Source organism: Haliotis rubra, unplaced genomic scaffold (genome assembly GCF_003918875.1).
Source record: "Haliotis rubra isolate DU_JTF1 unplaced genomic scaffold, ASM391887v1 Scf82, whole genome shotgun sequence".
NCBI classification, from domain to species: domain Eukaryota; kingdom Metazoa; phylum Mollusca; class Gastropoda; order Lepetellida; family Haliotidae; genus Haliotis; species Haliotis rubra.
In genome coordinates, this window is record NW_025767546.1 from 2453572 (window position 1) to 2595218 (window position 141647).

At 41.3% G+C, this 141647-nt stretch overlaps 4 protein-coding genes and 1 long non-coding RNA gene across 8 annotated transcripts; 1 reads left to right on the top strand and 4 right to left on the bottom strand.

The window, feature by feature from the left end:
- Nucleotides 1-7938: 7938 nt before the first annotated feature.
- LOC124262071 (nuclear pore complex protein Nup160-like) lies at nucleotides 7939-70551 on the bottom strand. The gene is given in 38 exon segments (XM_046696493.1): nucleotides 7939-8272; nucleotides 15761-15862; nucleotides 16390-16527; nucleotides 18340-18481; nucleotides 20770-20892; nucleotides 21911-22037; nucleotides 22623-22733; nucleotides 23222-23300; nucleotides 30727-30896; nucleotides 31753-31858; nucleotides 31996-32092; nucleotides 32515-32609; nucleotides 33014-33109; nucleotides 35211-35343; nucleotides 35956-36111; nucleotides 36446-36602; nucleotides 37577-37647; nucleotides 38516-38649; nucleotides 41477-41637; nucleotides 43717-43850; nucleotides 44997-45162; nucleotides 47735-47768; nucleotides 49750-49815; nucleotides 50895-50999; nucleotides 51215-51311; nucleotides 54242-54267; nucleotides 55843-56005; nucleotides 56143-56222; nucleotides 56705-56779; nucleotides 58224-58312; nucleotides 58987-59065; nucleotides 59884-59998; nucleotides 61946-62024; nucleotides 62899-63127; nucleotides 64912-64944; nucleotides 64946-65120; nucleotides 67333-67453; nucleotides 70461-70551. Coding segments are annotated over 38 exon segments (4236 nt in total). The 3' UTR covers nucleotides 7939-8191.
- A 1771-nt stretch (nucleotides 70552-72322) lies between these two features.
- Nucleotides 72323-78392, top strand: LOC124262072 (U1 small nuclear ribonucleoprotein C-like). The gene is made up of 4 exons (XM_046696494.1): nucleotides 72323-72326; nucleotides 74475-74576; nucleotides 75040-75144; nucleotides 77231-78392. Exons 1-4 carry the CDS (start codon nucleotides 72323-72325, stop codon nucleotides 77344-77346), a joined length of 327 nt encoding a protein of 108 aa, XP_046552450.1. The 3' UTR covers nucleotides 77347-78392.
- Nucleotides 78393-80678: 2286 nt separating this feature from the next.
- LOC124262007 lies at nucleotides 80679-82641 on the bottom strand. The gene is made up of 4 exons (XR_006894487.1): nucleotides 82523-82641; nucleotides 82041-82080; nucleotides 81576-81666; nucleotides 80679-81332 (listed from the first exon to the last, which is right to left on the bottom strand). It is a non-coding gene; the product is annotated as an uncharacterized LOC124262007 (long non-coding RNA).
- An 18302-nt stretch (nucleotides 82642-100943) lies between these two features.
- On the bottom strand, nucleotides 100944-129096 carry LOC124262027 (innexin-19-like). Of its 4 annotated transcripts, XM_046696447.1 has the most exons (3): nucleotides 105634-105795; nucleotides 102599-103759; nucleotides 100944-101091 (listed from the first exon to the last, which is right to left on the bottom strand). In XM_046696447.1, the coding sequence occupies exons 2-3, from the start codon at nucleotides 103751-103753 to the stop codon at nucleotides 101080-101082; spliced, it is 1167 nt and encodes a 388-aa protein (XP_046552403.1). In that variant the 5' UTR covers nucleotides 103754-103759; nucleotides 105634-105795; the 3' UTR covers nucleotides 100944-101079. The 4 variants fall into 4 exon arrangements, 3 of the variants coding, with proteins under 3 accessions (XP_046552403.1, XP_046552402.1, XP_046552401.1); XM_046696446.1 differs by lacking the exons at nucleotides 100944-101091; nucleotides 105634-105795 and adding an exon at nucleotides 128956-129096 and having other exon boundaries at nucleotides 102209-103759; XM_046696445.1 differs by lacking the exon at nucleotides 100944-101091 and having other exon boundaries at nucleotides 102209-103759; nucleotides 105634-105794.
- LOC124262073 (innexin unc-7-like) lies at nucleotides 110118-110927 on the bottom strand. Its single transcript, XM_046696495.1, has one exon. It carries the CDS (start codon nucleotides 110925-110927, stop codon nucleotides 110118-110120), a length of 810 nt encoding a protein of 269 aa, XP_046552451.1.
- Nucleotides 129097-141647: the final 12551 nt, after the last annotated feature.

The following is a 141647-nucleotide window of genomic DNA, read 5'->3' on the forward strand; positions in this document are numbered from 1 at the left end:
AGTACTAAGCTTAAGATATGATTAGACTTAAGCTAAATGTATATAGCAAAAAAAACTCCTTAGAGTTTATTAACTAATATACTTTTATGTTATAAACATAGTACTGAGCTTAAGATATGATTAAACTTAAGCTATATATATATAATAGTAAAACTCCGTAGAGTTTGATAGCTAATACATTTTATTATGTTGATTTAGACCTAGTATTGAGCTTAAGATATGAAGTAAACCTTAAGCTAAATATATAATAGCAAAAAACCTTTTAGAGTTTTAATAGCTAATATACTTATATGGTATCAACATAGTATTGAGCTTAAGATATGAAGAAACCTTAAGCTACATATGTATAGCAAAAACTCCGTAGGAGTTTGTTAGCTAATACATGATATAATGTAACCATAAAGCTTAAAATATGATGAAAACTTAAGCCCAATATATAATAGCAAAAAACTCTTTTAGAGTTTTGATAGCTAATATACCTATATGCTATAAACATAGTACTGCGCTTAAGATATGAATAAGCTTAAGTTACATATATAATAGCAAAAACTCCATAGAGTTTGTTAGCTAATACATGTTATAATGTAACCATATTGCTTAAGATATGATGAAACTTAAGCCAAATAGCAAAAGCTCTTTAGAGTTTGTTAGCTAATATAGTTATATGATATAAACATAGTACTGAGCTTAAGATATGAATGAGCTTAAGCTACCTATATAATAGCAAAACTCCGTAGAGTTTGTTAGCTAATGTATTTTACAATATGAGTATAGTACTATGCTTAAAATATACTTGACTTAAGCTACGTATATAATAGCCAAAAACTCTGTAGAGTTTGTTAGCTAATGCATTTATCATGTAACCACTGTGATGATAAAAACGAGCTTAAGCAAATTATATATAGCATGAAGCTATTTAGTACTGTTATAAGATAAGTAAAATCTGTAAGATTGACTTATCTTCTCCGAGGAACTGTCAACTGTTGTGCAAGGACCATGGGATCGAATTGGTGGATACCTGAGATGTCCTCGGTGGTGATATCTCTCAGATAATGGTTGGCAACCACCATATCGGATCTACAGTAATAAACCCTCCATTATTTCAAATAACATTTGTGTAGATGAAATTGTAGAAGTTAGGGCTCTAATATCAAGAGTATTAAAGCTCATGGAGGGTCGGATTAGGTCCATCTGTCTTGTATGCACGTAGTATGACAGTTCTGATCCAAACGGAGATATAGTACGTGAGACTACACTCTGCGTAAGTTGATGATAGAGGAAAAAAAATCTGTTGTATATTTTCTTCCTGTTTGGTTTGGTGGAGATAAATTTACAGTGCTCTTGCTGGCCAGCGTGATAGCATCATCGTATCATGGAGTCCAAGTATGTCATCCAGGCATGTTCATAAACCTCACTTGTGAGGTGTTGTAACACTTATATTCATATCCCCAAGTTGGTACGTGAAACTTCCGTTTATTCTCCAAACAGAAACTTAGTAGGTTTACTAACCATCTAGTTGTGTTAGTAGCTTGATGATGAAATTCAGGTGTAGTCTGAAACGCTGTGGATTTCGATCCACTTGTATCACGTCGTCTAGGTAAATCGTTGCGATGTCCTTGACGATGTATGTCACAACCGGGAGTTTGTGTCCTCGATGAACTTTATGTAAAATCGCCTGACTGCTGCTGCCTTGTCTAAACTTGACCGGGGAGGTCTCTAACCTGAAGAAAGCAGCCTAATCATGAAGGTTCAGGTTAACTGGGCTGTAAGGAGGCTTGCTCGTTCATTGATATAAAGTTGTCACTTGCAACCTATGTCTTGAACTGTGAACTATGCTCGACCTCTGTGTAGGGCGTTGTTCATCGGGTCCAATCAGAATAAGGCATTTTGATTCTGTAGAGTACCCGCGCTGTGATGTCACCGGTGTAGCAGGAAAAGGAACCTTGTATAATATAGTGCCGTCGTTGATATTAGAACAATCATCGGTCTTCATCGTAACTTCCCGAAGTTACCCGAGTGACCACGTGTTTCGAGGATTAATGGTAAACGCGCGAAAGCTTCGGCGCAAAATACCTTGCTCTGTAATATTAATGCTGGGTAGGTTATTTTCCTGGCTGTCGTGAAAGTACTTCAGTTTTGAATATAATTCCGACTTCTTTATATATAAAGGTACAATAACTTGTAAGTTGTCAGCTTGTAGACTGTATACATGAATGTATCGTCATAATTGTAGAATTAAAGCTGAATTTGTTGTACATATTTCTTCTCAGAAATGTTGACGATTATGAGTTATACTCGCTGTAACAAGGCTGCTGTTCAATTTCGATATTGAATTGTCTGCAGATATGCGTAATGGTCACGCATGTAGATAATCGTATCGTCGTCCGGGATTGCATATACTAGCAATTTATACGGAATAGTTGATTTCTGTGAAGATCTATGAAACGTCGTTGACAAATTAATACAGCGACGTTCTGTGTTGTAAATAGCCTGTGCAATTGTCTTCGCGTAGGCTTATAGACGGCATCTGGCATACAGTTGATAGACAACTTATGCGATGTCTTGAACGGACTGAGGAGTAGCTATATATGACGAGTGGCTAGTATATGGAGACCTTGGAGGAGACTTCCTCGGTGAACGCCGGAGACTTCACGAAGCTCTCGAAGTATCCCTTCTAGATCTACTGGTGAAGTAGACTTGGAGCCACTTAGCCTTCGCGACCTTCGCGAAGGTATCGAGTCAAAGTCCGATTAGAATATATATATATATATATATATATATATAAGAGCGCTTGCTTCGCGAATGGCCTCTGTGTTTAACAGGATGTGGGGTCGGCGAAGCGCTACTCCTCCGCGACGTCCCTTGTAGCTGGTGAGGCTCTAGCTCCTTCGCGGAGGCGGCCTGGGACTTGCTGGTTCTGCATAAGTAGGGCCGAGTGGATCATCTTATCATTTTCAGAAGTCGTGTTACGAAATCTGGTGATAAGTGTCTCAATGATCGTTCTAGATCTATTTAGGCCAACGAACATACGTCTCGTCATGGATTCAACTGAACCAATTTACGATTGTAGTTCTTATTGTTGATATCGATGATCAACTTGTAGTTTTCATCGATGTCTTAAGCCTTGAAGAAGGGGTCCATGTTGTGCGTGGAAAACTTCTAGGCGTGAAAGTTCGGCAATTATGGTGTCTGAACTTTTGTGGCTTTATGGGATGCTATGTCTAGATTCTGTGCTACCGCAGCAATCGGGTCGATCGGAGGTAGGGTGATAGCATCTGCGTCGTCTTCCTTCATCAGGTATGTCTGCGTCGTACTGCCACTCTAGGAAGGTGATGTAGACTTGTGTGCAGACTTGTGTGGTAACCTGTGAGGCGATCGATGTGGTGATGTACGAGGAGATCGGAGACTATTGACAGCTTCGCGAAGCTCTTGAGTAGTCCCTTGACTCTGTTAAATGACGATCTATATTCGGGTGTCCTTCCCGAGTGCCTTCGCGAATGCCTTCGCGAACGCCTTCACGAACGCCTTCGCGAACGCCTTCGCGAAGCTTCCTCTGCGTTCGGTGCTGGGGAACGGCGATTTGAGCTTCGCGAAGGCTTCCGTGAGGTCTGGTGGCTGAGTCTGCATCTAAGGATGAAGCCGAGGAATGTGATGATCTATCCCGCCTTCGCGAAGGCCTTCGCGAAGGCTGTACATCTGGGTCCTTCGTCAAGGTGGTCTGCGACTTCCTTCGCGAAGGCTGCATCGTCTTGGCTGCTACGTTGACTGGAGGTGCCTCTAGAGTGTTGTCTAAGTTGGAGCCTTCGCGAAGGCTCGTACTCTGGGCTGGCTGCTTCTCCAGTCTGTAGTGACCCTCCATCACGACCATGATTTGCCGTAGTAGCTCGTCTGGGATGGTCTGCGACGAAGTAGTCGGTGCCATCTCTGCGCTGTTAGTGGTGGGGCCCTCAGGTAAGTCGTCTGACATCAGTGTAGAGACATCAGGCTGCATGACGATCTCTGCTGATGTCATTGTAGCTGTCACCGGTCGCTACTTGTCTCATACGTCGAGGATGATGATCGGCTGATCATCGTAGAGGCCAAGTTCAGCGGCTGGAACAATCTCGGTTGAAAGTCCCTAGTAGACTTCGTTGAATTCCCCTCAGAGGTCGACGCTGCCCTGGGGGTGCGAAGTCTGCGTTGAGTGTTGGTAGCGACGGGACCCTCAGGAAGATCATCGAATGTTGATCTGCGCTGACATCACTGTTGCCGACATCAGTCATTCTTTGATGTACATCAGGAATGATGATCGGCTGATCATCATACAGGCCCAAATCTGCGATGAGAACAATCTCGGCTGAGAAAGTTCTAGTAGACTTCGTTGAATACCCCTCAGTGCGACGAAGGGATGTCTGGGGAAGCAGGACGCTTCTTGGAGGCGGCGGACTACGTCCACGCCTCTCCACCATTCTAGCGTGGAAACCCAGACGGGAGGGGGGTCGACCAACAGCAGTAGACTGGCGAGGGGTTCAGGTGTATCAGTCATGCTAGACTCTGCATACGTGACCTATCTGCTGCGCGTCTCAAACGCAAAGTAATTATTTATTAAAGGTAGAATTGGATAAATTAGTATCGCAACTGCAACGTGAATCACATGAAACATGGCGCAGTACAGCTAGGGCATATTAAATGCGGATCAGCAGCAGAATAAAAAACGTAATGTGCAACAGTACAGAATTTTTATCAACGTAATCCACTGCAACAGCACGGCGTCCCGTGCATAAACAGTAGAAACACGACTAAATATCAATATATAATTGTTGAAAGATACTAGCTAAACCTCTATAGATCTCTATACGAGGTAACTAACTAAATATAATCAAAGGATATAGTGTGTCGGGAGACACAGGCGCTCTCACGTCCAGCTCACTGGGCGAAGAAGGAGAGAGTGAGGCACATGGGTAGAGGTGGCGCCCTCGTTCCCGCGCTTGTGGAAGGGAGGTAACTCGTGGTGTACTAATTAGTGATTTTACATTGAAGGGAACTTCAATTAGGGAGATACAAGTGTTCCACTATGTTCGCAGGAGGAAGGAGACAAGCAAAAGAGCATGAGTCAGGATAAGGAAAAAATAATAGTAATGATATAATATCTTTGCTTTTATGCTTGCTTTTGTTTTTGATCTCACCTTATGGAAGGGTATTGAAACAAAATGGGAACCATGTACATGTTATATATGAAGATGAAGATGACCTGTAAATTGATAATGGAACTTGACATCACCATGAATATCTTATCAATGTGTTCACGTGAATAGCTATGTCCTGTTTTCGTTTCTGACTTTTTCAAGATGAACATAAACATGAAAACAAGGTTGGGGAAGAAATAGCCTACTAGGCCAGAATCTCCCCCTTTTAATATGGGAATGGGAAACAAGTAGCCTTTAAAGTTGATTCAAGGGTGGCCTGGGACAAACTTTCCTTGGGGAAGATTAAGCCTAGGGGGGAAAACTTTGGCCTAGGCTAAAGTTTCCCCGGGGAAGGTTTGGCCAGGGGGGAAAGTTTGGCCTGTTACACCGGCATTCCGGGAGTAAACCATAAAAACACCCTAGATATTTTACTTTGAGCATGTGGAAGCTTTTCACAGTGCTTTCACACCATTATCACGTTGTTGACTGGACATGTAGAAAGAAAACTGCTATTTGATTGGTAGTAATTTATAGATGGGGAAATCAGTGAAGGTTAGTTAATAAACTATGATGGGTATTCTATCTGCCTTATGCATCTTCATTGCATTTATAATTATTCAAGATTCTCTTAATAGCGAAAAAATTTGAGATCGAAAAACTTTGTTTCGATTGGCTTGAATGATACGATACGCAACATGATTTTGATGTATTGGGTAAATACGCATTGTTATTTTGACATAGCGTAATCATAAATATTTAGTGTTTTTTCATATGCTGGCATTTATTTTTCTTCCGTATTTCAACTTTTCTACAGCGAATTATGTGCAAATACGCAGCGTATCTGGAGCTCTGTCACAGTTAGTTGTCTTTACTCATTAATAAGTAAGTCACTTATAAATTGTGTCAACTAGAACTAAGTTACAAGAAAAAAGATTTGACCACTCTTGTCTGATATGTGTCAAACCACATCAGTAAAATCATTTGTCACAGCCCCTTGATTTACCACGTAATGTTAACTGTTCACTTTTGTGTGCCATGATATTAAATAAAATGTGCAATTGAATGTTATCTTTAGTTTCAGCTAAGGAAGTACCGGTAGGTTTCCATTGACTTGCATGAACTGGTATTGCTGTACTGTTGATACATGCACTTATTTGGCCATGTAAGAATGGTATTGGTATTTTGTTTTAACTTTAAATGATCTCACTTGTTCCTCACTGACACGTATTAAATCTGTATGTTGCATGGTAATTGTCATGGTGAATGTCGTCTTGGTTTAACAGAAGATAATGCCTGATTGTTGAAGTTGAATTTGTGATCATAATTTGAAAAACCTGTGATACAGAATTAAACAATTCAAATGAACTTGCCATCTTTGTTAACCTTTTTCCAATATGGTATGTGTTGAGACTGCTGATGCTGATGAACTGAGAATGTTTGAAGAATTGTTTGTCATAAATGTTACCTTACTTGGTTTATTGTGTATCGTTAAACCTAAACAGCATGAAGTGTTGTTCATAATATTATCCCCTAGATTGCCTTGTGCACATTAACATTTACCACATGTTGGGATATTGGTGGAATATTGACTAGCATTTTCAGAAACCCTGTTACACTACTAAATTAAGTGCCCCATGTACGTAAAAGTACTCAGAGTAACGGAAACAGTTTTTTAAACATCTTACGAATTTCATCACGTTTGACAATTTGTCAGTTTTGTTAGGGCTTATACACTTAACTCTTAGTCTTAACTTTGCCATTTCTTTGTAACAAAATCCATGTATCAAGATGTACTTCAACAAGTTCAACAAGTTCTTTTCAGTGGTCGTCCATACTCTGATCAGGTTTGCAGTGATACATTGTATTGGAGCACTTGTGTTGTGATGCACTAATATTATTAACACATTGACTGCCTTTCACGAGTATACTCCTAGTATCAATTCTGGACGAATTTGCCACTACGAGTATTTGTATGTGTCATAGTAAAAATGAATATATATTATACACGTGATCTAGGATTCGGGAAGGATTCTAGGTTGGGAGCTGAAAATCGTTTTGAAGCAGTCTTGTCCTTTGTTAGTGGAATGCCACAAAATCCAGGTTCTCCATGTTCTTAAATGATGCCAGCAGTTAGTAGGTGATAATCATGGCAAATCTGGATCTGAAATCATGACACTTCCAGGGCTCCAGATAATTTTTCAACATCCGGAGTACGTACTCCTTATTTTTGTAATATAGGAGTACTGGAAAAACTTAAGAATACATTTAGAGTACTGAATGGAATTTAATGGGGTATGAGATCTTGTGTTCCGTTTCATATATGCACCACAACATTACTACTCTTGTGTAAACAGGTAAATAAACAATAAAACAAATTTCTTTTCAGATAAATACATCTGTAAGTGATTCTATGACCGAACACCATTGCTGTGGTGCGTATCCGCTACGTTTTCTAAATTATTTCCTACCGTATTGTGCATATGTATCATCCATACATACGCCGATACGGCCCTTATCTGGAGCCCTGCTCTTCCATAACTTAATTACAGGTTTTGCTTTCTGATTCCCTGTGGGGGATTTTGTGTCAGAATTGGTCCCCAGCAACTGATGCATGTCATCGTACCCCTAGATTGATGGTCATAGTGTCAATCATTGGATTGTCTGGTCCAAACTACTTACATGTCACCCGTGTAGGGCTGGAATAGTGCTGTGTAACAACAAAATAGTTTGATCTACCCCAAACTGCTGACAACACAAATCACATAACATAATATTTTGACAAATATGAAATTTATTTTACAGATGATAATTACATTGTAGTTTTATTGAATTTGTCATGATGCTTTGATTCAGCCATGATGTAAAAGATGATGTCATGATCCTGATGATTCTGTGTGTGAAGTCTCGACATTGTCCTTCGTCACATGTAACAGCTGTTCTCATGTCCCCATGATGGGATGATGACACAGGTATTCACTTAACAAATTAGTACATAGTCACAAATTACACTCTGGAGGAAACATTTATCACGTTCTGGAAAGGTCTCGGCTGTCTCTTTCAACACGATCTTGATATCTGGTAACAGTTTGCTTCAAGTCCTCATAAATCTGGAAAAAAGAGTGAACAGTAAATAACACTGACCAAAATTTGCACTGGTCAAAAGGACTAGCACAACAAACTATGTACTGGTCCTTTGGATCTCTCTAGACACATTTATACACATTTGTATGATCAAAAAGGGTTTCAAAATGTTCTACTTTATTACACAGTCAGGTAAGGTACCCACTATACTAAAGCTGTTTACACTGCAGGTTTTGTTTAGAGTCAAAGAGGTGATGATTTCAAAAGTTGAACATGCTAAAGATTTTGTTCATCCACAAAAAAACGACCACCAGACCATCATTTATTTCATGTTTCTGGTTCTGAGGAAACTGTGTTATAATTAGTGGACCAGTGTTTGAGTCAAACACTGTCCTACAGTTCAGATGGAGACATAGGCAGTTGGCCATAAACAAATTGGAATATAATGTGCCTAGAGTTCTTGAACAAGTGCTGAACTTCATCCCATGATGATGAGTTCTGTTTCCACCCTTGCAAACTAGGATGGAACAAGAATACAAAGTCATCAATATCCCCCGCAATGGCAAAATACTCTTCATGAATATGTCTACGAGTTATGATTATGTCAAATGTTTTGGTGTGTATATAGAAAAGTGGAAGGAGATTATTGAAAGGTTTTTAAATTTCTGCTCCGGAAAAGAGCACTACTACTAATTTCAGTCTAAGTCAAACTTGTTACCATGGTAACGCCAAAAATATTTCATTCAGAATACCAAAACTACCAAAAGGCACCAGTACACCACTAGACCAATCTATGCGTCAAGTTTGGTGAAGAAATATTGAATGGTTTTAAAGTTCTGCTCCGGAAAAGAGCACTACCGCCAATTTCAATCTAAGTCAAACTTGTTACCATGGAAACGCCAAAAATATTTTATTCAGAATTCCAAAAACTACCAAAAGGCACCAGTACACCACCAGATGTATGTATGTGCCAAGTTTGGTAAAGAAATATTGAACGGTTTTAAAGTCCTGCTAGGAAAAGACAAATGCGCACAGACGCACGCATGGACGCACGGATGGAGTCCATTTTAATACCCCCCGCAAAATGCGTTGAGGGGGATAATTACATTCTCATGTTTGGGATGGAGTAACAAATCTATGCATAGTCTGATAAAAATTCATATTACAAAATCAACATCTGGTTCATAAAAAGTTTGGTGATACCTGTGGATATTTTGGTCAATTGATATTTTCCAACAATACTTAGCGATGTTAGACCTGTTATAGGCTTAAGATCGGATTATCTGTCAATTCATCTTGACTGGGCAACGCCTATGTATTTGAGGAAAATATCTGGTAATGTAACGGTTATTATCCCCTGCCACAATGTGGAGACAGGGATACTGGTAGGGAGTTTGTCAATCTTTTTCCATCTCCTGTGTGGGAACAAAAAGATGTAAAGGCACTATATCACGCCAAACTACTCTAAAAATAAATAATGCATTTCTCTCAATAATACTAACTATCAGCCCTCAGGAAAGCTACCATATAGTTTATTCCAAAAAGAATTATGTGTTTAGATTACAATATTAAATTAAAAAGTTCGAATGAATTAATGCAACATTGCATTAAATCGACTCTTGCGTCCTCCACCGGCCAAACATTATTTCAAGCGAACCCCATAGAGTTATGTCTCTTGGAGCGCACTTGACGAATATCCTACACACAACTTGTGATTGAAACTAGTTCGGCAAATACCGACAACACCGTGTGTGACAATTTTTGATGTACCGATGAATTGTTTACATTCCATATATGGCAAGTGTTCTCTGTTTGGAAGCTGTTCACCTCGAAGTTTCAATTATTGATTTCAGGCAAGTCATAAGAGAGAATAATTCTTTTATTGCATCAAAAGAAGTCAAAGTGAGTGAATATGCCCCAATATATGTATAATATAGGCCAAAATATTGTCACGAATATTGTTCCTTTATAGTTGGAGACCTGATATTAAACTACATGTTTTATAATCTTGACCATCAGATATGGAAATCATCAGACATAGTGCCTAAGAAGGGGTGAAACCACTGAGGTAACATGAAAATGTAATTTTCTGACTAAAATTGATTTTTTATACTTATCCTGACTCATGCTAATTATGCTTGTCTCCTTCCTCTTGTGAATGATAGTGGAACACTTGAAATCCCTTGAAGTTCCCTTCAAAAAAGCGGACGTAAAATCACTCGCCCAAGAGTAGCGTCCCTTTCCTCCCTTTGGCGCCCAAATGGTCACATGATCGGCCATATTTGTCACTCTCTCCGTATGTAAGCCTGACACCCGGATTTACAAGGAAATCCAGAGTGCCATAAGAGGGGAGATTGGGAGGGCTTACGTCATGAGTATAAAATATCAATTTTAGTCAGAAAATTACAAATTTTTACCTTATCCTGACTCAAGCTAATTATGCTTGCAGAATCCGTCGGAAATGGTGGTGGGTCAAGCCACGTTCTGGATTCACTGGTAGTAGATTTATGTCCTGTATTACCCCCTTGGGAACTTATGATGGCACTGTTGAAGATTCTTTCAACTTCTGTCTGATGAGTCTGGGGGGACCACAACTTGTAAGATTTCTTCCGAAACTTCTGACATTTTCGTATAGCTGCGACCCTTCTTCATGTACGAGTATGTCCTATACAAGTACAGGGTCTATCACTCATGCTAGTCTGTCCTAGACGTGTGCATGGACTTACAGCCATTGTTCTCCAGAGCGTTGGTTTTCACAAGTCATGTGATAAAAGGGGTGAGATTTACTCAGCGCCTTTGTGGAACCGTTAGTTGTTGTGCTACAACAAGTGGCCCAAACTGGTGAATGCCTGAGACGTCTTCAGTCGCAATGTCTCTGAGGTAGTGGTTGCCAAACACCGTGGTCGATCTCCAAAAGCAGCCCTCCATTATAGTTGTAATCGAGCAGTTTCCATGCAGAGCAAGTGTAGACACCAGGGCTCTGACTTCATGTGGATTGGAGGCCCATGGAGGCTCAAGTCCTGCTGCTTTATAGGCCCTTAGTATAACGGCTGTCATCCAGATCGATATTGTTGTCCGTGAGATGGGCGTCTCAGTGGATAAGGCGATGAATAGGCGCTTGAATTTTCGTCTCCTTGTTTTAGTTCTTTGTATGTAGACTTTAAGTGCTCTGACTGGGCATAAGGATAGATCCTGCATATCCTGTGGCCCAAGGACTGTAGATAGTGCTAGGATGTGGAATTGTCTGTCAGGCTGACCAGGCAGTTGGTTCTTGGCGATAAAATCCCATCTCAGTCCCAGATGTATGATGTCACGATGTCTTGATTCAAATTGTGTTCGTTCAAAGTCCAGAGCATGTATTTCTGACATCCTTGCAGCTGTTGCTAGGGCGATCAGAAACAGCGTTTTCTGAGTTAGTAGTTCAAAGGATGTCCGTCCACGTAGAGATGAGTGTTGCAAACCGGCTCTGGAAAAACGGTCCCTCCGCAAACGTTTGACTGCCAAGTCCACCATTGGAGATATGGTTTCAGGCTGTCCGGTAGTATTAAGGGATCTATGCTGTCTAGGTTGGCGTTCACAAATACTTGTAGTGGGCGCAACTGTTATCTCCCTTTGTGAGGCATGTCTTGAGCTGAGGTGAGTAGACTGAGCATGCTTTGCCAAGCACGTAGTGTCAACGGAGAGAGCAATGCTTGAGATATCATCTGTTGTATTTTGACCCAACGATCCTCTGGAACGACTATACGATTCACTGGTGTGATGAGTCGATTCCTAGGAATTGCAGATCTCGTTTCGGCTCCAGTTCCAACTTGAGGAGATTCACTAGCCATCTTAGTTGAGTGAGCAGCCTGATGGTGAAGTCTAGTTGCAGTCTGAGTTGACTGGGATCTCGATGAGCCTGAATCCGTCGTCCAGGTAGAAAGCAATGCGTAGACCTTGACAATGTAGATATGTGACGATGGGCTTGGTCACTCAAGTAAACAACCAGGGGGGCAACGATATTCCAAACGGTAGAACCTTCCACTGGAAGTGCTGTCCGTATAAAGGAAACGTAGGTATTTCCTTGAGTCTGGATGTATAGGTACGCATCTTGCAGAGATGTCGGAGCTGAGGAAGATGTATCATCTTGAATTTTGCTGGTCTGCGTAGATACTCCCGGTTGAACTTCTTATGTTGTAGATGAGCTGAAATTTCTCCTTGGAATTCTTCTTCGGTACCAGGAAAATTTGGGAGTAGAACCCGGCGTGATGAGATCTTGATCTATCTCTTCTACTGCCTCTTTGTCGAGTAGTGTCTTGATATCATCGTCCAGTTTCTCTATCTGGTCGGCTGCGTAGTTGAAGGCCATCGGGTTGCTTGTGAGCAGCGGAGTGGCTTCCAACTGTATCTTGTACCCTCTGCGCAGTATCTGGGATACGTAGTCATCCTGTAGTATCCCCTAATTCTCCCAGTACCGTTGAAGACGTCCATCCACTGTCGAAGGTTTCACAGGAACGGCTGGGGGTGGAAGACTCAATGCTTGCTACCTTTTGCACCCCTGGGTGCTCGGCCTCTTCCGGGGTTACCTCTAGGAGCTCTAGTTGGGCGACGAAAGGAGCCTCTTCCTCCTTTCATACTGGAATACTTCTTTTCTCTGGCTCTCTGGACTCCTGCAAACTTAGATTTGTTGGAGTAGCGTTGGGACGTCTGCCGAATCACGTTAGCCAAAGTGTCGATGGATTTAATCATAACTTCCCTAGAGTTGTGAGAGACTTCTCTGGCAACTTCTTCAATTCCTCCTCCGAAGATGTAAGATGATGACCATGGGGCTCTGTATAAGGACTTGGTGAAGCGTTCACTCCAAGTGCATGCTGACAATAACGCTTTTATTCTCAGGGGAGTCAAGCCCGCTGAGGTGGAGGTGCTCCGACATAAATTGATGGTCTCTCTTCTGGGAGTATATCATCTGGTCTTCTTCGGCCGAGGAATTCTTGAACTTCGAAATGAGTGTTTCGTTGATAGTCCTTGATCTGGCTAATCCGAAGAAAGTACGTCTGGTGGTTGTATCCAGCTGCGCTAACTTCTTATCCTCAATCTTGTAAGTTCTTTGACGGGAGTCGGTGATAATCTTATAGTCATTATCAACCTCTGGAGCCTTCAGGAAGGGTTCCATCCTATGTAGAGGGAATGTCCTGGCGTTGAATGACGGGATGTGCTGACTTTGCGACTTGGTGGCTTTATCAAAAGCTGCATTGAGGTTGTCTGGTACTTGAGAGATCGGGCTGGTCGGTGGAAAGGTGAGTGTGTCGAAATCATCTTTGGACTGACTGACTGACTGAGTTTAGTTTTACGCCGCTTTTAGCAATATTCCAGCAATATCACGGCGGGGGACACCAGAAATGGGCTTAACACATTGTGCCCATGTGGGGAATCGAACCCGATCATCTTTAACCACTGCCCCAAATCATCTTTGGACAACTTGTAGGTAAAGGCCTCATCTGTGTCCTTAGAAGGTGATGATAAGTCCAAGAGTTAATTTCCGTATCGTAGAAGACGCCTTCACCTTCATCCTCTGATTTAGACATCTCTCGCTCTAAGGATGCACGACGACTTGAATCTCTATAGGATGATCCATAAGATGAGCTTCGCGCAGGCTATCGATCCCAATGTGATCTTGACTCCTTCCTGGAGATTTGAGATATTCCTCAAGACCTTGGCAAAAGGGGATTCCTGGATGTAGCTTCCCCTCTGTAGGAGTGCCTTCGCGCAGGCTCTTGATGTGCGCCAGAGTCCCATGGAGATGACGACTCATATCTGAGAAGTCTGTAGGGTTTGAGAACGCCTTGATTCCTTCCTGCGTGGAGACTTCTTAGCAGCACTCTCTGGGGCGTCTACTTCAGATGGGGAAGATCGTCGTGTCAGAGAGCCTTCGCGCAGGCTTCCCTCTTCATCTAATCTAGATGTGGTGGGGAGACTGTAGAGCCTTCACGCAGGCTAGTAGACGTTGTAGCGGTCTTCATGGCAGCCTTCTATTGAGCGAAGCGACGTTCCATCATCGACATCATCTGGTCTGTAAACTGTTGCATGAACAGTCCCGGGTTGAAGTTCTGCATTGTCTGAAGAGACTGCTGCAGGGATGATGCATCTAATACTGAAGAGACTTCATCTAAGGCTTGCTGCACTCATGAAGAGTTGACGCTGCTGCTATATCTGGTACCCAATGTCTGCGTTGATAGTAGGTCTTCTGTCAGTGTCTGCGCTGATACCAATGCCGATGTAGCTGTAGAAGCAGGCTTCGTCTTCTTACTGATGATGGTGACTTCAGGTATGAGGATGGGTTGATTATAATAAACATCTGCTTCTTCGGAGGAACAATCTCGGCTGAGAAAGACCTCGTCTTCTGTGTAGAGCTGATCATAGACTTTGCTGAAGTCTTCATGGTAGTAGCCTTCTTCTTCTGCGAAGATGAAGATTTGGCCTTCTTTATCTGCGATGAGGTCAGCTCAGTAGACGATGATCTCTTATGGCCTCCGGCGTTCACCCCTGGTACATCGACTTGCTCCTAAGAAACGTTCAGCAATTCACTAGAATTATGAATATCCACGGCAGTGGTTAACACACGGTTATCAGCGCAATCACTCGATTTAGACATGGCTTGTGAATACCTACCTACCCAGTCCTTAGCAGGTCTATGGATGGGAAAAAGGTAATTAGTAAATTCAACCGAATATAAATTTACACAAAACTCACAACGAGAGCTGAAAGAACATGAAACAGTGCAATTAGGACATAATAAATGCGGGTAAGCCGCAGACACTCGGTACCTACAACGAATACAAGTTTTCATCAATTGTAAACATGAAGAAAACACATGTCAAACAACGGAAACTTTAGATCAAATTTCAAACCGTAATGTAGAATATAATCCTAAAAACCGTATACAGCAATAATTTTGATGTAAGGTCCGAAAATATAAAAGGACATGTGCCATATAGGGACCCAGGTGCTCTCACAACCGTCCTCAAGGGCGAAGAAGGAGAGAGTGACAAATATGGCCGATCATGTGACCATCTGGGCGCTAAAGGGAGGAAAGGGACGCTACTCGTGGGTGAGTGATTTTACGTCCGCTTTTTTAAAGGGAACTTCAAAGGATTTCAAGTGTTCCACTATCATTCGCAAGAGGAAGGAGACAAGCATAATTAGCATGAGTCAGGATAAGGAAATTTTTTACTAAAGACTGAATTTGAAAATTGGTTCCACAAATGAGTTTTTCTTGAGGGGCCTTTTGTGTGTATTTATATCACATTTATTAACTTTTGGTGACACATGTGCTGACTTTCCTCTAAGGCCTTATATATGTGACTCTTTTTTTTCAAGTAAACATTTACTTTCATATTATTCATTACTCTATAAACCAATATAAAATTCTAATGTGTCTCCTGGTTGGAGACAGTGACAACACTGTTTTCTTGTTTCAAGTATATCAGTATTTCTGGAACATGGGGAAGCAGATGTGAATTTGTAGACATACTGACCTTCTTGTATGTTATTTGTTCCTGGTGATCGTGCAGTGCAGCGAGGAGTTGGTCAATGCAGACATACGGCAACCACACACACTGGGCATTTAGTCGACAACCCTGAATCACAAATTGATCAGCCTCATCAAATATACTGACAAATCATCTGAAAATCTGCATATTATTTATGCCCCTTTATCAACAGCCCCTTGATTCTAGGAGTTTCCAGTTTCATGGTCTGTTAGGTGCTAAATGTACTGTCAGGATTAATATCTGAGAACAAATCCTGAATTATGGTAGCATGTAGTGAGTAAGCTTGGTTTTATGCTGCTTTGACTGTATTCAGTGTCAGCTTGATGAGTAAGTTGAGTTTACGCAGCTTTTAGCAATATTCCAGCAATATCACGATTGGGGAAAACCAGAAATGGGCTTGACACATTGTACCCATGTAGAGAATAAAACCAGGTGTTCAGTGTGTTGTGCAAACGCTTTAACCACTGGGCTTCCTCTTTTTCATCATCAAATCTTGATGGAGGAAGAGAGCACAAAGTGCTATAGGTCATCCACTTTTACCACTTTTGGGGAGACCATGACTATGATTTTCACAACACACACACATAAAAGTTGATTAACACATTTGGCCTGACCTTGAGATCAAACATGATCCTGTCTACCCCAGCAAGTGTGTCTGTCACTGCGTGGATGTACTCAGTGGCCAGTGCTGCAGCCTCTTCCAGTAGGTCGTAGTCAATATACACTCGCAGCAGCTCCGCACAGTTCAGCTCCTACAGCAGAAAATAATCACGATCTTAAAACATGTAAATGTCAATGACTTAAATCTAATTTAACCAACACTATCTGACCCCATGCTTAAGGTGTCCCTCCTGTAGCAACTTTCAAAATCGATGTTAATTTTGGTAAAACCTAAGTAGTTTAGATTTAGAGTGAGTGTGAGTGAGTTTAGTTTTACGCCACACTCAGCAATATTCCAGCTATATGGCGGCGGTCTGTAAATAATCGAATCTGGACCAGACAATCCAGTGATCAACAGCATGAGCATCGATCTGCGCAATTGGGAACCAATGATATGTGTCAACCAAGTCAGCGAGCCTGACAACCCGATCCTGTTAGTCGCCTCTTACGACAAGCATGGGTTACTGAAGGTACATTCTAACCCGGACCTTCACGGGTTTTAGATTTAGAGTATAGGTTAGCAAGCTTTTGATCTCAACTTCCACAGTCTGTTTCGAGGAGTAAGGCAAGTATGCATAAGATGATAACAGGTAAGTTAAAAATGATATACCTTCTTATACATCCCTGAACGAAGCTAAATTCATACACCATTATCAAGCTGAAAGTGACTACAACCAAGTGATGAGAAGTATATATGCAAAGTGACAAGAGGCAGATGAACAATAACAAGCACTGTCACTTAGGTAAAATAATCCCCCCGCCGCAAACTATCAAATTAAACTTAAAAAGTAATGGAACTTTAAGATGAAGTTAAATGTCAACAAAAACATGACCAGTCAACCTCTCTTTATATCTTGCTCTTTAGTTGTTCAAACACACAAATATTTTCAAGACTGACTTTGACCTTGACATGAATGTCATAGTGTATGAAATATGCAAAAGTGGTACTAAAGAAATTGCTTATTGAAAAACATTCAAGGGAAGTCTTGAAAGTCTATGAAGAAAATCCAGTGAATTCAGGTTAACATGCTGAAATCTTCAAAGTGTCTTTGTGACCTTGAAAATTAAGTGAAGGTCACCAAAATCGACTGGGCCTTGCACTTTCCTTAGATGAAGCTTGGTGTCAAATATGAAGAAAGTCCAGTGAATGGTTCTTGAGATATTTCGCTGACCATCTTAACATGCAGGTTAACATCCTGAAATCGCTAAAGTGTCACCATGACCTTGAAGAATGAAGCCGAAGGTCACCAAAATCGACTGGGTCAAATATAGAAGACCCTCTTGAGGCCTTCCCTAGATAAAGCTTGGCCATGCTGAATATGAAGAAAATCTAGTGAACGGTTCTTGAGATATATCGCTGACCAGAGTAAAACGTTAAAGTCCCATTGTGACCGCGGAAATGAATGCCTGGGACCTTTCTTATACTGTGATGAACCTAGGTACCAAATATGAAAAGAATCAAGTCAACGGATCTTAAGATATTCTAATTTGTACGCGCGGCAGGGGATAACAACAACAGGTCATTGATAACAAGTAGCACATATTTGGATGAGGCAAGGTGAAGAGTAGGAACTACAAATGCCACAAGTCAGGACGCCAATATATAGAAAGGATTAAATTGTACACAAGCTGTTTGAATGCTAATTAAATACTTGATGGATTGAGCTCATGCCTTGATAAATCCCTACTCATCATATAAGCATGGGACCACCTTCCCCGGCTCCCCATCCCTCATGCTGTGTCTTGTATGCCAGGCAGTTATCTTTGTTTTTGACAGACAGAAATCCATGCTTAACAGTGACTAGAAAGATACCCCGAACCGGTGCCCTATTGCGAGACATGAGGGAAAGATGTGTAGTTGGTGACTGCGGCATGACCTGTTACAAGTGCGGCGTGTTTCCTACCTTGTAAGTGTTGATGAACCAGGTGGGCAGGGCGAAGCCATGAGACAACAGCTTCTCAGATACACATCTGTGGTAGCGGGTGGTGTTGTCCTCGTAGCTGCTCAGGTAACTCTGGAGCAGGGTCCATGCCTGGTCCGCTGCACTGTAACACATGATAGAGTAGAATAGTTGGCAATAGACAGAGGGGACGGAGTAGACCAAGTAGGGCAACAGACTAGGGGGAGGGAGTAGACCAAGTGGGGCAACAGACTAGAGGAGGGAGTAGACCAAGTGGGGCAACAGACTGGGGTAAGGAGTAGACCATGTGGGCAACAGACTGGGGTAAGGAGTAGACCATGTGGGCCACAGACTGGGGTAAGGAGTAGACCATGTGGGGCAACAGACTGGGGTAAGGAGTAGACCATGTGGGCAACAGACTGGGGTAAGGAGTAGACCATGTGGGCCACAGACTGGGGTAAGGAGTAGACCATGTGGGCAACAGACTGGGGTAGGGAGTAGACCATGTGGGCAACAGACTGGGGTAAGGAGTAGACCAAGTGGGCCACAGACTGGGGTAAGGAGTAGACCAAGTGGGGCAACAGACTGGGGTAAGGAGTAGACCATGTGGGCAACAGACTAGAAACCATGGGGAGGGAGTAGACCAAGTGGGGCAACAGACTGGGGGAAGGAGTAGACCAAGTGGGGCAACAGATTTGGGTAAGGAGTAGACCATGTGGGGCAACAGACTGGGGTAAGGAGTAGACCACTTGGGCAACAGACTTGGGTAAGGAAGTAGACCACTTGGGCAACAGACTGGGGGTAAGGAGTAGACCATGTGGGCAACAGACTGAGGGTAAGGAGAGTAGACCATGTGGGCAACAGACTGGGGTGAAGGAGTAGACCATGTGGGCCACAGACTGGGAGTAAGGGTAGACCAGTGGGCCAGCAGACTGGGGTAAGAGTAGACCATGTGGGCCACAGACTGGGGTAGGAATAGACCATGTGGGCAACAGACTGGGAGTAGAAGGAGTAGACCATGTGGGCAACAGACTGGGGTAAGGAGTAGACCATGTGGGCAACAGACTGGGGTAAGGAGTAGATCCACGTGGGCAACAGGGTGACTGGGGTAAGGAGTAGACCATGGCAACAGACTGGGGTAAGGAGTAGACCATGTGGGCAACAGACTGTGGGGGTAAGAGGAGTAGACCATGTGAGGCAACAGACTGGGGGAAGGAGTAGACCATGTGGGCCACAGACTGGGGTAAGGAGTAGACCATGTGCCAACAGACTTGGGTAGAGGAGTAGAGCCATGTGGGCAACAGACTGGGGTAAGGAGTAGACCATGTGGGCAACAGACTGGGGGAAGGAGTAGACCATGTGGGCCACAGACTGGGTAAGGAGGAGTAGACCATGTGGGCAACAGACTGGGAGTGAGGAGTAGACCATGTGGGCAACAGACTGGGAGTAAGGAGTAGACCATGTGGGCCACAGACTGGGGGTAAGGAGTAGACCATGTGGGCAACAGACTGGGCAACAGTAAGGAGTAGACCATGTGGGCAACACAGACTGGGGTAGGGAGTAGACCATGTGGGCAACAGACTGGGGTAAGGAGTAGACCATGTGGGCAACAGACTGGGGTAAGGAGTAGACCATGTGGGCAACAGACTGGGGTAAGGAGTAGACCATGTGGGCCACAGACTGGGGTAAGGAGTAGACCATGTGGGCAACAGACTGGGGTAAGGAGTAGACCATGTGGGCAACAGACTGGGGTAAGGAGTAGACCATGTGGGGTAAGGAGTGTAGACCATGTGGGCAACAGACTGGGGTAAGGAGTAGACCATGTGGGCAACAGACTGGGGTAAGGAGTAGACCATGTGGGCCACAGACTGGGGTAAGGAGTAGACCATGTGGGGCAACAGACTGGGGTAAGGAGTAGACCAAAGAGACATTTGGGGCGGAGATCAAGGGGTATGAACAGTTTAGCTTCGAGATAGAGCAGATCATGAGAAGTGAGGAGATAAAATCGAGTGAGGAGACAGGAATAAGACATTAATGGAAGAGAGGAGACGTACAAGAATCTGGAGACTAAATAAAGTGAGTGCTTAAAACGTTGAATACAGTGGATGAAAATGCAGAGGTGAGGAGTGGAAAATAGTGTTGGAGAGAGTGAATAGGCAGAGCAGTACATGGGTTTATGCTGTGGCCCCAAGTGGAATAACCTATACTGTGTCAGACATGCTCAGCGAGATGATAATATGAATACAATGTAGTAAACATCAAGAATGGAGGTGTATTTCCAGCACACAATCCAACATAAATCCAAATTTGTGTCCAAATTTCAAACCAGAGGATAGATGATTTATATATACATTGTGGAAAAATTCTCATTGCATAGCTTAATAGCTGTGTATAAGGCCAGACAATGGCTGTGTACAAGGCATTACGTCCAACCTTTTGTCCCTCTGAACGGTCCCAGCATTGAAATGGTTTTCCTGCAACCAGTCCCACGCCTCCGACGTCTGGTCATTGTCTCCAATCATGAAGTAGTTGCTTCCCTTGGCCAGGTGCACACATCTTCCAGGACGACACATAATACATTAGTCAAACAAGCACATCACAACTTATAGCCAAATCATTTATTGATTTTGGCATAAGTGTTTACACAGTGGAATTACTAAAATAATTTGTGAACGTGAAACGTAAAAAACACGTGCTTAACTAAATGGTAAATAAACAACGTTCTTGCCACTCCGACCACCAAACTAATTATGATACTTTTTCTAAACTACATGAACTAAATAAGCTATCTGATAAGATACACAACTATAATTCTAAATTGTTTAGTATCTATACTATGCCCAAATATGGCAAACTATTTGTGTAATCTACGACCAGTACGAGTCTCACTGATCAAAATTGTCGACCATCCACCAAGCCATCAGAAACGTATGTACTCGACCCTGCACATGCAGAAAGTGACTGCACGAGGAGTTACGGTTGCGTTTTGATACAATGTTCATGGTTCTTGTAAAGATGTGTTTTGGCTATGTTTTTTCACCTATCAGATATCAAAAACCAAAGAAACTAACTTTCTCTCCAGAATAATAAGATAACTCAATCAGTTAGAATTTTGATGAATGTTCATTGTATTGTCATTTGAAATATGTATACTGAGGGAAACAAATAAGGCAACACCACTTCATGGCAGTGTTCCTTTATTTATTCTCAGATTTCCTCCCACGGAGCTATTCAAAGCTGATGAAGAAAACTGGAAACTATTACAGGGACACTTGAATTTCCTGTGTTCCTTTATTTGTTGCTCTTCAGAACTACCCTGATATCACAATTACGATACAAGTGCCACTTCAGCTGTTTGCAGAAACACAGGGATATATTTGATCACGAAGTCACGATGCATACACTAGATGAGTGCAAGTAGTAATGATGCAACGTTATACATCTGGAAGAAGGGGGATGCACAGACATTTACCCCTCTGGAACTACATCATATACCAATGATTATGTACTATTACACTTTTCAGTCTGTTTCTGTAACACCAAACAAAAGAGTTAAGGAATTAGAAAGTCCCACCTGAGTGCCAGATTCTCGAAGACAGTGTTGAGTGTGAGGTTGAAGTACTTGGCCACAATGATGGCTCGGTCAAACAGCCCTGAGTTCACAAGGAGACCCACCATCTCATCTGGGCCTGGAGTTGGACCTGTGTTAGAGAGGAAGCTGGTTAGGTTATACACATCTCCCTATTGGTACAGCAGCGAGCGAGTGAGGGAAGTGATGTTCATCTCATCAATTTTCCAGCTATGTCACGGCAGCCTCTATGTAGTAAAGTCTTTACCAGGGGAATCAGTGACAGGACGTATGAGCAGGACCAGCTGATGTACGACGACACGCGTAATCAGTCAACACACAGCCTGACCACCCAATCATTTCTTGTATGCATTGGACACTGGCGACAGTTTCTTCCAATTTTCCCCCAATTCTCCAAAATGACAGGTTTGTCAGCTGACCTGTTCAGGGTAAGATTAATTACCAAAACACCTGTGAATTCAGTACAAGTGTTTTGTCATAATATCAATCACTGGATTGTCTGGTCAATGCTACTGTCTACAGACCACCATTGTATGGCTGGAATTTATTACCAAAACTTATTCATTTTGCACTGAAAGATGTGAGTTGATAGCAACTTAATAATGGCAGCTTTCAATAAGGGTAAATACAACTGTTGTGTGAAACAGGACTTTGACTGATACTGACACAGAATTTAAATCGACCCGACTGTACCAACCTGAAGCAAGAGAAGGGTCTGGGTTTCTGCGGATGAGGCGGAGACGAGCATCAACCAAGATGTATTCCTTCTCAATGTCCACCAGCTCCATAATCTCCATCTTCCGTGTCACTGTCACAACATACATCAATACAGCACACATGAAAACACACACAAACACTCCCCACTTTACTCAGTTCTCTATCAGTAATTACAGGAATGTTTTCAATGCAGGAAAAACAACTACTTTTACAATTAAGTTGGAGTGAGTGAGTGTGTTTAGTTTTATGCCGCACTCAGCAATATTCCAGCTATACAGCAGCAGTCTGTAAATAATCATGCTGACCAGACCTTTCGATCCCATGAGCATCATCTATGCAATTTACGACATGCATGGGTTTTGAAGATCAATTCTAAGCACGTGGTTTTGATCAATTCTTCATAGGTTAAAACTAAGTTGAAAATAATACCACTCAGTATTGAGTTCTGCTTCCCTGAAAAATATATAGTTTAAGCAATAACATGTATGTCACAATTTTTTTGTCAGAGTATAATACTGTATAGAGCTGAGGACCAGGTAACCATCTTGGAAATGAAACTGGGGGCTGGTAGATACTCACGACTGTGTGCCTCCTTCTCTGCTCCATCCAGACCATGCTTGGGGGAGATACCTGGCTCCTCATCATCATCTGATACCTGCTTACAGAAGATGGAGTTGTCTCAAACACTGACACCAAGCACTCAAACTGTGGAAAGTTGACATATGCTAAAGAATTTCCTTGCTGCTAAGGGACCGTTCATAATTTATTGGGGGGGAAGAGAGGAGGAGGAGGGAGGGAAGGAGGAAGAGAGAGAGAAGGGGAAATGAACCCCTTAAATTTACGTGCACAAAGTAAGTGACCCCTTGCATACCATGTACAAAATCAATGCCCCCATTTCTTATCATTATTTTTTAAATCATCCTCACCCCCCTAGCCATAAATTATGAACGGTCCCTTAAGACACACCAAAAAGCTAAGACCAGTCATGCCAACCGAAGAATATAATCCTGTGACTAAACACAAACTGTGCCATCCAAATATATCAGGATACTTTCTCACAGTTTGACTGGTATGTTGAATGTACATTGTTAGTTGTGTATTTGAACTGTTTGTGGCAGATTCTTTGTTTATGATCCCTGGGTGGTGTTTAATCATCTTTCTTGTGTTGTGCTGTGGTCTTTTCAACATGTTTTTCATAAACAGATCAACCAAATATCTTCCAAACAGGGCATTTAAGCCCCATCATCGTGTTGTCATCCTTCATATTGCAAGCTTACATACTGAAAGGTGTCATGATTGTGTCTCAGCCAATCAAATTGTTCAGCTTATCTGAAGCTCTAAAGGGAGAAAACTCTGTACCTGCTGCACTGACATGGTTTGATAGGCTGTGTAATTTGTACCACTGTCAGATACAGGTAAATATTTACCTCTTAACTTCAAGTATATTTACTTAAATTTTTCCAAACCTGCAGAGGTTTTCAATTCTTTGAAGAGAGTCGTCCTTAGGGTACATATTATGCATTTTCCGCTGTAAAATGTCCTGTGACAGTTGTATCAATGTTTTTGAATAAAAAGATTGTACAATAAATAAACTCTTTATTTATTATACAGGACCCTACCTCACGGAGTTACCTCCCCTTAGCATGCGCTAATTCTGGGTAGGCTCCCTAGACCAGTATCATCATTCTGCTTCTGCTGAATTCTCATCAGTGAACAGAATTGTGGGAGGGTGGTGGGCCTTCAAGGACTGACTCTCTTCAAAGAATTGAAAACCTCTGCAGGTTTGGAAAATTCTTTTCAGAGAGATCGTCCTTGGGGTACATATTATGCATAAACACAGACTCCCAAAGACCGGAGGCCAGGGAGGAGGGAATTCTGTCCAAGCACACACAAAATATAGCGATCATGATCGCGGAAAAAATTGAACAGACGCTTATAACACTCACCTGTCACTTTAGACCCAGTTTAGAAAGCTCATGAGGCATTATGGGAGAGGGAACTGACAGGAGGATTTGGTGCTCAAAGAAGCGACCTCTTAGCATAATGAGAGACATTGCACGAGTCGCGAATGTCAGTGAAATCCGACCCACCAAGTGGCTTCTAACTGAGTATGAGGAGAGCACCGTGAGGGGGAAAAACAAAATACCACTCGCACTAACGATATCGTTAACTCCTTAGAGAATCGAAGGGGGTACAGGTTCTCTGAGTGCTCGTAGCAGACATGTCAATAATGGAATCATTGTACAGTAGCGTCCAACACAAACCAATAAACCAAGATTTCCACTTGGTCGGGGTGGCAGGACACTGTCCACACTGGAGAGAACGATGCGACCAAAGCCGCTTGCGATTAACGTGAATGTGTATCGAGCTGATAATGAAGCGTATAAAAGTGCTTCTTAATGGCTCCAAATAAGCGGCAGAGCAGATCTCTTCAATGGGGAGTGCCGCTGCAAAGCTTTGATGCGGCTACTGCCCCTGACCGAAAGTGAGCCTTCAACCCCTCAGGGGGAGGCTTGCCCTTAGCCTGATAAAGCGGCACAAATACGAAACAAGCCAGCGAAAGACAAAGTTTGCTTGCTGCTGGCTGGCAGAATAGCCTTCCTCGCTAATCGGGAATAACAACAGTAGAACGGCTGGGTACCCGTGCGGATCCCCTGCGTTAGGTTTTGAGATAGACTCTTTGAGCTGCCTTACTTAGACATCCCAGCGGGTGATGCTGCGTGAGAATTAGTCCCCGATGGAAAACTGGGTAAGAGGTAGGAAGTTCGATGGGGCTGTCACATGGAAAGCGTGTCGACCTTCGATCAGGCAAAAAGTACTCTGGGGCTTAGTGCTGACACGCATCGTGTGAAACACAAAGTCAAGCGCCCGGGTGGGACTGACATAGCATGCTCTCGCCCGACTCTTACGACCAGATGTTACCGCCACCAGAAACACAGCTTCCAGGTCAACAACTTCCAGATGGAAATAGCCCGATAGTGTGTGAGAAAGTGGGACGGACAGCCAATCGAAAGCGATGCGACGACAAATCCTGGCGGTGGACTGGATTGCGTACGAGGAGCAGGTCGAGGTCCGTTCAGCGCCAGCTAGAGCGCTATAATGAGTGGGTACTGCCCCAGAAGAGCACCATCGACAGGTGGTGTGAAAAGTAAAATAGCGGTGGAGTAGCCGCCAATGGTCGGCCGCCAGGCCTTCTTCCAAGCTTGAGCTTGCAAAAACTCCAATACCGGACTCAAATCCAGCGAGAAAGGGACCCTGCAATCCCCTTATCTGAATTTTCCAAAGCGGCGCATAGCGGGACCACCTATCCTCGCATTGCTGAGCACGTTTGTAGTCCATACCGAGAAGCCAGAATTGTAGTCTGCAACTGCTGCAGGAATTCCGCTGCGTATTCTGCGAGGTTATTAGACCTGACAGAGGCCAAGCCACCCACTGAATCAAGTAGTTTGGGTGGAAGTGGCTACCGTTCTGAGTGAAGATGTCGATTACATAAAGGTAATGGGAACGGGAGGCGCAGGCAGAAACACGAAAATTACGGAAACCAGCTCTATGAAAGCGATAGCGGTGCCAGTAGCACAAATAGCCGAGGAAACTGGCTGGGTGAACCTTTAATGAAAAGGACCACGGAAGTGAGTGGTAATGGGCGGGGCAGCCAGAGCACTTTTGCCCGGTCAATCCAGCAGGAAGGCGTCGGCAGCCAGCCCTCTGGTCCGGTATCGAGAGCAGAACACGGGTCTGATACGGTCATTACGCCGGGCCGCAAACAGATCCACCGAGCGACCCATCTACAGCTTCTGAGGAGATTACTGTGAATATCTGCCTGTCGAGAACTCCACTGCGATGCGGGGCCAGGATCCGCAGCGAGGCGCATCTGCTCGCCGCGTTCTCCAGCCCGGAGATAAACAGGGGAGTACCTGACGCAATGCGTACTGGCAATTGGCTCCAGAGGGAGAAAGTCCCACGCTTCGAGGAGCGCTGGGGACCACCGTGCCTCCCTGCTTCCAGGATGTATGCGAGCATGACGGTCGTCCTCGGTTGTCTAACTGAGGCGGACTACCTGGGCCGCGGACATGCTCTCTGGCTTCGAATACCAACCGCGACAGCTCTCAGCTCCAACGCGTTGATGTGAGAAGGTGGAAGCTTGACTTCCGGACCAGAGTCCGGAAGCCGACGAACTGCCCAGAACGCCCCCAGCCCGTGAGGGCGCATCTGTCTGAACTGTGAGAACTGGCGTCGGGATTTCCAAGGGGAACCCCTGGTGAGATTCCCGACATTTGGTCCACCACTGAAAGGTGAGGTGTCAACCACTTTCGAGGACTGTGAGACTCTTTAGCTCTCCAGAGATCCTCGATGTGAGTCCACAACCCGTGCCAAAGCTTGCTAATATGGGGCGCGATCTCAACTCAGCTACCGGGCCACACTGGCTACAGAGATCGCCGCCGCCATATGGCCCAGTAAGGCGGACTTCAAAGTCCGCGGCTGGTGCCTGGGGCACCAGGAGAGGAATGAAGATAGCCCATCTCGAACTCTGGTGACCGGTCGGGCGATTGTAAGGAAAGCGAGATCACTTGTTAGATTTGGAATCGGCTCAAGAAAAAACCAAGTCTAGGTGGGTACCCAGGTGGGATTTCTTGAAAGTTGATGATCCACCCCAGTCGAGGTTAGAATATCTATCACTGTGTGAGTAGCATCTTGACTTCGCTGGCTGTTAGTGATACTCCGAGCAACCAGTCGTCTAGGTAAAAGGGTAACAACGCCTTTCCTTGGCGAGCGCAGCTGGGGTAGCTGGGACTAACTTATGGTAGGTGAACATAGTTGGGGCGGTATTATGCCGGAAGGGCAGCACCTGATCTGGTAATACATCCCGTCGTGAAGAGGACCGGAGTTACTGCTTGAGCGTAGGGATGTATGGGTACAATACAGATAATGCGATCCTTTAGGTCGCATTGACGCGTGAGCCAATCGCCGGGCTGAACAGATGAGATCACGGCGCGGTGCAATGTCTCCATCTTGAAGGATGGGTGCCGAAAGCATGCGATTCAACCCCTTTGAGGTTGAGAATGGGGCCGGAACCAGCCCGTCTTTCTTCGGCGAAGCACGTGGAGTAAAATCCCGCCTGTTCACTCTCGGTGGAATGCTTCGACAAGCGGTTGTCCAGCAGAGCCTGAACCGTCGGCGCAATAATATCCGCCTCTGGCCTGGCATGGCTGACACGAGTCGTCGTATGCCCGGTGAAGTCGAAGCGGACACCGCTTCCACAGTGGGGAGATGGCCTATGCTGACCGTGGAAAGCGCCTTTAAAAGCCGTTGTTAGTAGCCTTCTCCCCCATTCTGGCAGGAATAGAGAGAGCGGCCTCCCACTGGGATAGCAAATTTAGAAGCGTCGCGTGGACCCACAATAAGCCGGAGCTGACTGGGTGTGACCTGCGGCTTGAGCGGCAGCCTGTTGGGTTAGCGGGAGGTGGGGCAGACCTCCACGTAGCGCCTGCAAGGCTGGGGAGCTAGTCGAGGACTGCTCCTTGCCCCTACCCTTGGCGGACCTACTCCTCCGCTACCTACCTGGCGGCGGGCCAGCCGGCAGACTTCCGGGTGTAGGCTGCACCCGGCCGGAGGAAGGTGGCTGCGGGGCGGGGCGACAGCCGAGTGCTCCAACAAGACCTTAGAATCCCGGAAGGAGGTAGCTGCAGCGGCAGCCTCCCGTATGACCTGGCTGTGCCCCGGAAGAGAGTGCAGCTCCCAGGACGGAAAGGGAGTAAGCCAGCAAGGTCTGCTGTGTTGCTGCCGAAAGTACCTAGGCGTCAGCAGCCACAGCCTGCGCATCCCCATGACTGGGCGCACATCACATTTAAAGCTTCCAGCAGACCATAAAGAGTCTTTGCCAGGTGAGCCTGAACTTCCGACAGCTGGCCCGAAGTGCGATCGACTCGCGGCGACCATACGTCGCCAGCATGCCTCCTCGCCTCAAGGGCCGACCTCTGTATCGAGGGGAGAGGTAGGCCTCATGGACCACCACCCGCACCTGCTGCATCAGCGTTCCGGTGAACCTCCTCGTAGGGTCGGTGCGATGCCGCGAAGCGCCAGCGAAGGGCAAAAGGTGGAGTGAGGCTGCTGCCGAACAGCGGGCTGCTCCGAGGGAAGCCGAGCCTCCCCAGGGCGACGAGTGAAAACACGCCTCTGCCAGCGATGCGGTTACGGCGAACAGGGAATCCTCCCCAAGCTGGTAGCGCCCTTGCGAGTTCAGGTAAGAAGTCAAACCTGACTCGGGTACCAGACAAGAGGGGATACGACCGTCCGCGACCAACGATGGCAGAATCGCGGAGCTGCGTCCGTGAGGGTTGCCTAGGGGCAAAGCGCCTCGCCAGGCAAAAGCGGAACTCAGTCGGAGTCCGCGCTACCAGCAGGCACCGCGCGGGCCTGGGGTGGGCCCTCGACGACATTCTCTGCGGGACCTCCCGCAAGGCCGAAGCGAAAGCGGAAGCCGCCCGTCATGCTCCTCGACCTCCCCAAGCTCCATTGCCCTCGGTCCGAGGCCGGAGTCAGAGGCTGGGTCTCCTCCCTGCGATAGGGACCCTAACCTGACCCGATGTGGACTGCTGGCGCTGGGCACCACAGGAAGGGAGGAACAGACCCGACTGCTCCGCGTCAGCGCCAGCCCGGCGTCGTGGACCCGGTCCCGAGGGCGCTGGAGGCAGGCCAGGCAGAACTGGAGTGCCTCGGCTCTCTCATGCGAAGGTGTCGCCCAGGGACCCGGAATACCAGGAATACTCAGCGGCCTAGCGCCAAGCTCGAAGAGGGGACTGGGAGCACCTCCCTCTCGGGAGCAGCCGAGAGCGTCCGGATTCGAAGCCAGAGAGAGCGGATCGACCAAGAGCGCCCTCAAGGCTGAGGGATCCTAGCCCGAGGCCGGCGATCCCACCCGGACTCTCCGCCCCGATCCCGAGGTGGGCGAGAACTCCTGGCGGAGACCTCCAGCCGACTCGAGCGAAGGACTTCATTGGGTCCATCTGCTTCTGGTGAAACATCGACTCCATTAGAGACATGTCCAAAACCACTTTCGAAGTGGTAGGAGAGGGAAGGGCCGCGAGTTTTTCCTTTTTGGGTGCGCCCGTTTAGATTTTTGCCGGGGAACCTCGCGTCAGGTCCCCTCCGCTCTCCGCATCTCGCGGTAAAACACTGGGGTGTCGGCCGCCCGCCTCTTCTGTGCCGGGGGAAAAGGCCAGACAAATTGAACATGTATCAGCCACATGGCCCGTCTTCTCCAGACAGGCCGCATTGGGAGTGACTGTCAGCCGGGGAATACTTTCCCCCACAGACCGGAACAACAGGTAAAGCCTGAAACAAACACGTAAACATGTTAGTTAACTTGTGGCCAGAAGCAGAGAAACACGTAGAAAACATTGAAAAATACATTGAAGGTTACCCACGGAAGTAATAGTTGGTTTTAAAGCGCCCAATATTACGATTACGCAGCGCACGCTAAACTTCCCGCCATGGCAGAGCAAACTTGCGTAAAACCACGGAAAGTTTTGCGTATTTTGATAGTACTTATACAAAGTCACAATTTATGAAACAACCACTGTAAGGCTTTACTGTTATTGTTTTAGACAAATAAAACCAAACATACAGGTGGTGTCTCAGACATCTTAAAATACAGGCGCCGCATCGGCTCATGAAAGGTAATCACATAAAGCGAACGCCTGTTCAGGGGGCCGTGACAGCAGAAGGAATGATGATACGGGTCAGGAGGCCTACCCAGTTAGTGCGTATGCGCTTAGGGGAGGTAACTCCGTGAGGTAGGGTCCATTATAATAAATAAAGAAGTTTATTTATTGTACAATCTTTTTATTCAAAAAACATTGATACAACTGTCACAGGACATTTACAGCCGGAAAATGCATAATATGTACCCCAAGGGACGATCTCTGAAAAGAATCATGATCAACTGGACGCTCCACAGATTCCTTGCATTTCTCAAATATGTCTTCACAGATACATTATGCAATGGAGTGAAACAGGCACTGATCAAAACCACCTGTAACCACATCACAGCCTGTAAGTGTTCTAGTATAAGGTACACATCTCACCTCAGTGTATTTGGACATGGAGACAGGCTTGACAATCCAGGCATACTCTGGTCGGACAAGACGGAGAGCATTGAGAGAAGCAAGGTAGCACTGAGCCTGTCTCTGTAAGCCCTTCAGGCCCGGCAGCTCACGCCCCAGTCGCATCCCGTGTTCGTACATCACGTGTCCAGCTGTAACAAGACTAGTAGGTTTACGGGATCTGGGACTTGGTTATCAATGTCAAACACTATCCATGGCAACTAGAGTTTTCAAGTGAACCAATATCTAGCTCCTCACAAACACTATTCATGCCTACTGGAGGTCTCATCTGTAACTTTCTCCTCAGAAGCACTACCCATGCCTACTGGAGGTCACATTCTGTAACTCTTTCTTCATAAACACTAAACATACCTTCTGGAGGTTTCATTTTTGTAACTTTCTTCTCACAAACCTGTCACTTTCTCCTCACACGCTATACAAGCCTACTGAAAGTCTCTTTCTCTAACTTTCTCCTCACAAGCACTATACATGACTACTGAAGGTTTAATGCTTTCTCTAACTTTCTCCTCTCACAAGCACTATACATGACTACTGAAGGTCTCTTTTCTAACTTTCTCCTCACACAGAAGCACTATACATGACTACTGAAAGTCTCTTTCTCTAACTTTCTCCCTCACAAGCACTATACATGACTACTGAAAGTCTCTTTCTCTAACTTTCTCCCTCACAAGCACTATACATGACTACTGGAAAGTCTCTTTCTCTAACTTTCTCCTCAAACACTATACAAGCCTACTGAAAGTCTCTTTCTCTAACTTTCTCCTCACAAGCACTATACATGACTACTGAAGGTTTCATGTTTTACCTGTAACTGTCCACATAGCTTTTTATGTTGGTCAGTGGATACACACTGGTGTTTTCTTGTGTACAAATCATTAAATAACAAATTCATAGAACCAGTAATATTGCTTTACAAAACAGCAGGTTACCCACTGAGTAAAAACAGTTCCCACCAAAGGAGCCTGTCAAAGCTTCTGCAGTAGTTACCTTTCCTGAAGTTGTTCCTGTAGATGTGGAAGGAGTAGAGAAGGTTGTAGTAGTTGTGGGTGACGAGGTCGACGGACCTAGCTCTGCTCTCTAGTATATTCACAACCTGTGAACACATACAAATCAGCAGATACATTCTCTGGACATCTAGCACATGTGAGTGGATCTTAAGAGCCCTCCTACATGAATCTGAGCTTTTGAGCAATTACCAAGTTCTATATATTTGTACTCGCCCTGACGTACCTCATCCTGTAGGTCGATGTAGGGGAACTCCACGAGGGCCTGTAGATCACCTCTCTCACACAGGACGACCAACAGCTGCCGCAAACAATCCTTTCGTCTGTAAAAATGTACAAAATATTGTTAACCGATAGCCCTGAGAAGATCATCATCATCATCATCATCATCATCATCATCATCATCATCATCATCATCATCATCATCATCATCATCCCCATGAAGATCTGGGTTAGAACTGATATTTAGCAAGACATGCATATCATTAAAATTGACTTCTGGGATTGGCTTGGTAATGCTTGCTATCTTGGTTGATGCATGTCTCCAGTCAAAAAATTACTGAGGTATTCTGGGAACGGGACTAATTAGGAGAAGGACATCACTTTGTCAGAACAAGAAGTAATAACACTCTCAGTCATATCTTCAAAGGTGAGAGGCCGAAAAATAACTAAGCGGCAGAAACAAGGAACTGCATGAAGACTGTAGAACATGTACAGCCTGGCAAGTTTGAAGCCCATCTCTCACCTGGATGGTTCTGGGTTGGCGATCATGGCTCCGTAGGCATCCTCGTTGTGACCTAGCTCCAGATGATACTTGAACACTTTGGACCATAAAGTTGCCTGGAGATGAAATGGTCAGTTACCAAGGTTACTCAAATCTATAACACTAATACCTGTTGAGGAATTATTAGTACATACACAATCAAAGTGATATTACATGTTTAATTAGTGTTAGCATCAGCTCCCAAAACACTGAAATGAAAGAAGTCGTAATTCTAACAAATATGTTCTTTGTCAGTTTGTTGCGATACATGTTTCTTTCATGTTACTATAGTTTAACTGCAGGACCATGAGAGACTAACAATAAAATTATGAAATAACTGGGTGGTCCTTAACTTCTGTTGAGTAGCATACCAAGAGAAAACAAGACAGCCAATCTCACAGTTTATTCAGTATCTGACAAAGTGACAATACAGACAGTTTATCCAGTTTATTCGTCTGTGTAACCCTCGTCTACTATTTACCAGATTTTCATCCTCCTCACTGGCTGCTCCGATTGCTGTCTTGGCAAGCTGGATGACCATGTCCGGGAGGTTGAACTCCTCAAACTGACGGATCACCTGCACCAACAAATAGCTGCACTTGAAAATAATCATCACATCCATATCTTCAAAATGATTTCATTTAAAGGCATAAACTGAAACAAGTGCTTGTGCTATTGTCTCTATGAACAGTATTTCATACCATATTGTGTCAGCTTAAAATGAAAGAAGGACTGGCTCGTGGATGTTTTGCAAAATCAACAAGAAGACAAAGTCATCAATATCCCCCGCAATGGCGGTGAGGTGGTGAGGTGAGGTGAGGTGAGGTGAGGTGAGGTGAGGTGAAATTGGGTTTAACGTCGTGCTTGAGAATATTTTGCTCATATGACGACGATGCATGCGCATGTATGTATGTAATGCGGCTGCTTGTACTAGCCCAGACTTAAGCTGGTTTTATAGTGCTAGCCCAATGAGATACCATGCTGCAGTGAAGCAAGAATACCCCACTCAGACACATTATACTGACTCCGAGCCGACCAGTCCTTGTTGTACCCCTTTATGCCGAGCGCCAGGCAGGGACCAACAAGTACCATATTTTAACGTCTTTTGGTATGACGCGGTTGGGGATCGAACCCGCGACCTTCCGCTCTCCGGGCGGACGCTCTAACCACTACACCACGGAGGCGGTCCCCCCGCAATGGCAAAATACTCTTCATGAATATGTCTACGAGTTAAGTGTATATAGCTAAGTGGAAGGAGAGTACTGAAAGGTTTCAAAGTTCTGCTCCAGAAAGGAGTACTACCACCAAATTCAGTTGAAGCCAAACTTGTTGCCATGGAAATGCAAAAAAAAAACACTAGCAAAAGGCACCAGTTCACCACTAGACCTACCTATGTATGAAATTTCGTGATGAAACAGTGAACAGTCTTTAAGTTCTGCTCCGGAGAAGAGCACTACCACCAATTTCAAAGTGAAACTTGTTGCCATGGAAACGCCAAAAACTATTATATTCAGAAACCCCAAAATACCAAAAGGCATCAGTTCACCACAAGATCTATCTATGTGCCAAGTTTGGTGAAGAAACATTGAACGGTTTTAGAGTTGTGCTCCGAAAGAGTACTACCGCCAATTTCAGTCTAAGTCAAACTTGTTGCCATGGAAAAACAAAAAATATTTTTTCAGAAATCCAAAAATACCAAAAGGCACCAGGAGACCACCAGATCTATCTATGTGCCAAGTTTGGTGAAGAAATAATGAACGCTTTTAAAGTTCTGCTCCGGAAAAGAGCACTACCACCAATTTCAGTCTGTCAAACTTGTTGCCATGGAAACGCAAACATTTTCATATTCAGAAACCCCAAAGTACCAAAAGGCACCAGTTGACCACCAGATCTATCTATGTGCCAAGATTGGTGAAGAAATATTGAAAAGTTTTAGTGTTCTGCTCCGGAAAAGAGTACTATAGTCCGTTTGGCTCAAAAGCGGACCGATGAATTGCAATCTAACTCGTAAACTAAAAAATATAAAATACTCAATGAAATGCTGATCATAATCAAAACATCATACCAACTCTGTGAGGTTTTTGCAGAATTTTTGTCCTTAAAATAAAATAGTTGTTTAACAAACTATCATTAAAATATTGGCACAGTTCACTGTTTGTTACTAGGGAGGAGTGCAGAGAAAGGGACAGCCAGGTGTTCAAATATGGATGGGGACGGCACAGCACAGGTTAATGAATAAAAACTTTGTCTGGGAACGTGCTTTGTGGGGGATAACAAGCATGGGTATGGTGCTACCAAACCAAGACAGTCTTGGAGTCAAACTAACATTCACAGGATCCTGGCACTTAGGAAACGTAACTGTGATCAAATGTTTTTATTTATAATATAGTTCAGAATCATTTTCTATTTAATTTCGAATTTAAGATATGTTTGTGTTAAATCAGAATGAAGAGTGAGTTAGTGAGTATGATTTTACGCCACTTTTAGCAATATTCCCGCAATATCACGGCAGGAGACACCAGAAAATGCTTCACATATTGTTCCCATGTGGGGAATCGAACCCGTGTCTTCTGCGTTATTTCATGATTCAACTTCTGCTAATTTACAAGTTTTGTAATGGTTCAAAGTTTCATTCCTGGAATAAGCCCATAGACCATTACTGTCCATTCCTCACTGACCTTGAGATAGTATAGGACCTCCATCTTGTGAAACTCATCCTCGTCTGTTTGCAGTAGTTTCTGACTCAGGAACGTCTCATTGCCGACCCCACTGCCGGCCTGGGTGAAACACTGGGCTGCTTTCTGGGGCTCACTGGAAGGAGGAGTCAGTTCAGCATCATTACAGCGGGAGTAAGACGGCAAGTAAGAGGGTGGAGAGTGGGTGAGTGAGTAGGTGGGGAAGCAAGCAGGCGGAGGATGAGTGAGGGAATCGGAAAGTGTGGGTGGAGGATTGTGCAAGTGGAAGGTGAGTAAATGAGTGAGGGGGTAGGTGGGTTGGGTGTGAATTAGTGAGTGGGTGATGAATGTGTGTAAGGGAGCAAGTAAGCGAGTGGGTGGGTCAGAAACAGCATGGGTGGAGGGAGGAGGGAGAGTGAGAGAATGAGTGACTGAGTTTAGTTATACGCCACACTCAGTAACATTCCAGCTAAATGGCGGCTGTCTGTAAAAAATCAAATCTGGACCAGACAATCCAGTGATCAACAGCACGAGCATCAATCAAGTGATGCATGACCTAGATTGTAACACACCATCATAGGATCATGGCATAGAGGATGCAACTCAGAAATGAAAACTGCAGCACATGGCCAACTGGTTATGCCACCATTTTGACTTTTGTTTTCTGATGCAGATAGATCTTTAAAAAATTACAAATCCATCCTATCTGATCCAACACATAAAAATCTCAATATCCCTGTAAACCTACTCAAAATGCAGGTAACACAGTCCAAGCAGGAAGCGTCTTGATGCCACGTTCCACTCACACCAGCTGCTCAGCAGACGGACATACTCCTGTAGGTGAAGGTACTGACATGATCCTACAAGGAATTCTGGGAACAGGAAGTTGTCACACATCGGCCATCTTGTATTCAGCTAAGGAAATGTATCAGTAAATTGTTACTAGTAGTACTTTTAAATCATTTTAGGTTTTAAGAGCTTGCTCAATTGTGATTTGAAGCACTTTGCAAGTTAAGCCTTGTTTCATTAATATACAAATCTTGATTTAATGAGTCATACAGAGGCTACAATATAAATCTTGATTATCGATCAGAATATCTGGACTGTGTGCCCTCCCACTTCCTTGGCTCTTTAAGATGTCTTCCTACTGGCAAACTGAACAAACTAGAAAGAAATTGAATCAGTATTGCCAGAAATGAATCAAAGTTCATAAGTAATGATAGCTAAACAAAGGATACATGATCTTTGCAAGTGTTCTGACAAGAGGGACCAGATGCTGAGCCCAGACGGCCTTGCTCCGATAGTCGATGCTGGGAATCTGGGCCAGCATGGAGCGCCCCTGGGCCCCGCCCACACCTTGGATGAACAGCTCAGCAAGGGTGACACTTGGTAAGTCTGAAACATGGTAACATACTGTGGAAACTGTGGAAGAAAACTTTGAAGAGAGTGTTCCATCTTTGGATTCTGACTTAATTGTTCCAGTACAACTCTGAGAATGTGTTCTAATTTTTGGAGAGGAAAACGAAAGCTGATCTTTTTGTGGTTTTAAACCATGGAAATGTATGTTCCCAAACAACACCAATATGCGTTGAGACTGAAAAGGAGACTTCATTGTATAACAAATCTAAAATGCACAGCAGTAGTATTTGGTATTTAAAGAAGAGTAATTCCCAAAAGTTGTACAACTAAACATATTGAGACTACGTAATGTGTATCGTATTATTGAGCTCTGTATCCCCATGTGCCATACACTGGCATGTCATACTGGTCTTGGTAACAGATGGGGATTACAAACATTCCTGCTGATGTGTTTTTTGAGTGAGCATGATTTCAGCAATGACACAACAGGGAACACCACAAGAGAAAGGGTTTACGCTTGTACCAGTGTGGTCAACTGAGCCCTGGACTCTGTTTTAACTATCGGGCTCCCAACTACCCAATTTTCGCAATGTTAGTTTTAGCAATACAACATTGGCCTACAAACCATCGAACCTTTGGTTAAACTAGCACTTACCTCAGCTTCTATCTGTTAGCAAAAAGAATAACTGCTTCTTACAAATAATTGGCTATTATAATGTTACGTTTCCAACATTTACTTGACTTAAATAATGTTACGTTTCCGACACTTACTTGATTGACTTTGACACGGACCTTAGCGATGTTACTGACACTTTACGATGTTACGTTTCTGACACTTACTTGACCTTGATGATGTTACATTTTTGACACTTACTTGACCTTGACGATGTTACATTTTTGACACTTACTTGACTTTGACGATGTTACGTTTTTGACACTTACTTGACCTTGATGATGTTACATTTTTGACACTTACTTGACCTTGATGATCTTATGTTTTTGACACTTACTTGACCTTGATGATGTTACGTTTGTTGTATCAGAGATTTCCAGTGCAGCCAGCTGTCTGACATTGAACTCCCTGGAACAAACAAGAAGGCCAGTGACTGAAATGTCATTTCGATGAAGAAACCTAATCAGCATGTGAAACCCAACTGGTGTGTGAAACCTTACTGGCATGGGAAACCTAACTGGCATGTAAGACCCAGCTGGCATGTGAAACTTTACAGGCAGTAAAACCTTACTGGCATGTGGAACGTTACTGGCATGTAAAACCTAGATGGCATGTGAAACCTTACTGGCATGTGAAACTAACTGGCATGTGAAACCTAACTGGCATGTAAAACCCAGATGGCATATGAAACCTTACTGGCATGTGAAACCTAACTGGCATGTAAAAACCTAACTGGCATGTGAAACCTCACTGGCATGTGAAACCTAACTGGCATGTAAAACCCAGCAGGCATGTGAAACCAAGCGGGCAGTAAAACCTTACTGGCATGTGAAACCTAACTGGCATGTGAAACCTAACTGGCATGTAAAACCTAACTGTTATGTAAAACCCAGATGGCATGTGAAACCCAACTAGCATGTGAAACCTCACAGGCATGTAAAACCCAACTGGCATGTGAAACTTTGGTGGCATGTAAACATGTGACTTCAATCTGCTTTGTGAGAGGTTGAGTGTTTTACATGAAGGCCTTTAATAATAAAAAATGTAAATAATCATGTGAAGGACAGACAAACAAGTGATTGATGTTATGATCAACGTCCCTGGAGGTCTGAGCAAAGCAACATGAAATATACCCAGTTCCCAAGCCTGGCCAACAGAACTAAATTAGCTGCCACTAATCACAGGCAATAGGGAACTGGGGTCCAGATGTTTCACATTCAGGTGTGTGAATCAAAACATAACATCTCATATTTACATCCAAAAATCAAACACTCACAGGGCAGTATTTTGGTTGCCAATGACAACTGACTGTGAAGCCCATACAAGGAGGAGATAACTCTGTATGAGTGATGCTGTGAGTGGGATGAGGTCTTCACGTACGACAGAGGACACATCTGGTCGCAGTCCGTGCTGAAGAAACGACATCCAAAACATTAAATGTAGACTGAAGGAAACACAGTGGGATATAAATGGAACACTAATTGCTTAGAATAACTCTGAATATAAATTACTGCTGATAGAATTTCATGCTTTCAGGGTCTTTCCCATCCTCAATAATCTCCAGTGTATACGTTACGATCCCTCTCCACTATACCCTGGATGCATCCACGGCTTGGCCCGATGATTATATTACCTCCCTTTGCTGGCTTTTTATCCAATCAGGTGTCTACGCTGGGAAGTTGAGTGAACCAATCACAACTCACTTTCCCTTCTTAAATTATCTAACCGTTTAAACTTGGCAACACAATTGATGCAGAGGTACTCTGAAAGAGGTAGAAGGAGTTCTTTCATATATTTTTTTAAAGTTTCAGATCTGTCAATTTGTCTATATGATTTCCCCAAAAGTATGAGTGGCACTGCGAACAAACCTTCACGACTGCGACCACTATCTTTGTTGACACTGCATGCTCGGATGTAACGGCGGATTAGCTGATTGACTACTGTGAGAATTTGGAGCCAGCAAAGGGAGGTAATATAATTATCGGCCAAGCCGTGGATGCATCCAGGGTATAGTGGAGAGTGATCGTAACGTATACCCTGGAGATTATCGAGGATGGGTCTTTCCACAAGAGCTTGATAATTTACATAAAATCAAATATTTATTACGCAAGTAGGGCTCATGTAAAAACAGACGAAGTTATATATTGTAGATAAAAACAATACAGCTCCGGATTACTGATTTAACCAATCCTAAAAGCAAATTTTAAAGAATTGTAAGAGAACATAAGTACAAATTATCCCAATCTGGGCCAGTAGACTCAACAGGTTAATTTCTAAACCCTGCTGGTTCAGACAATAAACAGACAAATAAAAAACACTAATGTGTTTTGTGACAATATCCTGATGGAGGTCCAAGCTGACTGCAACATGATGATGTGACCCCCACAGGTCAGTGACCAGGACATGAGCAACATCTGTCTGTTTTACCTGGTCCATTACTCCAATTAGGAGCTAATAGTGATCTATCTAAGGAAGTTGATAACCTTTATTGGAAGGATGTTTTTCAGGCATGGACGAGGTATAGATCATCCTTTAAAATTGATCAACATGACTATGAGAAAATACTTCATGAACCGTTGTGGCTAAACCATCACTTTGTAAACCCTTCTCTTTTTATCTGTAGTTGGTTCAACAAGGGTGTAACTGAGATTAAAGATATATGTAACTCTGATGGATTATTATCTTTTGATGACTTTAAGAATAGATTTTTAGTTAAAGGTACCTTTTTGGATTACAATAGAGTTTTGAGTAGTATTCCCAATACATGGAAAGCCACAATAAATGACCATAAACTAGAAAATCAAAATCTTGGTATTAATGAAGCGATATTAACTCTGCTTACACCTTCAAAAGGCTGTAGAATATTTTATGACAAATTGATCAAATCAGACAGATTGCCTGATGTGTGTAGAAAATGGGAAGTTTTGATAAACATTGCTATACCTTGGGACGCTATTTTCTTAAATTATAGAAAATGTACAAATGATATTAAACTCTTAGATTTTCAGTACAGATTCATTCACAAAGCTATTTACACAAGAAAAGAATTAGTAAAGATGAAAATAATAGATAATGATCGCTGTATATTCTGTAAAAAAGAATCTGAAGACATTGTACATGTGTATGTTTCATGTGATATTGTTCAGACTTTTGGAATGACTTAAGTATGTATATTAAAAATACTGTTAATATTAATATCCTATTTACTGAAATTTACTATATTACTGGGGATCAACACTGGCTACCTTTTTATTGATAACATCATTCTTGCTGGAAAAAGATTCATATATCTAGCCAGTATAAAATGATAGAAAACGACTTTGGACAAATTTCTAAATTCACTAAAAAAAATTCTATCAATTGAAAGATATATAGCCAGAAAAAATAACAACATGGCAAAGTTCCAGAGAAAATGGCCCAAGGAATTGAAACTGTAGCATCTTTCTTATATAAATATATGATGCAATACCCACTATAAAAGTGCTAATAACTACTATAAAAGTGCTCTACTCCTATTATATTATATTTAGCTATACTGTGTGCTATTTCTCAAATAACAATACTTATTTCTATAAGCGTACCATGCGCTATGTACAGTATTGTTCTGGCTGGACCAAAATGTATACTATGTCATACGGATTTTTCACTATACTATTTTTTGTACAATGATATTTTACGAAAATCAAGTGTAATATGTGTTGGGCTCGAGACTATACCCTCTTAGTACTTGATGCATATGTCATGCTTGTTTTACTATTTCATCAAATGATACTCAAATGCCATCCTGTATGCTTCACTGAAATGCTTGTTTTACTATTTCACCAAATGATACTCAAATGTCATCCTGCATGCTTCACTGAAATGCTTGTCTACTATTTCATCAAACGTCCTTATGCCATCCTGTATGCTCCACTGAAATGAATAAAAATATTGAAAAAAAAAAAAAAAAAAATTTTTTTTAAAGAATTGTAAGAGAACATAAGTACAAATTATCCCAATCTGGGCCAGTAGACTCAACGGGTTAATTTCTAAACCCTGCTGGTTCAGACAATAAACAGACAAATAAAAAACACTAATGTGTTTTGTGACAATATCCTGATGGAGGTCCAAGCTGACTGCAACATGATCATGTGACCAGGACATGAGCAACATCTATCTGTTTTACCTGGTCTCCGAGTTTGATGTGTGCCCCCCACAGGTCAGTGACCAGGACATGAGCAACATCTATCTGTTTTACCTGGTCTCCGAGTTTGATGGCGGCCACCTGCAGCACCAGGAGGTCTCGGCAGAATGACAGCCGGGTTGTACACATCTGCTCCAGGCACACAGCCAGGATGGCTGAGGAGGAGGAGCTGGTAAACAGCTGGCTACAGCTGAGCTGGCGGGACGCATCTACAGCTGCAAGAGGAAGAATGGTAAACTTATAATGCAGTACATTGTGACAGTTTGACATTAGATTTTAATTATCCATCTGGGAAATGACAGATTGAGAGATTAGTTCTCACTGTCCATCAGACACTGCAGTCATCCATCAGACACAACAGTCATCCATCAGACACTGTTACCATCCATCAGACACCCCAGTCATCCATCAGACACCCCAGTCATCCATCAGACACTGCAGTCATCCATCAGACACTGCAGTCATCCATCAGACACCCCAGTCATCCATCAGACACTGCAGTCATCCATCAGACACCAGTCATCCATCAGACACTGTTACCATCCATCAGACACCAGTCATCCATCAGACACCCAAGTCATCCATCAGACACCCCAGTCATCCATCAGACACTGTTACCATCCATCAGACACCCCAGTCATCCATCAGACACCCCAGTCATCCATCAGACACCACAGTCATCCATCAGACACTACAGTCATCCATCAGACACTGTTACCATCCATCAGACACCCCAGTCATCCATCAGACACTGCAGTCATCCATCAGACACTGCAGTCATCCATCAGACACCAGTCATCCATCAGACATCCAGTCATCCATCAGACACCAGTCATCCATCAGACACCCCAGTCATCCATCAGACACTGCAGTCATCCATCAGACATCCCAGTCATCCATCAGACACTGCAGTCATCCATCAGACATCCAGTCAGATCACCCAAGTCATCCATCAGACACTGCAGTCATCCATCAGACACCAGTCATCCATCAGACACTGTTACCATCCATCAGACACCAGTCATCCATCAGCAGTCATCCATCAGACACCGAAGTCATCCATCAGACACTGTTACCATCCATCAGACACCCCATCCATCAGACACCTGCGGTCATCCATCAGACACACCCAGTCATCCATCAGACACCACAGTCATCCATCAGACACTACAGTCATCCATCAGACACTGTTAGTCATCCATCAGACACCCCAGTCATCCATCAGACACTGCAGTCATCCATCAGACACACAGTCATCCATCAGACATCCATCCAGACACCCAGTCATCCATCAGACACTGCAGTCATCCATCAGACACTGTTATCATCCATCAGACACCCCAGTCATCCATCAGACACTGCAGTCATCCATCCATCACCCAATATCATCCATCAGACACTGCAGTCATCCATCAGACACTGTTACCATCCATCAGACACCCAGTCATCCATCAGACAGTCATCCATCAGTCATCCATCCATCAGACACCCCAGTCATCCATCAGACACCCCAGTCATCCATCAGACACCCAAGTCATCCATCAGACACCCCAGTCATCCATCAGACACCCCAGTCATCCATCATGAGTCATCCATCAGACAGTCATCCATCGGACACCGCAGTAGGCACAGACATCAGACACCACAGTCATCCATCAGACACCACAGTCATCCATCAGACACTGCAGTCATCCATCAGACACCACAGTCATCCATCAGACACCACAGTCATCCATCAGACACCACAGTCATCCATCAGACACCACAGTCATCCATCAGACACTCCAGTCATCCATCAGACACCACAGTCATCCATCAGACACCACAGTCATCCATCAGACACCACAGTCATCGATCAAACACTGCAGGCATCTATCAGACACCACAGTCATCCATCAGGCACCACAGTCATTCATCAGACACCACAGTCATCCATCAGGCACCACAGTCATCCATCGGACACCGCAGGCACCTATCAGACACCACAGTCATCCATCAGACACCACAGTCATCCATCAGACACCACAGTCATCCATCAGACACCACAGTCATCCATCAGACACCACAGTCATCCATCAGACACCACAGTCATCCATCAGACACCACAGTCATCCATCGGACACCACAGTCATCCATCAGACACCACAGTCATCCATCAGACACTGCAGTCATCCATCGGACACCACAGTTACCATCCATCAGACACCACAATCATTTATCAGACACCAAAGTCATCCATCGGACACCACAGTTACCATCCATCAGACCACAGTTACCATCCATCAGACACTCACCAGAGTCATCCAACATGAAGTCTTCCTCTTGGTTGCTGAGGTCAAGGATCTTGAGCAGGACACGCAGGGCTGAGACCAGGTTGTGTATCTCCTCCAAACGGTCACCCACATCCGTGGCCAGCAAGGAGTCACCTCTAGATAGAGTGAAGTCAGTGAGGACATGTACAAGTGGATATGGTTGTACAAGATGGACGCACACCTGGTCAGTTAAGTCACATTATTTGGGCAACAGTATTTGCAATATTTCATTCTTTATTCTGGAGATTCCCTACAAGACACATGCCCTAAATGAAACCTTCAATATCCAGACTTATCGTTCCTGATGACATCAGAATATATGGAACAGTCTATCCCGTCAAGCCAGCTGGATGTAGACTTATCGTTCCTGATGACATCAGAATATATGGAACAGTCTATCCCGTCAAGCCAGCTGGATGTAGACTTATCGTTCCTGATGACATCAGAATATTTGGAACAGTCTATCCCGTCAAGCCAGCTGGATGTAGATTTATCGTTCCTCATGACATCAGAATATATGGAACAGTCTATCCCGTCAAGCCAGCTGGATGGAGAAGGGACTCAGCAAATTACGTTGCAGCATCCAAGGAGGAAGTATACTTAGTTTACAAACCAAGGATGATTATAGTGTGCTTTGCATATCTTATTTAGGAGATAAACATCATGTGTTGGCCAATTTCCGGATGTTATTGAGCATTTGAAGCTCGGGAATATTTCATTTGAAACATCCGGTGTCAGCCGGAGGTTTCAAATGAAAATATTCCCGTGTTTCAAATACTCAATAACAACCGGAAATTGGCCAACACATGATGTTTATCGACATTGTAAACACAAAAGTAAACCAAAAGGTCCACACACGTTTTTGTGTCTGCACTCATTGACATCGAGTACGGGTACAGCAGTGAAATGTCATCAGCCGGCCGTTACGGCTGTCTCCCATGGTAGCATCTGGACCTGCTCATTTGTGACGTCATTCGGACTTTCGTCACAATATGATTTTATATGACGTCATCACAGCTGACAACGTAACAATACAATGGTGTGAGCGATGTTTGTATGTATCAATACGCAGCGAATTTCCGGGAATCGAATACCATTTGCTCGAATACCATCAGATTAAAGAACACAGTGACTTTTGGTTTACAATCAAGTATATTTTTTTTAATTTACTGTTATGTCAACAGTATTGTATTATGTCTCTAAGCAGCGTCAATGACTCAGAAGAAACTTGAAGCTGAGATGAACACACATGAGTTACTGACCCTGGAGGGAAGAAGAGGGCGTCAACCATGGGTGACACCACATCTTCTGGTGACTCGAACATGCCAGCCTCGGTGTGGAACTGTGTGGACAGCTCTTCCGTCATCTCGTTGCTGATGTCCCGCACACATTCACACAGCTTCATCACATCCTGGCCCAGGCTCCAGTCTGCACACACATTTATTTCAAGGCTGTTACATCATGATAATGATAATGAATTTATATAGCAACTAATTCCAAAAAGTATTTGCTCAACGGCGCTGAAGAAGAAAGTCTGAAAAGACTATGAGAGGAATATTGTGAACAGATGGGTTTTAAGGCTTTTTTAAAAGAGTCTTTAGAGTTGAATTCTCTGATAGTGATAGGGAGGCTGTTCCAGAGTAGTGGGGCTGCAGCTGAGAAGGCTCTATCACAAATAGTAGTGGTGGTTGGCTGGGAGAGAAGAAGTGAGTTGCTGGAACGGAATGATCTGCTGGGACATCATGTTACAAGTAGTGTTTGGAAATCAGTGTTTCCAAGATCCTTGTTGCCACTGTACTTGTACGTCAGGGCCCCCTAGATCTTCAGTTATAACGAGTCCTTGAGTTTCAGGTTTCATTTTGAACATTGTCACTGGTTAAAATATTAAGTTACTACAGTCCGTTTGGCTCAAAAGCGGACCGATGAATTGCAATCTAACTCGAAAACTAATAAACATAAAATACTCAATGAAACGCTGATCATAATCAAAGCATCATACCCACTCTGTGAGGTTTTTTGAAGAATTTTTGTCCTAAAAATAAAAAAGTTGTTAACAAACTATCATTAAAATATTGGCACAGTTCACTGTTTGTTACGAGGGAGGAGTGTAGAGAAAGGGACAGCCAGGTGTTCGAGAAGCACGTTCACAGACAAAGTTATTTATTCATTAACCTGTGCTGTGCCGTCTCCATTCGTTCTCGAACACCGGACTATAGTAGGGACTAGTTTTAATGTGAGCAGAAGTTTCATTCATTATATTGCCATGAGAAGGAGCAGGAACAGAGTTTCTCCAGAAATGGTGAATAATTTTGAAATATTGTCATGAAAGTTATCCGACATGTTTGTATGCCTAAGAACAATCCTTTCCCTTTCTATCATTACCAAGTAATAGATATTTGGCATCATCAAGAAGAGGACTACGGCTGGTGTAACTATTTTGAATTTTGAAGAGAACTTTGACACAATAATGAACAAATCTGTGATGACAGTGACATGACAGTGCACTACAATCTTGACCTACATTCTAGTGAGGTGAGGTGATGTGATATTGGGTTTAACGTCGTGCTTGAGAATATTTCGCTCATATGACGACATGCATGCGTGTGTATGTGTATGTGCGGCTGCTTGTACTAGCCCAGACTTAAGCTGGTTTTATAGTGCTAGCCCACTCCGAGCCGACCAGTCCTTGATGTACCCATTAATGCCAAGCGCCAGGCAGGGACCAACAAGTACCATATTTTAACGGCTTTTGGTATGACGCGGTCGGGGATCGAACCATCGACCTTCCGCTCTCCGGGTGGATGCACTAACCACTACACCACGGAGGCGGTCACATTCTAGTGAGAACTTCTATTTGAGTAATGTTCCAATTTGAGAAAATACTTCTCAAAACCTCTTAAATCAGCCTTCTTGCAATAATGAGCCCTTCCCCTCATCTAGTGGAGCTATCACAGGTCCAAAACATCCAAGTGTCGGAAGAGAAGAAACTAAAATGTTTCCACCTGAACACGCAACATTAAAAAGAATATTTCACAAATTTATCTAGTGCTCCAAAGAGACTTTGATCACCTTAATCCTTATGAAGAGTGAGTGAGTGAGTGAGTGAGTGAGTGAGTTTAGTTTTACACTGCTTTTAGCAATATTCCAGCAATATCACGATGGGGGACACCAGATTTGGGCTTCACACATCGTAACCATGTAAGGAATCGAACTGGGTCTTTGGCTTGATGAGCAAACACTTTAACCACTTGGCTACCCCACTGCCCCAATCCCATTATTCTCCTATCGGTCATATCACTTCCTCCCAATAATCCCCCCCCTAGCTTATTCTGTTTGAGTAACAATTGCCTTCTTGTGTAAACATCCTCCTACCTTGTACATCAACCTCATTAATTGTGCAAACATCAATCACTTACTGTTCTAACTTTGCTATGTATATATATATAGCCTTGCCTGTAGTATTGTACATCTTTTCTTTTTTTTAAGGGAAGTAACACCACCCTTTCAAAATTTCTATTTTTTTGTTCCCCCGCATTTCTTAATAAGTGTACTACCTCGTCGCTGAAATACCTTAGTTGTGTGTGCGACGCTAAATATAGCAACTAACTAACTATTGTACATCACTTGCTTGATAACGGTGTTAGTAGCTACACCGAAACGTCTCTCATATTAATTTTAAAGAAGTTGTATATCCACAGAACTCTCCTCTGTTGCACAACTTCTAAATGCCACTTCAAAATAGAAGGTTGCCACAATCCTTACAAAGAAACTGCTAGAAGGGGGTTGTTCAGAGACTGCAACCTAGTTATTGATTGCACCAGGCTAAAGTCAAATGGATGAACTTCTGAATAAAACATCTAAATAATTCAAAGCATATTTTGATATTACATATTGCCAGTGCAACTGGAATTTGACCAACTAGGTTTTATCTTAGGTTGCACCTGGTGCAAGTAGGTTTAAATCTCTTAAATCGAGCCCTGGGAAAGGTTACAGGACTGACCATCAGTGGGCAGCTGAGAGCTGGACAACTGGGACTGTGGCAAGCAGTAGAGCTCCTCCAGTTTGTCACATCAGCGACCCGACCCCCGAAATACAACTGGTACAATGTGGTAAGAATGCATGTTGTTTACTGCTGCATCCCTGACCACAAGTATCAGGTCTCAGAGTACACCATGGTCATTGAGACGTTCATCTCAATTGGGCATGACTTTGAGTAACCCTGTACCCACCTCCTCAAACTCATATGACAGTCAAACCCGATGAGATGACCAAGTACAATGTGACTTATCAAGTAAGAGGTATGTCTATGAGGGTGAAATAAAGATGATCCAGTCCTAACTGCCTAAGCATTTGTTTATCTAATGATTTCTATCATTTAACCTTATCAGAGTCCACAACCTTGTAAAATCACTAATCTGCCTTTGAACTCTCAGAGCTACAGATAACCTGGTTTGTTAATTGGTCAGTTTGCTACACCAATCAACTTCTATTGTACTTCAAGCTTTTGTATACATCATTCAATTGGGTATCATAATTTATCCTTTGAGTAACGGAAATCAAATGATACTGTAACCCACCTCAGGTACTCAAATGCATGATATTGAGATTATTTTGACTCATCATTTGACTGTAATTGTAAAAATACAATAAAGTTTAAATGTTGGTTTACGTGTTTGTTATTTTATCTGTAATATGAGAAACAATAAGATTGTACGTTGTCAAGTTCATGTGCGGAAATAGAATCTCTCAGTATGCCTCAGTTATTTGATCTGACCTCGGTAATATCTATCACATTTTTGTGTGTACGCATGTAAGATCAAATTTATTGCATACAAAAGATCAAGCCGCTTGTAACTAGTGTTGGGAGTATAATTGATGATTAGTTCATTACCACCCGATCATTCATCGAAAATAATTGGCTAAGCGTCATTTATGAAATTTGTTAATGCACAAAAAAATAAGGAAAAAACCATGTAGTTATTTTTTGGTGTTTTGGCTAAATTTCACATCTTTGAAGGATGACTAGTATGCTAGGAACATAAATTTCTTGGTGTCTTTAAGATAACTTCAATCCTGACTTGGAACGAGCTTGTAATGCTTACTTAAATGTAACAGACAAAACCAACCTAGTGAAACATATTGTTGATGACAACAAATGTTCCAAATTGTTTGCTCTCGTATGTTATGAAAAACATGATGGATTGCAAACATTTAGTCTGACCATTCGATTATTTCAAGTAATCCGGACCACCACTACTACTTGGGCGCTTATTAGACTTAATAGGAATTGAGTTTTCACATAAATAAGTAATTTATGCATATACGCAGGTTATCTGTAAGTCTGAGGTCTGGACCACACAACAAGTGATGGATATCATGAGCAACAATCAAAGCTCTCAGTATGTTCTCACAACATCAACAAACATTAAGTCTGACCATTCCGTCTTTAAGTTTCCTCTTGCACCTACTACAGGTTACAAGGGACCAATTCTGACTCAAAATTCAAACAGGTAGTTTGGTCGACTACTGTGGCATTAACAGATTTTTACTATCATCATGATGCAACAGCAACTGATATGATTCCCATGGCTCGGGAAGACAAGGATGTGAGAAGTTGAATGTTATTTCAATAGTAAGGAAAGAGCAAGCTGAAAAACCGCATCCTTGACCCGATGACACTCTATCATGATGAACACCTGATTCAGGTGGTACAAAGCTAAAGTACGAAAGTTAGTGATAAGAACACTGAAGATGACACCACTTCTGAAGTGAAGTATTTTATTTGGTGGTCCAATGTGCTTTCATGACATTATGTTGCCAAGGATACACAAGTATTCATAACAATGACTTCGAATCAGACAATTCAAGTCAAACTGTGGCAACACTTCCCTTTGTAAAGGCATGGTGACACTGAATCTGCCAAGACAACCAATAGTCAGCTGTAATAACAGACATGGGATACATAGTTTTTCTCTATCCCCAAATCCCAACTGAACAAAACACTGCATTGCTTACCTTCCTGATGAGGCAAACCAGCCCGGTGACACTGTCCGAGAACAAGCCTTTCACTTTGGCACCAACCTGTAAACAAGCCAACACATCACTGACATCACCTTTATTATATGTGAACACCAAAATACAAAACCTTTTCCAGGCTTTTCAACTGTCCCTTTCAAAGCCTTTACAGCTGTGTCAATATCTCTTTAGGGCTCGATTTAAGAGAGGTTAATCTACTTGCAACCTAAGATAAAACCTAGTTGCACCAGCCAAATTTCAGTTGCAACGTAGTGTGTTAAAACGTCAGAGGTTTCGGTGCACATCAACATATTTCCGTGATGTAGTACCTATGAAACCATAGCAACACAGAGACACAGCTGATCCCGTTTACAAGAGCTGTCATAGCTGAAACGTATATATGAATAGCAATATTTCAGTGCCATAGCTATTCAAAATTTAGAAGAAAAATGAGCTGACATATTTATGCTTATGTTAGATTTGTTGTTGATTAAATTCTCAAAATTTAACTTGCACCTTGTGCAAGTTAAGACTGATAACTGGGTTGCACTTTGTAATATTGTGTTGCACCAGTGCAAGTAACAAAGCACTAAATTGAGCCCTGCTTTTGAACTCCAGCATACTACATATTTCTCCTATGACCATGAACACATTATCAACATACCAAATGTTCTTAACGAGATTTATTTTCACAAACAAACAAAAGAAACATATTAAGTTTGTCATTTATTTTCATTTTTTTTATTTTCCTGGTATTTCACTTTAAACTACAAAGCTACTTGTATGTTATCTGTTATACTATCCACCTCCTGGTATGTTATCTGTTATACTATCCACCTCCTGGTATGTTATCTGTTATACTATCGACCTCCTGGTATGTTATCTGTTCCTCTATCCACCCCCTGGTATTATCTGTTGTACTACCCACCTCCTGGTATGTTATCTGTTATACTACGCACCTCCAGGTATGTTATCTGTTACTCTACCCAACACCAGGTATGTTATCTGTTATACTACACCCTCCCTGGTAGATTATCTGTTATACTACACCCCCCATTGTATGTTATCTGTTGTACTACCCACCACCAGGCATGTTATCTGTTATATCACCCACCACCAGGCATGTTATCCGTTATATCACCCACCTCCTGGTACTGTATACAGCAGGAGTAGAACTTGCTCCACTGTTCCAGTTGCAGCTGGTAGTAGTCCTCCTCCTGCATCTCTACATCCAGGGCACAGTTCCTGATCTGGGAAGGGAAAACACAACCATCACACATTGTTCCATTAATCTCTAACCTTCTTAATGCAGACAAGTTTCTTGATGCACAATCTTGGATTCTTGATACAAACACCTAGTGGTGTTCCGATTAATTCAAATAATCGAAGATTGGTGGCAGTGACCTAACGATCACATTTTTCAAAATCGAACACAAACGATTTTCGAACCACTACAAACACCTACCTCAGACTCCACAGCAGCTGACAACCTCCTCCCGTAGGTTGGACATGCTGACGATACTCTCAGCCTGCAGACCTGTGTCCAGGGAACGTCTGTACACCTGCAATGGCCAGTCTTTGTTGTAGGAGTATTGCAGAAAGCAGACACAGAAATGTATTTTGTGAACATGAGCAATCATAAACATGTTATGGCATGCCCCTTTGATTTAAGAGATTTTTTATCAATATTTTAAGATGATTGAGTGAGTGAGTTTACTTTTACGCCGCACCCAGCAATAGTCCAGCTATATGGTGGCAGTCTGTAAATAATCGAGTCTGGACCAGACAATCCAGTGATCAACAGCATGAGCATCAATCTGTGCAATTGGGAACCGATGTCAACCAAGTCAGCGAGCCTGACCACCCGATCCCGTTAGTCGCCTCCTACGACAAGCATAGTCGCCTTTTGTGACAAGCATGGGTTGCTGAAGACCTATTCTACCCTGGATCTTCACGGGTCTATTCGAAGATGAAAAATCTCACTTCAAAATGAGCTCAATAATGGTCATTAGTAATTGAGTATGAGTGTCCCCTTCATTTTCTTTGTGATTAAGAACATACTGTTCAGTTTCAGTTTATTTTAAGAATAATGCTAAGCCGTAACATGAATGTGTGTCTATGAACTCCTTTTGAATGTTTTTCTGGATTAAAATATGACCCTGTGAAAAATGTACCACTGGTTTCATTTGATACACATTTCACAAGGTATTTCATAAAAATAATGCTGCTACTTCCAAGCTGAGCTCCAGACACCAGGAAATTATGTCAACTGTGCCTCTGAGTTAAACCCTGCCTTTCTACTACATGGATGTTGAGCCCTGGTTATGATTTTCATAATTTAAATGTGTTCATGTTCACTGCTAACAACTAAACAGTGAACTAAGCATTGAACAAAATCAAAAACAGGCATGGAAATTTGCACAAGGTCGGCCCAATTTTGGGGTATTACTATGCATTATCACTCTTTTGGGTAATAGACATCCTTTGTACATCGCTTACAATGAACCAATAATTCTTGATGAAAAATGTAATTTTCTGACTAAAATTTATATTTTATACTCATCCTGACTCATGCTAAATGCTTGTCTCCTTCTTGCGAATGATAGTGGAACACTTGAAATCCCTTGAAGTTCCCTTTAAAAAAGCGGACGTAAAATCACTCACCCAGAGTAGCGTCCCTTTCCTCCCTTTGGCGCCCTTTTGGACACCTGACCGACCATGCCTTGTCACTCTCTCCGTATGAATGCCCGACATCCCGGATTTACAGGGAAATCCAGAGGTTGGGAGGGCTAACAACTCATCAGTCAGGATAAGTATAAACATCAATTTTAGTCAGAAAATTACATATTTTTTCCTTATCCTGACTCATGCTAAATGCTTGCAGAATCCGGCCAGGAATCGGTGGTGGGTCAGGCCACTTCCTGGATTCACTGGCTGCTGTTTTCACGTCCTGTATTTCTGACATCCGTGCTGCTGTTGCTACACGATCAGGAACAGTGTTTTCTGTGTCAGTAGTTCAAAGGATGTCCATTCTGGAGGCTCGTAGACGCCACTGGTGAGATGTTGTAGAACCACGCTGAGATCCCAGGCAGGAGACTTAAATTTCTTTTGTTGGTCTTCCATCTTGAATGAGCATAGTAGTGCCTGTATCTCTGGTACTTTGGTCAGCTTGACACCCGCCTTCATGGTGATAACTGTGCTGAGAGCAGCCAGGCACGCTGAGAGTGTTGAACCTTTTAAGTGTCTCGCCTGGTCGCCAAATGACACAGGTATTCCGCCACTTGAGGATGGGTTGCTTTTACCGCTGTAAAGCCTTTCCTCGCTGCATACTGTTCAAATCTCTACCACTTGTCGTCGGTACAAGTTGCAAGTTGATCTCATGAGAGCTAAGTGTCACTGCTTTCGGCTGCTCTGGCGGAGTACCCTCTAGTCTTCAGGCAAGCTTTGATATGCTCACGCGGTGTAGCTGGAACAATGCCGGATTCCCGTGAGCTTGCTTGGTGTGTGGATGGACGAAAGCAGGTTCGACCACTCTGGTAGTTACAAGGTTGGACTTCCAAGTTCTTGTATGAGGATGGGAAACCATACCCTCGCTGGCCAATAAGGTGCGATCAAAATCAGCTGCAACGCTGTCGCCTGCTTGATTTTCTGTATTACTTGTGGTAATAGTGCTGGAGTTGGAAACGCTGAACCGCTTAGTCCTTTTCCATGAGATGCTTAAAGCATCTGTTGCCCATGCCTGAGGATCCAGAATCAGTTAGGACGTAATGTTGGTAGTTGTTTGTGGAACTTTGTTGCAAACCAGGTCTATCAGTGGAGATCCTATTGTCTGTATGACGAACCGAACACTTCTGGATGTAACATCCATTCCGCCGGGATGGTTGTAGTGGATTTAGATAGGGCGCCTGCTATGACATTCTTTGCTCCAGGAATGTGGCATGCCTTCATGTAAATGTTCAGGTCGCCGAACGATGCTGAACAGGAGAAAGCTTTTAGCAGACTTGATGATCCTTGTTTGTTGATGTAGAATGCTACTGTTGAGTTGTCCGTGTGGACCGTGAGCTTGGCGCTCCTTAGCACGCTGGACCAGTGTTGTAAAGCGCTGATCACTGCTTTCATCCAACAGGTTGATGTGCAGACTCTGATCCTGACTCGCTGACTCGACCACTTCCTGCTGCCACTTTGTCGCCGAGGTGAGCACCCCATCCTTGTAGTGATGCATCCACGAGATGAGTGTTGCATACCGGCTCTGACCTCCGCGAAACATTCGACTTCTGAGTCCACCATAGAAGGTATGGTTTCAGGCTGTCTGGTAGTATCAGGCAAATGTCGACGGGTCTCAAATATTTGTAGTGGGCACAGCTGTAATCTCCCTCTGTGAGTCAGTGTCTTGAGCTGAGGTGAGTAGACCGAAAGCATGCTTTGCCAAGCACGTAGTGTCAACGGAGAGACCATTGCTTGAAATATCATATATGTTGTTTCTTGACCCAACGATCCTCTGGGACTACTCATGTGATTCTGTGGTGTGAAGAGCCATATTCAGAGAATTGAAGATCCTGTTTTGGTTCCAACTCCGATTAGGACATTACTAGCCATCTACTGTAATCATGTCCCACGCTGTAGGTAAGTGGATCTAGGAACCCTTGTCATGTCCGCCATGGAAGCTTAAGAGATGATCGATTCTGGAATCATGGCTTGAAGCTTGTCTCATCAATCTTCCGTAATATGTAATGAAGATGTTGTTACCAGAATCCGAACAATGTGCAGCGATGATGCATAATACGCCGCCTCTAGATCAGCAAAAATCTATGATGTACTGGAACTGCCATCGATGTGAAGTCTATTAGTTGACTGGCTGCCACGAGCAGAAACCGTCTAAAGCTTGTCGATGCAAGTCCCAAGATAACCGATATTAAATCTGCTGACAGGGGAAGTCCTCTAGGACCCGTGAAGATAGTCAATCACGCTTCGTATCCCTGCTAACTGGACTGTAAATGGAGCCTTTCCCACGCTGAAAGAGTTGTTTACAACTGTAGATGACTTCCTGGCACATGACTGTGACATCACTGGTGTTGCAGGTAAATGATCCTCGTAGAATCTTGTGCAGTCGTTGATTTCTTCGCCAACACTCGGCCTTGTCCATAACCTTTCTGTTCAGCTTGTGCTGGAGTTACACGAGTGAACACGTGTCTAGAAGACTGAGTGGAAGCACCTAAAACTTCGGACAAAGGGATGCCTGTTCTACTTGAAATCACTTTAGCTGATCTGATGTCCTTGTTATAATAATCTAAAATCAACTTCCTCTTCTCTAAATCATCAATACTGAGGATCACTGAAAATGTCGCTCTGCTAGCAAGTAAACAAAGGGGATAACTCTTCACAAACTAATGAAAAAGGATTAACAGAGTTGTCTCTCTTGAATGAAACCAAGCACTTGATAGCTGGTCAAAGTTGTTTATACTAGAAATCCAATCTAAATTTCTGGTCATACTATGGAAGTGCAATTAGTACATAATAAATGCAGGTCAGCCACAGACAGCCGGTACCTACAACAAATACAAGTTTTCATCAATTTGTAAACCAGATGAAAACATGGCAAACAACGATAATTTAGGACATAATATCAAAACATTTGCTCTCACAACCATCCTCAATGGGAGAAGAAGGAGAGAGTGACAAACATAACTGGTCATGTGACCAAAAGGGCTTAAAGGAGGCAAAGGGGGCTACTCGTGGGTGAGTGATGATTTTACGTCCGCTTTTTAGAAGGGAACTTCAAGGGATTTCAAGTGTTCCACTATCATTTGCAAGAAGAAGGAGACAAGCATTTAGCATGAGTCAGGATAAGGCAAAATAACTGTTTCAAGTGTAACTTTTAGAGTGAGTGAGTGTGGTTTTATGTCGCTTTTAGCAATATTTCAGCAACATCATGGCAGGGGACACCAGAAATGGACTTTACACATTGTCTCCATAAGGGAAATCGAACCCGGGTCTTCGGAGTGATGAGCGAATGCTTTAACCACAAGGCTATCCCATTGCCCTGTAACTTTTAGAAGAACCTTTAATATTAAAATGCAAGCCATCCACACTCACATTGAGAGCCTTGAGCAGGTCTTGACTGGAGAACCTGCCTGGGTGGAAGATCCTCTCCAGGTAAACGTCACGGGGGTCTCGGAATGAAGGGATGAGGATATCGGCCACCTCCTGGGGCTGCAGCAACACCTCCACCCATGACTCGGTGTCATCACTGTCGGCCCTGAACAATTCACATCATAAGTTTCAACAATCATGAAAAGTTTGATGTTCCTGTGAAATGCTTTCACCATAATAGCAGTTTAGTTGACTTACAAAATTCTTGAATAATAAAACCACCTACCCGGCAATGATTGCTACTCGAGAAATTGTCTCCCTGATTGGCTGGTCCACAGCGTGTAGAGTTTGTCAGACGTCACACAATAGTCTACTAGATCTTCCTGCAGCAAAAAATGATCATGTTTTTAGAGGATAAATAAAATCTCATTACCAGTAGTTGTTAAATGTTTATATTTTCACATTCAAAAATGAGAAGAAGAATAGATTGTTTAATTTCATAATACAGAGCAAAACATTCTCATAACGTAGGTCATAGGAAAATGGTAAATTTTATCCAGTTACAAGGTCACCCTGGGCAGAAATCAATTTCAACAATATCGACTGCAATGATGTACAATGCCATGATGACTAATAACTAGTTTTAAAAAGTCATTTGAATTAAAAACTCTCTCTGAATTTAGTGTTTTCTTTTTTGATCATTTCAAATTCATATACATATCACAATGATGATGATGATGGCGACAAAATGACAAGCCTCCTCTATTAAGACGCAAGACAAATCCAGACTCCATTCACCATGTGAATTCTCAAGGTGCCAGGCTGTTTAGAGTGTGACACCATCTTTATGACACTACAGACTTACCAAGGGTCCAAACACTGTAGCCTGGTGCTGGATGTGAAACCTGCTGTCATTGTACACCGGCTTCACAAGGCAGAACTGTAACACACAGAAGGAATAGGAGAGATGGAATGAGGTTAAACACCATGTTGAAGATTACGCCAATTCCATAGTGACATGCATGCACGTGTGTCTGTGGCGCTGTCTGTAATGGTCTAGATCTACCCCACTGCCCAAAGAAGATCGGGGTGCTGTTGTACAAAGCCATCTTAGCGTTATGGTGACTGAAACTCCCATACAGATTTAAGGTAGTCTTAGCGCTCAGGTTGTTTTGAACAACAACACCCAAGACAATTGTCCTGAAGTCTTTCACATCCCACTTACCACAGAAACACAAACATCTGGCAATCCAGTGATTGATGGCGTGAGCACCAAATTTTGCAGGTCATTAATTTCAATTACTGTCTGTGTACTTCTCAACAAAATACAGATAAAATCCAAAGGATGGATATTTAGAATTATTTTAGTTCATACATCAACTGCCATCAATGACATTCAAAATATAGGTCAAGGTCACTGTTATCAATTTCGATCTCTATGGCATATTGGCACACCATTTGAAAAGGTGAGGTGGTTCAACGCCACACTTCAGATTATTTCGCTCACATGACGACGTGCATGTGTGTGTATGTGCGGCTGCTTGTACTAGCCCAGACTTAAGCTGGTTTTATAGTGCTAGTCCACTGAGATACCATGCCTTAGTTAAGCATGAATACCCCACTCAGACACATACTGACTCCGAGCCGATCAGTCCTTTCTGTACCCATTGATGCCAAGCACCAGGTAGGGACCAACAAGTACCATATTTTAATGTCCGAAACCACGACCTTCCGCTCTCCGGGCTGACACTCTATCCACTACACCGCGGAGGTGGTCCTCAATTTGAAAATAAATCCATGTAGGGTTTTTGGGCCCTTCAAGGTCTTCAGTATCTTATGCTTGTTGTAAGAAGCCACAAACAAGACTTGTTGGTGAAGCTCACTTATTGGTTAATGTCAGTACATATCCTAACTGCTGTTGGATGTTCATGAAGTCAGTCAATGGACTGTTGGTTTGTTGCTAACATCACACTCGGCAATATTCCAGCTATATGGCGGCAGTCTGTAATTAATTGAGTCTGGACCAGAACATCCAGTGATCAACAGCATGAACATCGATCAGCGCAATTGGGAACCGATGACATGCGTCGACCAAGTCAGAGAGCCTGACCACCCGATCCCTTTAGTCGCCTCTTACGACAAGCATGGGTTACTGAAGATCAATATTCTAACCCGGACCGTCATGGGTCCAGTTGGGATACAATGACATGTGTCAATCAAGTCAGCCAGCCGGACCACCCGATCCCGTTAGTCTCCTCTTACGACAAACATGGGTTACTGAAGTCCAATTCTAACCGGACGTTCACATGTAGTCACTGGATCGTCTGATCCTCGCTGGGTGCAGCGTTAAACAACAGGCATACTGTGGCAGTTCAAGCACATACCTGGTTCTGGTCGGGGAAAGTAAGATGGACACACAGCTGGAAGGAGTTGTTTTTCGGGTTGATCACCTTCTTTATCACATGACCGGAGGCTGCAATAGCAAGTGAGTTGAAAAAGTTCATGCCAGTTGTGGCGTTACAATGTCAGGCATGGTCTATCGTGTTCATGCCAGTTGTGGCGTTACAATGTCAGGCATGGTCCATCGTGTTCATGCCAGTTGTAGCGTTACAATGTCAGTCATGGTCCATCGTGTTCATGCCAGTTGTAGCGTTACAATGTCAGGCATGGTCCATCGTGTTCATGCCAGTTGTAGCGTTACAGTCATGGTCCATCGTGTTCATGCCAGTTGTAGCGTTACAATGTCAGGCATGGTCCATTGTGTTCATGCCAGTTGTAGCGTTACAATGTCAGGCATGGTCCATCGTGTTCATGAGATCACAATAAGACAACAGTATGTCATGAGAAAGGCTATCTTTCATGATTCTTTTCAGGGAATGACATTCTATATTACTTTTGCATATTCTTTCTTGACATGCCACTGTGTAATTTCTTACTCAAACTGTGCATTACAGATTATTATGTGAATAAATGTAAAGCTCGGGACATCCATCACCAAATAATCAGCACAAACATGTCTATCAGTTTTAAGTGACATGGTTGTATGTGTTAGTAAATGGGAGAAGACAGCAATGTAGGGTTACTTCTGGTGAAATGATAGGTAACATGACTAAGGCTGTTAACCAAGGGGAGATAACTGTATCTTACTGCTGGTGACCGGTGGCAAGGACTGGTCCCGTGAGGACAGGAAATCCAGCAGGTTGTAGGCAAGTATGCACTCTCTTGTCTGCAAAACACAACATCCTCTATCAATACATTAGTCTGACATATCTTAATGTTCTTACAAACTTTTGTATCAATTTGAAGTTTCAATTAAAATCATGAGGTGAGGTGAAATGGGGTTTGATGTCGTACTTAAGAATATTGAGCTCATATGACGATGTGCATGTGTGTGTATGTGTGGCTGCTCGTACTAGCCCAGACTTCAGCTGGTTTTATAGTGCTAGCTCACTGTGATACCATGCCACAGTTAAGCATGAATACCCCACTCAAATACATTATACTGACTCCAAGCCGACCAGTCCTTGTTGTATCCATTACTGCCGAAGCGCCAGGCAGGGAACAACATGTACCATATTTTAATGTCTTTTGGTATGGTGCGACCGGGGATCGGACCCGCGACCTTCCGTTCTGTGGATGGATGCTCTAACCACTAAACCACAGAGGCGGTCCTAAAATCATGAACAATATGTCAGTGAGCTCACTGAAACACATGAGTAAGATACTGAGTCTGCGAATGCTGTCTTCAGACTCCATCAGCAACATAGGCACTGAAAATTGTATCTTGCTGTCTGGTTAAGACAAGAATGGGGAGTGAGTCAGCTAGGTCAACACCTCTTTGAATAATGATCGTCAATGTGAAAACACAAGCACAGACATTGAGACAAACTACAAATCTCAATCTTTATGTATCTGGGAATAGCAGCACATCCTGACTGTTAAGGGAAGCAACCCTGTATAGCAAATAATTAGGCCATGTACGCCCCTTAAAGCACAGGGAACTAGGCATGCTTTGTGGTGAAAGAAACCAAACACAAATATTACCTTAGCAGACCACATCCTTAGTTTGTGGTCCCGACACACGCAGAAGATGAAATCCTCGCCGTGAATGGAATGGATGACGATGCCAGTGGCTGTTCCAGCATCTTGCTGCACCCCTCTACAAAGTGTAATTTTTGTGATAAAATTGATATTTTATACTTATCCTGACTCATTGCTTTATCTCCCTTTCTTCCGAGGTACACTAGAAACCTCTGTCCTAATGTTCCCTAATGAAGGTTAAAAATAGCTCACCCCAAATGGGTCTCTCCAACTTCATGAGCCAGCGTCCCACATGACCACTGGTTGCATGTCACTGGCACAGGAAGCTGGAGAGGCCCATTTGGGGTGAGCTATTTTTGACTGTTCATTAGGGAACAATAGGACAGAGGTTTCCACTATACCTCAGGAGAAAGGGAGATAAAGCAATAACGTATGAGTCAGGATAAGGAAAAATAAATGTTGAATGCGACTTAGAGCTGAGTTTGAATATGTGAAACACAGTAAACATTACACTCCAATTATCAATAGTGCTGTTGTCACAGGTATCACTAATCAGAACTCTCACATACATCGGCAATCAATTTTGATTCTAATTGAAAAAATTATACAACGCTTAGAAACACTGTAGAAGCAGCTGATGTTTACAACTAAATACTAGCTCAAATTAAACTATCCCAAAATAGATTATTGAGATGAAATACACATCAAAAAGACAGGAAGTAGATCAGACCTGTTGAGATCACCTTATCAGCATGTATGTTAAATACATATTTCAAACAGCTTTTAGAAAAAAACATAAATCATACATCATAATATCCCCTAATATCTAGGGCTGTAACGATTCACCCTGACCTCGATCAGATTCGATTTTTGATATTGGAGCTTTGATTCGGGCATTTTCGATTTGATTCTTCATACAAGTAAAAACATCAGATTTCATTTAACTCTCAGAGTCTGCCTTTTTAGCGTGAAATCCATCAGCAACTTGGCGATATCTACTAACAACAATTCTCATTGGATAATTAGCCCAGCATCAACCAATCACTTTTTGCCTTATTTCAGCACTAAAAAATGCTCGAGTCGGAGTCAAAATTATATTCTGGCTGTGTGGAAATAATTTAAATAAGTATTCAGATATCGAATTGAAATAGTAATAATGGTTATCGAAAATCGAAGTAAAGGTGTCGAATCCATTTTTGATGAATTGAACCGAATCGTTGCAGCCCTACTAATATGTTTCTGTACTAATCAGGTATGAACTAGATACATAATCATTGATAGTTCCGATGACATTACTATGGGGTAGGGAGGTAGGGAGGTAGCTCAGTGGTTAAAGTGTCAGCTTGTCACACAGAAGAACCGGGTTCGATTCCCCACATGAGTACAAAATATGAAGCCCATTTCTGGTGTCCCCCATCATTGCTGGAATATTGCCAAAAGTGGTGTAAGATTAAATTGACTCTATTATTTGGTGAATCAAAACAAGACTAATAATTAACATCATGTGATACTGAGTCTACTGACATATTCTGGACAGTAGATGTAGCACTGACTTTAGAACTCAGGACTGACTGACTGAGATTAGTTTTACGCCGCTTTTAGCAATATTCCAGCAATATCACGGCAGGGGACACCAGAAATGGGCTTCACACATTGTACCCATGTGGATAGAACTCAGGAAGGCAGAAGGCAGCGTATAAAATTCCTGTCTGTCCGACCGTCCCGAACTGTATATTTTCATCTGGGACGGTCAAATTTCAAAAGTAGCCTGTCCAGTGGTCTGATAGATATTTTTATCCCTAACAGTAAATATTTCATAATGTCAGACAGGTTCTCTTGTCGTCAGTTTGAGATGTTTATGGTTTTATGAAAATTATGTTAAACTACTTACGATTGGACAGTTCATGTTACGATAACCAATCACAATCATGTACTTTCAGTTCATTGTTGAAAACGGACAGGCAAGTTTGTATCTGGAGTGGTATTTGTTTCAAAGTTATCAGTCCGGGTGTCTGGCTTGGAATTTTGGGAGTTTTAACACTGAAGAAGGAGATTCTTGTATTACCTGATGAGGACAGGAACTAGGCCGTTCCACAACTTCTGCATCATGGAGGACTGTGACAGCTCATGCTGCTGAACAACACCTGTAACAATGTCACAGCCAGTCAACCACCTGATGGGTACAAGCTATATCTATTGGCTAGTGGATACGCCATGTATCCAAGTATCTGGATCTCCATCCAAAATTCGAACACTTAGAAGTACAGTGGGACCCCGGATACCCGGACCCCAAACATCCGTAAACCTCGCCTTCCGGTCAATTTTCATAAAAAAACAATCTCCTATGTTATAAAAGTGTCTGTCTAAAATGGATATGTGGTTTCCGTTCCCGGACAGTAAATTATACAAACCAAACAGCTAAATCAACAAAACATTGACTCACTCATCCGTACGAAGCTTTGATCTTCCGCTGACCGTGTGAAGTGAAGCGCGAGTGTCCCACGTGTCTTGACACGAGACAAGGTCTACTAATCCAGATTAATGACCGATCAGTAGGGTATTGGTGGTGATTGGTAGGCCTATCTAATTGGCAAATCAAAATGACCATGCTGGTTTGGAAGTCATTTAAACCAGAAATGTATGCCCGCTACCGTTCAACACCAAACCCTGGATGACAGAAATCGAGATACTGTGTGCGTCAGCTGGCAACAGAGCCGTTTGATGAGGCGGAACGATGAGTAGACATCTGATGATGCGCCAATAAAATCATCACTGTCCAACATAGGAATCTCAGTTCCACTCAGTGTTTAAGCAAGAGGTAGAAGTGCAAATCGTGAGATAGGATAAGTTTAAAAATTCCAGATATTCAGTTATCCGCAAAAACGAATGTGTCCGGATATCCGGGGTCTCACTGTGCATCCTATGTTCTATCACAGTATCAGACGTACAGTGATAACAACATTGAAAAATGCATTCATGACAAGAATGTGTGTCATCATAGTCTGGATTCTACTTTACCTTGAACACCCATGGCTGGCATTTTGACCTGAATTATCCCCCCTGCATCTGTGGCAAGGACGAAGAGTGCCTCTCCATCACTGGTGACGTGAGTGGCGGCAGTGAGTAGATGGGCTGTGATGCTGCCGCTAGGGTTCAACATGTGCATGTTTTTGGCATCTGTTGCCGTGGCAACTGTGGCGTCATAGAAGATGGACAGTGGGGATGTGTCCGTGGCAAATCTAGCCTCCTGAAACATCAAAAAGCCACATAAACAGCTGCATCATGGTTTGGTTTAAATGTAACTGAAGCAATTTCTTCAACACTGGAATACTTCCTTTAGTGTTCAGAAAATAGGACCTGCATGTACAATCATTTTCAACCTTGTCAACTGCTGTCAAACACTGTAGAATCCAGCATATCGCAACACAGATACCTGTACCCTATTGTATATTGCGATATTATATGATCCATGAACATACGCATTAGAATTGGAACTTGTCATATCAGAAGACTAATGGGACCGAGTGTTCACTCATTGACTTCATGATGCATGTGATCGTATCCCAATTGCTTAAATTGTTATCATGATGTCAGTCACTGGATTGTCTGGTCAGGCTTGATTATTGAGTGAGTGAGTGAGTGAGTTTAGTTTTACGCTGCACTCAGCAATATTCCAGCTATATGACGGCGGTCTGTAAATAATCAAGTCTGGACCAGATAATCCAGTGATCAACAGCATGAGCATCGATCTACGTAATAGGGAACCGATGACATGTGTCAACCAAATCAGCAAGCCTGACCACCCGATCCCTTTAGTCGCCTCTTACGAGAAGCATGGGTTACTGAAGGCACATTCTAACCCGGACCACAGGCAAACTGTAGCGCAAATTGGGTTGTGCAGCAGAGAGAAAATGACCAGTCTTCTTATATGCGAGTGAAGCGAGCAAAGGATGGCAACGTTCTTCCCTCGCTTCGGTTCGAAAAATATTTTTCATGTCAAAATAAATGATCGCCACCATCAAGGGTAAACACCCATTTCCTCACAGGGTTGTGCTCTCAGATTTCCAACCTCATACTTAATAATTACTCACGTGAAACATATTTTAATCAACGTTTTAAGCGCCGCTGGGGGTGTATCAGCTCGTTCTTCGCTTCCATTACCCCTGCCAGATTCCGGTTTAACGGAGTGAAGGAACAAGAATAAGCAGAAATTAAAAAGACATATCATATTGCCCAGTTTTACCTTTAAACGGTTGCATATTATGTGTCTTATATGTTGTGGTTATTGTTACAATTTTCGTAACATTTATACTAAAAACAAATACACACCTGACGTAGCGGGTGAATGAATGCAAGGGAGGTAATTGCGCAAGTAGTTATTTTTGACATGTGATTCAACAAGTGTTTTTAGAGTTAACTCCCCTGTTCCTTCACTCCGTTGAACCGGAATCTGGCAGGGGTAATGGAAGCGAAGAACGAGCTGATACACCCACAGCGGCGCTTAAAACGCTGATTAAAATATGTTTCACGTGAGTAATTATTAAGTATGAGGTTGGAAATCTGAGAGCACAACCCTGTGAGGAAATGGGTGTTTACCCTTGATGGTGGCGATCATTTATTTTGACATGAAAAATATTTTTCGAACCGAAGCGAGGGAAGTACGTTGCCAACCTTTGCTCGCTTGGCTCGCATATAAGAAGACTGGTAATTTTCTCTCTGCTGCGCAACCCTATTTGCGCTACAGTTTGCCTGTGGTCCGGACCTTCTTGGGATGCTTGATTATTGAGGTATCACCATCATATACGGTAGCTGCAGTTTTTAGATGAACAACACAAATGTGCATTTTGTTACATTTGTAACCAATATACGTGGACATAGAAATACTTTTGCAATATATATACTGTGCAGTCCTAATCAAGAGGTTTTCACTGACAATAAGCAATAAATGATGGGATAGTTTAAACACAATGTACCATAAGTAATATTATATGCAATTAAAGGACTCACTCTATGATGGAATATGTGACTCACCCTTTTGTCAAGTTTGAGGGGATGGGGAAAGACGAAGTCTGTGCACGCTGGCCACTGTGGGGACGAGGATGACGAGGCTGTTGCGGGCTTCATGGACAGAGATGCCGTTGAGTATCGGCGTGTCCTGGAACCTGTAACGCACATGGTTCCCAGACAGGTTCACGTCCAGTGACTGTTCTACCAATTCCAGTGTGTCATCGTTGGCTCTCCTACAAACAAAGCAATATTCCAGATAGTCACATGACCAAACATTTGAATGACTTGAGTAAGACCTTCCTGTCTCATGAAACCAAAAACACAGATACTTTTATCTGCAGTATTGTGTATCCCAAAGTGACTAAATTCTGTTTCAGTCACCTACATTACAGCTTTTAAATGAGGATATGGGTCACCCTGTGTTTTAAACATGTTACAGTATGGGTAACAGTCTGAACACATTTGCAGACAGTATGGTTCTTGAGCCGTGTAGGCTTTCTAAAAGAATTTGCCTTAAATTCTTTACTGTCTAGATATTGATATTCCCACTATATATACATACACACACACACACATATATATATACTCAGTAATGACTGAAAAAAGTATCCACACTTAAACAACATGGTCTTTATTATTTTCATTCTGAAGTTCCACCAAGAGAAGATAATTTTAACGATATTAAGTATGAAACAGTTTGTAAAGTTCAGGGCCTAGATTTTCGAAGAGCTCATAACTAAGACAGGTCATAAGAAGTTATGTCAACAGTTAAGATAATCTTAGCGCGACCATAAGAGAGATTTTCGAAACGCTCGTATGTTCGCCGTAAGGTCTCGATACGACAGCTGTCGTAAACCGTATCCAGGGAATCCCCGATGACGTCACAGAATTCCCCTATGTAAACAGCAGACGTCAACATGAACACTAAACGAACCGATACGCTGGATTTCACAATGCTGTGCATATCCGCCAGCTTAGACTGGAAACTGCCTTTGGCAAGAAAGCGGAGGGTAACCATCACCTGTATTTCAGGTGAGAGGGGCACCAATCGCTGGGTCTCCCGAACCAAACCAACCTCAACAAGAGATACTAAGTTAAAGATAGCATGATGAGGCATTCTATAACCAGAGATCAGTTCATCGTTGTCCAACGTGTCTAACTGACGCGAACGGTCGCGGAAAATCCGGGGTTTTCTGTAAACTTCATTAAGATTATCTTCACAATCAAACCCAAGACCAATGTAGGTTGCCAACCTGAATAAGGTGTAAGTGCGCGCAACCTTAGTTACGACAGGTATATACCTCTCTTAGATTATGATCTTAGCAAATATATATTAAGTTTTACGATCGTTTCGAAAATAGCCTTAGACAAAGACAGATGCGACTACCCATGAGGTTACGACTATCTTAAGCTAAGAGAGCTTCGAAAATCTAGACCCAGGACCCCAAAATAATTGATATTTCTAGATGAAATCCTTCAAAGGCATTTAGAAGTTGGTGTAGTAATACAAGACAAATCTTATGGATAACAACTTCATTTATTTTTCATGTTTCTGGGCTAGTTCTTGCCTCTTCTTCAGTTCTTGACCCTTCTTCAGGTGGATGAGGAAGGCGTAAGCACTACTAGCCCAGAAACGATGTGAAAAATAAATGAAGTTGTTATCCATAAGATTTGTCCTGATATTTCTAGATGATGATGAAGGGGGCATAATGTTAGCTTACTAATCATAGGAAGGGGAGTTGAAATTGGGTTTAACTTCATGTTAAAGATTATTGCATCTATCTTGAGAGTACATACATACGTGTGGCTGCCTCTAAAAGAGCTTGTAGCTCAGAGATCATATGCTGTGGTTCAACATGGATACTCAACTCAGGCATACAGAAACCTTTCTAGAAGTTTTCCAAAAGTTACACATTCATCAATGGTCATGGAATCATATCAACTGAATCAGGATGAAATATCCCAAGATATGTTTACATTACTCACCACTGGTAGGGCTGCAACGAATACACTATGTGGCGAATATGATATGTATCATGAATATTGGGTAACGAATATGAATAATTATTCACGAATACAATATTGTAGTTAAGTGATTGATGTACAATATGGAACGCCCATGTTGACAGTGTTAATTTGTCGCAGCAATAACCAGTGATCTCATGACACTCAGATTTGGTATGTAATAGTTTATAAGGGACAGTACCATGTGTGACCTTGGCAAACTAACATGCCTTGTGCTACTGCAAGGCTAGTACATATTCCATAATTGCATATCTCACTTTGAAAAAGAACATAAGGGTTCAAGTAAAACACACTCCCTTAAAAAAATTGGAAATATTCGTTAATATTCGGTTCTGGCGACAACGAATAATGAATTGAATTCATAAAGGGCCTCGGTTCGATTCACCGAATATGCGAGTGAATCGTAACAGCCTTACTCACCAGTATATGAATCTGTTTCTGACAGGTGAGTTTTCCAGTCCTGTACCCTCAACATCTCTGTAGCAGTATCCACCACAACTCTCAGGTACCTTGATGTCCTGTAGGGTGCTGGCGGAGGCACCTGAAACACCAACATATTCCTTCCTAGTTATCACAATATGTGGGCTCAATGCTTTTTCTTCACAGAGCATGGATACTGATCAGGGATTATGACTGGTTCATATTCCTGGACATCAAAGGAATGCTTAGCCAAAGCTAACAATTTGTGCTCACCTAACTTGAGAGTGCCACTTGATTTCTTACCTCAGTACACTTCCGCGGTTAAATTTTTCTCCATAAAACATGACACTTGATCATGTTCATGATTTATTTTTTTAATTAATTTTTTTAAGTTGAGCGGACCAATCACAGCTCACTTTCACTTCTTAAATTATCTAACCGATTAAACTTGGCAACACAATTGATGCAGAGGTACTCTGAAAGAGGTTGAAGGAGTTCTTGCATATATTTTTTAAAAGTTTCAGACCTGTAAATTTGTCTGTATGATTTCCCCAAAAATCTGAGTTGCACTGCGAACAAACCTTCGCGGCTGCGACCGCTATCTTTGTTGACACTGGCAAGTTCGGTTGTAATGGTGGCTTAGCTGATTGGCTACTGTGAGAATGCAGAGTCAGCCAAGGGGGGTAATAAAATCATCGGGCCAAGCCATAGATGCGTCCAGGGTATAGTGGAGAGCTATCGTAACGTATACCCTGGAGATTATCGAGGATGGCCATAGCCATGCTGAGCCATAATTTGTGGCTAGCCAATTAATTAGCGCTGCTGGGGCTCCATGTGCTTCGTCGGATTACTGACTTTGTTAATTAGTGACGTAATAAGTGGACGCCATTACAGTTAATGAATGCTTGTTTAATGGGTCACTTGCACAGAAGTCAGGCGATAACGTGAGAAATGAAAACAATGGTTTGTTTACATTCCTTGCGCTTCTGCCTCACTGTGCCACGCCCTTCCCATTTGTTTTTTCCGCACCATTGTTTCTTGGACTGTACAGACGAGTCCCGAATGGACTGAAATGTGTTTCAATTGGATATAATAGGATTACACTGCCCTGAGGTAAGGTCTAACCCTAAATAAGGATGGGAAAAGGTCCCTAACCCTAAGGATTTGGAAAGGTTCCCAAACCCTGCCCCACTCCCAACCCTAACCCTAAGGATCGGAAAGGGTGCCATACCCTAAACCCAGCCCAAAGGATCGTAAGGTTCCTTAAACCTAACCCCTAACCCTAAGGTTCGTAAAGGGTGCCATACCCTAATCCTAAGGAGCATAAAGGGTTGTTTGACTCTGAAGATGCATCAGCTCCCTAAGGATTGGAACCCTAAGGATGTCTGACTGGCAAATGAAGGGAGAAGGAGCAGTTACCGCGATGTAGCGAGACAGCGTGGTTGCGCTATTGCACGATAATTGCCCCGCAGCGAGCAGCGAGGGTAAAATACACTCTTGCCCATGTGTGTAGTCTCCAATTTGTTGGCTAGACGTGCAAATGATAATTTAGAAGTCACATGCAACCAAAAAATCAAACATAATTAAAACACAATTATCACTTATTCATGACATATAATATACATTGCTGATTATGAAAAAACATATAAAACAAAATTATAAGCGTACAATCGCAAAGCAAAAGTGCAATATTTTGTACTTGGGTTTACTTCCCGAGAAACGAAGCAGCCGGGATACCGAACCCAGTCAGAGCGGGTGGGTGTGTACCCAAGTGTAACGGCTGGTTCATTTGCCGATGCTCTCACGGCTCATTGTGTGTGTATATATAGAGATGTTGGGTTTTGTAAATACATGCTCATTTTTTGTGTATATCATTTTGCAATCAACAGACATCATGACATGTCATGTGTACAAGTATCACACCTGCCTGTCTGTGTAATTACATAATGTGACAGAGACCGAACTCTGGCCATAAAACACTGCGTTTTGTTTATGGTGTATAGCCTGATAGCTGTTAAGTTCAAATTGCATGTGGTCAGTGATCGAAGTTGTGTATTGTATAATGTCATTAGCAGACAGGCAGGCAGACACATAGGTGTCAATAAAACAGACATTGAGTCTTGTCTGTGACAGAAGCCTATCTATATCAAAGTTAGAAATTCTGACAATGCTAAATAATGACGTTGCTTTTAAGTATCGATCTGAGAAAGTGACTCGGTAAGAAAAACGTGTGGTGAAATAGTCAAATGAAATTATATAAACAGTTAAATCGGTAATCTACTGTCATAACATATAAAAAGCTCGTGCTTGTAATATCAACAAAACATTAGAAAAATAGCTCACACCAAAGCCTTCACCGAGTATTCACCGCCAGCGAAGGTTTTCCGTCTTGAAATGTCCAACGCCTCACTGGTTGACACATAGCTGAGTAGATCTAGATCCTAACAAGGTTCTTTTAGTTTTATGTCATGAGTAAATTATTTACTATTTATTTTGATTAGACTACTCCTGCTCACGACCTTGTAATCCGGACAACCCGTTTCCAAGCTGCGCGAACCTATTTCACTGCGCATGTGCTATGAGCGCAGCCCAGCTGTTGAAACCACTTTTCCCCTAAGCCCTGGGGGGAAATTAGTGAATCATTTGAACTCGGATTTCGCACGTATTTTTTCATTGCGTTATTTTTCAACTTTATAAGTTGAATTTGCAGTTTTAATGATTTGTTTCGGTAAGTCCATACCTTAAAGGTATCAGAATCTGCAAAGTTGTGTTTTACGTTGCATGTGACCTTTAATGTTTACTCAATATTATCATTTATGTCTTGATGAATGTCTACGATGCCAGGTAAATCTGCCTTCAGCTTATCGAATTTAACATTTAATATCTTTGATACAGCAATTTCCTGCAAAAGAGCGATACTGCATCTGCACACGACCCGGAAACTAGGTACAACATTCTTTGGCAAAAGTTCTACTCATGTTTGCCGGCTCTAAAACTGATCGAAATATGCACAGGGGCACCTGCCGGTTTGTTTCTGGCAAGCTTTATGACACAACACTGACTAAGCTTTACCAACATGTATCATATAGCCAAATGTAAAGAATACACATATACACTAAGGTTCGTACCGGTATACACTGTTATTTCCTTCCACCGTACTCCTGTTGAGGCTGTAACAACAACTTCTCGATGCAGAATCGTGCTCAAGCTTTCCGCCATTTTTAGTTAATACTTCAGAACCAGCCTGAATTATGCTTCGTCAATGTTCATTCAATAACACAAGTCTTCCTTGGCTCACACTTAAAGAAATAGCTACTTAATTATATACTTATACAATTTAGACATTTTGATTCATAAACCTTTGCACATATCTGTTAAGTGATCGGTAGTTTTATTGTGCACGTCTGTTTAGAGAGTATATTATTCAAAACACGTAACAAAAACTGGAACGAACCAAGATATACATTTTATATTAAATAAATGTTTGAAATCACACAAATTGATATCTTGTAACTAAGAGTCTTGTCACTGTTCGTGTTACTATACAATACATAGAACTTTAGATCAAGTTGTTAGAATTGACAAAATGCCATTTTCGTACTTCGTTTTAAATGCACATTTGGTAATCCACTTCAACTTCAACTTCCCGTGCGGCTAAAGCAGAAATCGACGCATGCTGAACGAAAACTAACAACGGCGTTTTATTTCATCAAATATGCCCAAGTATGTCCGTTTACCACATTTATTATCACCTATGCCGAGAGACCTTTTAATGATTAACTCATTTTGACAGTGGCTATTGTTTGTGCAATTTTGTTTACCAGTTGTCTCCAATGCTAGGCCTACTTTCTTGTCTTTTTGAGCTGCCTGAAAGGGCTTAGAACAACAACGGAGTATTATTACATATTATGTGTTTAATATAAGTGAGTTTTAGTCATTATATGTTTATTACTGTGTGCAAGATGAAACCACATCTTAAAATATCTCAGCACAAAAATGTAATGCTTACGGTAAATTCTGGTAGATGAAACTGTAAAAACAAAGGCCAGAATTTGTTTTTAATGTTCTGACATCTGGCTGTTTACAACTAGGCCTGCTATTTGCCTATGTGGAGCTGGTTTAATATAGGCCCAATATCACCGCATTGCTTTCACAAGAAGAAATTTATTTCAATTATGTGGTCAGAATTAGATCATTTGTTTACTGTGTGTCATTGTAATCATGGTGATTATGAGCTTGTGTATTCTAATCAAAGAATGGTCAGCATCCTAATGAGTCTGTTGGAAGATGTTCCTTGCACTATTTTGCTGGTCACAAGAAGCAACTCAAGTGGGAATGCCTCAATATGTTATTCAGACTCTTTAACTGTCCTTGTACCCAGTTAATGTTGATGATTGTTCATGCTATCAACCACAGAACTGACTGATCCAGACTCGATTATTTGCAAAATGGGACTGCATTCACGTGGCTGAACTATTGCTAAATGTTCCATTAGACAACAAACTTTAACATACACATACTCTAATTCCTTGTTTCTTAACATGCTTCTTGACTATATAACAAGTATTCAATTAACTCATAATAAGCTAAAGTTCATCACTCCAACATCATCCCAAGTACACATTTGTATGCCAACATGATTCTTATTGTTTCTCTTGTGTTTCAGGTATTATTGTGACTACTGTGACACCTACCTGACCCATGACTCGGTGAGTTTCCGCTATTATCTCCTCATCCATGTCAACAAACTGTCTCTGTTACTAGATGGGGTAACCTAGTGCACTTCTGGTGTCCCCAGACGTGATATTGCAAGCTCGCTTGCTCACTCACTCACTCACTCACTCAAACCAAAGACCTGAGTTTGATTCCTCACATGAGAACAATGTGTGAAGCCTGTTTCTGGTGTAAGACCATGACATTGCTGCAATAATGTAAAAGCAGCCCAAATCCTCACTCTTGCTAGATATATCAGATAAACCATGTCTTTGACATGGGTAAGTTTGATTTTTATCTTTGAGAGCCATTGATTATGCCCTTTTGGCCACAACATTGTTTTGCATTCTATGGAAGTGAATACAATTTGTATTAGTGTCATATGCTGATGTAGATAATGTAACATATTCTTCAGATTCTTGATTCATTGTCATGTTTTAACATTATTACCTTGTCAAAACACCAACAAGTGAAATCATGTTTTATCATGTGGTCTTACTCTTTCCTCTCCACTTTCTTACTTTCCTATATCCCTATTCCTTTTTCTTTGTACTTTATTCATACAACAATTAAACTTATGTCGTCTCTTATTTATTTATTTCATACAACTTTGAGGTCATTAAACTTATGTCGCTTTGAATATAATTTTATGTATGGATGGATTTATGAGAAATGTTTCTCAATCTCTATATAGTGAAACTACATGAAAGTGTTGCTTTTGGCTTTTTTCCGAAAGTTTTTTTTTTTATGAGTTTCATAAATTATATCATGAATCAATGAACCACTGTAATTTACAGTGTTGACTAAACTTCCCTGACTTCAACTTGTCAGAAATATTTCCAACATCATTGTTTTTGAACATGTGCCTACTTGTGGCTTCCTTGGTATATTAAAAACAAAACACCTCAAATTTAACAAGTTTGAGGTGAAGGGAGTTACCAATTTTGATCAATACTCCCATTTTCATAAGGATTATGTACATTATTTGTTGCTTGCAAAATGTTACCGTATATGACCGTCTATAAGCCCGAATTTTGAGGACCAAAAAGCAGTCTGTAGAAGGGGGTCGTCTTATCCATGAGTTACACTTTAGTCAAACTTTTTTCCAGGGGTAAGAAAACAACATCGTATCACTTAGCGTGAACAAACAACAGAAGGCGACTTTGTCAGTAGAGACGTCAAATTTGCAATTAAACATCACTACCGACAAGATTAATTACCATTTAAGTTATAAGTTGTTTTGCTGGGCATTGTTTTATTTGCAGGGATTAAGATTACCATGTATTTTGTCTCTGCATTACAAAGCCGAAATAGCAATCAGCTGTGCACACGTTTCCCGAACAAGTTCAAACATGCACAATAATATAGCGGACGAATTCTGACGCAGTCATCAGTAAAATATAATACAGAATACCGTTATTTAACCCAAAGAAATATATCCTAGCATTGTGTAATTTTAGTTACAGTTTTTGCTCTATAAATTAATTAAGATTACCGTGCGTATTTGTCTCATACACAAAGCCGGAAATAGCAATCAGCTGTGCACACGTTTCCCCGCGAACAAGTTCAAACATGCACAATAATATAACGGGATGAATTCTATTGATTGAATACTATTATTTAACCCAAAGAAATATATCCTAGCATTGTGTAAAACCAACCATGAATTATTGTTTTATTTCAACTGTGGTAAGATTGATGTTTGCTAAGGGAGTACGGTCGAAGAATAATTTGATTGCAGGATGGATTTATGAGAAATGTTTCTCAATCTCTATGTAGTGAAACTACATGAAAGTGTTGCTTTTGCCTTTTTTCTTGAAGTTATTTTTTTATGAGTTTCATAAATTATATCATGAATCAATGAACCACTGTAATTTACTTCCCTGACTTCAACTTGTCAGAAATATTTCCAACATCATTGTTTTTGAACATGTGCCCTACTTGTGGCTTCCTTGGTATATTAAAAACAATATAAATATGGTATATTTAGCAAGTTTGAGGTGAAGGGAGTTACCAATTTTGATCAATACTCCCATTTTCATAAGGATTATGTACATTTATTTGTTGCTTGATAAATGTTATATCAATTTCATAGAGTTTGGGAGAACATGATTTATTTTGTTTTCTTCTTTTATACATGTCACTTATCATTGAAAAGCCTGTTTGATAAATGGCAGGAAATGTCTCCAATTTTAAGCTTTTGATTATTTTAGGCCATATTTTTAGCTGAGAAGTCAGTAGTTGTGCAGGTAAATGATGATTCATCCTGATTACTAGGTTTGTTTTCCTTGTGGGTTTAACAAAAGTGGTAAAGGTCTAAAAGCATGTTCTCAGGCTTTCCTTCCTCGTGGAGATGACATACAGGAAATACTGGGAATACTGGTCTTGTTAAGGTAGAATCACTGTATGCTATACATCTGTTTGTTCAGCTGCGGCATACAAGGCAGGGAAGATCTCCAACAACCCCTTCGGCAGCGGGGGTGGCCCAGGAGGGCAAGGCGCCATGGTTCCCCCACCAGCCAACCTTGGAGGTAAGTTGTCATTGAAGAAACATGATACGTTTTTGTTATCAATCCTTTGTGATGATTGCATCAATTCTCCATGCAGGTAGTACCTTCGCCATTTTAAGAATTACTATTTTTGCAACCTTCTCAATATTTTGATGAAGAAATTATCTGTTTTATGTCATTTTGAAGTTGCTTTTGTTTTGATTAATGGGGTTTTTTTTATTCTCCTTGGGAGTGGGTTTCTTTTTTTACCTGTATTTGGATGGACATGTCTCTTGATAATGTTTGATAATTGGTGACTCATCACTGTGTTGTCTTCTCATTGTGTTGCTTTCTTGAGTGTGATTCTTTATTAAACTACGAGATAAAGTGTGTGTAGAATTATAACAAAGAGATGGTGGACTAAAGAGTTATATGACAAGGAGCATCTCCTTTGTGTTCTGCCTGATTGTTTCCATGACGATAATGATGTTGCTGTATATTTCAGGTAAGGGAGGTCCCCCTGGTCCAGGTGGGCCTATGGGAGGAGTACCCCCAGGGATGCCACTGATGGGACACCCCCATGGAGGACCCATGCCACCAATGATGCCAGGTAAGCAGTTTTTCAGACGTTTTTGTTCTTTGGAAACAATGAGGGTGGAATTTTGGCCTTGTAACCCTATCTGCATGGCACCAAACGATGTTAAAATATAGTCCTTCTTGTTACTCTAGCACTTGTCATTAAGTGTATTAAACAAGTACTGGTTAGCTGGACAGTATGCCATGTTGGAGTGGGTTTTCTATAGTATGACCAGACATTATTGAGAATTTTAGGAATATGTTTAATTAGATTTCTAGTATAAACAACCTTGACCAGCTATCAAGTGCTTGGTTTCATTCAAGAGAGACAACTCCAATAATCCTTTTTCATTAGTTTGTGAAGAGTTATCCCCCTTTGTTTACTTGCTAGCAGACGGCATTTTCAGTGATCCTCAGTATGGATAATTTAGAGAAGAGGAAGTTGATTTTAGAGTATTATAACAAGGACATCAGATCAGCTTAAGTGATTTCACTTAGAACAGGCATCCCCTTAGTCCACTGTTTATTGTGTTTTGAAAAATATTGCAAATGGATATGGCATTGAGCACCAGGGAGGCGCAGGTAGGCCCAGAAAATTGACTGTCGGTGACAGGAGGCGGCTTGGTATTCTTGTTTCTAAAAACAAACGAAGGAGTTTAGAAAACTTAAGGCTGGATATGATTGATAGAGGAACTGTGGCTGTCTGTAAGGAGACAATTAGAACTGAGCTGCATGCAATGGGTTGGCAGAAACGTCGAGGAATTCCATCACCGATCATGAAACCTGAACAAAAGGAGCGAAGGTTGAACTGGTGCTTACAGCAAAAAACATTTAACTGGGACAATGTGATTTTCTCAAATGAAAGTTCTGTGTTGCTGTTTTCCTAATACACTGAAATTCTGGACCAAACAAACTGAAAAACCTTTGTATCAGCCCAAAGTACAGTCCGAAAGTTAACGTGTGGGGTGGCATATCTGTGTTAGGGGAATATGAACAGTGAGCGGTACACATATATTCTCGAGGGACATTTACTTCCATCTGCTCACATGTTCCATGGAGATTTTGGGATTTTCCAGCAGGACAACGACCCAAAACATCGTTCAAAGCATTCACAGGCCTGGTTTCGGACCCAAAATATGACAATATTAGATTGGCCAAGCTATAGCCCTGACCTAAATCCAATAGAAAATGTTTGGGGACTTATGAAGGAAAGTGTCAATAAGAAAAATCTGACAAATATTGCTGAAATGAAAGAAGAAGTAGTCCGATATTGGGACAGCATGGACCACGACTTTCTAACTTCTTTGATCAGTAGTATGCCCCGCCGCATTGAAGCCTGCATTGCTGCCCATTGCTGCCCATAGTGACTTGACAAAATACTAACTGTTCACCTGTCTTTGAATCTGGAGTTATGTTCTGCTAATATTCACCTTTAATGCGTGATTAATGAGTGAGAAATTTTTTAAAATTATAATCTTTAAAGTCTCAATAATTTCTGGTTGTACTGTATGTTAGACTGTAGAATAGTATCTCAGGGCTGTCACAAACAACTGGCATTAGTCCAGACAAGCTAATGTGTCTGCATGCATGTATACACGTCACTGTGGTGGCCATTGAGGGTGGAGGCCACAAATTGCCCAATCATCCAAGGCTGTGTAATTTGTTGTGCAGAGTTACGTCTCTTTCAAAGCTAAAAGGGGTGGTGGGGTAGCCTGATGGTTAAAGCATTTGCTCGTCATGCCGAAGACCCGGGTTCGATTCCCCACATGGGTACAATGTGTGAAGCTCATTTCTGGTGTCCCCCGCCGTGATATTGCTGGAATATTACCAAATGCGGCGTAAAACCAAACTCACTCATTCACTCAAAGCTAAAATCCATCTAAGGTATTGCAATTGGCAGAGTTGCATACCTTTCAAAGCAGGTAAGTTAGGCTTACATCAGAACAAGCACTCGCACTTTATTCTTACAAATGATGAAGATCATGTCAAGAAATATTCTTGAGTGAAAAAATGAACTAGTCCAGGTGATTGGAAAGCAATTCCTCCAGCCCTTTGACATGCTTCTTTTTGTAGATTTCTTCGCTGCCTGTTTATCAATCACATTTTTGCCTTGGTTTTAGGAATGCGACCCCCAATGGGACCTCCGATGGGCCCCCCGATGCACCCAATGATGTCAGTAGGCATGAGGCCACCATTAGTGGCAGGACCTCCACCCAACAAAATGCCAAGGAAGTGAGGTCATGGCGAAGAAAAATAGATAAACATTTGACATTCACAGAGGACGAGACCATTGTTGTACTGGACACTTTGTTGACAGTGATGGTGACTTCCTTACTGCAACCATCATGACTGGAGTTTGTGAAAATTACATCCTTTTATTGCCCCCAAGAAAGCCCAATTTGTTAAGCTAGTAATTGAACAGTTGTATTGCATATTCAGCATGGCTGTATGTAAGTGAGGTAATGTTTTTGGTATGTGAATAAGATTCATCTTATCATTATAGAAAAATTTCTATGTTTAGAGGGGTGGTGGGGTAGCCTAGTGGTTAAAGCGTTGGCTCGTCACGCCGAAGACCCAGGTTCGAATCCCAACATGGGTAAAATGTGTGAAGCCCATTTCTGGTGTCCCCCGCCGTGATGTTGCTGGAATATTGCTAAAAGCGGCGTAAAACCAAACTCAGTCAGTCTATGTTTAGAAAGGGTAAATTATATAACTGTGAGATAGAACTCGCCGCCAGTTTTCCGACTCTGTTCATATGTGCTGTATGCTGTAATATTTTTATGGAAAGAGTCTGATAGAGGATTTGGTTTGAGATTCTCTCCAATCATGATCTTTGTGTTTGGGCTGTCAGCATGCATGACTTGCAATGGATTGGGCTGTCTTCCAGCAATTAACAGACATGTCGTTATGGAACTGAAATATTGTATTCTGTCATTTTTAGTCCCTAGCTTTGGAAGCACAAGCATGTCCACACAAACAACAGCGAATATATTCAGTATCAATGTTAACATTATGATATTCCAATGAAAGAATCAGAACTGAATACGTTTTTCTGGTATGGGTTTGGGGGTAAGCCAAGATAAGAATCTGTTTTTATGTGGTGTGTATTTTAGAGCATTATTATAATTTTAATTAACCACTTGTCGCCTGCCTCATGATTGGAAGTTATGTTTTGGACAAGCATCCCAGGGATTTTATAATGAGATATATCCAGGTTTCTTCATTGTATGTTACATCATGACATGTTTCAACTTCACATCAGAATAAAAATTACATTTATCATGACTGTTAGTTATTTTTGCTGGATTTGAACTTTGGTTTATACATGCAAACTTAGTTTGGTTTGTTCACTTTGGTCAGTTTAACACCACACAATATTACATGTGCTTATAGTATGCTAGAGACACATACCATACATGTGCTTATAGTATGCTAGAGACACATACCATACATGTGCTTATAGTATGCTAGAGACACATACCATACATGTGCTTATAGTATGCTAGAGACACATACCATACATGTGCTTATAGTATGCTAGAGACACATACCATTTATAGTATGCTAGAGACACATACCATTATACATGTGCTTATAGTATGCTAGAGACACATACATAGTATTGCATACATAGTAGTATGCTAGAGACACATACCATACATGTGCTTATAGTATGCTAGAGACACACATACATGTACCATACTGTAAGCAAGCACAACCAATAGAATAAGTTTCACAGGAAGAGTAATTTGAATGTACGGATTGTCACCACAGCTTCTAAAATTAGAACAAACTTTTTGGAAGAATAAGTTTCACAGGAAGAGGTAATTCATTTGAATAAGGATTGTCACCACAGCTTCTAATGTTTTTTCAATTATAACAAACTTTATTATTGCCAAAGATTTGACTTCCTTCGGATAGCTGTATTCCACGTATTAACAAGCAAAGATGTGAAGCAGTTGCTGCATTCAGACTCCAGGTGCATGCAGTCGTCAAGCTGTAAGATCATCTCGTCTGCTTCATCACAAATCTTATTTGCACAGAACTCATCTTCACTTGAAGAGCCATGATTGGGTTTCAGCCTGCATATTCTACGACATCTTGTCATTCCTGCTCTGAAGAGCTGTAGGATCTGGTGCCACACCATAAGATAATGCTTACAGATTGGCTGTATTGAACTTGGATTGTAACTATTACACAACGCAAACAAGAAGACAAAGTCATCAATATCCCCCCCCAAAACACATGTTATGACCTTAACGAAATGGATCATAGGAATAGAAAAGTTCATTTATCAATTTTAAGAAAGTCATTACACTAAATTAGCTTATAAAACAAACAATGTATATTTGTTTATGGTACTTGACAAACATTCGATAGACTCTGCAACAGCTTGAAATTATACACTTACTTTATCATTGTATCTCCTTCCGCAAATGACATAAAACATCTGAGTGAATTGTGATTAACACGCATATATATCCAGTGGATCGATTAGGGAACAAAAGAACAACTCGAGACCCCGTACACATTCTATTTACTGTTATTTTCAGATAATGAAAAGAAAGTCTTTACGGGGAATCATAAGGCCAGTATCTTCTTTATGGCCTCAATCTGAACGACAAAAAACAACAACACATGAACGAAACGTTCGCCAAATCAAATCAACCCATATTGATTAGTAATGAATCCTTTTCACCAAACTCGTATCTTAAATTTCAAGTATTTAACTACACGAAAGCTAATTTGCATGGTGAAAAAAAAATAAACGAATAAGGAAATAGGGGTGGGTGTGGGGAGTGGTATGAATTTAGTTTTACGCCACAGCTATATGGCAGCGATTTTCGCAGTTGGGATACGATGACGTGTTAACCAAGTCAGCGACCCTGACCAACTGATCCTGTTGGTCGCCTCTTACGACAAGCATGGGTTACTGAAGATCAATTCAGTAACCTGGGTGCCGTTCCACTAACTGATCTTATCTAAGATCAATCTTTGAAAGTTACGCCAATTTTACAATCGTCTTAGCTACAAGTTACACAAATGTTAGCTAAGCTTAGATCGAGACTCTTTGGTGAGAGAGATAGAGAAAAGCGAGTCACGAGTTATCTCCTTTTGCATAGTCAAGAAGACGATGGAAGTAGTTTTTGAACCAAGTGAAAACGTGGAGAAAAAACCCCGAGAAAAATATCAGGGTAGTGAGCACCTTGGTTTCAGGGGCAAGTGCGTGTGAACGCTGGGTATCAGGCATAATATGTGGCTGAACCTGGAAGATCAGAATTATAAACAAGGTGTGACGAGGCATCCCTTCATCACACCCTGTATATGTTACAGTCAATGTCTACAATTAGGCAATGTGTACAATGACTGAAATAACCAGTCAATGTGTACATTGCCTGATTCACACAGTCATTGTGTACATTGTCTAAAATTTCCAGGCATTGTGTACATTGACTGATTAATTAACCCAATTATTGTACAGATTGACTGATTGTTGAACAGGGATTATTGAGAAGACAACATTAGCATGGGTTTCGTTCTGTTTGAATATCTAACAAATTCATTAACTGAAGCACAAATGACTTTATTTCAAACAGTATTAAAAACACATGACAAGAAATAGTAGCATCTGCTGCTACACAACAAACCCAACTTGTAACACACGTGTGGCACACTGCTTCCCAATTTTAGAACAGTAACTGTTTGCTAGTGGCCGTTACGGTTTGCTAGGTACAGAGTAATGGCTTGCTACGGCTGAAACTACTTTTCTTGGCTTGCTGCACAAATTGTGTAAGTAAAGCCAAAACTTATGCTTTTTGGTGTCAAATTTATCGTATTTTGATAACTTAATAATTATGTAATAACTTGTTCTAAAAATTGGACCAAATGTTACAAGAATTGTAGAAAAATTCCCATGTGTTCCCATGACAACAGTGGTCGGACTGGCCTTACATTTGCAAGGTTTCAGTGCAGTGTTTGTTTACATCATTGAAAAAATAAATTCATTTCATGGTTTTTTTAGGGGACTTTCATGGAGAAATGCTCGCTCTTTTTCTTCACATAGAATATGAAAGCCACCATTTTGGTTTCTCTACGAATGATTTTAGTGATCCTAAGTTTTTTCTACCATTTGCTTTCTTTTCTTTATCTATTTTATTTACAATCTATTTTATATTTTATTTACATACAGTAAATACAATATATCTTCATCTGTCCATCTTTCTGAAAAAAAAAAAAATATTACTTTACACGTGTAGGTGATGCACCTCATTATAGAATAAACAGATGGCTTATCTACTGAGTCAATAAGTTTTCAATCACATCAAACTGTCTAGTTGAATGATTGTAAAGATACAATTTAACCATGTATGATTTAAGTTACTCAAACCGTCATTCCGTCAGTCAGCTATGATAACCTAAAAAGATTTTATTACTGTCCAAAAAAGGGGAAAAATAACTACTTACTTAATATGGAAGCAGTTCCAAAATTTGCCAGATTTGGGCACACCTCTGTTGTATTGACACGACCTTCAGGAGCCGTGTCATGTGCACATCCCTGAAAAAATATACAAAATATATCATGAGATAACACATATTAAAACATTAGAATCAATATTGTGTCTTACAAAGCAATCTCACTTAACACTCAATGTAAATTATATTTCTTTTAAACATAAGTATTATTTAACACATCAACTAAGTCACATTCACAGAATTTCTTTTGGTTGCGGCTGCTGTTGCTCGGCTAGATAAAACTGTATAAACCATGCAAAACAACAAACCGTATTGCTCATGCCTTCCTGACACGTATAATGGAATATCTACATTGTGTATCCGATTTTTAGTGACATAGGTCTGAAAAAATATAATATTTACAGTCACTAGTGATTTTTCAATTTGAAAGAGATATACATATAAAGAGATACTTACATCTACAGCTTTGTCGAGCCGTTCAAACAGCTCCATGTCTCTGTAAAATAACATTAATGGGTACAACAAGGACTGGTCGGATCGGAGTCAGTATTATGTGTCTGAGTGGGTATTCATTCTTAACTGCGGCATGGTATCTCAGTGGGCTAAAACCAGCAGTCTTCTACAAAACCAGCTTAAGTCTGGGCACTAGTACAACCTCACCTCTGAAAAAAAAGGATTACACCTGCACACATTTCATTTCATTTACAATTTTGCTATTAGCATGTTGTATTTTATCTGCCAGATTGGGGTATACCATATCTGCCAGATTGGGGTATACCATACTAAAAAAATATTATTTTGTAGAATATAAACGGTTTTTAGTGACAATAATTCATGGGACAAGAATATGGTTCGCCTTGCAAATATATACTTTTTTTGTCACATGTAAAGAATAACACTAATACTTTTAGAGTAACAAGAAATATGAAAATACTTACAAATCATCTTCACCCAAACAATTTCATCACCATTGCGAAAGGATGCCATCTTTTGCAAATGTGTAAGGTATCTGAAATATCGGATTTTTATAGTAATGCCACATAAATATATTAACCTTGATTTTAACACTATATTTACCCAATAGTGTTTCTATGTCAGTGGAATTAGTTTTTTAGGGCATTACGACATATAGATGCACAAGTCACCGCATTTCCCATGGCAACAGAACATATAGACTAGACTCAATGATCACGCTTTTAGCTGTTAACACGGTGAGGGGACAAGGCCGGAACAGAAATACAAATTCTTTTGATGAGACAAACATGAAGGTTGCACGACCTGCCTCAGGTCCTGACATTGAGACAAACATGAATTTTTAAACTTATGCTCCACTAATTCTCTTACCATGAATGACCATTCTCGGACTTGTGGACGTGCTTTATATTAGAGACATTATTTCACCCTAACATCTCTTGCTTCGAGTTTTTAGTGGAACGACTGTAAACTTTTTCCGTACGACGAGAAAATCGTCCACCTTCGTCCGCCCGGAGAGGCGGGTTCGATCCCCGAGAGCGACGTTAAAATATGGTATTTGTCTGCTATCTGGCGCTGGCGCTCGGCATTAATGGTTCAGGACTGAGGGCAGTATAATGTTTATGGTATTCATGCTTCATCATGGCTTCTTACTTATCTAAGTTAGGGAGTACAAGTTCGGCACGTCCATATGAGCGAAATACGTACGACGCATTTCACCTCATCACCTCACCGTTCCATATCGCCGATAGGGACAGGAAATCAGATCATGCGTATCTCGGCGGGTACCTTCACGCAAGAGAGCGATGTTGTGGTTCGATAATTCATCTGGGGACGTTGCCGTCCCATCTTCCAGATCACTCGCGGGTGGTTGTGATCGATAATTCATCTTTGCCGTCCCATCTACACTACCAGGGGACCTTAGATCGACACTATCATCATCCAGATCTTCGGTACATATCCCCTCGACTGTCTCGGTTTGTTTGGAGCCTGGCCAACTGCGTTCAACCAGCCAACTGTTCCCCTACAGTTCATGGAACCGGACGGAGCTGGCTACAACAACGTCGCTGGGGGACGTTCATCATGAATCAACACTTCAGGTTTCGTCACCTAATCGCCGATCCAGATCATCACATCATTCTAGATCACCACAACGATCTAGATCACCTTCGCGATCCAGATCACCATCACAAACCTGATCTAGATCACCGTGCCGATCAAGATCACTGGATCGATCCAGATCACAGTCACGATCCAGAGCGCAACTACGATCCACATCACCTGATCGATCCAGATCACCTAACCGATCCAGATCACCAAACGGGTCCAGATCACAACTTCGAATCAGATCACAGGACCGATCCAGATCACGTAGCCGATCCAGATCACCGAACCGATCCAGATCACAACATCGAAGTTGATCATCGGACCGATCACCGAACCGATCAGATCACCGAATGGATCCAGATCACAACTTCGAATCAGATCACCGGACCGATCTATGTCATCTAACCGATCCAGATCACAACATCAAAGAAGATCACCTAACCGATCCAGATCACCAAATCAAGCCAGATCGCAACTGCAAACCAGATCACCTGTTCGATCCAGATCACCTTATAGATCCAGATCACGATCACAGTTTCCAGTTAGTGCATCGAATTGATCCAGATCACTTTACAAATCCAGATCATCTTACCAACCCAGGTCACCTATACGATCTAGATCACCTTACAGAGCCATTGACCAATCGGGATCACAGTACAGATCCACATCTCATGGCCGATCCTATTCAGATGGTCGAACCAGAGCTCCAATCAGAACCAGATCACCAACTAGAACTACAGCGACCCGGACTAGTTCTTCATATCATACCGGATCACCTAGCCATACTAGCGAATCCAGATCACCGGCTTACCACCTACTTCGGTACTTACCACGTCAAGATCTCGATACAGTTCCTCTGATCGACATTCGGGTGATCATTGCTCTGATACCACTAATAGGCCTACAGTCTTTTACGATGTTCCGTCTACACACTCTGAGAATCCTTTGACTCACTCTAGGATCATCGTTGAGTCATGGAAACCTGATAACAATCCCACTCCTACAGCGACTCCGGACCTAATTATGATGATCAGGGCTATAACCTCAGCCTGGAACCAAATACAGCCTTCTACTCCAGCCCATCCGGATTCGGTAGCTCCTGGTTCTTCATCTGGTCCACCTCCTGAGATTAATCCAGTCCAAATAGCCATGCCTGCATCTCCCGCTCACTCTGAGTTATCTACCCCTGGGGGTAGCTTTGCAGCAGTTGAGACACCTCAGGTACTCCTTTGGATTGTTGAGAAGCTCCAACTTCCCCTGAGTACTTCAGCAGATGACCTGGATCACTCTTATACTCTTAGGAACCGGGATTGGTCTACCATCACCCTACCACCTCAACCTTGTATTCTGAAATGACCAAGTACACTATGTGATAGTTTCAAGAGCCTGAAACGAATTAAGGAAGGATTCTCTGCTCCCAGATATAAGCCGTCTGCCTCTCATGTCCACGGCCTAACAAAAATCTCTACGGCTCCAACAGCTGCTGAGGATATTGGTACCCTGTGTGGCAAAGAGCTGCTTCGCCCTACCTTATTGAGGACCAAGAGTTGGCTCACATGGATTCAGCCGTGAGAAAGACATTACCATCTATTAGTTGCGTGATTGCAGCAGTCGACACTGTTAACACTGCTCTGGAGCACACTTATTCTGATCAAGATGCTTACATCCGAGGATGCATGACTTTAGCTCTGGACCAGTTCCAAATTGTCCTGGATCAGTTGTCTCATTTTTTGGGCTACACTCTTGCTGTTCGCCGACGTGCACCCCTTAACATCTCTTCATGGGAGGAGCGATTTAAAACAGAACTGTTTCGCCAGCCTTGGTTTACTGACTCCCTCTTCAATGGTAGCATCTAAGAAGTATCTACCTAAGTTGATAAAGAAACCCACTTTCAAGTCTCGATTGAACTGTTAAAGGTACAGAAGTCACAGCTCCAGGACTCATTAAAACAGCGTGAAACTGCACAGTTCACCCCTACCAATCTGGATTTACGCAATCTTTTTCGTGGCGCATCCACTCAAGGCCGTGGCAAAGGAAACAGATCTGGCCGTGGTGGGTCCTCCCGTCGTCCACCCCCCCAGGACCAACTCTGGCCCAGGGACCAGCGCCAGGAAGCAAGGACCGCTTGAGACAATCGCACGACTGAGACCTTCCGCCCCAGTCGTTCCGATTTACAACACTCCGTTAGGCAGGAGATTACAGATCTTCGCCCCGAATTGGACCATCCTCAGAGATCCGTACATCACCAACCTGCTACTTCACGGCTATCAGCTACCCGTTATTGGCAGTCCACCTCTGACGTCGTATCCGTCTCATCGCTCATATCCTGTGGACCCGTGATAGAGCCCGTCACTTCAGGATTCTACTTCCTCATCTTCTTGGTTCCAAAGAAAATTTCCAACAAATCCCCGGCTCATCTTCAATATGAAGTTGTTCAATGCCCGATTCCTGCTTCCACCGCCTCACTTCAGGATGGTGTCGATCAACCTTTTATGCACCATCCTGAAGAAGGGAGACTTCCTCATCAGCCTAGATCTTCAGGATGCTTATCTAAACGTTCCGATACATCCAGAACACCGGAAGTACCTTCGCTTCGTTTTCAACAGGAATCACTACCAATGGAAAGTCCTACCATTTGGAATTTCAACGGCCCCATGGCTTTTTACCCGAATTACCAAGCCCATAACCAGCTTCCTCAACTTTCAAGGGATCACCTTCGAAAGCTACATAGACTATTGCATCCAGGCTCAACAGGATCCGATCATATTGCTTCGCCAGCTACAGGTCACCACCATGCTGTTCAGACAGTTAGGATGGCTGTTGAAGATTGCGAAACCGGAACTAATACCGACTCAGACACTCCAATTCATCGGAGCACTGTTTGACACTCACGACAGGTGGATAAAGATTCAGCGATGCATTCCTCCAGCACTGTCTCAGGCGAGAACAGTACAACAGTGGCAGGAGCTACTGGGCCTTCTGACGTCAGCTCAAGCCTTAACGTACAGAGGCCAGCTCCAACTTCGGCCGATACAGTGAGTTCTACACCTGTACCTTCAGGCCGACAACCCCAAGGAATTAATTTGCCTTCCAGAACCGCTTCGTCCAGTCCTTCAATGGTGGCTCGACGAACGGAATGTTTGTGCCGGAGTCTCTATGATGCCCTTTGCACCGACTCATCACCTATTCGTCAATGCATCCCTCATGGGTTGGGGTGCCAATTTCCTTGACCACCAAGTGGCCGGGCTGTGGTCATCTGACGAACGGGTACTTCATATAAATGAGCTGGAATTCAATGTGGTAGTTCAAGCCGACTCACATTGGGCAACAGAGCTTCAATCGACCAATCTGTTGATCCAATCAGACAATTCGACAGTGGTTTGGTATATAAATCATCTAGGCTCGACAGGCTCGGCGAATCTGCTACAATGGGCGATCAGGTTCATCCATCTCATTGACTCACTCAACATCGTAGCCAGAGCCAGAGCCAGACACATTCCCGGTGTAAAAAATGTGATCGTCGATGCCTTGTCCTGATCCAACCGATCGTCCCCGACAGAGTGGAAGGACTTCGAACAAGTAACATTCCAGACATTCTTCCTGGTAGCTTTGTCTACCGCTGCTCGCATATCTGAACTGCATGCGCTTGATGTCAATCGGGTGCGGTTCGAGCGGAAGAAGCATGGCAAGGTTTTCCTGGGTCTCCGCTGGGACTTCATTGTGAAAAACCAACTGCCATTCTTGAGCCTCATGATAATGAAGATTTGACACTCTGCCCTGTTAGGGCTCTACACGTTTACCTTGCTGCCTCCAAGGATTGTTGACGGCTATGTTAGCACCTCTTCATACCCTTGTCGACCGCTTCAAAAACTGAGGTTTCCCGGACCACATTGGCCTTCTGTATGCGTGCCACGATCCTGCGAGCCTACACCTTTGCAGGGTTGCCTCCTCCAGCCGCTTCCAATACTCACGAGACTCGTGCACTAGCCTCAACGATGGCCCTCCATAGCAACTGCTCTTGACCGCTATCATGGAAGGTTGCTTCTGGCGTTCTGATACAGTCTTCTTTTCACATTACCTGAGAGACCTGTCTCTCACGGATGTCCAGGGACTACACCAGTTCGGACCTCTTGTACTGGCTCAGCAGCTTACATCGGCCCAACAACGCAGATAAGGGACGGTTCCGCATTCGCATTACTGCTTCCTTGTATATACTGAATAAAAGTTGAACTGAATCTCAACCTTTTGTTCTCATTATATGGGTTTAAGATCAACTTCACTTGGCCTCCATACTAAGGCATCGGAATACGGCCACCTAGCGTGCCCCTACGGACCTGAGGCACAGTATGACGATGCAAAGGTGTCCGACAATCATGCTTACTTACCTCTACTCCACGGAGCAATTACGTCAGTGAAGTGTGACACTCCCGAATTCCAGTGGATTTCGTTGCGTTCTGCCTCCAAAGTTGTCGGGCACATCCTTTGACTAAGCTTAGGAGTGAGGGTCAATTTGATGCTGTCTGGAACTGAACGTTAAACCTTGGAGATGCCGAGTTGTGTTCCCTTTCATCCGCCTCGGTCGGTGTGTGGGGGTCCTTCTTGAAGCAGGGGCTGTCCTGATTCTAGTCGCAAGACTTTAATTACGGGGGTACCTTGTAAATCGTGGCGAGGCAAGGCCTACTTGCCGAGTTGTGTCCCTTGTCTTGTACAAGGTTGCGCCCGAACACCACATCGCTCGGGAGCACCCATCTCCCTGGGGTCGTTGTGCTTAGTAAGCCAAGGGGTTCCGGAGAACCCACTACAAGCATAGGAGTTGCGTGCATGCGTAACAGGCCTCCCTTGTACATCGCTATCTACGGTTGTCATCAGTCCACACAACTCCAAGACCAGCTGTTCACACTGTCCAGACAGAAGGGTAATCTGGGGCCCGCCGTCCAACCATGGGATAAGTGCAAGTCGTGAGATTGGATAAGATGGATGCCCCCAGCCTCCCTACTACTCAGATTACAGCGTTGGCTCCAAGATGAGAATGATCATTCAAGGTAGTCACGTGGGCAATTAGTGGAGCATGCTGCAAGCTTTATTAGGAACTAGGAAGCTAATTAAGGAGAGTAGCATGGAGTGCACGGGCGAATGGACAAGGAGGCCTATGGAAAAAAGTTTACAGACGTTCCACTACATGTCGAAGCAAGAAAAAGAGGTGCAAGTCGTGAGAAAGGATAAGTATATAAATATACAATTTATATTAAAATTTCCAATATCAATCTGTACGCCTGTACATTACAATGGAATGTTGGACTGACATTCCAGGCTATATCGTCTTTGAGTGTGGTAAAACCCAGTTTTACATCATTTTTGCCTCAGTGTCAGTTAACTGCAGTCTTAATTACACAGCTTATAACACAGATTTACCTGCACTTGAGCCACACGTCTGTAATTCGAAAGATAGCATGGGGCGTGTTAAGTGTTTTCATGGCGATACATTTGAGCGGCTATTTTGAAAAAGCCATGCGTTGAGACAGAAATTTGAAAGTTTAGTTCATCAATTCACACGCCAGTGACATGGCAACTACAGTGTTTTGAAAAATATGAAATAGCCTTTGTATATTAACTTTTAGGGATAATTTTTTAATTCCCATAATAAACAGACAGAATATATTCAAATTTTTAAAGGCCTGATATTAATAATGCGGAGTTAATTGCATAGCTTTAAAACATTACTGATATTTTTTCCTAACTGTTTGTTAGTTTCTCATAACAGAACTGTATTCTGTTTCCGTTTGTTTTCACAGGATGGAACAACATATCGCTAACCAGTGCGTTCCCCATATCCAAACAGTAGATCAACTTATTCAATTTGCAAATTACTATAATGTGAAACACTTTCCCATCGTTCAGCAACGTTTATTCACTCTACAGTTTGAAGAACTGTGTCGAAATTTACAATTGCAGGCGGATTGTCCCAGTTTGCCTGACACAGATGTCACAGATATAGTGACTGACACCCCCCTGCAGAAAACGTTCCCCACCTTCCTGGCCCTTCTAGTAAACAACCTCAATTGGGAATGGACAATCTTTTCTCACAGGATTTACAAATACATTATAAGGACTATTTAGATTTTGACTTTGATGATAAAATGTTTGATCAAATCGGACTAGGTGAAGATGAGAGTCATCCCTATGAGTTTAGTCTAAGAAAACAGCGCACATTTACAAAACGTGCAGTTGTAGGAAAAGTGTACAAAGTGAGATTTAACGATCAATGGAGAGGTCAAAATTTAGCTGAACTTCCAGACCGACTGCATGACATGTTTGATGAGGTTTTAAGACAAGCCAGAGGAAATTTACAAGATAGTGACTTGGCTCGATTGATATTGAATCATCAAAAGTTAGAAAATCCAATTGTGGTCCCACTCTGACCATTGGACGAACTCAATGCAGATGTGATTCTTAGTCATGTGGAAAATGTGATGAAAAGTCACCACAATTTGGCTTTAGACGATTCGTTTGATATCGCTATCGATATCGATATTGACATGCCCAAAGGAAGAATGAAATCTCATAAAATCACAAATGTTCAAGAAAGTTTCAGATCACCTATGTATGGCAAGAGCTCTCTGTGTGTGGTTTGCTAAAGCTCATCAAGTATCTAAGGCTGAATGGCAGGATCTCATCAAGGCTTACCCTTTGGATCAGTGTGAGTGCCAATTCCTTCCTTTATCTCCCCCAGTCGAAAGAATACTCATATAGCTCATCTAGTTTTAGAACATAGGAAATGTCCACCCACACTGTATACCAATATGGAAGATTCCAAAAGTAAACAACAGACCATCTTTGCCAATCTCCTCTGTGAAAAAAAACAGGACTGCGCAAAGAAAGAATGGGTAGCTTGACAGATATTCCCAAATTGGAAGCAGTTTTGGAGTATACAATATTGGTGGTCAATGCATTACTGAGGAATATATTTATCACCAAAGGGGTTAAAGATGACAGAAAGCAGATGTTTCTGTATTTTCATGCCATCCCAAACATTTCTGGCTTTTTTCAGCCAAAGTTATTTTTGTCACCACTGTCTCACCACATTCCAAAGTAAAAGGAAACATGATTGGCACATTATTGTCGGGTTTGTAAACAATCGTCCTGTGAGTCCAAGGAAACTGCAAGAATCTGTCTTGATTGTCACATGCAGTGCCGATCTGAAGCGTGTTTTGTGGCTAATAAGCAGCCAAAAAAGTCCAAGGAAGGTGACCTCCCCTCAGCGTGTGACACTGGCTGCAATAATTGTTTTAAAGTGCTGAACATTTGGCAAAATAAAGATGGCAAACATGAATGTGATACTTACATGTGTCAACCTTGTCAAAAAATTGTCCGTTCGGATCATAATTGTTACCATATGTCATTACCTATGGATGACAAGTTCAAAAAAGAATGGTGATTTGACAAAAACAAACGCTTTTCGGTGTTTGCCCAAATTGTTAAATATAAAGAACAGAAATATTTCCAAATATTTTCAAAATTGTAAAGATGATATTTCCAAGGGTTGGAAATTTTTCGAAATTTAGGAAGCATTTTACTACTACTTCCTTCTTTCAATTTCTCCTTTGCCCAAGGATCCCATGAGTGTATAGACTTACTATTTCACGAATGTTTTGTTCTGTTAGTGTTCTTATTGTTGATATAAATAATGCATCTTGCATGTGACATATTTATTCATGAAAACTGCAGGAATAAGCCATATTTTATATTATCCATTTGTGCTTTATATTAATGTAACTGCATTTGACGCGTGAAGCGAAACATTTTTATAAAGTTGGGATCATGTTTAAAGTAAGTGTTTTCTATTCGCCGTCCTATGCGATCAACTTGGAACCAATTCTATATATTAGTATAACTTCACTCATCTGCATCCTTCTTGTTCTAAGTGTCAAAAATTGATATTGGCTGTTGTATTTGCCCCTAGTATGGCTAGCATTATCCCAAATACGGTTTTAAGTGTATGACTTACTTGTTATCCACAGAAACGCAAATATGTTTTCCCCTGTCACTGTTTGTATAAACAGAAATTACATAGACCTACGTTACATGGATTTAATAAATGTTTATCAGACCAACTGACAGACTGGACAGGGTTTATTACATGTAATAAAAGTGAATCCTTGTCATTCTTTGGTTGGTACCCTCTAATTAACACCTGCCACAGGGTTTGTTCTCAAACACGGTGTTATGCAGTTGTCGTATTCACGAAATATCATGAACTTGTCAATAAATAATTGGTTATGTTGTCAACACAGACTGTAATATCTAAACATTGTATAGATTGCCAACATGAATCATATTTCACACACGCCCTATGCGCGACCTAGTGTATATTGTCTGTCATACAGATTCTGCTGAATGCTACAACAAAGTAATCAAAATGAAATGCAAATATTAAATTTAAAACGGACTAAAGTTATAGCAACAATGGCTGGCTATTGCCTTGTTCAGGAATGTATCCATCAATATCCACATAAAGGAATAATATGCCATTCATCTGCAGCTGGTAAATAATCCTGCTCCATGTCATGTGTCTACTGGGAGAAGTCCCTTGTAAAGTACGACTTGCAAGTGTATGATCACCAAAGTAAATTGCCTTAGAATACATGTAATATTGTTCAGTACAATTGAAGATACGATTATCTATGTCTAATGTGCATGGATGAAAATTACTGAAGAGAGACTTCCATCCATAGAAAAATAGTCAGTTACTCCAACATTCATAGTCATTGGGATTACAGAAGGAACACATTAAAGCTCCCATCTGGTTTTGATGATCTTCCTGAAAGAGACATGGAACCATCTTTGAGTTCGGGCACGAAATCTGTCATCACATCACAGCAGTCTCCCAGTTTCTGCCGTTGTTGTTTGGACAACAAGATATCCTTAGCTGTAGGTACCACTGTTCCCAGTTGTTCATTTTTTCTCCCACTGTCGGAGATCCACACCACCATTTGGATCCAAAGTAGCATACATATTGGCTCCCACATGAGCATAATCATGGATCCTTCTTTGATCGAGGGCCTGAAGCCTGAAATGGACTCCACGAAGTTCCAACCAGTGGTTCAAGGTAAGCATGATGCCGCGACGAGTAGGATAACTTCTCCCACTGGAATACACATCATACTTCCTAATGTGGATGTTCAACTGCCCCCGCCACATCTTAGCTGTCACAAATACGTCATTGCCTAAGTCCAAACGACAATGAGGATCCTGTAATTCTGTCAGTGACTTGTCAGTAGGGTCAGGAGTGTCAAGACCCAACAATTCCATAGCTTGTATCTCTCCGCATTCCTCCAAAGCTTTACAAAAAAGGGAGTAAGCTTTTGGTCCCCGTCTAGGTGGACAATGTTCTCTGACACGGTCAAAGGGGGTTTGAGGTTTTTTCAATAATTTCAGCCTTCATTAAGCACGTTAGGATAATAAACTGCATCGGTTTGTTGACCACGACTTCTACATGCTTTATAGCTTGCACTAGGCCGGGGGGATTCTTTCTCAGAATATTACAGTGAACTGCTTCCGTCTTCAAGATAAACAACCAACAGAGACCAAGAGATGGATAGCTGGATGTCGTCTGTGTAGTCAGGGATGAAGTGATGCATGATCTGAAATGAAGGGGTTTATATATTTTTCATTCCCAAACCGGATTAAACCAGATGATCTATCAGTATTCCAGGATGTCATTCTCTTTTGGTTGCTATGCACCTGACTTTAAAATACCCCCTGGGAAAGTTTTGCGGACTATTGCATAAAAAACACCCCTCATAAACAATGTTCGCAGTTGTGAGATGGATGTTCTTGCCAAATCGTCAGTACTGTTTCACCTTTTATAGCGTAAGCAGTACTGTGTTTCGATTGATCATAATCTTGCTCATTGAGCCCACATTCAAATGCATATTGACTTTCATTCCAGTCATCTTTAGTGCTAAAACACTATACGTTCACTCGACCCATGGCACCGACGTCTTCTTCATCAAATCGATTGTTCCACAGTAAATCCTGAAACCAAATAAAAACCAACATGTGTCACACAAATATGTCATTCATGAAAAATAAATAAGACTATTTTGTATTTTTCTATTTCAATCTGCAAATATCTCTAGCCTGATGAGTAAAATGTGAAACATACAAACGAAAAGATGAAATAAGACCAATTTTATTTAGAACCAATGAATTTCTTAAAATGTTTACCTTGCACATGTCAGGTGTATCCTAAAGGTCTTCCAACTTCAAACTAGCGTAGTCATCACCCCAGTCATGGACAATCAACAGCATACGCGAGGAAGTGTCGGAGAGCAGCTCCTCTTCTTTTTGTTTTTTGTTCTAAGATTTCGATTAAATCCTTTCTGTTTGCTTTGCAACCATCCATGTCCATGAGTAAAAATGACGCAGTTCGAAAAGTATCAAGCTACCAGTTCGAACGATATAACTCGGCCAGCTGAATGGTAACTGATTTTAAACTTAGACCGTATTTATACTACTCATGCAGTTGATGACCTTAAATTACACCAAAACCCATCCTGACAAAGTAGGTGCCACTACAGGTCACCAAATTGATCTCATTGCATCAGGTCCTGGTAACTTAATCACTTAATTATATTTGCATGGAGCTAAATCGTTTTTAGCCCCCGGGAGAAACAACAATTTTTTATCCCATCGCCAAAATGTACTTTTGAGATAATAATCGTAAAAATGCGTAAAATAATTGATTTTGTCTTTCGGTTACTATGAAATCGCCATGTTTCGCGTTGTTGTGTCATAACAAAGGAAATAAGTCATTTAACATGTTTTTAACCTTACGAGTAAATCAACCACCTAATTAACCTACAGACGATTTCGCTAATGAGTTTGCAGTTCCTATTTTCAGTAATTATACTTAAATCACGACTTCACATCCATTTTTATAGTAAAATCAAATAAACGACAACTGTCCTCTCTCAGGTGATGTGCCAGAAACGTTTTTGCCTGCACTCTTATTGGCTATAAGTGGATTAGGATCAACAGTCCAACGCCTGCACAATTATAGTCTGTTCAAGTGTGTGGAGTTCAATACCCACTCACCACGAAGCTCACTAACCGACCACACTGACCACAGTTCATAATGATTAGTCAACTCAGTCATTAAAAGTAATCAAATATGACATGAGGCATGGTGGTCATAAAACAGCAATTTAGTTTACTATAAGTCATTCTACGATGGCAGAGGCACATGTTCACTTTGTTCCCAGTTCCTGGGGTGCCCAGAATTTAGTATGCAATGTAGGGTTGGGTACCACGAAAATTTCAGTACCACGGTATACCAAGGTTCTTGTTCAAGTACCACAGTATTTACCACGGTATACCGTGCTGCAGTAACTAACTACTAAATAATGAATCCAACTGTCTTGTTTAATGATTTTGAATGAATTGGACCATGAAGTAATGTCATAACTATAATAAACAAGTATGAAAAATACAAAAGTGAGTGAGTGAGTGAGTATGGTTTTACACCGCTTTTAGCAATATTCCAGCAATATCACGGCCGGGACACCAGAAATGGGCGTCACACATTGTACCCATATGGGGAATCGAACCCGTGTCTTCGGCCTGACGAGCGGACGCTTTAACCACTGGGCTAACCCACCTCCCCTTCGTGTATATTTAATCAGTGTTCAATTCATTTTTTCTGATCTAAGATAGAGTTTACAATAGTCTTTTAAACTAAGCATTGTATACCACAAAATGATGACCATTTTACTTTAATCCCAGCATGGAACAACTGTGTGTGTAATTCTCATGATAAGTTATGACCAAAAAAATGCATTAACTTCTTGGGTCTTTTTGTAATGTGTACTGAAAATGAAGTTTTGTCTTCTCAGGCATTTTCCCCACAAATTTATTTCCTTTCTCAATATCGTCACTCGTGAATTAAATAATTATACTTTCGTAATGATTTATTTTTATTTAATGATGTGTACTTCATCAAAGCTTATTTTAGTTTTACGTCTTGATCATCATAAAAAATATATAGTAGATAACATGTAAGATGACTAGTCCTACAAAACTGTTTCGGTCATTAGTCATCTCTAAGTTTTCCAATAACCATGGACAGACTTAAACCAATATGGCGGACCAAATACTGTACTGGGAATGGTTCATGTCAAAATGGCTGAAAATATGTTGCGTTAGATATGGCTTTGAACACGACGATACAAGTACTCGCTAAACGCTCTCGAAATTTGGAAATTGAATTTTGAAAAATGATTTAAGATGTCATAGCGATGTCATCGTGTAGGTCAAATTTCAACACCGTTTCCGGTAGGACTTGTAATTTATCAAATGAAAGAGCATCTAAACGAATCTATTGTTATCAACCATATATGTAAAGATGACATCAGAGTGAGGTAATCGCCTAGGTCAAATCTAGAAAAAACATTAATGATACATGTCCACCAAAGCCAGGACTAACTTCCTGCAATGGAACGGCAAACAAACGACGCTTTTAGCAAAATTAGACAAAGTCTTCAACTTCAGGAAAGAAATGAGGGAATACTGTAAGTATCGTCAGCCAAATCGTCAGTACTGATTCACCCTTTATCGCGTAAGTAGTACTGATTTGATTGATCATAATCTATAATCTTGCTCATCAAGTCCTCATTGAAATGCATATTCACCTTCATTCCGGTCATTTCCTGTGCTAAAACATAAACGTTTGACTCGACCGTTGGCACCCACTTCTTCACCACATAATTCGGGGCAAAATCGATTGTTCGACAGTAAATCCTGAAAAAAAGGAAAACAAATAAAACCCTGTGTCACATAAATCATTCATTAACAAAAGAACTTTCGTTTCTATTTCAGTCTACAAATATCTCTAGACTGACGAGTAAACCAGAACGAGAAGACGAAATATGACCTATTTTGTAGAACCAATCATTTTCTTGAAGATGTCCACCCTGCACGTGTCAGGTGTATCGTAAAGGTCTTCTAGATTTGAACTAGCATAGTCGTCGTCACCCCAGACGTGGACGATGAACAGAGTGCTTGAAGTATTTTGGTTTTGTTCTAAGATTTCGATTAAATCCTTTCTGTTGCCTTTCTGTTCGCAAGACCTATGGGACTCACAAGAGATCCATTAGTGCCGATGCCTTGCGTCGATGTTTGCACGAAAGAAACCTCTGCTGTCACAGACCATGTCATGGTCCTGTCCTCACCGCTCGTTACTGCCCAAACCGACTGCAATGGGCAACTTAGCATCGAAATGGACATTATCGAGAATGAAGAACTGTGCTTTTTTTCTGAAGAAAGCCGATATTGTGTTTCGACAACCGATGGCAGAGTGAGAGTATGGCGAAGGCATGGGGAACGGTTTTCCAATGCGCGTATTGTTGAAAGAGGCTCGTGGGGTGGTCCAAGCATAATGGTGTGGGGTGTTGGCCCTGTGGTGTTCCGGAATTTCGGTCCAGGACGAAGAAATGGCGTGACAGCTGCTCGCTATATTGATTAAATCATAAGACCCCACGTTGTACCACATTTCGGACGTTACAGAAATCACATCTTCCGGGAAGACAACGGTCGTGCCCGCACTGCCAGAGCAACACTGGACTTCCTAAGACAACATGGCATCCAGACCCTACAATAGCCTGCACTCAGTCCGAATTTAAATCCAGTAGAACACATTTGGGACGAGATTCAAAGAAAACTGAATGGCCTCCAACCAAGGCCGACAACTGCGGCTGGACTCGATCAGGCATTTCACAGAGTATGGACCCATCGACCGGCTAATTCATTCCATGTACAGACGATGCAAGGATTTCATCAATGCCCATGGAGGCCAGCACGATACTAACTTTGAGATATCTTAGTGGGACCATTTTGGTGAATTTGTTTGTGTGAACTCTAAATGTGATTCCCGAACATGTGTTAACCATAATTGTCACGTTTAAACGCAATCTTCCGTTTTGATTGTTAATTAAAGCGAATTAAAGTGTGTGGTTTAAGAAAACTCTATCGTTTCGCGTTTCTTTTGCGGTTCAGTATATGTTTAAACCGAATTTTCATATTACACACAAACGTACACACACTTGCATGCATCTTAAATCGTGTCGCATTTTAGATACAGACTATAGCCCTTAAACAAAGGCTCACGCTTCAGTGGCTAATGCTAATCACCTGGCCCGCATCTCTCACCTAGCCATAGTGCTATGTTGTCTTAACAAGACCTTGTTGGTCAGACTCTGGCTAAGTGAGAGTAAACCATTACATTAGAAGAGGCCTTTAGAAGAGGTGTGGTGTACGAAGAAATTAGCCTTAATTGGTCATTATATAATTTGTCATTCTCGTTAACAACAAATTGTTCTCTAATTGTAATTGCAATTACGACTGTTTCATTGTTTATGCATTGTTTATAGCATTGTGGCATTCATGATATACATTCATTCGATGTGGTATTATTTTGTTATTTCTGCTCCAGAAACTTTGGAAGCTGTAAAATAAGAAACATATGTAAATGTTTTATGTTCTCTACACTGGATCAAACTACACACTACTGGCCGGTATAAACAGGACCCGACAATACCACACATTGCCCGGTTTGCATAGTCACGTGACTGAGCCATCAACTCATATGGTGCACATGGTACAACACAGCCATCAACTTGACGCCTACTAGGGCCCCTACTAGGGCTGCCAGTTACACTGCCAATCAGCATGTATATGTTTATTGTGGGTCGCTCAAGGGCAGTGTTACCTTATTTAACTTACCGATTAAAACAGGCCGTTGGAGCAATATTCAAAAACGTGACAGAGTATGTAAACTTTGTAACGGTAACGACATTGGCGATGAATTTCATTATTTATTTATTTGTTCTCACTTTATAAATGCAAGAGTTAAATATTTAAAGCCATATTTTTATACCATACCAAATTTTCATAAAATGTATACATTACTCAATATCAATAAGATAGCTATTTTAGAAAACTCGCTTCATTCTGTAATATTATTGTAAACATTTTTAAGAATCGTGGGTAAGAATACTCCATCTAAATATTTCTACACATGTACACATAAGAAAGATATATTCACTTGTATCTTTATGAAATGTATTTGCATATATATAAGACCATTCGCCGTGCAACGGCTCTTCAGGTGCACACTGGGTCTGCATATACACTGACAAGCGTCACAACAAGTGTGGCACCAGAATGTATTACTGCACCTACCCAGAAAGAAAAATGTGTGCGTGTGTGCGTGTTTGTACTAGTCCGCAAATAAAGTCGGTTCATGACATGGCTCACTGACATACCATGCCGGAATTTCAAAATGAAGACACCACAACAGTGTACCAACTACCTGCTAATCAGTCTGTATTTTATCCTCGCAGAATGCTGAAAGGATATTGAATGCTGATATAATATTGCTGCCCAAGCACTGCATATTTCTCAGTCCGACATCAGCAGATTGAAGGACGATACCAACAAACACATAAGATCGGTGGTGGACGCAGCTCTGCACGCCCTTAGCAACAACCGCATGACAGAGCTAGTAAGAACGATGTCATTAAGACTGACTGACTGAGTTTGGTTTTACGCCGCTTTTAGCAATATTCCAGCAACATCACGGCGGAGGACACCAGAAATTGGCTTCACACATTGTACCCATGTGGAGATTCGAACCCGGGTCTTCGGCGTGTCGAGCCAACGCTTTAACAATAGGCTACCCCACCGCCCTGTGTCATTAAGAAAGTGGTAGCAAACTGCAACTGGTGGAAGAGTTCATGTCTAAACGGCGCACAGTCGTTTGCACAGGCGGCATTTGCGTGCACGACGTCCACGTGACATTCCACAACTTACGAAATTTGTAATCATTCTAATCAGCGTTTCATGGACGTTAACGGTGAACAGCATGGTCCATAATGACATTTGGGTGGTATCACAAACACTAGACTAACTATGCCCTATATTGACCATGACACAATAACAGATCAAACAGCTCACAATGAAACATCATGTAACAAAGCTCTGTCAGACAGCAAACTTTCATTTACGGAATGTTGGATGTAATCGTCCCTACCTAACAAAATCATCAGCTGAAATTTTACTGCGTTCTTTAATTATCTCACGCATTGACTACTGCAACAGCCCTCTGACAACATCTCCAAAGAACAGATCACCCGAATACAGCATATCCAAAATAAGCTGCAACAGTGATCTACAAAACTTCTAAATTTGAGCATATCTCTCCTCTGCTACGACAACGTCATTGGCTTCCAGTTGCTGCACGCAGTGTCAATAAGGTCCTTGTTCTTGCCTATAAGTGTTTCCTACTACTACTACTACTACTACTACTACTACTACTATTTACCGCCTCCGTGGTGTAGTGGTTAGGGCGTCCGCCCGGACAGCGGAAGGTCGCGGGTTCGATCCCCGACCGCGTCGTACCAAAAGACATTAAAATATGGTACTTGTTGGTCCCTGTCTGGCGCTCGGCATTAATGGGTACAACAAGGACTGGTCGGCTCGTAGTCAGTATAATGTGTCTGAGTGGGGTATTTCTGCTTCACTGCGGCATGGTATCTCAATGGGCTAGCACTATAAACCAGCTTAAGTCTGGGCTAGTACAAGCAGCCGCACATACACACGCATGCACGTCATCATATGAGCAAAATATTCTTAAGCACGACGTAAAACCGAATTTCACCTCACCTCACCTCACTACACTACTACTACTACTACTACTACTACTACTACTACTACTACTACTACTACTACTACTACTACTACTACTACTACTACTACTACTACTACTACTACTTACTGTCCACAAAGGACTCTAAGATCACAAATGTTATTCTCAATCCCTAGAGTGAAAACTTCAACTTGTGGCAAAAGAAAATACTCCTATGCTGCAGCATTAAAATGGAACAATCTCCCAGAATATCTTAAATCTGCCTCCAGTCTCTCTTCTTTTAAATCTCAACAAAACACCCACTTGTTTCTACACAACCTTTAAAATTATCGTTTTCTTTAAGCACAGAGAACACATTTATGTCGTGAATTTACGCACTCTATAAATGAATGTATTCTTATTATCAGATTAAAATATATAGTATGCAGCAGAGAGGGTTCGGGTGATCCTGGCACAGTCAGACTGGTAAGGCTCATCATCAGCTCAGGGCCCTTGCCCCCTCTACACGCAGCCCAGACGGCGAATGGGACTTCTCCCAGGAAACTGTGCCTAGTCGAACCCACCAAGAACTTTCTGGTGAATATGTAGACTCCCCAACACTGCAGCCTTCCGCATTACCCAGAGTGTCAGAAGGGCTGTGCTCTATTATTGTTATTATTAATCACTGCATCACTGCTTGCCATCTTCACCTGACGTTGGGAAAAGTTTCATCATTCAAGATGATAACTGAAGTGAAAAAAACAACTCTTTCCACATCCATAAGAAATCTCTGCTAAAAGTAGAGTCGATTGTACAATTGTGATTTATAATGAGCACATATTTGTTTCAACAGTATTACAGCTGTACGATGTTGTTTGTAAACATATCGAGTCTGGACCAGACAATCCAGACAATGACGTGTTCATGCCACTATGGTGGCGCAGTTCTTCCAAATGCAACAACCCGTGAGGGCCCCGGGTTAGAATTGGTCTTCAGTAACCCATGCTTGGCGACTATGCTTGTCGTAAGAGGCGACTAACGGGTTCGGGTGGTCAGGCTCGCTGACTTGGTTGACACATGTCATCGGTTCCCAGTTGCGCAGATCGATGCTCATGCTGTTGATCACTGGGTTGTCTGGTCCAGACTTGATTATTTACAGACCGCGCCATATAGCTGGAATATTGCTGAGTGCGGCATAAAACTAAACTCACTCACTCACTCCAAATGCAACAAATCCCACAACATCATGTCATGTCTAGTGCCGACCATTCATCCACTGTGCATGTCTTGGGGCGTCTTAGGACGATTTGTAGATGAACGTCAAAACCAACCCACTACGCTCAATGAACAGGGTGTAGCTCTCGCTGATCAGGTGAACAATGTGAGACAAAATGTCATTGGTCAACTCATCAGAATCATGCCTTGTGCATGTATACCTAACAGAGGTAGTATCACCCTATATCAGTGACGTTTGCTTCAAAATGCAAACTTGACCACCGACCTTTTCAGAGCCATTGTACGCCACACTCTCATCACACCGACCATTAAAACAAATTAGATATTATGATTTCCTTTCGCCACAACCAGGTGGTTCAGAAGTTTTGTCTTGATGACGCTCAATGTCTCCTACTTTTCAGGCGTAGTAAATATAAAAGCACTTTGGAGTGCTGATTAAAAATTTGAACCATATGAAAATGTTTGTCTTCGTTTTATCTTAGGAATAATTTCAATGCAAATCCGTGAGGCAGAATCTTGATTTATTAATATTTGTGTGTGAGTTCATGTGCTCAGCCCAAACACGCTTTCTTTCACGTTCATACGCAACACGACATGATGTATGCATCAATAAAGTACTAACAAGAGATTGTGAGTTTATCATGTATATTTTAAAGTAAGATAACACCGTAACCCAGTAACAACTAAAATGCTAACCCAAGTAAATAGAGTAGCCTGTCAGTGTAACGAAAGTTTTTGCCGACCATGTTCCCAATGTTATGGAAATGATGCCTCCGCTTCAAATTGTTCCAAATTATCATCCACAAAGACTCTACCCCGTAAGACATTGTGGGCTGCTGACTTTTCATTGGTAATGAACTCTTATAACAATAATGTAAATGATTTGGCATACAGCTGGCGAGAACACCAAATGTGTAAAGTCACCAAAAGAAATGCCATCAGATAAATAAGCAATTGACTGAAATGATACTTTCTGGGGTAAACAAATCTGGTGCATCTGTTATCACATAATCGGCACCTTCTCCATATTTGGGGTACCAGAGGCGAGATCAGTCATTGGTAACGCCGCTTCTGTTCCCGTGGCTCCAGCTCCACCTCCAGGCTCTCCTGTGTAGATTTCTCGTGCATTTTGAAATTCTTCTTCCTTTTCCCGAAACACTTGGTACATATGTTGGGTGAGCTTCGCTGAAACCAGCTCACTGGAATTCCAGGAGATCATGGACAAGACAAGTACTCCATCAATTCCCAGGAAATTGCTGATGAATCGAGTTATAGAGTGTTCATCAGGGCGAGATCCTTTGGCAGCGGTGACATGGGCAGCTATCCTGCCATCTCTTAGGAATGGAAGGAAGAGAAATCCTGCCCACAGGACAAGGTTAAGGATGGTGATGACAGCCAGGAGGAAGATCCAGTACCACAAGAATGTGAACATCTTCTCATAGATTTCGGTGATTGGCAAGGTGCACTGAACTCTATACCTGTGAGAAGTCTGCACTTGGTTTATAACAAAATCGCAATGACCATCTTTTACAAGCAACGGATTTATGATGGAGTCCATATCAAAACCAACATAGGATCCAACCCTGATTGCCAGGTGTTGTCTGAAGTGTATTGTTAGGAAAATAAACTGCGCTATCAGATTGACACATAACAGAAGTTTCACAAACAGGTACAGAAGAGCCAGAACGATTCGGTGTCTTTTCAGCAGACTCCCAAATACTCGAGCTGCATCACTGAACATGGCCTGGCAATTCTCAGCATTGGTCAATTGTACACTTTTCAGTGACTCCACCGTTTCTTCCATATTGAAAGTAAACAAGTGCTTGCTGCTGTTCCAGATGATGTTTGGTAGTTTGAAAGCGAGGGCTTGGAAGAAGAGTATGAGTGGTATCCAGAGGTGGTAGGAAGGTACAGGTTCCGGTTTTTCGTCATGATCATCATACATCGACTTCTTATCATACAAGCCCTTCAGAAAACACGATTCCTGTGTGTACGTGTAATGAGACTGTTCGAATTGAGCAGGGCACCAACAACTGATGGGTGTAGTGATGTAACGCATGGCGAATGATCCCACAGAACACACGGTCAATAGAAGGACTGTCCAGAAGCTGTTGATGGAGTCGACATAATCCTGATCTAATCCACGTCCAAACCATGCTGTCAATCCTGCCATTGTTGTCTAGAAACAAAACCAAACATGATTCACGTCATCACTTTGGTCACCAGTTTTTGTGTGTAATGCCGACTAATACAGAAAATCAAAATACTAGTACTGGGAATGCAAACATTAGTTAATGCTATATACTCTGATTTAGATCTACTCACGTGCCACTGCAGTTAATCCGAATACCATCTTCAAGTAAAGCTTACCGAATTGGCATTTCTTTGTACAGAATATGAACTGACCAAGAGCTGCACTCGTTATAGCACTGGGACATCACACAGATGCGCTGTGCTCGACTCACACTAAAACAGATTTTCCATTACCAAATGCATTCGTTATTTTGACGGCTTTTTGGTGGCATTATTTGGATACACATTGTCAAATGAAAAAGAATCTCTTGAATCATAAGTGAACATATTCCTCTGTATTCATCCGACCCGTGAAGGTCCGGGTTAGAATATTGGCCTTCAGTAACCCATGCTTGTCGTAAGAGGCGACTAACGGTGATCAGACTCGCTGACTTGGTTGGCACATGTATTCGCCCCCGTGAAGATCCGGGATAGAATAGGTCTTCAGCAACGCATGCTTGCCACAAAAGGCGACTATGCTTGTCGTAAGAGGCGACTAACGGGATCGGGTGGTCAGGCTCGCTGACTTGGTTGACACATGTCACATATGTTATACTTGGGATTACACTTTCTCAGTAAAGTACATATTCTAGTACTTTTTGTGTTGAGTCCCTTCCGGGATTCGAACCCACACCTTCTGCGTCAGGCACCTAATCGCCAGTAGACAAAGTCAGACGCCTAGACCGCTCAGCCATTTGACCACTTTCTAAAATGGCATGGTGTATTTCATAGCTTTCGGCCGTGGGAGCCGTACCAAATTAACACTTATCAGAGGGTACACAATGTCCGCAGTCTAGACTACCAGTTGTCCGACTTCCATTTTTTGTGGAAGCTGAAGTGGCTGAGCGGTCCAGGCGTCAGTCTTTGTGTGCTGGCGATTTGGTCCCTGACTCTGAGGGTGTGGGTTCGAATCCCGGATGGGACTCAGCCCCAAAAGTACTAGAATCTGTACTTTACTGAGAAAGTGTAATCCCAAACATAACATGTTACATTTGACCACTTTCTAAAATGGCATTGTGTATTTCATTGGTTGACACATGTCATCGGTTCCCAATTGCGCAGATCTATGCTCATGCTGTTGATCACTGGATTGTCTGGTCCAGACTCGATTATTTACAGACCCCGCCATATAGCTGTAATATTGCTGAGTGCGGCGTAAAACTAAACTCACTCACTCACATGTCATCGGTTCCCAATTGATGATCGATGCTCATGTTGTTGATCACTGGAAGTCAGTTGTAACTAATTTTTCAGCAATTCAGCTCTTAACTTACTGTATTGTTTTATAAACAATGACAGATTTCTAATATTTTGTTCATTGCAAGACCATAATACTAAATTAAAAGTGGTTTTTGATAGATAATACTCTGGTATATATTTCTGTCTAATGTCAGCATACGATTTACAGATAAATACTATAATGCAAGACAATACAATATGAAAACGGGCTATAGATGACCAGCAACTGAAGGTTGATCACCATACCATAGACCATGGGGACTTACAGTGCCTTTGCTACCTGCATGGACCCTAGACGGATCTATATCATCCCCTCAGCCGTTAGTGATTGTCGTTAACTTTAGCCATGTCTTAGAACACAAAAAAATGCGTTTTAAAAATTCGGTAAGTTTATTTTACCTTGAATGTTTAAGTACTTACGTATCCCCAGAGGAGGAATATTCAACCAAGAGTTGTTAAGAAATGGAAGCAAGTCTACACGATTAAGTCGAAATAACGCAGCATTACAACACCTATACTTACAATGATGAAGTGAAGGGGTCCTGTTCCTGAGGTGTGTGTGTGAAATTAGCCTGTTTTGAGTCTTCTCCCAGGGTAACAGTACAGACGGTTTGCTTCACATCCAACTACAGACGTCAACAGTACTGGCGATATTCAACGCTCTGTCGCGTTATAGTTGTTAGAAATGACTTCAGAACGTGAGTCAAGGGTTTGGTCTCGCCATGCAAACATTATTACGTCCAATTAATCTCTCCGTAGGAACGGTAATTGTAGCATTTCAGGACAGGAGTACTCTTGACCTCCCTGGTTTCTCTAACACGGACCGTTATGTTGGGAAAATGGAATCGAGTGATCTTTAACAACAACATGTCTGACTTATAGATGTCATGCTATATTCTGCTTTTGTAAAAATGAGAGCCATGTTACCCTCTATTAAAACATTAGCGTCTGATCGGTAAAGGAGCGGGCATGTATTTTCCATGCAGCCCGTTCCCCGAGCTCCTTTTTGCAATGTATTATGAAGATAAATTAGGTTTCTTTTTCTGTAAAAACGTTCATTTCAGAGACTTGACTTACAACTAGTGAACCTGGCTAAATATCATATAATGTATGAAGGCACGACGTTCCAGGTATAAGAACCTAATTTGGTCTACCATGATGCTTCTCTTTATCATTTCGAATACTAAGGAACATCTCGGCGTTGTTGTATCGTAGGATATGAATCGGTCTGCCCAAATGGACAATGTTTGCTACTCAACATTAACATGGTACGTTCTGTATGAAAACTTAGGCACATAAATGATAAATCAACATTATTTAATCAGAAGATATGTCTTGATCATTCCTATAGTCCCCTCCTGTTATACTTCACTAAATACATATGTAGAGTGGATTGTTAATTTAAGTCTTTGAATCTCATTACAAATGTTTGTCTTTGTTTATTGCTGGGAATAATTCCAGTTCAAAGTCAATACGTAATGAATGTGGATATAGCAGAAACTACCTTTCAGGAACGTAATTGGCGCTGATAGGTAATGACAATTAGCAACCGAAGCCAGGAATTAATTCAGGGATAAATGGTCCTGTAGGTGATAATCAATGAGCACGATGACATGGGACCCAGTACTGATGTTAAATGAATAAGTCCCAAGTTAGGTAGTTGTTCCTGAAAATATAGAAACTGACATTCGTAAAATTCTCGCCTGGCTGACATGGGCTAGTATACATACTTCCCTCCGGAAAGTACGGTAAATATCAAACTTCAGATTATGAATTGTGGTTCAGCATCTTAATATATATATTTAAATTTCAGGAGTCCATTTGTGAGGCTTCAGTGATAAGTATGAAACAGGCATGTCCCGACCACTACAACGTTCATTATGTGGCAATAAAAACGATTAATTGTGACACAAACACAATGCGTTGAGAGAGCATCAACAAAGTACACTTAAGAAATTGTGAGTCGACCATTCACATTTGAAACTACGAAAACAAGTTCAACTCTTGTTCAATATATATTATCTTGTAATAATGTACACTGATGAAGAGTTGCATTCGTAAAGAACACCGCGTTTCAAACAAAAGAACATCACAAAGATGAAATATTTTCGATATTTTCGATATCTCTCTATGCAAACATTATTACGTTGTCTACTCCCATTTGTAGAGAACTCCCAGTTGTGAGACTCCCAGTTAAATGAGACACATTGGAGTCGGTATTTAACAACGAAAACGCACCATACTCCCCTGTCTGATGGAATGGATTCAACCTAGCTAATTACTGATTTGCTATGTAACTGACTTCTTTGTGGAGGTAGCTTAATGAAACTTTATAAGATAAATTGATTAACATTACTCAGGTAAATGTCTTTAATAATTAAACACTTTGTGATCAAAGAGAAATTAATTTACCTACTCAGATTACTCCGTCTCCGAAACTACAAGCTATAGTTTAAGAAGTAACTCTGAAATAACTCTGAAATTTACAGTCGAAATGCCCCTTATGCCAAACCCCTCTACCCGACACAATAAATTTATGGAATGCCCTACCAAATTGCAAAGAGTCATGCAGTCTCAAAGAATTTTAAAACCTAATTACAAAAATCGAAAACAAGATTTATATTGATCTTAATTATGGCTCTTGTTTTTGTCAAATCGTTCAGTGCCGCCTCAGGCTCGGATCTAGCGACCCAATCGCCGATATGTATAACAGACATTAAATAGACAGTCCATGTTGTTCTTGTGGATATCAACTACCCGTTATAACCTGGATAATTTTTTGAACGGAAACAAAGAATTTCCTCCTTGTGTAAACCAGAAAATAGTTGAATCCGTCCATGATTATATCATCAAAACACAACCTTCAAATTTTCACAGGGAAATACTGAAATTAACTCAACAACCTTCTCGTGATTGATTTATATTCCTACAGTAGATTGTTAGACACACACAACTGTAAGTCTCTAATTATGACTACTTAGAGAATAGTTGTATTTGATGTAATCTGTATATATTTATATGTACTTAAAAATATATTTATCCAATAGTCAATATCGATGGAAGACACATCTTCATTTCATTTTATATTTTATGTTGCATGGGAGCGGTGTTACCATAAGCAGTAATACTTCACCAATCCCAATTCATTTTCATAAATAATAATAAAATATGTTTAAACCAAAATGACTTTCAAACTTCATACCAGTCAATAAAAATGTGTTATCATAATTACATATTCTTCTGAATAAATAAAATATTCACTGATCTATTTCTTCTGTGTAAATATAATCTTTGATAATCTATTTCATTAATCAACTCATCAATGAACTATGCCTCCTGTGGGTAGCGGGCTGGGCTGATCCCACTTTCATTGTAGGGATGTGGAACCATTAATTAATGTGTTTCACAACTTACAGTTCTCACAAATGGGAGGACACCTTATTACGTCCAATTAATGTCTTTGTAGGAGCGGTAATTGTAGCAAATTATCAGTACTGACATTTCAGGACAGGAGAACTTCGATCTCTCCGGTTTCCCGTAATATGGATCATTTATGCAGGGAAATGCATTCCAGAGATCTTTATCATTGTATTGTATTGAATAATTGTTGCTGACTCAAAGCTCACATGTTATTTCCTGTCTTTGTTTTGTTTTTAATAATGAATACATTATAATTTTGTATTACAATATCAGCGTCTGGTGCGTAAAAAGCGGACAACTAACTTTCATGCTGCCCGTTCCAAATGAAGTACAAATTTGAAATGAAATTAGTGGAAACACATTTTGGGTAATCTGCTAATCTCGAGGAAGAATCTCGAAATGTCTACCGTATCAGAACCTTGGGGTTTCTCTAAGGAACTAATGTATTCCATACAGTCAATTGTCTTGGATAGTGTGCATAAAAAGGCGAACTTGGTGAAACTGAAGACATATATTGCAGATTTGTATGAACGCATGCCTGTAAGATAAATTGATGTCATCCGATACCTCTTGGTATACAGTGTGGCACGAGGTACATAGACTCAAATACAGGGTACATAGGTTCTCACACAGGGTACATAGGTTCACACACCAGGTATACAACACAAGATACCCCTCGATATCGCTTATCGGTTTATTTGTGTGCCATACAAACCCAGAAATAAATATAACCAGTTCAAAACATGCATGTCTAGAACATGTCCAGAACATATGTTCTGTATGGATACTTAGGGATGCAAATGATAAATCAACGTTATCTAATCAGAGATATGTCTTGATGATTACCATTATCCACTCCTTACTTAGTACAGCAAGTGTACAGTGCATTGTTGATTGAAACCTTTGAACCTCATTACAGATCTTGTCTCCGTATATTTAAGAATACTTCCAGTTTAAATTAGATAGGTGATGACTATGTATATATATATGGGTCCACATTTACAGAACCCTGATGTTCTTTTGGTAAAATATTCACCCATAAATGTATCGAACACGTGATAACGCTTGAGTGAGCTTGTGTAGGAGTTTGCACATTTTAGAAACAGATTATGAATCAGCCATCTTTACCATATATGTTTGAATGCTTAAGCTTGTGTGATTACTTAGAAACATACCTATGCTTAAGGCCTTGCCCCGACCACTACAACGTTCATACACTTGCACTAAAGACTGATTAATTGTGACACCACCAGCACGTGTATATTATTCACATTTACAACTACGCATTCTAGTTCGGACTCCTGAAATATAAAAAAGACAGCTAAAATGCTAATACAGGAATATACAGTAATTTGGCAGTATAACTAATGTTTTGACTGACAATGTTCCCGAAATGATTTAAAAATGACAAAATGGTAATGAATTGTTGTTACAATAATGTCAACGTTTTGACATCTTGCTGGCGAGGTCAACTATGTGAAATAACCAAGGACATACCATCAAACAAGTTAGCAATTAGTTAAAATAAGCCACTTCTGGATTAAGCAAATCCAAAGCAAATCCAGTGCTTGGTGACAGTTTTGTCATTACAGCATTGGCACTTTCTCCAAGTTTGGGTCACCAGAGGCGAGGTCAGTCATTGGTATAGCTGCATTAGTTCCTGATGCTGCAGGTACGACAGCACCTCTTCCCAGTTCTCCTGTGTAGAGATTTCGCTGAGCATTAAATTCCTCTTCCTTTTCCCGAAACACTTGGTACAAATGTTGGGTGAGCTCCGCTGAAACCAGCTCGCTGGAATTCAAGGAGATCATGGACAAGACAAGTACTCCATCAATTCCCAGGAAATTGCTGATGAATCGAGTTATAGAGTGTTCATCAGGGCGAGATCCTTTGGCAGCGGTGACATGGGCAGCTATCCTGCCATTTCTTAGGAATGGAAGGAAGAGAAATCCTGCCCACAGGACAAGGTTAAGGATGGTGATGAGAGCCAGGAGGAGGATCCAGTACCACAAGATCGTGAACATCTTCTCATAGATTTCGGTGATTGGCAAGGTGCACTGAATTCTATACCTGTGAGAATTGTGCAATTGGTTTATAACAACATCGCAATAACCATCTTTTACAAGCAACGGGTTTATGATGGAGTCCATATCAAAACCAACATAGGACCCAACCCTGATTGCCAGGTATTGTCTGAAGTGTATTGTTAGGAATACAAACTGTACTATCAGATTGACAGAGGAGAGAAGCTTCACAATCAGGTACAGAAGAGCCAGAAGGATTCGATTTCTTCTCAACAGACTCCCAAATACTCGGACTGCATTACTGAACATGGCCTGACTATTATCAGCATTGGCCAGTTGAACACTTTTCAAAGACTCCACGGTTTCTTCCATATTGAAAGTAAGCAAGTGCTTGCTGCTGTTCCAGATGATGTTTGGTATTTTGAAAGCGAGGGCTTGGAAGAAGAGTATGAGTGGTATCCAGAGGTGGTAGGAGGGGACAGGTTCCGCAGTTTTGCGTCGTCATAATCATCAGGCATTGACTTCGTATAATACAAGCCCTTGAGAAAACACGATTCCTGTGTGTACGAGTACTGAGACTGTTCGAATTGAGCAGGGCACCAACAACTGATGGGTGTAGTGATGTAACGCATGGCGAATGATCCCACAGAACACACGGCCAATAGAAGGACTGTCCAGAAGCTGTTGATGGAGTCGACATAATCTGATCTAATGTCCGAACCATGCTCTCAATCCTGCCATTATAAAACAAAACAAAACAGCATTGCTCAGTCGAGTAAGAACATCGCATTTGCGAGATACATTTAAAATGTGTGCTTAGAAAAAGTATTCTATGTATTATATTTAAGTGAGTTACTGGTAAATAGGTGAGTCAGATCAAATTAGATAAAATCCGGTACGACAAACCTGTCAGCATAGGACAGTAAAATATCATTGCAGCTTTAGATTAAAACTAGCAGTTTAGAAATATTTGTTTTAAACGTAAAAACATTATTCGCCAGCTGGAAGATCAGCCTATATAAGGGCCCATTGGGATTCACAGTACATTTTGCTACCTGTATGGGCCCTAGCTGGATTTACACCATCCCCTCAGATGTAAGCGATTATGGACAAAGCTATCCATGAATAAAAATTACATATATTCTACGATTAAAAACCTTGGAATCCTTAAATTTACTTTGAAGGTTGTGGTCTTACATACCCTCTCAGGAGGACAATAATTTTACGGTACTTCAACCAACTTCGAGGATACAAAACCACTAACAATATAAGTTGCAAATTTAATTCACCAATTGATAATAGCATATATCTATGTACAAAACAAATCAATCAAAATTTGTCAATCAATTCTATTTGCTTTTAAAAATTAACAATTAAATTAAAACTAACGTTATTTAAAATATCCTTCGAGGATGAAGCTTTAAATAAATATCCCTTGTAATGGAAATATCAATACAGTCAAACAGGACATGCTTGACCGTGATTCGTTCATCACAGGGATTACAAAATGGTAGATTTTCACCTGTAAAACAAAATTAATATTCATGTGTATATCTTGAATGGCCAATATGACATCGTCGTACAATTACTACCTCAAATCTGGACTGAGAACCCAAGTACACTAGACGCTAAAAAGAAACGTTACCCTTCTACCTTTATGAATTACTGAACAACTATCAAAGATATTTTAAAAGGTTATAGTTTACAAAGAAAGCTTAACAACACAGCTTTATGCAAATCACGAAAACAAATTCTCAAATGCATTCATATTTTGGTGAAATGCATCTTTTTCAGAAGAGTTATATTGTCCTATATTCGTCCATGCCGGAAAAAACCAATAATAGTGATTTTGATGTCCAAAAGAAAGGTTGAAATAAAATTCTGCTTTGGGACAATGATAAACCATTTAAAGTCACCATTTTTCAACTATTAAAACAAGAAACAACTGTTGTTGAGTATGTAGAATTGTAAAATAATCATTCCTATTCTTTTAAAACATTTTCTGTTGATCTGCATGAGTGAAAACAAGTAAAACGTGTCTTTGATATTGTGAAAAAATGTTAAGAAACATCTAAAATTATCTTTGTTAACATTTTTGCTTGCAAAGTTACGTTTTTCCATTTTCTGTTTACACATAGAAATATCAATCACCAAATCGCAATATTCAAGCAGTATTTACATCCATTTCACATGTTGAATGATTCTATAGGGTATAAAGAGAACCTAGAAGACATGATCTGATACACAAGTACGAGAAATGTGCCAAGATTAACAGCTGAAGGTAGAGAAAGAGCCATTGGGATGGTGCAGATGGGGTCGACATACAGTGCTGTTGCCAACGCCCTAGGATGCCACCGTAATACGGTTATATCACCGTAGACAGACCAAGTAGTGGACGTCCACGCATCACAACGCCAGCTGAAGATAGGTACCTCCATCATTAAGGAAGGAGGGTAACGTTTCTTTTGGCATTTAGTGGAGGTGTAACTAATAGCTGGCTTAATTTCATGTAGTTCATTGACACCTACTTGGGTGTCCCACTTCTTCAGCATTAGATCCCGTATGCAACATCTAACGACAGGTTTATAATCACTGTATGGTATAAGAAGTGCAGCATCAGCCATCGCGTTGCCAACGATTCCAAAATGACTGGGTAATCAGCAAAAGACGATGTTGTATTGGCCAGTAGCAAGAACATTAAATAATTCAATAATTTCAATTAAAAGAGGATTTTAAGAAGTCACGTTTATATAGCCTGAAGACAGGAGAGAATCTGAAAATATTATGAACTGTTTATATTCAGAATGTTTCTGGGTACATTTAAGAGCTGATAATATGGCAGTATAGCCTCTGCTGTTAAAAAATGGAGCTGCTATCAGGTAATCTAGAAGATATTGTTCTGGATCAATGACAGTGGCACAAGCAACTGCGCCTCCATCCTTGGACCCATCTGTAAATCAGGATTTATACATGTATTATATTTACTTCGTAATTGGTCATATTCTTGTCTGTATTGTAGTTGATTTGTTTCCGATTTTTATAAGTAGCATATGCAAGATCGGCTTGTGGACTTACTAGTTGTTAAGGAGGAGGAAGGAGATATATTATTTAGCTCAATTTTAGCAGCAGAAATGAAAGGTTTTATTCTTATTCCAAGGGTGGGATAAGAGAATATCTTTTATATAGATTATCTTAAAGAGGATTAAAAGCACAGAGGCAGGGCTGGACAGGGCTGGACACGTTACAATAATATTTTGTTGCACACTGCAAAGATAATTTGAGACGGCGATGTATTAAATATGGCTCATCGGCCTCGACGTAAAAAGACTGTCAATGGGAGAAGTTCAGGAGGATCCAAGACAAAGTCCCAGACCTTGATGGTGGATAGAATCTAGGATAGATAGGTTGCTTTTACAAGCTCCGTCATAGACGATGGAACCATAATCCAGTTTGGAGCGTGTAAGTATTCGGTACATTTGGAGAAGGGTTTACTGATCATCTCCAAACTTTGTATTCGAGACAACTCTCAACATATCAAGGACCTTCGGGCATTTATTTTTGAAGAATATGATTCTTCTGAAAATGTTTTCAAACTCAGTTCCTATACGTTTAACACAAGACAGAGGAGAAATTGCTACTACTACACACTGCGGTTTACGTGGTTGGGGAGCATGGTAGCGATACAAGGATAGATCACGGTCATCTGAACGGGAAATACAGAATAGTGTATAATTTGAACTTTCAGTTAGGCAAAAAGGTCCATGTTGTGTTACATAACAGCGAGCGTTGTGGCACTCATTTGATACTCAAGGCAGCCGAATCATTCGATTGGCGAAATATCGATTGCATACAGTTTTTATCCTTTAGCGTGGATATAAATCTCGTTTTCCTAGAAATTCAGCTAGGGTCCGTGCAGGTAGCAAAAGTACTGTAAGTCTGCATGGTCCCTAGTATGGTGATGTACCTTTAGTTGTTGGCGATCTACAGTACAACCAGAAATTATGGAGAATTTAAAGATTGTAATTTTAATTTTTTTTTTCACTCATTACTCATTTAATGTGAATATTAGCAGAACATAACTCCAGATTCAAAGACAGGTAAACAGTTAGTATTTTGTCAAGTCACCATAGGCATCAATGCAGGCTTCAATGCGGCGGGGCATACTACTGATCAAAGAAGTTAGAAAGTCGTGGTCCATGCTGTGCCAATATCGGACCACCTCTTCTTTCATTTCAGCAATATTTGTCAGATTTTTCTTATTGACACTTTCCTTCATAAGTCCCCAAACATTTTTATTGGATTTAGGTCAGGGCTATAGTTTGGCCAATCTAATAATGTCATATTTTGGGTCCAAAACCAGGCCTGTGAATGCTTTGAACGATGGTTTGAGTCGTTGTCCTGCTGGAAAATCCAAAAATGTCTAAAGAACACGTGAGCAGATGGAAGTAAATGTCCCTCGAGAATATCTGTGTACCGCTCACTGTTCATATTCCCTTTAAATACACAGAGGGGCGTTGCCCCTAACACAGATATGCCACCCCACACGTTAAATTTTTACTGTACTTTGGGCGCTGATACAAAGGTTTTTCAGTTTGTTTGGTCCAGAATTTCAGTGTATTAGGAAACAGCCACACAGAACAATTTTCTGGGCCTACCTGCGCCTTCCTGGTGCTCAATGCCATATCCATTTGCAATAAACAGTTGACAAAGGGATGCCTGTTCTATGTTCTACTTTAGCTGATCTGAGGTCCTTGTTATTATCCTCCAAAATCAACTTCCTCTTCTCTAAATCATCAATACTGAGAATCACTGAAAATGTCGTCTGCTAGCAAGTAAACAAAGGGGGATAACAAGTCACAAACTAATGAAAAAGGATGAACGGAGTTGTCTCTCTTGAATGAAACCAAGCACTTAATGGCTGGTCAAGGTTGTTTATACTAGAAATCCAATTAAACATATTCCTAAAATTCTCAATAATTTCTGGTCATACTATAATTATAACCTGTTTTCATATTGTATTGTCGCAAAAAGTCAAATAATTTCTAACTAAATGCTAGTTTTAATATTTCAATGTGTGATATTCTAGTTGTTTTACTGTCCTTTGTCGACAGAGTTTTTACTTTAATATTAACTATTGTTAACGTATGACCTGTCACTATATGGCTGAAATATTGCCGAGGTGACGTTAAATTCTAACTCACTCACTCACGTATGACCCTGCTTTAGTCATGATATGGCTGCAATATTGCCGATGTGACATTAAATGTTAAATTCTACTACCAGTAGAAAGTAGTTTTGATTTTGTAACTCGGTGAAAACAAACCTAAATAGCATTTATCCTCAGACTGGCCGATGTTCGCGACAGGGCGCCGCCATTTTTGAAAATCGTAAAGTGACGGGCTAAAATCTGTTAGAATTAATGAGATTATGGTTTGTTTTCATCAAGTTAGAAAATCAAAACTACTTTCTACTCGTAGTTAAATATGTATTTGAATCATAACCAAAGGATTTTGCATGACACAACTTAGAACATAACGATTTCTTCCACGGAAGCGAGGTCTGGGTCGAAGTCACAATACTGCGCGATAAATTTCTTGCTACATTCTCGTGGTTAGTGAAATTAAGATCAAGGCACTTATATAGCGTGCATGAGTGGACAGGTTGTGTCAAAAGCAATGAACGTTAGAGATTTTAGAAGATGCATGTGTCCGACATCTTAGCATTCTGAAGAGTGCATAATACAACATATCCAATAATTCCTCCTGTCAAAAATCGATCTGAGTGACATATAACACTTGCGATATATATCCTTTCCCTTCTATCGCCCTGATTACATGATATGCAGACTCTCACTTCATTCGTTCTGGAGCGATATATATGCTATACCCAATGTCTTTTGCCTTTTTAGTCTGAATGCAGCAAATTCGGCCCCGAACATCTGAATACGAAACTTGTTTACAGTTACAAAGCTTATTACAACGTGGAAAGAATCAGCATAATTTAAGAAACATAAATTAGTGCTTGAACGATTTTAATTTATTATGAACGATTCTGTATTTTTGGTGATGCAGAAACAGATTTCATTTAAGATTTTCCTTTCAAAAACAATACCGGATTACATTATGTTTGCATTTTAAAATAACACTTTTTATGAAAATCACGAGAGTCTTGCTGTGAGTGGGGATTGCCACACAATAAGAACAAGTGAATAATTGACAAGTACAAAAATAATTAGAAATTCTGAAGGTGTTTCCAAATAAGAGTGGGTAAATATTCGCAAAACAATATGTATATGATAAATCTAATTCTGTGTTACCCCACGAAAACATGTACAAAAAATCCCCAAAAAGTCTTAGCGTTGACCGGGGGCAGTGTCTCAGTAGATAGGGTTTTACGAAATTGTGGGCTGTTTATCCTTGTTCTGGTCGTATCCCAGTTCTGGCCGCTATAGACGTGTAGATGAACGTCAAAATCAACCCACTACTCTCAATGAACAGGAGTGCGGCTCTCAATGACCAGGGAGACGCAATATGAGCCAAGCTGTCACTGGTCGACTCCATCAGAATCATGCCTTGTGCATGGATACCCAACAGAGGGTAGTATCACCATATATCAGTGGGACGTTTGCTTCAAAGTAACTCCTTGACCACCGACCTTTTCAGAGCCATTGTACGCCACACTCTCATCACACCGGACCATTAGAACAAATTTGATCCTAAGATTTCCTTTCGCCACAACCAGATTGGTTCAGAAGGTTTGTCTTGATGACTCTCAATGTCTCCTACTTTTCGGCGTAGTAAATATAAAAGTACTTTTGCGTGCTGTTTAAAATAATTAAAACCATATGAAAATGTTTGTCTCAATGCAACCTCTACCCGTGAATCTTGATTTCATTAACATTCATGTGTGAGTTCCAGTGATTAATATGAAAACTACATGCTCGTCTAACCCCACTTACATTTCCACGTTCATACACCAACACGACATGATGTATGCATCAATAAAAGTACTAACAACAGGTTGTGGAGTTTATCATGTATATTTTAAAGTAAGATAACACCGCTACCCAGTTAAGCAACTAAAATGCTAACCAAAGTAAATAGAGTAGCCTGTCAGTGTAATGAAAGTGTTTTTGCTGACGATGTTCCTAATGTTATGGAAATGATGCCTCCGCTTCAAAATGTTCCAAATTATCATCCACAAAGACTCTGCCCCTTGAGAGACCTTTAGATAAATAAGTAGTTGACTGAAATTATACTAGCTGGAGTAAAACAAAATCCAGTGTATAGGTCAGTCATCATAATCGGTAACTTTCTCCATATTAGGGGGTACCAGAAGAGGCGAGATCAGTCATTGGTAATGCCGCTTCTGTTCCCGTGGCTCCAGCTCCACCCTCCAGGCTCTCCTGTGTAGATTTCTCGTGCATCTTTTGAAATTCTTCTTCCTTTTCCCGAAACACTTGGAACATATATTGGGTCAGCTTCGCTGCTTGAAACCAGCTCACTGGAATTCAAGGAGATCATGGACAAGACAAGTACTCCATCTATTCCAAGGAAAGTGCTGATGAATCGAGTTATAGAGTGTTCATTCAGGGCGAGTTCCTTTGGCAGCGTTGACATGGGCAGCTATCCTGCCATCTCTTAGAATGGAAGGAAGAGAAATCCTGCCCACAGGATCAAGGTTATGATGGTGATGGCAGCCAGGAGGAAGATCCAGTACCACAGGAAGGTGAACATCTTCTCATAGATTTCGGTGATTGGTAGAGTACACTCGAACTGTATAATCGTGGGTTGTCGTCATCCGGTGAATTAGAAAATTGCAGTAACCATCTTTACAAGCAAAGGTTTTATAATGAAGTCCATATCAAAACCTGCATAGGATCCAACCCTGATTGCCGGGTATTGTCTGAAGTATATTGTTAGGAACACAAACTATGGGCTATCAGATTGACTACAGGAGAGAAGTTTCAGCAAATAGATACAGAAGAGCCAAATGATTCGGTTTCTTCTCAACAGACTTCCAAATACTCGGGCTGCATCACTGAACATGACCTGGCTATTCTCGGCATTGGTCAATTGTACACTTTTCAAGGACTCCATGGTTTCTTCCTTATATTAAAAGCAAGCAAGTGCTTTCGCTGCTGTTCCAGATGATGTTGGGTAGTTTGAAGCCAGGGCTCTGGAAAGAAGATTGTGAGTGGTATCCAGAGGTGGTGGTAGGAAGGTATTAAGGTTCCGGTCTTTCATCGTCATTATCATCGAGGCATTGACTTATATAATACAAGCCCTTCAGAAAACACGATTCCTGTGCGTACGAGTACTGAGACTGTTCCGAATTAGAGCAGGGCACCAACAACTGATGGGTGTAGTGATGAAACGCATGGCGAATGATCCCACCAGAACACTGACAATAGAAGGACTGTCCAGAAACTGTTGATGGAGTCGACAATCCTGATCTTAATCCACGTCCAAACCATGCTCTCAATCCTGCCAGGTTTGTTGTCTAAAACAAAACAAAAACAGCATTGCTCAGTCGAGTAAGAAAGGTTCGCACCTATTGCGCTTTACCATTGATTTCAAAATGTAATTTGAAAATTAATTAATAATTTTCTCTGATGATACATCTATGTATCCGAAATGGGGGATCCCTATCTTCGACTCTAAGAAAAACGTTAGCAAAACCCACTCAAACCCATCCATTCGTCGTGCAAAATGACGTTAGTGCCAAATCAGGTTTTGCACGCGCAGTCGATCACGTGATCTTCGCATCGGGTTTTCCTTGCACGTGTTTTGTATTGGCCTCAAGAATTGAAAAAACACTTTTAAACCACAGCTGCAAGAGCAATGGGTTGCAGCCGTCGTACTGTGTATGACTTGCGAGGTCGTCAAACTGGCACCTCTTCTGATCGCCCAAGGTCGGGTCGTCCACGTGACGTCACGAGCAGAAGACCGTCAAATCGCCCTACGTCACCTACCGTGGATGATTTCTGCCGGCTGCCACGAGCTAGGGCTGAGATGTTTAGAGGTCGACTGTCCTCATAGAACCATTCCGAAATCGTTTGCGGGCTGCCAATCTCCATTCTCGATGTCCATATCGTGGGCCAATATTGATGCTGTTTCATCAACGCCAACGTTCAAGCTGTGGGCCCAACGTTACCTCCGATGGACCCAGGAGAATCGAGTCGTCTTTAGCGATGAATCCAGGTTTACCCTCAGATTCGCGGACGGCAGGCATAGAATCTGGAGACGACGTCGTGAACGGTATGCCCAATGTTGTGTACAGGAAGACCTCTGGTCATCCGTGGAAACCTCACAGCTAAGCTGCTTACCGCGACCAGGTGCTCACCCCTGAACTCGTTCCTTTCATGGCGGGCTCATGGCCCAGTCTACAGTTCCAGCATGATAATGCCTCGGCCGTATACCGCGATGTTGACATGAAACTTCCTTCAAAAAACGCTGGAATCAACGTCATGGACTGGCCATCGAGCTCCCCTGACCTTAATCTAATAGAGCACGTTTGGGATGCATTTAGGAGAAGTCTTCGTGGTCTTAGGAACCAACCTCAGAATTTGCAGGGAACTTGGCGCTTTTTCTTTTGACTCAGTACATATTTAAAGCCATATTTTTATACCATACCAAATTTTCATAACATGTATACATTACTCAATATCAATTAGAAGCCATTTTAGAAAACTTGCTTCATTCTGTAATATTATTGTAAATATTTTTAAGAATCGTGGGTAAGAATACTCCATCTAAATATTTCTTACACATGTACACATAAGAAATATATATTCTTATATATATATATATATATATATATATATTGCAGGTGATTTCTGCAGGTACATGCAATAAATATATAAAATATGAGTCCAAACATTTCTTCTTGTCAAATCTCCTTTATATCTGCACAAGATCGTTCGCCGTGCAACGGCTCTTCAGGTGCACACTGGATCTGCATATACCCTGACAAGCGTATGTATGTGTTTATTGTTCAACACTTAAAATGCCATCAGACAACAATATAATAGGAAAGCGAAGCAGAAGTTACAGCATCAAACTACAAAATACGCATTCTTGACACTTGTCATTGTGGCCATTTTAAGAAAAAGGTGAGAAGGCGAGAGAAACGGATTTATCATTACTTGATACATTCTGTATACCAATGTTTTGGAACGGTGGTGTAGCCTAATGGAACTGATTATGGCACTGTCAGTGCATTGAGCACATCACACACAGATCCTCCAAGCAATGAAATAATAACAATTTAACCATCTTACCATCTCTCGTCTCTTTTATAGTGCCCCTGAAGAAAGAATGTGAAGTTTCTTTTTTGACTCAGTATATATTCTATGTATCGTATTTAAGTTAATGGGTGACTTAAATTTTGCATCACATCGACAGTATTGCATCCATATCGCGATGAGAAGAAGTTAGATATTGTTGACAAAAAAATGAATGAATCATAACTAGGCTTAAAACTGGGCACCAAAACTGATGGGTGTAGTTATGTAATCGCATCTCAAATGGTCCCACAGACCACACGACTAATAGAAGGACTGTCCAGAAACTGTTGATGGAGTTGACATAATCCTGATCTAATCCAGGTCCAAACCGTATATATTAATGAATTAAAACTAAGCTAAAAACCACTAGCAACCAAAGTTATTCCACCCTCACTGGGAATTATGTGGACTTCTGATTCTTGAATGATTTCCCAGCAGGATTTTATGCCATCATTTTGAATACCATTAAAGTGGTTACATTGTGTAATGCAAGCAAATAAATAAAATCTAAATACTATCTGGGGATTAAAACATTAGTTAATGTTATATACCTCTGATTTAGATGGACTCACGTGCTACTGCATTTCATATGAATAACATCTACAAGTTTATCGAATTCACATTTCTTTGTACAGAATATAGATTGACCAAGAGCTGCTCTCTTTAAATGTACCTTGTTTCATAACTAGGACATCACAATCAGGCTGCGCTTTGCTCGACTCACACTACGAATCGTGAAACATAATTTCCATTATCAAATACATTTGCAATTTTGATAGTTATTTGCTGACAATATTCGGATACTTTATGCCAAATGAAAACAGAATATCTCGACATATATGCGAACATATAATTGATAATTCAGAATCAATTTCAAGCTTCTCCTCACACACAGCTGCAAGTCAGCAGTACTGGCTACGGGACCAGGTGCCCCCAAGGCTCAATTAAACAATTGAGCCCTTGGGAAGTCCCTAATCCCGTAGCCCCATTGTGTATACTACTACTGAGGTGCATGCAAAATTTGATCGGTCGAATAGTTTCTGAAATATTGCCTTATTTTCCTATTCAATCCACATTGTATTTCATGGAACATTACTAGGAAAGCTTTTGTATATTTAGTGCTAACTATATTTAAGATTCTATAATTTTTGTCAGATTCCTTATAAGGGTAAACAAGGATGTGTAGCATATTTTTCTGATGATGAAATTAGGACAAAACTATGTATAAATACCTTCATATATTCTGTTAATATATAGGTACTGGATGTGACTCTATATATTGTTTCTCTTTCAATAAAGAAATCTAAAAATAATAAAAGAATGGTGATGATGATCAGATATTTGTTATGCAGATCAAGAGCATGTGGACTCTTGTATTTGTAAACCAGGGCACGTATGTGAAAATATATGGGATATCAAAAGGAGAGACTGACTGAGTTTGTTTTACGCAGCTTTTAGCAATATTCCAGCAACATCACGGCGGGGGACACCAGAAATGGGCTTCACACATTGTACCCATGTGGGGATTCGAACCCGGGTCTTCGGCGTGACAAGCCAACGCTTTAACCATTAGGCTACCCCACCGCCCCTCAAAAGGAGAGAATGTGTAAATTATCAACCATAGGAATGTTCATATATATGGTAAAATAACCCCTTAAACTAGTTCAGTCATTAAACGCATTCATAAAAATGAAAGCAAATCATCTCCGATGAAAATGTAGAGGGTCCAAGGTTTGAAGTTTTGTATTATTGTATGGATAGTTAAATCCCTCAATTCACATAAATTTTTTCATGGCCTGAAAATGATGTCGATTGTTTGTTATTGGTATTTTTGAAAAGCATATATACTGAGTCAAAAAAGAAACTTCACAAAATGTAATTTGAAAAATAATGAATAATTTTTCTCTGGTGATACATCTATGTATCCGAAATGGGATCCCTATCTTTCGACTCTAGAAAAACGTTAGCAAAACCCACTCAAACCCATCCTTTCGTCCTGCAAATGACGTTAGTGCCAAATCAGGTTTTGCACGTGCAGTCGATCACGTGATCTTCGCCCAACGTCACCTCCGATGGACCCAGAGCGACTGGAATCGAGTCGTCTTTAGCGATGAATCCAGGTTTACCCTTAGATTCGTGGACGGCAGGCATAAAGTCTGGAGACGACGTCGTGAACGGTATGCCCTATGTTGTGTACAGGAAGTCGACAGATTCGGAGGCGGAAGTTGCATGGTGTGGGGTGCTTTCTGTGGGAACAACCGTTCCCGACTTCTGGTCATCCGTGGAAACCTCACAGCTGCTGCTTACCGCGACCAGGTGCTCACCCCTGAACTCGTTCCTAACATGGTGGCTCATGGCCCAGGTCTACAGTTCCAGCATGATAATGCTCGGCCGCATACCGCGATGTTGACACGAAATTTCCTTCCAAACGCTGGAATCAACGTCATGGACTTGCCATCGAGCTCCCCTGACCTTAATCTAATACAGCACGTTTGGGATGCATTTGGGAGAAGGCTTCGTGGTCTTAGGAACCAACCTCAGAATTTGCAGGAACTTGGCGCTGCCTTGCAAGAGCAATGGCGCAGAATCCCCAACCGCGTGTTCACAAGCATCAGGCAGTCGATGAGGAGACGGTGTTTGGCAGTAGTGAATGCGCTGGGCGGCCATACACGATATTGAACTGAGAAATTTCGCATTTTTATTCTTGTGACTTGACATTCTGTATACCCATGTTTTGGAACGGCGGTGTAGCCTAATGGAACTGATCATGGCACTGCCAGTGTATCGAGTACATCACACAGATCTCAGCAATGAAATAATAACAATTTAACCATCTTACCATCTCTTGTTCTTTTTTAGTGCCCTGAAGAAAGAATGTGAAGTTTCTTTTTTGACTCAGTATATTTCCGGACAAGCATATAGATAATGGTAGCATATGCTTTTGAGTAAGTCATGATAAGAGACAAATATTCTGTTTTCATCTTAAAATAGTTACAATATAGTGATGTTGAAGATGAAGATGATGGAATTGTTTCTCCAAAATGTCTTCAGTTCTCATTTAGATTTAATAATATGCAAATGTAGATAATGAAACTAAAGTGGGACATATTTACACTTCATGACTACTTGAATTGTAATTATGTCAATATGGGTGTTCGTTACTATAACATATGGTTATGATATCATATTCATGAATCATTTCATACTGCCCAGCTTCCACTGGGAATATTTCGTTGACATCATGCTTTCCTGACTCCATCAGGAATATTATATTCATGGGATACTGCCCAGCTTCCATCGGTAATATTACATGGATATCATATTTCCTGTCATCATCGAAAATATTACAGCCTATATGTGTAAATTGGCAGAGGGATTCCCGTTTTAGTGAAATTAAGATCAAGGCACTTATATAGCGTGCATGAGTGGACAGGTTGTGTCAAATAGCAATGAACGTTAGAGATTTTAGAAGATGCATGTGTCCGACATCTTAGCATTCTGAGGAGTGCATAATACAACATATCCAATACCCCTCCTGTCTATATCGATCTGAGTCCCTTCTATGGGACCGCCTCCGTGGTGTAGTGGTTAGAGCGTCCGCCCGGAGTACGGAAGGTCGCGGGTCTGCGTCATACCAAAAAACGTTAAAATATGGTACTACTTAGTCCGTGTCTGGCGCTCGGCATTAATGGGTACAACAAGGACCGGTCGGCTCGGAGTCAGTATAATGTGTCTGAGAGGGGTATTTCTGCTCCACTGCGGCATGGTATCTCAGTGGGCTAGCACTATAAAACCAGCTTCAGTCTGGGCTAGTACAAGCAGCCGTACATACACATACAGACGCATGCACATCGTCATATGAGCGAAATAATCTCAAGCACGACGTTAAACCCAATTCCACCACCACCACCCTTCTATCGTCCCGAGTACATGATATGCACACTCTCACTTCATTCGTTCTGAGCGATATATAAAACATGCTATACCCAATCTGTTTTGCCTTTTAGTCTGAATGCAGCAAATTCGGTCCCGAACATCTGAATGCGGAAAATTGTTTACAGTTACGAAGCTTATTACAACGCAAAGAATCAGCATAATTTAAGAAACACAAATTAGTGCTTGAACCATTTTAATTAATATGAACGATTCTGTATTATTAAGTGACGCAGAAACAGATTTCAGTTATTTTTTTTCGTTTTCGAATTATTAAATAATGCTTTTTATGTCTTGCTTTGAGTGGGGATTGCCACACAATATGAACGAGTGAATAATTGACGAGTACAAAAATAATTAGAAATTCTGAAGGTGTTTCCAAATAAGAGTGGGTAAATATTCGCAAAACAATATGTAAATGATAAATCTAATTCTGTGTTACCCCACGAAAACATATACAAAAATTTCCCACTCTTTGGTCACCTAAAGTCCTAGCGTTGACCGGGATCAGTGTCGCAGTAGATAGGGTTTTACGAAATTGTGGGCTGTTTATCCTTGTTCTGGTCGTATCCCTGTTCTGGTCGCTACAGACGTGTAGATGAACGTCAAAATCAACCCACTACTCTCAAAGAACAGAGTGCAGCTGTCAATGATCAGGGGAACAATATGAGCCAAGCTGTCACTGGTCGACTCATCAGAATCATGCTTGAGCATGTATACCCAACAGAGGTAGTATCACCCTATATCAGTTTGCTTCAAAGTAATAACTTGACCAGCGACCTTTTTAGAGCCATTGTACGCCACACTCTCATCACACCGACCATTAGAACAAATCTGATCTTAAGATTTCCTTTCGCCACAACCAGGTGGTTCAGAAGGTTTGTCTTGATGACTCTCAATGTCTCCTACTTTCTAGGCGTAGTAAATACAAAAGTACTTTTGCGTGCTGTTTAAAAAAAATTAAACCATATGAAAATGTTTGTCTTCGTTTAAACTTAGGAATAATTTCAATGCAAATCTGTGACGCAGAATCTTGATTTATTAATATTTGTGTGTGAGTTCCAGTGATTAATATGAAACATACATGTCCTCAGCCCAACCCCACTTACTTCCACGTTCATACGCAACACGACATGATGTATGCATCAATAGAGTACTCATAAGAAATTGTGAGTTTATCATGTATATTTTAAAGTAAGATAGCACCGTAACCCAGTAACAACTTGAATGCTAACCAAAGTAAATAGAGTAGCCTTTCAGTGTAACGAAAGTTTTTGCCGACGATGTTCCCAATGTTCTGGAAATGATGCCTCCGCTTCAAACTGTGCAAAATTATCATCCACAAAGACTCTACTCCGTAAGACATTCTGGGCTGCTGACTTTTCATTGGTAATGAAATCTTATAACAATAATGTCAATGATTTGACATAAAGCTGGCGAGAACACCAAATGTGTAAAGTCACCAAAAGAAATACTATTAGATAAATAGGTAGTTGACTGAAATTATACTTTCTGAAGTAAACAAATCCGATGTATCGGTCATCACATAATCGGCACTTTCTCCATATTAGGTGTACCAGAGGCGAGATCAGTCATTGGTAACGCCGCTTCTGTTCCCGTGGCTCCAGCTCCACCTCCAGGCTCTCCTGTGTAGATTCCTCGTGCATTTTGAAATTCCTCTTCCTTTTCCAGAAACACTTGGTACAAATATTGGGTCAGCTTCGCTGAAACCAGCTCACTGGAATTCCAGGAGATCATGGACAAGACAAGTACTCCATCTATTCCAAGGAAAGTGCTGATGAATCGAGTTATAGAGTGTTCGTCTGGGCTAGATCCTTTGGCAGCGGTAACGTGGGCAGCTATCCTGCCATCTCTTAGGAATGGAAGGAAAAGATAGCCTGCCCACAGGACAAGGTTAAGGATGGTGATGGAAGCCAGGAGGAAGATCCAGTACCACAGGAAGGTGAAAATCTTCTCATAGATTTCGGTGATTGGTAGAGTGCACTGAACTGTATAATCGTGGACTGTCGTCATCCAGTGAATTTGAAAATTGCAATAACCATCTTTTACAAGCAAAGGTTTTATGATGGAGTCCATATCAAAACCAGCATAGGATCCAACCCTGATTGCCAGGTATTGTCTGAAGTATGTTGTTAGGAACACAAACTGGGCTATCAGATTGACACAGGAGAGAAGTTTCACAAATAGATACACAAGAGCCAAAATGATTCGATTTCTTCTCAACAGACTTCCAAATATTCGGGCTGCATCACTGAACATGACCTGGCTATTCTCGGCATTGGTCAATTGTACACTTTTCAGGGACTCCACCGTTTCTTCCATATTGAAAGTAAACAAGTGCTTGCTGCTGTTCCATATGATGTTTGGTAGTTTGAAAGCGAGCGCTTGGAAGAAGAGTATGAGTGGTATCCAGAGGTGATAGGAGGGTACAGGTTCCGGTTTTTCGTCGTCATAATCATCAGGCATTGACTTCATATAATACAAGCCCTTCAGAAAACACGATTCCTGCGTGTACGAGTACTGAGACTGTTCGAATTGAGCAGGGCACCAACAACTGATGGGTGTAGTGATGTAACGCATGGCGAATGATCCCACAGAACACACGGCCAATAGAAGAACTGTCCAGAAGCTGTTGATGGAGTCGACATAATCCTGATCTAATCCACGTCCAAACCATGCTCTCAATCCTGCCATTGTTGTCTAAAACAAAACCAAAACAGCATTTGTCAGTTGAGTAAGAAAGGTTCGCACCTATTGCGCCATTGATTTCAAAGATGTGCACAGAACATATATTCTATGTATCGTATTTAAGTTAATGGGTGGCTTAAATTTTGCATAACATCGGCAGTATTGCATCCATCGGGATGAGAAGAAGTTAGTTATTGTCGACAAAAGAAAGTCAAACTGCGGCTTTACGACTCCCAGTTTAGGTATAAAAAACACATCAATATTAAAACAAATACTTTTTCATCAGAATATTTTTGAATAAATTATAACTAGGCTTAAAACTGGGCACAAAACTGATGGGTGTAGTTATGTAACGCATGACAAATGGTCCCACAGACCACACAACCAATAGAAGGACTGTCCAGAAACTGTTGTTGGAGTCGACATAATCCTGATCTAATCCACGTCCAAACCATATATATTTATGAATTATGGGAATTATGTGGACTTCTGATTCCTGAATGATTTCCCAGCAAGATTTACGCCATAACTTTGAATACCAGTGGTTGTGTGTAACGCAAACAAATAAAGAAATCCAAATACTATTTGGGGATTAAAACATTAGTTAATGTTATATACTCTGATTTTAGATGGACTCACGTGCCACCGCATTTCATATTAATAACATCTTCAAGTTATCGAATTCACAGTTCTTTGTACAGAAAAGATTGACCAAGAGCTGCTCTCGTTAAATGTACATCGTTTCAAATCTAGGACATCACAAAGCTGCGCTGTGCTCGACTCACACTACGAGTCGTAAAACATATTTTCCATTATCAAATACATTTGCAATTTGACACTTATTTGTTGACAATATTGGGATATCCTGATCGGGGATGGTTCAGGCTCTCAAAACGTCGTGAGAGAAATTAAAAAAGAAGTTTAATCCATAAAAATATCTTGGACATCAATGTACAACTTCTAAATGCCACTGAAAGACATCAATATTGGGATACTTTATGTCAAATGTCAACAGACATATGCGAACGACAATTCAGAATCAATTTCAAGCTTCTCCTCACACACAGCTGCATTTATGATATGACTTCCAAAATATCTGAAGAATCTAGTAATTCCCCATACTCCCAGCAACTCACTTCTTCTCTCCGAGCCAACCACCAAGACTACTATAGGTGATAGAGCCTTCTAAGCTGCAGCGTCACTACTCTGGAACAGCCTCCCTATCACTATCAGAGAAATTAACTCTAAAGACGTTTTAAAAAGACACCTGTTAACAATCTCCCTCTCATAGACTTTTCAGACTTTCTTCTTCAGCGCCGTTAAGCAAATACTTTTGGAAGCAGGCGCTATATAAATATACTTCACTCGGTGTTCATCCACGAGTTGTTGATTGATATATGACCATCCCCTGTGGAAGCAAGTATACACTATTAAGTCTAAATAACGTAAGATTACAACAGCTATACTTACAATGATTTAGTGAAGGGGTCCTGTTCCTGAAGTGGGTATGTGAAATTAGCCTGTCTGAACCTCCTCACAGGGTAACAGTACAGACAGTTTACTTTACATCCAACTGCAGAAGTCAACAGTACTGGCGATAGTAAACGCTTATAGTTGTTAGGAATGACTGCAGAATGTGAGTCAATCTGATTAGTCTTGCCATGCATGCATTAATTAATTAATTATGTCAAATTAGCCTCTGTGTAGCGGTAATTGTTGCAAATTATCAAGACTGACATTTAAGTACATTAGTACTTTTAACCTCTCTGGTTTCTACAACATGGACCGATTATGCTAGGAAAATGAATTCGAGTGATCTTGTTCAACACCAAGTCGATTAATTGTTGCGGACTCAAATTTGCCGGTTTTTTTCTTGTTTATTTTTAATAATGAGAGCCGTGACTGATTGGTTAAGGAGCGGGCATTTTCGAAGCAGTTTGTTCACAGGCGAAATATTAATGCCAAGTGAAATCGATCGACACACGTTTTGGGTAACTTTAGTTAACTAGTAGAAGAATCTCTGTGTTTCTGAAATGAACTGAATGTGCGAATGAATTCTGTAGAGTCAATCATCTTGGCTCATGTGTGTCAAAATGGCGTAAACACTTAATGAAACTGTGGACATATATTCCAGATTTGTATGAATGCATGTATGTAAGATACAATTGTTGTCAGCCGATAGCTCGGGGCATATTTAATGGAGGAAATACAAAACAATATTTTGAAACGGGTTCAGGATTCAGAGGATAGGATGTGTGGAGAAATCAAATCAGTCAAAGAGGACATAAAATATCTCAAGTCTGACATCACTATTCTAAGGATTGAAATTAAACAAGAACAAGATATACTTAGAGTTGATATGGATGTTCTGAATGACAGGGTTATAGATACAGACAACTGCCCATCTGAGTTAGAGAAAAGGATAGAGGATTAGGAACAGAGGAGTAGGAGATACAATATGGTGTTGTATGGCATATCAGAGTCTTCAGCTGAAGAGAGTCATACTGAGAGCAAGGCCAAGGTTCTTCATGTACTTAACACTGCTAGAGAGGTTACGAAATTAGCACCACTATTACCAAGAGACATGGAGAGGGCACGCAGGGGATCTAAGAGAAAATCAGATTCTAATAGGCCCCTGTTTTTGTGAGAATGTTGCATTGGGAGGACACGTGGCATAGTGTAAAAATGAGGGATATTGTAAGGGAGAATGGAACTGGCATCGCCAATGACCTCGCAGCAGCACAGAGACAAAAGATTTCTAGGACAGAAGGTTTATCTTTAAGGGGAATAAGCTGCTGGATGAACCAAGAGAGATCACATCTAATGAGACCTCCACTGATATCTCTAGAGAGAACACCTCCTCCCAGGGCAACAGCAGCAATCAACAGCCACAGCCACAACAACAACAACAGCAGCAGCAACACCATCAGTACACTTCGTCGTTCCTCCAGGACACAAAACCGACATCAAATCGTTGTGAAGACAATAGTGATATGCCTAAGGAAAACCATATTATATCAGCTGAAGACATATATTTTATATTTTGGAACATATCAGGTATTATACATAGACTCTGTGAATCTGACTTTATTAGATACCTATTTGATATAATACGTTTAACTGCGACTTGGGCAGATGACTTAGATTTAGAACATGTGTTTCCAGACTTCTTTTCTATTTCCAAACATGCAGAACGAATTTCTAACTATGGCAGACTATCTGGTGGAACATCTGTCTGATAAGGAAAGAATTTGAGAAGTTTGTACTGTGGTTAATATTACTGTAAATGATGTATGTATTATGTTTCAAAACAGTTTGGTTTAGATCGTGATCTGTTATATTCATGTGCTTATGTACACCAAGAATCATCTACCTGATACAACACACCATCATTATCTTGTTAAAATGGTATCAGTATGTTTCAAGAGTCTCCTAGATATACTTGCTGATGTTTATGAAGATGTTTATATCTTATGCGGTGGAGACTTCAATGCACGAACAGGTACAGAGGCAGATTTTGTTGGAGATGATCTACTTGAACAAGTTGAAAATCAAAACTTTTCAGTACTAAATTCTATATGCGATAATTTTAATCTAAGACGTTATTCTCCCGATAAGATAATGAACAACTTTGGTAGATATTTCCTTGATTTAAAGCTGTGCTGTACTGAACATGCACATAAGGAACGGGCGATCTGGCTCCGACTCTAATACCCCCATTTCACTGGGCTACGACCAATCAAGACTACCCCGACTAGTCCCGATTCGTCACCTACGAAGTTATCGTTCTCAATCGGACAGTTTTTGTTTATATTTTCCTTTTCTACGGAGTATCTACGGTAAACCTACGTAATAGACGATGAAGAGACTGTAGAATAACGTATAAATGCCGATAACACTGCGATTGAGCACCTGTTGTTGATACGATTTCACCCAGTTTTGGCCGATTGGCTACGTTTAAATCACGTTTCTGCGGCGATATGTCTACGATTCACTCCCGATTCCTCACGAAGCTCGCCGACACATTGATGTAAGGCTTACGATATCGAAGACTCATTGCCGTAATTGCCGATTACACGCGAATATTTCCGATCGAGGCCGAGTAAAGTATATATAATTAGCGAGAGAGAAACGTAAAATCGGCCTCCAAACCACAAAATGGTCCCAATTCTTTGCTATAAAAGCTGACGATGACAGCCGATTCTTATTATCCAGGAACATGCTCACAGCTGCACAACTACTTCTTCTGCTGCAACAACATATGGGACTGGAGATAGATATCTATCAATACGGAAGGAACCAGGCACCAAAAAGAAGGTTTTGAGTACATCCGTGGTTGAGGTTGCAAAGAAGACTGAACTTTGGAAACTATGACAATCTCCTATCTGAACTTAGATTCGAAGACATGTCTCCTTTCTTCAACTATCTGCGAATGCCTGTTGATATGTTTGATGAACTGCTTCATTCCCTGTCTCCCAGACTAACCAAAAAAGACACCAACTTTAGGAAAGCTCTGCACACAGGTCTGAATTTAGCAGTTACCATAAGGCATCTAGCCTCTGGAGACAAGTACTCCTCCCTCTCCTACCACTTCAGAGTGTCAAGACACACTATTCATGTCCTGTCACTCAAGGGGATTCGAAGACCATCAGTCTGGAATTCGAGCAGAGATGGAATCTCCCTCATGCTGTTGATGTCCTCGATGGAAAACACGTCGCGATTCGTAAGCCACCTGGTAGTGGAAGCCTCTACAACAACGACAAGGGTTTCTTCTCCATTGTCCTGTTGGCCCTTGAAGAGGCTAATTACAGATTTCTATAGGTGGGCGTCGGAGGCCTGGGTCATACGTAAGATGCACAAATCTTTAATGCCTCAGAGTTGAAGGAGTGTATAGAAGATGGCAGCATATGCTTGCCCGAACCTGAACCATTGCCAAATGATAATCTGGATATGCTTTACTTCATACTTGCAGATGATGCATTTGCCCTTCATCAATATCTAATGAAATCCTACTCAAGAAGAGGTCTGTCAGAAGCTGAAGTGATTGCTAACTACAGGATCTCCAGAGCAGGGAGAGTCATGGAGAATGTCTTTGGTATTCTTGCAAACCGATGGCAATTTCTTCTCAACACTGAGGGTCAAGATGTGGTTATGATTATGGTTGAAGCTGCCGTGTGGCTCGTGAAAGTTTCAAAACTAATACTGGTTTCACTACTTTAGAAAATTGTTTTCAGTTGAAAATGTATATAATGAGAGAAATACTGAAAGTGATGATCATGATTTGGCTGTTACCTAATGACCAACCAGTGACGTTACAAAATAAATTATTGACTTATTATCAAAAAGGGGAAAATGGTATTATAAAGTACCATAGAGACAACCACTTCTTATAAATACCTTTGGTGTATATTTCGTGGTATACAAATACTAGGAAATTTAAGTTTAACATCCTTTTTCAGAATATTTGATGTTAAAATCAAACCAATTCTGCTGTATGATGCGGAAATGTGGGGATTGAAATAGTTTGATACCATAGAAAAAGTACATTTATTTGCCTGTAAGAAAAGTCTCGGGGCAAAGATGAGCACATCAAATGTTATGGTATATGGGGAATGTCGCAATTACTTGCTTACCATATTTTCACAAATCAGGGCGATTAAATATTGGATAAGGTTATCAAGCATGCCAATCTACCGTTTAAAAACAGAATGACTTTTTCTCCAACATGTTTCTGTTCTTTTTACTCTTCAGGAGATTGTAGCGGTTACAGTATGACGTCATTACTTATATATTGTGACGTCATAATAGGGACAACATTCTAGAGCTAAAAGGTGTGATATTTATGACTGAACACCTGTAATATTTTGGACATTTTGTGCGTATAGATATATCACATAGATAAATAAAAACAGAATGACTTTTTCTCCAACATGTTTCGTTCTTTACTCTTCAGGGAGATTGTAGCGGTTACAGTATGACGTCATTACTTATATATTGTGACGTCACAATAGGGGCAACATCCTAGAGCTAAAAGGTGTGATATTTATGACTGAACACCTGTAATATTTTGGACATTTTGTGCGTATAGATATATCACATAGATAAATAAAAACAGAATGACTTTTTCTCCAACATGTTTCGTTCTTTACTCTTCAGGGAGATTGTAGCGGTTACAGTATGACGTCATTACTTATATATTGTGACGTCACAATAGGGACAACATTCTAGAGCTGAAAGGTGTGATATTTATGACTGAACACCTGTAATATTTTGGACATTTTGTGCGTATATATATATCTCAAAGTGATGAGATTACCGAGCGTACAGTAGTACATATATAAGAAGAAGTATCTGAAATTATCTTCAGAAGATAAAAGTGAAACATGTTGGAGAAGATCCGTGTCGTGTGGTTATTTCAGAGAACTTCTTCTTATATATATATATATATATATATATATATATATATAAACTTCTTCTTCTATATATATATATATATATAAGAAGAAGTTTCTGAAATAACCACACGACACGGATCTTCTCCAACATGTTTCACTTTTATCTTCTGAAGATAGTTTGAGATACTTCTTCTTATATATGTACTACTGTACGCTCGGTAATCTCTTTATCACTTTCTTTATATATATATATATATATATATATATGAAATGTAGGTAGTAAAGATTAGATTGGAACATATTTAATCAGAACATATATCTTGATCATTCCCATTAATATCCACTCCATTTTTAGCTCAGTAAGTGTACTTTGAAACGTTGAACTTCATTACAAATGTTGTCTTTGTTTATTGTTTGGAATACGTGCAGTACAAATTCGATAGGCGATTGTATGTACACATGGCACCACATTTCCGGAAATCTGATGTTCTTTTTTGGTAAAATGTTCACTGATAAAACTGAATAAATTTCTCATGTTTGTGCAAAGAAGAGAAGACTTGAATTGACCATGGTGAAAAAGGGGCTGATGTAGACTAGTTTACACCGGAATGTGCGGGAAACTTCAGATTATGAATCGTGGTTCAGCATCTGTACCATATATCTTTGAATTTCATGTATCCATTAGTGAGCTTGTGTAATTACTATGAACTATATACATGTGCTTCAGCCAGGTCCCACCCAATCCAAACCAATCATACCGTGGCAAGAAAAACAATACCTGTGACTACACGGTGTGTTCATAAAAAAGTGCAAACTACAAATTGTCGATCATCCACATTTACGATAACGATAACTTCGGATTCTAGTTAGGACTCTTGAAATATAAGGCAACCAAAATGCTAAATAAAAAAAATACAGTATTTTGACAGTATAACTAATGTTTCGGCTGACAATGTTCCCGAAATGATATTCATGCTTCAAAAATGCCAAAATGTAATGAACTCTTGTACCTTAATGTCAATGCTTTGAGTGAGTGAGTTTAAATTTTACATCGCATCGGTAATATTACAGACATATAGCGATGAAAACAAGGTAATCAATATAAAATATCTGTCGACAAAGGACAGTAAAACCAACTAGACTATGACAGATATGTATTTAAAACTAGTAATTAAATCTAAAATACTTTAACTATAGAGGACGATACAATATAAAAAAACCAGGCTGTAGATCGCCAACAACTGAAGGTAGATCACCATACCAGGAACCATGGGGACTTACAGTGCCTTTGCTACCTGCATGGACCCTAGTTGGATTTACACCATCCCTTAAGCTGCTGGCGATTGTAGGAAATGTTTAGCCGAATTTTAAAAGAACAAAAATACTACGTTTAAAAATCTAGTAAGCTTAAATTTAACTTTGAAAGTTTTGGGACTTACGTACCCTCTCTGGCTGATTTTACGATACTTTAACCCCCTCTGAGGGTACAGCCACAAACAATCGCAGTTGCTAATTTATACTACCATGTTTAAAATACCATTTATCTATTTACAAAACATATTATTCAAAATTTACTTAATAATTCTATTTCCTTTAAAACTTCAATTATTAAATGATAATTAACATTGCTTAAAAGATCCTTCGATGTTTTGACATTAAAATATTTATCCCTTATGATGGAGAATGCTTGACTGTGACTCTCTCATCACAAGGGATACAAAAAGGAGGATCTTCACCTTTTAACAGGTATTTGTGAGTATAACGCGTATGACCAATTTGACATCGTTGCATAATGACCTCCCAAATCTGGACTGACAACCCAAGTAGGTGTAACCAATATAGGGTTTTATTTCATGCAGTTTATTGATACCTACTTGGGTGTCCCACTTCTTCTGCATCAGATCACGGATGTAGGTTCTAATGCTAGCTTTGTAATCAGAGTATGGTATAAGAACTGGTGTCACAGATTTGTTGAGTGCTGCCTTAGCAGCAAGATCAGCCATTGTGTTTCCAGAAATGCCAACATGGCTGGGTAACCAACAAAAGACGATGTCGCATTGGCCAGTAGCAAGTTCATTATACAGTTCAATAATTTCTATTAAAAGTGGATGTTTACAAGAAAGATTTTTCATAGCCTGAAGGCACGAAATAGAATCGGAAAAGATTGTCTATGCTTTGACATATAGCTGGCGACAACACGAACTATGTAAAATAACCAAGTAAATGCAGTCAAACAAGTTGTTAAAATACGCCACTTCTGGATTAAGCAAATCCAATGCTTGGTAACCAGTTCTGTCATTACAGCATGGGCACTCTTCTCCAGGTTTAAGTCACCAGAGGTGAGATCACTCATTGGTCAGGCTGCATTCGTGCCTGATGCTGCAGGTACAGCGCCACTTCTCGTTTCTCCTGTGTATAGATTTCGCTGAGCATTCAATTCCACTTCCCTTTCCCGGATGTTGTTTCTTTAATATGTTCACTGATAAAAGCATTGAAACATGCTATAATTCTCTCATGTGTTGTGCAAAGACGACAAGGCTTGAATTGACCACGGTGAAATCCAGGCTGATGTAGGCTGGCATTACATCATCGCCATTTTCCCCAGGTTTGGGTCACCAGAGGCGAGATCACTCATTAGTAAAGCTGCATTCGTAACAGATGCTGCAGGTACGACAGCACCAATACCAAATTTCCTTCGTAGAGATCTCGCTGAGCATTAAATTCCTGTTCCCTTTTCCAGAAACACTTAGTACACTTGTTGGGTGAGCTCCGCAGAAAACCAGCTCGCTGGAATTCCAGGCGATCATAAACAAGACAAGTATTCCATCAATTCCAAGGAAATTGTTGATTAATCGAGTTAGAGAGTGTTCATCAGGGCGAGATCCTTTGGCAGCGTTGACATGGGCAGCTATCCTGCATTCTTTTTAGGACCGGCAGAAATAGATAGCCTACCCACAGGACAAGGTTAAGGATGGTGATGGCAGCCAGGCAAACATCCAGGAAGGTAAACACCTTCTCATAGATTTCGGTGATTGGTAGAGAGTGCACTGAACGTGGGTTCTCGTCATCTAGTGAATTTAAAAATTGAAATAACCATCTTTACAAGCAAAGGTTTTATGATGGAGTCCATATAAAGCCAGCATAGATCCAACCCTGATTGCCAGGTATTGTCTGAAGTATGTTGTCAGGAACATCAACTGGGCTATCAGATTGACACAGGATAGAAGTTTCACAAACTGGTACAGAAGAGCCAGAACGACTCGGATTTCTACTCAACAGACCCCAAATATTCGGGCTGCATCACTGAACACGGCCTTGCTATTGTTAACATTGGTCAGTTGTACACCCTTCATTGACTCCACAGTTTCTTCCATATTGAAAGTGAACAAATCCCTGCTGCTGTTCTAGGTGATGTTGGTAGTTTGAAAGCCAGGGCTCGGACGAAGAGTATGAGTGGTATCCAGAGGTGGTAGGGAAGGTACAGGTTCCGGTTTTTCGTCGTCATAATCATCAGGCATTGACTTCATATAATACAAGCCCTTCAGAAAACACGATTCCTGCGTGCGTACGAGTACTGAGACTGTTCGAATTGAGCAGGGCACCAACAACTGATGGGTGTAGTGATGTAACGCATGGCGAATGATCCCACAGAACACACGGCCAATAGAAGGACTGTCCAGAAACTGTTGATGGAGTCGACATAATCCTGATCTTATGCACGTCCAAACCGTGTTCTTAATATTGCCATTGTTGTCTAAAACGAAACTAAAACTGGATTGCTCAGTCGAGTAAGAACGTTCACGACATTTGCGCCATTGATTTAAGAGATGTGCACAGAAAATATATTCTATGTATCGTATTTAAGTGAGTGAGGACTTAAATTTTACATCGCATCGGCAGTATTGCATCCATATCGTAATGAGAAGAAATTAGTTATTGTCGACAAAAGAAAGTCAAAGTGTAAGGTAGTTATCACTGTTTTGGCATTAAAACCAGATGAATATCAAAACAAACACTTTTTTTCATCAGATATATATTGATTAAATTCAAACTAAGCTAAAACCACTAGCAACCAAAGTGATTCTACTGCACTATGAATTATGGGGACTGCTGCCTCCTGAATGATTTCCCAGCAGGATTCACGTCATCACTTTGTCACCTGTGGTTTCGTGTAACGCAAACCAACAAAGAAAATCAAAATACTATCGGGAAGAAAACATTAATTAATACTATATACTCTGATTTAGATGGACTTACGTGCCACTTGCAGTTATTATGAGTATCGTCTGCGAGTAACGTTTAACGAACTGACATTTCTTTGTACAGAATATAAATTGACGATGAACTGCACTTGTTAAATATACCACGTTTCAAAGCTAGGGCATCACACAGATGCGCTGTGCTCGACTCACACTAAAACAGATTTTCCATTATCAAATAAACCGTTATTCAGACGGTTATTTGGTGGCATTATTGGAATACTTTTTGTCAAATTAAATAGAACCTCCCGAATCATAAAATACTTTCACTCGGTGTTCATCCACGTGTTGGTTGATTAATATATCCCCTCTGGAAGCAAGTATGACATATTGAATGTAAATAACGTAACATTACAACAGCTATACTTACAATGATAAAGTGAATTTCTGATCCTGTACCTGAAATGAATCTCCTCCCCAGGGTAACAGTACAGACGGTTTGCTTTCACATCCAACACAGAACTCAACAGTACTGACGATAGCAAACGCTCTGTCGCGCTATAGTTGTTAGGATTGGCTGCAGAACGTGGCGAAGAGGGGTTTTGTCTCTATGCTAACATTATTACATCCACTCTAATGTCTTCGTAGGAGCGGTAATAGCAGCAAATTGTCAGTACTGACATTTCGAGATGAGAACATCAGAACTCTCCGGTTTCCGCGTTATATGGACTGTTGATGGAGGGAAATGAAACCCAGTGATCTTTATCAAAACCAACGTTGATTAACTGTTGCTGTACCAAAGTTCGCATGCCATTTTTGTATTTGTTTTGTTTTTATTACTGAATACAATCGTGCATTGTATTACAATATTAGCGTATGGTGCGTGGCGGAGCGGACGCTTATCTTTCATGCTGCCCGTTCCAGCCGACGTACAAATGTCAAATGAAACCAATCGAAACACTTTTGGGGTAATCTGCTTATTTCTCGAGTAACATTCACTCGAAATGTCTGCTGTATAAGAACCTCGGGTTTTCTGTGAGGAACTGATGTTTACCCGAATGTATTCCATAAAGTCAAATATCGTGGCTAATGTGCGTCAAAGGCGAAACTGTAGACATTTATATCTAGATTTGTAGGAATCATGTCCATGAGATAAATTGTTGTTGTCATCAGATACCCTCTGGGCATGCAGTGTGGCACGAGGTGTGTAAGCTCACACAGGGGTACATAGGCTCACACACACGAGGTACATATAGGCTTACACACAGGGGTACACAGGCTCACACATCGAGGGTACATATGGGCCCACACTCACGAGGTTCATATAGGCTCACACACGGGTACAAAGGCTCACACACGAGGTACATATATAGGCTCACACACGGGGTACATGGGCTCCCCCACACACGAGGTACATATAGGTTCACACACGGGGTACATAGGGCTCGCCACATGGGTACATATATAGGCTCACACATCGGGGTACATATAGGCTCACACATGGGGTACATAGGCTCACACACGGGGTACATATAGGCTCACATCGAGGTACATGGGCTCACAACATCGAGGTACATATATAGGCTCACACATGGGGTACATAGGCTCACACACGAGGTACATATAGGCTCACACACGAGGTAAATTTATAGGCCCAGACACGGGCAGTACATAGGCTCACGCATCGAGGCAGGAGATATAGGCTCACACACGAGGGTACATAACACCATATACCCCTCGATATCGCTTTTTAACTGTTTATTTGTGTGTCATACCGACCCAGGAACAAATATAAACAGTACAGAGCATGCATAATGTCTGAACATTTCTAGAGCATACATTCTGTATGGAAATTTAGGAGGTAAAATGAAATCAACAATATTTAATCAGTGATAATTCCCATTTTCCACTTTTGCACAGTAAGTGTAATTTGTTGTAAGGGTTGTTCATTGAAAACTCTTTGAACCTTATTACATATGTTGTGTTCGTTTATTTAAGAATACTTCGCTAAATCTCGATAGGTGATGAGGTGTGTGTGTGCGTGTGTGTGCGCGTGTGTGCGTGTGTGTGCGTGCGTGCGTGCGTGTGTGTGTGCGTGTGTGTGTGTGTGTGTGTGTGTGTGCGTGTGCGTGACACCACGTTTCCAGAACCCTGATGGTCTTCTTTGTAAAATGTTCACAGATAAAAGTATTGGAAACATGGTACAATTCTCATGTTTGCGCAAAGAAGTGAAGGCTTGAACTGACCACGGTGTAATCCATTTCGATGTAGACTAGTTTACACATTTCCTCCGAAAAGTGCAGCAAACTACAAACATCAAATTATGAATCCTGGTTTAGCCATCTTTACTATGGATATATTTTTTTGAATTTCCAGGAGTCTATTCGTGAGCTTGTGTAATTACTAAGAAACATACATGTGCTTTTTAATGGGCCACTGATCCAGAGCAATTTCCGTGGACTGTTTGTTGCTTTTGTTATTGTTTTCTCCAGAGAATACCCGGATGATATCCCAGAATCTCATGACTGGTCTCGTTACCTCTGCTGCGCCACCCTCATGTGCAATTGATAGTATATATAGAGACTGATCAGCAAAGATGAAATCTTTTACCTCGATAATCTTTACGTTGATTTTGTTGTAAAGTTATGTAGACTTTGATGAATAATTTGGTTTCTTATAGAACAATGATTCACCTTGATAAAATGCTGATTTTGATGTAAAATTTTGATTTATAAAAACGTTAACGTTAATGGATGTAGAATTTCATTTAAGAAATAGTTTGACCTTGAATTTGGTGAGAAGTCCGATATAATAGCATTGTTTTGAAAGTAAGGCTAACTAAGTACATGGGGAGTTCTTAGAGAGAAGTGAACTCAGTTCACTACTAGTCAATCTGAATGTTGTATTAAATGGCATTATTTTGATAAATGTTTGAAAACATTTTAAGCTTTAACCATCTGCTAGTGGTAATAATTGTTAGGTCTGAAATAACAAAGTTCAATGTACGTCTTTGTATTTTGTGTTATAATCCAAATTAGTTAATTCATCATATTTGTATTCATTATGTTGACTGTAATACCTAGACATCTTATAGATTGCCAACGTGTATCATATTTCACACAGACACCCTAAGTGCGACCTAGTGTATGTTGTCTGTCCTCATTACACCTCACAGCAAAAAATGCCATAACAAATAAATAAAACCAAAATGCAAATATTAAAATTAAAACAGACCAAAGTTATTGCAACAATATCAGGCTATTACTCTGTTCAGGGAATGTATCCATCAATATCCACATAAAGGAATGAGATGCCATTCATCTGCAACTGACAAAATATCCCTGTTCCATGTCATGTGTCTTTTATCAGTCTAATATGTGAAAAAGTGATCTATCGTTTCCAGGTTTTTCTACATTGGTGTATAGTCCCATTGGTCACCCAAGATAGCCCACCTGGCAAACTATTTGCATGATGTCCGCCATTCTTTAAAAAAGTAATTTAGTTAGCCGATAATGAGCAATCAATCAATGTATTGGCGGTTAATCCTTTGAAGAAGGACGCTGTTTTA

Excerpts from the sequence above, each read along its gene's own strand:
- LOC124262072 (XM_046696494.1), top strand. Across the intron at positions 74,577-75,039 it reads CCCACCAGCCAACCTTGGAG|GTAAGGGAGGTCCCCCTGGT; the intron begins GTAAGTTGTCAT and ends TGTATATTTCAG. Across the intron at positions 75,145-77,230 it reads CATGCCACCAATGATGCCAG|GAATGCGACCCCCAATGGGA; the intron begins GTAAGCAGTTTT and ends CCTTGGTTTTAG.
- LOC124262027 (XM_046696446.1), bottom strand. The coding sequence starts at position 103,753 with ATGGCAGGATTGACAGCATGGTTTGGACGTGGATTAGATCAGGATTAT.
- LOC124262073 (XM_046696495.1), bottom strand. The coding sequence starts at position 110,927 with ATGGAAGAAACCGTGGAGTCTTTGAAAAGTGTTCAACTGGCCAATGCT.